Source organism: Taudactylus pleione, unplaced genomic scaffold (assembly GCF_031769625.1).
Source record: "Taudactylus pleione unplaced genomic scaffold, aTauple2 ptg000235l, whole genome shotgun sequence".
In the NCBI taxonomy this organism is placed as follows: Eukaryota; Metazoa; Chordata; class Amphibia; order Anura; family Myobatrachidae; genus Taudactylus; species Taudactylus pleione.
This window is the reverse complement of record NW_028284637.1, coordinates 2,096,185-2,240,363: the sequence shown is the minus strand read 5'-3', so window position 1 is coordinate 2,240,363 and position 144,179 is coordinate 2,096,185. Positions and strand designations below refer to the sequence as shown.

Genomic DNA, 144,179 nt, shown 5'->3' with positions numbered 1-144,179 from the left:
GTGATAAATACATACAGATCTGTTGATATGCATATTTGTCATAAAGAGATGCAGAGCTGTGATAAATACATGCAAATCTGTTGAGATGCATATTTGTCATAAAGAGATGCAGAGCTGTGATACGGAAAGAGATGCAGAGCTTTGATAAGGAAGTATATGCAGAGCTGTGATAAAGAGATTCAGAGCTGTGATAAGGAAAGAGATGCAGAGCTGTGACAAGGAAAGAGATGCAGAGCTGTGATAAGGAAGAATATGCAGAGCTGTGATAAAGAGATTCAGAGCTGTGATAAGGAAAGAGATTCAGAGCTGTGATAAAGAGTTACAGAGCTGTGATAAATAAAGAGACGCAGAGTTGTGATAAAGAGATGCAGAGCTGTGATACAGCGATGCAGAGCTGTGATAAATAAAGAGATGCAATGCTATGATAAATAAAAAGATGCAGAGCTGTGATAAAGAGAAGCAAAGTTGAGATAAAGAGAATCAGAGTTGAGATTAAGAGATGCAGAGCTGTTATAAAGAGATGCAGAGCTGTGATATAGAGATGTAGAGTTGTGATAAAGAGATGCAGAGCTGTTATAAATAAAGAGATGCAGAGCTGTGATATAGAGATGCATATCTGTGATTAATAAAGAGATGCAAAGCTGTGACAAATAAAGAGATACTGAGCTGTGATAAAGAGATGCAGAGCTTTTATAAATAAAGAGATGCAGAGCTGTGATAAAGAGATGCAGAGCTGTGATAATAAAATGCAGATCTGTGATAAATAAAGAGATGCAAATCTGTGATAAAGAAAGAGATGCAAAGCTTTGATAAGTAAAGAGATGCAGAGATGAGATACATAAATGCAGAGCTGTGATAAAGAGATGAAGAGCTGTGATAAAGAGAAGCAGAGTTCAGATAAAGAGAAGTAGAGTTCAGATAAATAAAGAGATGCAGAGTTGTGATCAAGAGATGCAGAGCTGTTATAAATAAAGAGATGCAGAGCTGTGATAAATAAAGAGATGCAGAGTTGTGATAAATAAATGGATGCAGAGCTGTGATAAATAAAGAGATGCAGAGCTGTGATATAGAGATACAGAGGTGTGATAATTAGATGCAGATCTGTGCTAAATAAAGAGATGCAGAGCTGTGATATAGAGATGCAGAGCTGAGATAAATAGATGCAGAGCTGTGATAAAGAGAAGCAGAGTTGAGATAAATAAAGAGACGCAGAGATGTGATAAATAAAGAGATGCAGAGCTGTGATATAGAGATGCATATCTGTGATTAATAAAGAGATGCAAAGCTGTGACAAATAAAGAGATGCTGAGCTGTGATAAAGAGATGCAGAGCTTTTATAAATAAAGAGATGCTGAGCTGTGATAAAGAGATGCAGAGCTGTGATAATAAAATGCAGATCTGTGATAAATAAAGAGATGCAAATCTGTGATAAAGAAAGAGATGCAAAGCTTTGATAAGTAAAGAGATGCAGAGCTGAGATACATAAATGCAGAGCTGTGATAAAGAGATGAAGAGCTGTGATAAAGAGAAGCAGAGTTCAGATAAAGAGAAGTAGAGTTCAGATAAATAAAGAGATGCAGAGTTGTGATCAAGAGATGCAGAGCTGTTATAAATAAAGAGATGCAGAGCTGTGATAAAGAGATGCAGAGCTTTTATAAATAAAGAGATGCAGAGCTGTGATAAAGAGATGCAGAGCTGTGATAAAGAGATACAGAGCTGTGATAAATAAAGAGATGCAGATCTGTGATATGGAGATGCAGAGCTGTAATAAATAAAGAGAAGCAGAGTTGAGATAAATAAAGAGATGCAGAGCTGTGATAAATAAAGAGTTGCAGAAATGTGATAGAGAAGCAGAACTGTGATAAATAAAGATATGCAGAGCTGTGATAAAGATGCAGAGCTGTGATAAATACATGCAGATCTGTTGATATGCATATTTGTCATAAAGAGAGGCAGAGCTGTGATAAATACATGCAGATCCGTTGGGATGCATATTTGTCATAAAGAGATGCAGAGCTGTGATAAGGAAAGAGATGCAGAGCTGTGATAAGGAAGAATATGCAGAGCTGTGATCAAGAGATTCAGAGCTGTGTTAAGGAAAGAGATTCAGAGCTGTGATAAAGAGATACAGAGCTGTGATAAATAAAGAGACGCAGAGTTGTGATAAAGAGATGCAGAGCTGTGATACAGAGATGCAGAGCTGTGATAAATAAAGAGATGCAAAGCTATGATAAATAAAAAGATGCAGAGATGTGATAAAGAGAAGCAAAGTTGATATAAAGAGAATCAGAGTTGAGATAAAGAGATGCAGAGCTGTTATAAAGAGATGCAGAGCTGTTATAAGGAGATGTAGAGTTGTGATAAAGAGATGCAGAACTGTTATAAATAAAGAGATGCAGAGCTGTGATATAGAGATGCAGAGTTGTGATAAATAAAGAGATGCAGAGCTGTGATAATAAAATGCAGATCTGTGAAAAAGAGATGCAAAGCTGTGATAAATAAAGGGATGCAGAGCTGTGATAAAGAGATGCAGAGCTGTAATAAATAAAGAGATGCAGAGCTGTGATACATAGATGCAGAGCTGTGATAAAGAGATGAAGAGCTGTGATAAAGTGAAGCAGAGTTGAGATAAAGAGAAGCAGAGCTGTAATAAATAAAGAGATGCAGAGCTGTGATAAAGAGATGCAGAGCTGTGATAATAAAATGCAGATCTGTGATAAATAAAGAGATGCAAAGCTGTGATAAAGAAAGAGATGCAAAGCTGTGTTAAATAAAGAGATGCAGAGCTGTGATACATAGATGCAGAGCTGTGATAAAGAGATGAAGAGCTGTGATAAAGTGAAGAAGAGTTGAGATAAAGAGAAGCAGAGTTGAGATAAATAAAGAGATGCAAAGCTGTGATAAATAAAGAGATGCAGAGGTGTGATATAGAGATGCAGAACTGTGATAAATAAATAGATGCAGAGCTGTGATAAATAAAAAGATGCAGAGTAGTCATATAGAGATGCAGAGCTGTGATAATATAGAGATGCAGAGCTGTGATAAATAAAGAGATGGAGAGCTGTGATATAGAGATGCAGAGTTGTGATAAAGAGATACAGAGCTGTTATAAATAAAGAGATGCAAAGCTGTGATATAGAGATGCAGATCTGTGATAAATAAAGAGATGCAAAGCTGTGATAAATAAAGAGATGCAGAGCTGTGATAAAGAGATGCAGAGCTTTTATAAATAAAGAGATGCAGAGCTGTGATAAAGAGATGCAGAGCTGTGATAATAAAATGCAGATCTGTGATAAATAAAGAGATGCAAAGCTGTGATAAAGAAAGAGATGCAAAGCTGTGATAAGTAAAGAGATGCAGAGCTGAGATACATAAATGCAGAGCTGTGATAAAGAGATGAAGAGCTGTGATAAAGAGAAGCAGAGTTCAGATAAAGAGAAGCAGAGTTCAGATAAATAAAGAGATGCAGAGTTGTGATAAAGAGATGCAGAGCTGTTATAAATAAAGAGATGCAGAGCTGTGATAAATAAAGAGATGCAGAGTTGTGATAAATAAATGGATGCAGAGCTGTGATAAATAAAGAGATGCAGAGCTGTGATATAGAGATTCATAGGTGTGATAATTAGATGCAGATCTGTGCTAAATAAAGAGATGCAGAGCTGTGATAAAGAGATGCAGAGCTGTGATAATAAAATGCAGATCTGTGATAAATAAAGAGATGCAAAGCTGTGATAAAGAAAGAGATGCAAAGCTGTGATAAGTAAAGAGATGCAGAGCTGAGATACATAAATGCAGAGCTGTGATAAAGAGATGAAGAGCTGTGATAAAGAGAAGCAGAGTTCAGATAAAGAGAAGCAGAGTTCAGATAAATAAAGAGATGCAGAGTTGTGATAAAGAGATGCAGAGCTGTTATAAATAAAGAGATGCAGAGCTGTGATAAATAAAGAGATGCAGAGTTGTGATAAATAAATGGATGCAGAGCTGTGATAAATAAAGAGATGCAGAGCTGTGATATAGAGATTCATAGGTGTGATAATTAGATGCAGATCTGTGCTAAATAAAGAGATGCAGAGCTGTGATATAGAGATGCAGAGCTGAAATAAATAGATGCAGAGCTGTGATAAAGAGATGCAGAGTTGAGATAAATAAAGAGATGCAGAGATGTGATAAATAAAGAGATGCAGAGCTGTGATATAGAGATGCAGAGTTGTGATAAATAAAGAGATGCAGAGCTGTGATAAATAAAGAGATGCAGAGCTGTGATATAGAGATGCAGAGTTGTGATAAAGAGATACAGAGCTGTTATAAATAAAGAGATGCAGAGCTGTGATATAGAGATGCAGATCTGTGATAAATAAAGAGATGCAAAGCTGTGATAAATAAAGAGATGCAGAGCAGTTATAAAGAGATGCAGAGCTTTTATAAATAAAGAGATGCAGAGCTGTGATAAAGAGATGCAGAGCTGTGATAATAAAATGCAGATCTGTGATAAATAAAGAGATGCAAAGCTGTGATAAAGAAAGAGATGCAAAGCTGTGATAAGTAAAGAGATGCAGAGCTGAGATACATAAATGCAGAGCTGTGATAAAGAGATGAAGACCTGTGATAAAGAGAAGCAGAGTTCAGATAAAGAGAAGCAGAGTTCAGATAAATAAAGAGATGCAGAGCTGTGATAAATAAAGAGATGCAGAGCTGTGATATAGAGATGCAGAGCTGTGATAAATAAAGAGATGCAGATCTGTGATATGGAGATGCAGAGCTGTGATAAATAAAGAGAAGCAGAGTTGAGATAAATAAAGAGATGCAGAGCTGTGATAAATAAAGAGTTGCAGAGATGTGATAGAGATGCAGAACTGTGATAAATAAAGATAAGCAGAGCTGTGATAGAGATGCAGAGCTGTGATAAATACATGCAGATCTGTTGATATGCATATTTGTCATAAAGAGATGCAGAGCTGTGATAAATACATGCAGATCTGTTGAGATGCATATTTGTCATAAAGAGATGCAGAGCTGTGATAAGGAAAGAGATGCAGAGCTTTGATATGGAAGTATATGCAGAGCTGTGATAAAGAGATTCAGAGCTGTGATAAGGAAAGAGATGCAGAGCTGTGATACGGAAAGAGATGCAGAGCTGTGATAAGGAAGAATATGCAGAGCTGTGATAAAGAGATTCAGAGCTGTGATAAGGGAAGAGATTCAGAGCTGTGATAAAGAGATACAGAGCTGTGATAAATAAAGAGACACAGAGTTGTGATAAAGAGATGCAGAGCTGTGATACAGAGAAGCAGAGCTGTGATAAATAAAGAGATGCAAAACTATGATAAATAAAAAGATGCAGAGCTGTGATAAAGAGAAGCAAAGTTGAGATAAAGAGAATCAGAGTTGAGATAAAGAGATGCAGAGCTGTTATAAAGAGATGCAGAGCTGTGATATAGAGATGTAGAGTTGTGATAAAGAGATGCAGAGCTGTTATTATTAATGAAGAGATGCAGAGCAGTGATATAGAGATGCTGAGTTGTGATAAATAAAGAGATGCAGAGCTGTGATAATAAAATGCAGATCTGTGATAAAGAGATGCAAAGCTGTGATAAATAAAGGGATGCAGAGCTGTGATAAAGAGATGCAGAGATGTAATAAATAAAGAGATGCAGAGCTGTGATAAAAAGATGCAGAGCTGTGATAATAAAATGCAGATCTGTGATAAATAAAGAGATGCAAAGCTGTGATAAAGAAAGAGATGCAAAGCTGTTTTAAATAAAGAGATGCAGAGCTGTGATACATAGATGCAGAGCTGTGATAAAGAGATGAAGAGCTGTGATAAAGTGAAGCAGAGTTGAGACACAGAGAAGCAGAGTTGAGATAAATAAAGAGATGCAAAGCTGTGATATAGAGATGCAGAACTGTGATAAATAAATAGATGCAGAGCCGTGATAAATAAAGAGATGCAGAGTAGTGATATAGAGATGCAGAGCTGTGATAATATAGAGATGTAGAGCTGTGATAAATAAAGAGATGGAGAGCTGTGATATAGAGATGCAGAGTTGTGATAAAGAGATACAGAGCAGTTATAAATAAAGAGATGCAGAGCTGTGATATAGAGATGCATATCTGTGATTAATAAAGAGATGCAAAGCTGTGACAAATAAAGAGATGCTGAGCTGTGATAAAGAGATGCAGAGCTTTTATAAATAAAGAGATGCAGAGCTGTGATAAAGAGATGCAGAGCTGTGATAATAAAATGCAGATCTGTGATAAATAAAGAGATGCAAATCTGTGATAAAGAAAGAGATGCAAAGCTTTGATAAGTAAAGAGATGCAGAGCTGAGATACATAAATGCAGAGCTGTGATAAAGAGATGAAGAGCTGTGATAAAGAGAAGCAGAGTTCAGATAAAGAGAAGTAGAGTTCAGATAAATAAAGAGATGCAGAGTTGTGATCAAGAGATGCAGAGCTGTTATAAATAAAGAGATGCAGAGCTGTGATAAATAAAGAGATGCAGAGTTGTGATAAATAAATGGATGCAGAGCTGTGATAAATAAAGAGATGCAGAGCTGTGATATAGAGATACAGAGGTGTGATAATTAGATGCAGATCTGTGCTAAATAAAGAGATGCAGAGCTGTGATATAGAGATGCAGAGCTGAGATAAATAGATGCAGAGCTGTGATAAAGAGAAGCAGAGTTGAGATAAATAAAGAGACGTAGAGATGTGATAAATAAAGAGATGCAGAGCTGTGATATAGAGATGCATATCTGTGATTAATAAAGAGATGCAAAGCTGTGACAAATAAAGAGATGCTGAGCTGTGATAAAGAGATGCAGAGCTTTTATAAATAAAGAGATGCAGAGCTGTGATAAAGAGATGCAGAGCTGTGATAATAAAATGCAGATCTGTGATAAATAAAGAGATGCAAATCTGTGATAAAGAAAGAGATGCAAAGCTTTGATAAGTAAAGAGATGCAGAGCTGAGATACATAAATGCAGAGCTGTGATAAAGAGATGAAGAGCTGTGATAAAGAGAAGCAGAGTTCAGATAAAGAGAAGTAGAGTTCAGATAAATAAAGAGATGCAGAGTTGTGATCAAGAGATGCAGAGCTGTTATAAATAAAGAGATGCAGAGCTGTGATAAATAAAGAGATGCAGAGTTGTGATAAATAAATGGATGCAGAGCTGTGATAAATAAAGAGATGCAGAGCTGTGATATAGAGATACAGAGGTGTGATAATTAGATGCAGATCTGTGCTAAATAAAGAGATGCAGAGCTGTGATATAGAGATGCAGAGCTGAGATAAATAGATGCAGAGCTGTGATAAAGAGAAGCAGAGTTGAGATAAATAAAGAGACGCAGAGATGTGAAAAATAAAGAGATGCAGAGCTGTGATATAGAGATACAGAGTTGTGATAAATAAAGAGATGCAGAGCTGTGATAAATAAAGAGATGCAGAGCTGTGATATAGAGATGCAGAGCTGTGATAATTAAAGAGATGCAGATCTGTGATATGGAGATACAGAGCCTTGATAAATAAAGAGAAGCAGAGTTGAGATAAATAAAGAGATGCAGAGCTGTGATAAATAAAGAGATGCAGATCTGTGATTACAGAGAAGCAGAGCGGTGATAATAAGATGCAGATCTGTGCTAAATAAAGAGATGCAGAGCTGTGATATAGAGATGCAGAGCTGTGATACATAGATGCAGAGCTGTGATAAAGAGATGCAGAGTTGAGATAAATAAAGAGATGCAGAGATGTGATAAATAAAGAGATGCAGAGCTGTGATATAGAGATGCAGAGTTGTGATAAATAAAGAGATGCAGAGCTGTGATAAATAGAGAGATGCAGAGCTGTGATATAGAGATGCAGAGCTGTGATAAATAAAGAGATGAAGATCTGTGATATGGAGATGCAGAGCTGTGATAAATAAAGAGAAGCATAGTTGACATAAATAAAGAGATGCAGAGCTGTGATAAATAAAGAGTTGCAGAGATGTGATAGAGAAGCAGAACTGTGATAAATAAAGATATGCAGAGCTGTGATAGAGATGCAGAGCTGTGATAAATACATACAGATCTGTTGATATGCATATTTGTCATAAAGAGATGCAGAGCTGTGATAAATACATGCAAATCTGTTGAGATGCATATTTGTCATAAAGAGATGCAGAGCTGTGATACGGAAAGAGATGCAGAGCTTTGATAAGGAAGTATATGCAGAGCTGTGATAAAGAGATTCAGAGCTGTGATAAGGAAAGAGATGCAGAGCTGTGACAAGGAAAGAGATGCAGAGCTGTGATAAGGAAGAATATGCAGAGCTGTGATAAAGAGATTCAGAGCTGTGATAAGGAAAGAGATTCAGAGCTGTGATAAAGAGTTACAGAGCTGTGATAAATAAAGAGACGCAGAGTTGTGATAAAGAGATGCAGAGCTGTGATACAGCGATGCAGAGCTGTGATAAATAAAGAGATGCAATGCTATGATAAATAAAAAGATGCAGAGCTGTGATAAAGAGAAGCAAAGTTGAGATAAAGAGAATCAGAGTTGAGATTAAGAGATGCAGAGCTGTTATAAAGAGATGCAGAGCTGTGATATAGAGATGTAGAGTTGTGATAAAGAGATGCAGAGCTGTTATAAATAAAGAGATGCAGAGCTGTGATATAGAGACGCATATCTTTGATTAATAAAGAGATGCAAAGCTGTGACAAATAAAGAGATACTGAGCTGTGATAAAGAGATGCAGAGCTTTTATAAATAAAGAGATGCAGAGCTGTGATAAAGAGATGCAGAGCTGTGATAATAAAATGCAGATCTGTGATAAATAAAGAGATGCAAATCTGTGATAAAGAAAGAGATGCAAAGCTTTGATAAGTAAAGAGATGCAGAGATGAGATACATAAATGCAGAGCTGTGATAAAGAGATGAAGAGCTGTGATAAAGAGAAGCAGAGTTCAGATAAAGAGAAGTAGAGTTCAGATAAATAAAGAGATGCAGAGTTGTGATCAAGAGATGCAGAGCTGTTATAAATAAAGAGATGCAGAGCTGTGATAAATAAAGAGATGCAGAGTTGTGATAAATAAATGGATGCAGAGCTGTGATAAATAAAGAGATGCAGAGCTGTGATATAGAGATACAGAGGTGTGATAATTAGATGCAGATCTGTGCTAAATAAAGAGATGCAGAGCTGTGATATAGAGATGCAGAGCTGAGATAAATAGATGCAGAGCTGTGATAAAGAGAAGCAGAGTTGAGATAAATAAAGAGACGCAGAGATGTGATAAATAAAGAGATGCAGAGCTGTGATATAGAGATGCATATCTGTGATTAATAAAGAGATGCAAAGCTGTGACAAATAAAGAGATGCTGAGCTGTGATAAAGAGATGCAGAGCTTTTATAAATAAAGAGATGCTGAGCTGTGATAAAGAGATGCAGAGCTGTGATAATAAAATGCAGATCTGTGATAAATAAAGAGATGCAAATCTGTGATAAAGAAAGAGATGCAAAGCTTTGATAAGTAAAGAGATGCAGAGCTGAGATACATAAATGCAGAGCTGTGATAAAGAGATGAAGAGCTGTGATAAAGAGAAGCAGAGTTCAGATAAAGAGAAGTAGAGTTCAGATAAATAAAGAGATGCAGAGTTGTGATCAAGAGATGCAGAGCTGTTATAAATAAAGAGATGCAGAGCTGTGATAAATAAATGGATGCAGAGCTGTGATAAATAAAGAGATGCAGAGCTGTGATATAGAGATACAGAGGTGTGATAATTAGATGCAGATCTGTGCTAAATAAAGAGATGCAGAGCTGTGATATAGAGATGCAGAGCTGAGATAAATAGATGCAGAGCTGTGATAAAGAGAAGCAGAGTTGAGATAAATAAAGAGACGTAGAGATGTGATAAATAAAGAGATGCAGAGCTGTGATATAGAGATGCAGAGTTGTGATAAATAAAGAGATGCAGAGCTGTGATAAATAAAGAGATGCAGAGCTGTGATATAGAGATGCAGAGCTGTGATAATTAAAGAGATGCAGATCTGTGATATGGAGATACAGAGCCTTGATAAATAAAGAGAAGCAGAGTTGAGATAAATAAAGAGATGCAGAGCTGTGATAAATAAAGAGATGCAGATCTGTGATTACAGAGAAGCAGAGCGGTGATAATAAGATGCAGATCTGTGCTAAATAAAGAGATGCAGAGCTGTGATATAGAGATGCAGAGCTGTGATACATAGATGCAGAGCTGTGATAAAGAGATGCAGAGTTGAGATAAATAAAGAGATGCAGAGATGTGATAAATAAAGAGAGGCAGAGCTGTGATATAGAGATGCAGAGTTGTGATAAATAAAGAGATGCAGAGCTGTGATAAATAGAGAGATGCAGAGCTGTGATATAGAGATGCAGAGCTGTGATAAATAAAGAGATGAAGATCTGTGATATGGAGATGCAGAGCTGTGATAAATAAAGAGAAGCATAGTTGACATAAATAAAGAGATGCAGAGCTGTGATAAATAAAGAGTTGCAGAGATGTGATAGAGAAGCAGAACTGTGATAAATAAAGATATGCAGAGCTGTGATAGAGATGCAGAGCTGTGATAAATACATACAGATCTGTTGATATGCATATTTGTCATAAAGAGATGCAGAGCTGTGATAAATACATGCAAATCTGTTGAGATGCATATTTGTCATAAAGAGATGCAGAGCTGTGATACGGAAAGAGATGCAGAGCTTTGATAAGGAAGTATATGCAGAGCTGTGATAAAGAGATTCAGAGCTGTGATAAGGAAAGAGATGCAGAGCTGTGACAAGGAAAGAGATGCAGAGCTGTGATAAGGAAGAATATGCAGAGCTGTGATAAAGAGATTCAGAGCTGTGATAAGGAAAGAGATTCAGAGCTGTGATAAAGAGTTACAGAGCTGTGATAAATAAAGAGACGCAGAGTTGTGATAAAGAGATGCAGAGCTGTGATACAGCGATGCAGAGCTGTGATAAATAAAGAGATGCAATGTTATGATAAATAAAAAGATGCAGAGCTGTGATAAAGAGAAGCAAAGTTGAGATAAAGAGAATCAGAGTTGAGATTAAGAGATGCAGAGCTGTTATAAAGAGATGCAGAGCTGTGATATAGAGATGTAGAGTTGTGATAAAGAGATGCAGAGCTGTTATAAATAAAGAGATGCAGAGCTGTGATATAGAGATGCAGAGTTGTGATAAATAAAGAGATGCAGAGCTGTGATAATAAAATGCAGATCTGTGATAAAGAGATGCAAAGCTGTGATAAATAAAGGGATGCTGAGGTGTGAAAAAGAGATGCAGAGCTGATATAAATAAAGAGATGCAGAGCTGTGATAAAGAGATGCAGAGCTGTGATAATAAAATGCAGATCTGTGATAAATAAAGAGATGCAAAGCTGTGATAAAGAAAGAGATGCAAAGCTGTGTTAAATAAAGAGATGCAGAGCTGTGATACATAGATGCAGAGCTGTGATAAAGAGATGAAGACCTGTGATGAAGTGAAGCAGAGTTGAGATATAGAGAAGTAGAGTTGAGATAAATAAAGAGATGCAAAGCTGTGATAAATAAAGAGATGCAGAGCTGTGATATAGAGATGCAGAACTGTGATATATAAATAGATGCGGAGCCGTGATAAATAAAGAGATGCAGAGTAGTGATATAGAGATGCAGAACTGTGATAATATTGAGATGCCGAACTGTGATAAATAAAGAGATGGAGAGCTGTGATATAGAGATGCAGAGTTGTGATAAAGAGATGCAGAGCTGTTATAAATAAAGAGATGCAGAGCTGTGATATAGAGATGCAGAGTTATGATAAATAAAGAGATGCAGAGCTGTGATAATAAAATGCAGATCTGTGATAAATAAAGAGATGCAAAGCTGTGATAAATAAAGAGATGCAGAGCTGTGATAAAGAGATGCAGAGCTTTTATAAATAAAGACATGCAGAGCTGTGATAAAGAGATGCAGAGCTGTGATAATAAAATGCAGATCTGTGATAAATAAAGAGATGCAAAGCTGTGATAAAGAAAGAGATGCAAAGCTGTGATAAGTGAAGAGATGCAGAGCTGAGATACAAAGATGCAGAGCTGTGATAAAGAGATGAAGAGCTGTGATAAAGAGAAGCAGAGTTCAGATAAAGAGAAGCAGAGTTCAGATAAATAGATGCAGAGTTGTGATAAAGAGATGCAGAGTTGTGATAAATAAAGAGATGCAGAGCTGTGACAAATAAAGAGATGCAGAGTTGTGATAAATACATGGATGCAGAGCTGTGATAAATAAAGAGATGCAGAGCTGTGATATAGAGATTCAGAGCTGTGATAATAAGATGCAGATCTGTGCTAAATAAAGAGATGCAGAGCTGTGATATAGAGATGCAGAGCTGTGATACATAGATGCAGAGCTGTGATAAAGAGATGCAGAGTTGAGATAAATAAAGAGATGCAGAGATGTGATAAATAAAGAGATGCAGAGCTGTGATATAGAGATGCAGAGTTGTGATAAATAAAGAGATGCAGAGCTGTGATAAATAAAGAGATGCAGACCTGTGATATAGAGATGCAGAGCTGTGATAATTTAAGAGATGCAGATCTGTGATATATAGATGCAGAGCCTTGATAAATAAAGAGAAGCAGAGTTGAGATAAAAAAAGAGATGCAGAGCTGTGATAAATTAAGAGTTTCAGAGATGTGATACAGAAGTAGAACTGTGATAAATAAGGATATGCAGAGCTGTGATAGAGATGCAGAGCTGTGATTAATACATGCAGATCTGTTGATATGCATATTTGTCATAAAGAGATGCATAGCTGAGATAAATACATGCAGATCTGTTGAGATGCATATTTGTCATAAAGAGATGCAGAGCTGTGATAAATACATGCAGATCTGTTGAGATGCATATTTGTCATAAAGAGATGCAGAGCTGTGAGAAGGAAAGAGATGCAGAGCTTTGATAAGGAAGGATATGCAGAGCTGTGATAAAGAGATTCAGAGCTGTGATAAGGATAGAGATGCAGAGCTGTGATAAGGAAAGAGATGCAGAGCTGTGATAAAGAGATGCAGAGCTGTTATAAATAAAGAGATGCAGAGCTGTGATAAAGAGAGGCAGAGCTGTGATAATAAAATGCAGATCTGTGATAAATAAAGATATGCAAAGCTGTGATAAAGAAAGAGATGCAAAGTTGTGATAAGTAAAGAGATGCAGAGCTGAGATACATAGATGCAGAGCTGTGATAAAGAGAAGCAGAGTTCAGATAAAGAGAAGCAGAGTTTAGATAAATAAAGAGATACAGAGTTGTGATAAAGAGATGCAGAGTTGTGATAAATAAATGGATGCAGAGCTGTGATAAATAAAGAGATGCAGAGTTGTGATAAAAAAATGGATGCAGAGCTGTGATAAATAAAGAGATGCAGAGCTGTGATACACAGATGCAGAGCTGTGATAAAAAGATGCAGATCTGTGCTAGATAAAGAGATGCGGAGCTGTGATATAGAGATGCAGAGCTGTGATAAATAGATGCAGAGCTGTGATAAAGAGATGCAGAGCTGAGATAAATAAAGAGATGCAGAGATGTGATAAATAAAGAGATGCAGAGCTGTGATATAGAGATGCAGAGTTGTGATAAATAAAGAGATGCAGATCTGTGCTAAATAAAGAGATGCAGAGCTGTGATATAGAGATGCAGAGCTGTGATAAATAGATGCAGAGCTGTGATAAAGAGATGCAGAGTTGAGATAAATAAAGAGATGCAGAGATGTGATAAATAAAGAGATGCAGAGCTGTGATATAGAGATGCAGAGTTGTGATAAATAAAGAGATGCAGAGCTGTGATAAATAAATAGATGCAGAGCTGTGATATGGAGATTCAGAGCTGTGATAAATAAAGAGAAGCAGAGTTGAGATAAATAAAGAGATGCAGAGCTTTGATAAATAAAGAGTTGCAGAAATGTGATAGAGAAGCAGAACTGTGATAAATAAAGATATGCAGAGCTGTGATAGAGATGCAGAGCTGTGATAAATACATGCAGATCTGTTGATATGCATATTTGTCATAAAGAGATGCAGAGCTGTGATAAATACATGCAGATCTGTTGAGATGTACATTTGTCATAAAGAGATGCAGAGCTGTGATAAGGAAAGAGATGCAGAGCTTTGATAAGGAAGTATATGCAGAGCTGTGATAAAGAGATTCAGAGCTGTGATAAGGAAAGAGATGCAGAGCTGTGATAAGGAAAGAGATGCAGAGCTGTGATAAGGAAAGAGATGCAGAGCTGTGATGAGGAAGAATATGCAGAGCTGTGATAAAGAGATTCAGAGCTGTGATAAGGAAAGAGATTCAGAGCTGTGATGAAGAGATACAGAGCTGTGATAAATAAAGAGACGCAGAGCTGTGATAAAGAGATGCAGAGCTGTGATACAGAGATGCAGAGCTGTGATAAATAAAGAGATGCAAAGCTATGATAAATAAAGAGATGCAGAGCTGTTATAAAGAGATGCAGAGCTGTGATATAGAGATGTAGAGTTGTGATAAAGAGATGCAGAGCTGTTATAAAGAAAGAGATGCAGAGCTGTGATATAGAGATGCAGAGTTGTGATAAATAAAGAGATGCAGAGCTGTGATAATAAAATGCACATCTGTGATAAAGAGATGCAAAGCTGTGATAAATAAAGGGATGCAGAGCTGTGATAAAGAGATGCAGAGCTGTTATAAATAAAGAGATGCAGAGCTGTGATAAAGAGATGCAGAGCTGTGATAATAAAATGCAGATCTGTGATAAAGAGATGCAAAGCTGTGATAAAGAAAGAGATGCAAAGCTGTGATAAATAAAGAGATGCAGAGCTGTGATACATAGATGCAGAACTGTGATAAAGAGATGAAGAGCTGTGATAAAGTGAAGCAGAGTTGAGATAAAGAGAAGCAGAGTTGAGATAAATAAAGAGATGCAAAGCTGTGATAAATAAAGAAATGCAGAGCTGTGATATAGAGATGCAGAACTGTGATAAATAAATAGATGCAGAGCCGTGATAAATAAAGAGATGCAGAGTAGTGATATAGAGATGTAGAGTTGTGATAATATAGAGATGCAGAGCTGTGATAAATAAAAACAAGCAGAGCTGTGATATAGAGATGCAGAGCTGTGATATATAAAGAATGCAGAGCTATGATAAATAAAGAGATGCAGAGCTGTGATAAAGAGATGCAGAGCTGTGCTAAAGATATGCAGAGCTATGTAAAGTAAATTGATGAAGAGCTGTGGTAAAGAGATGCAGAGCTGTGATATAGAGATACAGAGCTGTGATAAATAAAGAGATGCAGAGCTGTGATATATAAAGCGATGCAGAGTTGAGATAAATAAAGAGATGCAGAGCTGTGATAATAAAAAGATGCAGAGCTGTGATAAATAAAGAGATGCAGAGCTGTGATATAGAGATGTAGAGGTGTGATAAATAAAGAGATGCAGAGCTGTGATAAATAAAGAGATGCAGAGCTATGATAAATAAAGAGATGCAGAGCTGTGATATAGATTGCAGAGCTGTGATAAATAAAGAGATGCAGAGCAGTGATAAGGAAAGAGAAGCCGAGCTGTGATATGGAAGAGATGCAGAACTGTGATAATAAAGAGACACAGAGCTGTGATAAATAAGGAGACACAGAGCTGTGATAAGGAAAGAGATGCAGAGCTGTGATAATAAGGAGACACAGTGCTGTGATAAATAAAGAGATGCAGAGTTGTGATAAATAAAGAGATGCAGAATTGAGATAAATAAAGAGATGCAGAGCTAAGATAAATAAAGAGATGCAGAGCTGTGATATAGAGATTGCAGAGCTGTGATAAATAAAGAGAGGCAGAGATGTGATATAGAGATTGCAGAGCTGTGGTAAATAAAGATATGCAGAGCTGTGATAAATAAAGAGATGCAAAGCTGTGATATAGAGATTGCAGAGCTGTGACAAATAAAGAGACACAGAGCTATGATAAGGAAAGAGATGCATAGCGGTGATAAATAAAGAGATGCAGAGCTGTGATAAGGAAAGAGATGCAGAGCTGTGATAAATAAAGAGATGCAGAGCTGTGATAAGGAAAGAGATGCAGAGCTGTGATAAATAAAGAGATGCAGAGCTGTGATAAATAAAGAGATGCAGAATTGAGATAAATAAAGAGATGCAGAGCTGTGATACTGAGATGCAGAGCTGTAATATAGAGATTGCAGAGCTGTGATAAATAAAGAGATGCAGAGCTGTGATATAGAGATTGCAGAGCTGTGATAAATAATGAGATGCAGAGCTGTGATAAGGAAAGAGATGCATATGCTGAGATACATAGATGCAGAGCTGTGATAAAGAGATGAAGAGCTGTGATAAAGAGAAGTAGAGTTCAGAAAAAGAGAAGCAGAGTTCAGATAAATAAAGAGATGCAGAGTTGTGATAAAGAGATGCAGAGCTGTTATAAATAAAGAGATGCAGAGCTGTGATAAAAAAAGAGATGCAGAGTTGTGATAAATAAATGGATGCAGAGCTGTGATAAATAAAGAGATGCAGAGCTGTGATATAGAGATTCAGAGTTGTGATAATAAGATGCAGATCTGTGCTAAATAAAGAGATGCAGAGCTGTGATATAGAGATGCAGAGCTGAGATAAATAGAAGCAGAGCTGTGATAAAGAGATGCAGAGTTGAGATAAATAAAGATATGCAGAGATGTGATAAATAAAGAGATGCAGAGCTGTGATATAGAGATGCAGATTTGTGATTAATAAAGAGATGCAGAGCTGTGATAAATAAGGAGACACAGAGCTGTGATAAGGAAAGAGATGCAGAGCTGTGATAATAAGGAGACACAGTGCTGTGATAAATAATGAGATGCAGAGTTGTGATAAATAAAGAGATGCAGAATTGAGATAAATAAAGAGATGCAGAGCTAAGATAAATAAAGAGATGCAGAGCTGTGATATAGAGATTGCAGAGCTGTGATAAATAAAGAGAGGCAGAGCTGTGATATAGAGATTGCAGAGCTGTGGTAAATAAAGATATGCAGAGCTGTGATAAATAAAGAGATGCAAAGCTGTGCTATAGAGATTGCAGAGCTGTGACAAATAAAGAGACACAGAGCTGTGATAAGGAAAGAGATGAAGAGCTGTGATGAATAAAGAAATGCAGAGCTGTGATAAGGAAAGAGATGCAGAGCTGTGATATATAAAAAGATGCAGAGCTATGATAAGGAAAGAGATGCAGAGCTGTGATAAATAAAGAGATGCAGAGCTGTGATAAATAAAGAGATGCAGAATTGAGATAAATAAAGAGATGTAGAGCTGTGATACAGAGATGCAGAGCTGTGATATAGAGATTGCAGAGCTGTGATAAAAAAAAAGATGCAGAGCTGTGATATAGAGATTGCTGAGCTGTGATAAATAAAGAGATGCAGAGCTGTGATAAGGAAAGAGATGCAGAGCTGAGATACATAGATGCAGAGCTGTGATTAAGAGAAGCAGAGTTCAGATAAAGAGAAGCAGAGTTCAGATAAATAAAGAGATGCAGAGCTGTTATAAATAAAGAGATGCAGAGCTGTGATAAATAAAGAGATGCAGAGTTGTGATAAAAAAATGGATGCAGAGCTGTGATAAATAAAGAGATGCAGAGCTGTGATACACAGATGCAGAGCTGTGATAAAAAGATGCAGATCTGTGCTAGATAAAGAGATGCGGAGCTGTGATATAGAGATGCAGAGCTGTGATAAATAGATGCAGAGCTGTGATAAAGAGATGCAGAGCTGAGATAAATAAAGAGATGCAGAGATGTGATAAATAAAGAGATGCAGAGCTGTGATATAGAGATGCAGAGTTGTGATAAATAAAGAGATGCAGATCTGTGCTAAATAAAGAGATGCAGAGCTGTGATATAGAGATGCAGAGCTGTGATAAATAGATGCAGAGCTGTGATAAAGAGATGCAGAGTTGAGATAAATAAAGAGATGCAGAGATGTGATAAATAAAGAGATGCAGAGCTGTGATATAGAGATGCAGAGTTGTGATAAATAAAGAGATGCAGAGCTGTGATAAATAAATAGATGCAGAGCTGTGATATGGAGATTCAGAGCTGTGATAAATAAAGAGAAGCAGAGTTGAGATAAATAAAGAGATGCAGAGCTTTGATAAATAAAGAGTTGCAGAAATGTGATAGAGAAGCAGAACTGTGATAAATAAAGATATGCAGAGCTGTGATAGAGATGCAGAGCTGTGATAAATACATGCAGATCTGTTGATATGCATATTTGTCATAAAGAGATGCAGAGCTGTGATAAATACATGCAGATCTGTTGAGATGTACATTTGTCATAAAGAGATGCAGAGCTGTGATAAGGAAAGAGATGCAGAGCTTTGATAAGGAAGTATATGCAGAGCTGTGATAAAGAGATTCAGAGCTGTGATAAGGAAAGAGATGCAGAGCTGTGATAAGGAAAGAGATGCAGAGCTGTGATAAGGAAAGAGATGCAGAGCTGTGATGAGGAAGAATATGCAGAGCTGTGATAAAGAGATTCAGAGCTGTGATAAGGAAAGAGATTCAGAGCTGTGATGAAGAGATACAGAGCTGTGATAAATAAAGAGACGCAGAGCTGTGATAAAGAGATGCAGAGCTGTGATACAGAGATGCAGAGCTGTGATAAATAAAGAGATGCAAAGCTATGATAAATAAAGAGATGCAGAGCTGTTATAAAGAGATGCAGAGCTGTGATATAGAGATGTAGAGTTGTGATAAAGAGATGCAGAGCTGTTATAAAGAAAGAGATGCAGAGCTGTGATATAGAGATGCAGAGTTGTGATAAATAAAGAGATGCAGAGCTGTGATAATAAAATGCACATCTGTGATAAAGAGATGCAAAGCTGTGATAAATAAAGGGATGCAGAGCTGTGATAAAGAGATGCAGAGCTGTTATAAATAAAGAGATGCAGAGCTGTGATAAAGAGATGCAGAGCTGTGATAATAAAATGCAGATCTGTGATAAAGAGATGCAAAGCTGTGATAAAGAAAGAGATGCAAAGCTGTGATAAATAAAGAGATGCAGAGCTGTGATACATAGATGCAGAACTGTGATAAAGAGATGAAGAGCTGTGATAAAGTGAAGCAGAGTTGAGATAAAGAGAAGCAGAGTTGAGATAAATAAAGAGATGCAAAGCTGTGATAAATAAAGAAATGCAGAGCTGTGATATAGAGATGCAGAACTGTGATAAATAAATAGATGCAGAGCCGTGATAAATAAAGAGATGCAGAGTAGTGATATAGAGATGTAGAGTTGTGATAATATAGAGATGCAGAGCTGTGATAAATAAAAACAAGCAGAGCTGTGATATAGAGATGCAGAGCTGTGATATATAAAGAATGCAGAGCTATGATAAATAAAGAGATGCAGAGCTGTGATAAAGAGATGCAGAGCTGTGCTAAAGATATGCAGAGCTATGTAAAGTAAATTGATGAAGAGCTGTGGTAAAGAGATGCAGAGCTGTGATATAGAGATACAGAGCTGTGATAAATAAAGAGATGCAGAGCTGTGATATATAAAGCGATGCAGAGTTGAGATAAATAAAGAGATGCAGAGCTGTGATAATAAAAAGATGCAGAGCTGTGATAAATAAAGAGATGCAGAGCTGTGATATAGAGATGTAGAGGTGTGATAAATAAAGAGATGCAGAGCTGTGATAAATAAAGAGATGCAGAGCTATGATAAATAAAGAGATGCAGAGCTGTGATATAGATTGCAGAGCTGTGATAAATAAAGAGATGCAGAGCAGTGATAAGGAAAGAGAAGCCGAGCTGTGATATGGAAGAGATGCAGAACTGTGATAATAAAGAGACACAGAGCTGTGATAAATAAGGAGACACAGAGCTGTGATAAGGAAAGAGATGCAGAGCTGTGATAATAAGGAGACACAGTGCTGTGATAAATAAAGAGATGCAGAGTTGTGATAAATAAAGAGATGCAGAATTGAGATAAATAAAGAGATGCAGAGCTAAGATAAATAAAGAGATGCAGAGCTGTGATATAGAGATTGCAGAGCTGTGATAAATAAAGAGAGGCAGAGATGTGATATAGAGATTGCAGAGCTGTGGTAAATAAAGATATGCAGAGCTGTGATAAATAAAGAGATGCAAAGCTGTGATATAGAGATTGCAGAGCTGTGACAAATAAAGAGACACAGAGCTATGATAAGGAAAGAGATGCATAGCGGTGATAAATAAAGAGATGCAGAGCTGTGATAAGGAAAGAGATGCAGAGCTGTGATAAATAAAGAGATGCAGAGCTGTGATAAGGAAAGAGATGCAGAGCTGTGATAAATAAAGAGATGCAGAGCTGTGATAAATAAAGAGATGCAGAATTGAGATAAATAAAGAGATGCAGAGCTGTGATACTGAGATGCAGAGCTGTAATATAGAGATTGCAGAGCTGTGATAAATAAAGAGATGCAGAGCTGTGATATAGAGATTGCAGAGCTGTGATAAATAATGAGATGCAGAGCTGTGATAAGGAAAGAGATGCATATGCTGAGATACATAGATGCAGAGCTGTGATAAAGAGATGAAGAGCTGTGATAAAGAGAAGTAGAGTTCAGAAAAAGAGAAGCAGAGTTCAGATAAATAAAGAGATGCAGAGTTGTGATAAAGAGATGCAGAGCTGTTATAAATAAAGAGATGCAGAGCTGTGATAAAAAAAGAGATGCAGAGTTGTGATAAATAAATGGATGCAGAGCTGTGATAAATAAAGAGATGCAGAGCTGTGATATAGAGATTCAGAGTTGTGATAATAAGATGCAGATCTGTGCTAAATAAAGAGATGCAGAGCTGTGATATAGAGATGCAGAGCTGAGATAAATAGAAGCAGAGCTGTGATAAAGAGATGCAGAGTTGAGATAAATAAAGATATGCAGAGATGTGATAAATAAAGAGATGCAGAGCTGTGATATAGAGATGCAGATTTGTGATTAATAAAGAGATGCAGAGCTGTGATAAATAAGGAGACACAGAGCTGTGATAAGGAAAGAGATGCAGAGCTGTGATAATAAGGAGACACAGTGCTGTGATAAATAATGAGATGCAGAGTTGTGATAAATAAAGAGATGCAGAATTGAGATAAATAAAGAGATGCAGAGCTAAGATAAATAAAGAGATGCAGAGCTGTGATATAGAGATTGCAGAGCTGTGATAAATAAAGAGAGGCAGAGCTGTGATATAGAGATTGCAGAGCTGTGGTAAATAAAGATATGCAGAGCTGTGATAAATAAAGAGATGCAAAGCTGTGCTATAGAGATTGCAGAGCTGTGACAAATAAAGAGACACAGAGCTGTGATAAGGAAAGAGATGAAGAGCTGTGATGAATAAAGAAATGCAGAGCTGTGATAAGGAAAGAGATGCAGAGCTGTGATATATAAAAAGATGCAGAGCTATGATAAGGAAAGAGATGCAGAGCTGTGATAAATAAAGAGATGCAGAGCTGTGATAAATAAAGAGATGCAGAATTGAGATAAATAAAGAGATGTAGAGCTGTGATACAGAGATGCAGAGCTGTGATATAGAGATTGCAGAGCTGTGATAAAAAAAAAGATGCAGAGCTGTGATATAGAGATTGCTGAGCTGTGATAAATAAAGAGATGCAGAGCTGTGATAAGGAAAGAGATGCAGAGCTGAGATACATAGATGCAGAGCTGTGATTAAGAGAAGCAGAGTTCAGATAAAGAGAAGCAGAGTTCAGATAAATAAAGAGATGCAGAGCTGTTATAAATAAAGAGATGCAGAGCTGTGATAAATAAAGAGATGCAGAGTTGTGATAAATAAATGGATGCAGAGCTGTGATAAATAAAGAGATGCAGAGCTGTGATATAGAGATTCAGAGCTGTGATAATAAGATGCAGATCTGTGCTAAATAATGAGATGCAGAGCTGTGATATAGAGATGCAGAGATGAGATAAATAGATGCAGAGCTGTGATAAAGAGATGCAGAGTTGAGATAAATAAAGAGATGCAGAGATGTGATAAATAAAGAGATGCAGAGCTGTGACATAGAGATGCAGAGTTGTGATAAATAAAGAGATGCAAAGCTGTGAAAAGGAAAGTGATGCAGAGCTGTGATAAGGAAAGAGATGCAGAACTGTGATAATAAAGAGACACAGAGCTGTGATAAACGAGGAGACAAAGAGCTGTGATAAGGAAAGAGATGCAGACCTGTGATAATAAGGAGACACAGTGCTGTGATAAATAAAGAGATGCAGAGTTGTGATAAATAAAGAGATGCAGAATTGAGATAAATAAAGAGATGCAGAGCTAAGATAAATAAAGAGATGCAGAGCTGTGATATAGAGATTGCAGAGCTGTGATAAATAAAGAGAGGCAGAGCTGTGATATAGAGATTGCAGAGCTGTGGTAAATAAAGATATGCAGAGCTGTGATAAATAAAAAGATGCAAAGCTGTGATATAGAGATTGCAGAGCTGTGACAAATAAGGAGACACAGAGCTGTGATAAGGAAAGAGATGCAGAGCTGTGATAAATAAAGAGATGCAGAGCTGTGATAAGGAAAGAGATGCAGAGCTGTGATAAATAAAGAGATGCAGAGCTGTGATAAGGAAAGAGATGCAGAGCTGTTATAAATAAAGAGATGCAGAGCTGTGATAAATAAAGAGATGCAGAATTGAGATAACTAAAGAGATGCAGAGCTGTGATACAGAGATGCAGAGCTGTGATATAGAGATTGCAGTGCTGTGATAAATAAAGAGATGCAGAGCTGTGATATAGAGATTGCAGAGCTGTGATAAATAAAGAGATGCAGAGCTGTGATAAGGAAAGAGATGCAGAGCTGAGATACATAGATGCAGAGCTGTGATAAAGACATGAAGAGCTGTGATAAAGAGAAGCAGAGTTCAGATAAAGAGAAGCAGAGTTCAGATAAATAAAGAGATGCAGAGTTGTGATAAAGAGATGCAGAGCTGTTATAAATAAAGAGATGCAGAGCTGTGATAAATAAAGAGATGCAGAGTTGTGATAAATAAATGGATGCAGAGCTGTGATAAATAAAGAGATGCAGAGCTGTGATATAGAGATTCAGAGCTGTGATAATAAGATGCAGATCTGTGCTAAATAAAGAGATGCAGAGCTGTGATATAGAGATGCAGAGCTGAGATAAATAGATGCAGAGCTGTGATAAAGAGATGCAGAGTTGAGATAAATAAAGAGATGCAGAGATGTGATAAATAAAGAGATGCAGAGCTGTGATATAGAGATGCAAAGTTGTGATAAATAAAGAGATGCAGAGCTGTGATAAATAAAGAGATGCAGAGCTGTGATAAATAAAGAGATGCAGAGCTGTGATTTAGAGATGCAGAGCTGTGATAATTAAAGAGATGCAGAACTGTGATATGGAGATGCAGAGCCTTGATAAATAAAGAGAAGCAGAGTTGAGATAAATAAAGAGATGCAGAGCTGTGATAAAAAAAAAAGATGCAGAGCTGTGATATAGAGATGCAGAGCTGTGATAATAAGATGCAGATCTGTGCTAAATAAAGAGATGCAGAGCTGTGATCTAGAGATGCAGAGCTGTGATAAATAGATGCAGAGCTGTGACAAAGAGATGCAGAGTTGAGATAAATAAAGAGATGCAGAGATGTGATAAATAAAGAGATGCAGAGCTGTGATATAGAGATGCAGAGTTTTGATAAATAAAGAGATGCAGAGCTGTGATAAATAAAGAGATGCAGAGCTGTGATATAGAGATGCAGAGCTGTGATAAATAAAGAGATGCAGATCTGTGATATGGAGATGCAGAGCTGTGATAAATAAAGATAAGCAGAGTTGAGATAAATAAAGAGATGCAGAGCTGTGATAAATAAAGAGTAGCAGAGACGTGATAGAGAACCAGAACTGTGATAAATAAAGATATGCAGAGCTGTGATAGAGATGCAGAGCTGTGATAAATACATGCAGATCTGTTGATATGCATATTTGTCATAAAGAGATGCAGAGCTGTGATAAATACATGCAGATCTGTTGAGATGCATATTTGTCATAAAGAGATGCAGAGCTGTGATAAGGAAAGAGATGCAGAGCTTTGATAAGGAAGTATATGCAGAGCTGTGATAGAGATTCAGAGCTGTGATAAGGAAAGAGATGCAGAGCTGTGAGAAGGAAAGAGATGCAGAGCTGTGATAAGGAAAGAGATGCAGAGCTGTGATAAGGAAGAATATGCAGAGCTGTGATAAATAGATTCAGAGCTGTGATAAGGAAAGAGATTCAGAGCTGTGATAAATAAAGAGATGCAGAGCTGTTATAAAGAGATGCAGAGCTGTGATATAGAGATGTAGAGTTGTGATTAAAAGATGCAGAGCTGTGATATAGAGATGCAGAGTTGTGATAAATAAAGAGATGCAGAGCTGTGATAATAAGATGCAGATCTGTGCTAAATAAAGAGATGCAGAGCTGTGATGTAGAGATGCAGAGCTGTGATAAATAGATGCAGAGCTGTGACAAAGAGATGCAGAGTTGAGATAAATAAAGAGATGCAGAGATGTGATCAATAAAGAGATGCAGAGCTGTGATATAGAGATGCAGAGTTTTGTTAAATAAAGAGATGCAGAGCTGTGATAAATAAAGTTGAGATAAAGAGAATCAGATTTGAGATAAAGAGATGCAGAGCTGTTATAAAGAGATGCAGAGCTGTGATATAGAGATGTAGAGTTGTGATAAAGAGATGCAGAGCTGTGATATAGAGATGCAGAGTTGTGATAAATAAAGAGATGCAGAGCTGTGAGAAGGAAAGAGATGCAGAGCTGTGATAAGGAAAGAGATGCAGAGCTGTGATAAGGAAGAATATGCAGAGCTGTGATAAATAGATTCAGAGCTGTGATAAGGAAAGAGATTCAGAGCTGTGATAAATAAAGAGACGCAGAGTTGTGATAAAGAGATGCAGAGCTGTGATACAGAGATGCAGAGCTGTGATAAATAAAGAGATGCAAAGCTATGATAAATAAAAAGATGCAGAGCTGTGATAAAGAGAAGCAAAGTTGAGGTAAAGAGAATCAGAGTTGAGATAAAGAGATGCAGAGCTGTTATAAAGAGATGCAGAGCTGTGATATAGAGATGTAGAGTTGTGATAAAGAGATGCAGAGCTGTGATATAGAGATGCAGAGTTGTGATAAATAAAGAGATGCAGAGCTGTGATAATAAAATGCAGATCTGTGATAAAGAGATGCAAAGCTGTGATAAATAAAGGGATGCAGAGCTGTGAGAAAGAGATGCAGAGCTGATATAAATAAAGAGATGCAGAGCTGTGATAAAGAGATGCAGAGCTGTGATAATAAAATGCAGATCTGTGATAAATAAAGAGCTGCAAAGCTGTGATAAATAAAGAGATGCAAAGCTGTGTTAAATAAAGAGATGCAGAGCAGTGATACATAGATGCAGAGCTGTGATAAAGAGATGAAGACCTGTGATAAAGTGAAGCAGAGTTGAGATAAAGAGAAGCAGGGTTGAGATAAATAAAGAGATGCAAAGCTGTGATAAATAAAGAGATGCAGAGCTGTGATATAGAGATGCAGAACTGTGATAAATAAATAGATGCAGAGCCGTGAAAAATAAAGAGTTGCAGAGTAGTGATATAGCGATGCAGAGTTGTGATAATATAGAGATGCAGAGCTGTGATAAATAAAGAGATGGAGAGCTGTGATATAGAGATGCAAAGTTGTGATTAAGAGATGCAGAGCTGTTATAAATTAAGAGATGCAGAGCTGTGATATAGAGATGCAGAGTTATGATAAATAAAGAGATGCAAAGCTGTGATAAATAAAGAGATGCAGAGCTGTGATAAAGAGATGCAGAGCTTTTATAAATAAAGAGATGCAGAGCTGTGATAAAGAGATGCAGAGCTGTGATAATAAAATGCAGATCTGTGATAAATAAAGAGATGCAAAGCTGTGATAAAGAAAGAGATGCAAAGCTGTGAAAGTAAAGAGATGCAGAGCTGAGATACATAGATGCAGAGTTGTGATAAAGAGATGAAGAGCTGTGATAAAGAGAAGCAGAGTTCAGATAAAGAGAAGCAGAGATCAGATAAATAGATGCAGAGCTGTGATAAATAAAGAGATGCAGAGCTGTGATATAGAGATTCAGAGCTGTGATAATAAGATGCAGATCTGTGCTAAATAAAGAGATGCAGAGCTGTGATATAGAGATGCAGAGCTGTGATACATAGATGCAGAGCTGTGATAAAGAGATGCAGAGTTGAGATAAATAAAGAGATGCAGAGATGTGATAAATAAAGAGATGCAGAGCTGTGATATAGAGATGCAGAGTTGTGATAAATAAAGAGATGCAGAGCTGTGATAAATAAAGAGATGCAGAGCTGTGATATAGAGATGCAGAGCTGTGATAATTTAAGAGATGCAGATCTGTGATATATAGATGCAGAGCCTTGATAAATAAAGAGAAGCAGAGTTGAGATAAAAAAGAGATGCAGAGCTGTGATAAATAAAGAGTTGCAGAGATGTGATACAGAAGCAGAACTGTGATAAATAAGGATATGCAGAGCTGTGATAGAGATGCAGAGCTGTGATTAATACATGCAGATCTGTTGATATGCATATTTGTCATAAAGAGATGCATAGCTGAGATTATTATTATTATTATCCTTTATTTATATGGCGCCACAAGTGTTCCGCAGCGCCTTACATAGTACATAGAACTAATAAGTGAACAAGAAACAAGTAACTAACAGTACATTACAGTGCAGGACAGGGACACAACTTATATACATTGCTGAAAGAGTGATTAAAGCACTCACAATAAGCTGCCGGGAGTTGGCGGTCCCGTGTTAGGTGCCCTAATGGGGAGTAGAGAGTAGAAGAAAATGTAAAGAGAAGCACATGAGGGAAGAGGTCCCTGCTCATGAGAGCTTACATTCTAAGGGGAGGGGCAGACAGACAGGCGTGACACAGAAGGGGAAGATAGGAAGGAAAGAGCATGAGGTGGGTTAGGAGGAGTGCTGGAAGGCCTTGATGAAGTAGTGGGTCTTGAGAGCCCGTTTGAAGATTTGTAGAGAGGTGGAGAGTCTGATAGGGAGAGGGAGAGCATTCCAAAGGTAGGGAGCAGCACGGGCAAAATCTCGGATGCGGGAGTGGGAGGAAGTAATCAGTTGGCAAGAGAGGCGGCATGCATTAGTTGAGCGAAGTGGGCGGGTGGGAGTGTGAAGGGAGAGAAGGTCAGAAATGTATGCGGGAGAGGATTTGGTGAGGGCTTTGTAGGTGAATGTAAGAACCTTGAATTGGCATCTGAAGGGGAAGGGGAGCCAGTGTAGGGCTTGAAGGAGAGGGGAAGCAGATATAGAACGTCTGGAGAGGAAGATGAGCCGAGCAGCAGCATTGAGAACAGATTGTAGTGGAGAGAGGTGAGAGACTGGGAGGCCAGCTAGGAGAAGGTTACAGTAGTCCAATCTGGATATGACCAGTGAGTGGATGAGGGTTTTAGTGGCATCCTGGGTGAGGAAGGGTCTAATCCTGGAGATATTTTTTAGGTGAAAATGGCAGGACTGCGAGATGTGCTGAATGTGCGGTTTAAAGGAGAGGGAGGAGTCTAGGATAACTCCAAGACAGCGCACTTTGGGGCTAGAGGAGATAGTTGTGCCATCAATAGATAACGAAATTGTGGAAAGTGATGTAGTGGAAGAGGGTGGGAAGATGATCAGCTCAGTCTTAGACATGTTAAGTTTAAGAAAGCGCTGGGACATCCACGAAGAGACAGCAGAGAGACAGTTGGAGATACGGGTAAGGAGCTCAGGGGTGAGCTCAGGGGTGGAAAGGTAAATTTGAGTATCATCTGCATAGAGATGATATTGGAGGTCAAAGGAGTTAATGAGTTCACCTAAAGAGGATGTATATAGGGAGAAAAGGAGAGGTCCAAGAACAGAACCTTGGGGAACTCCTACCTTTAGTGGAAGTGGAGGGGAAGAGGAGTCATGAGAGGACACAGCGAAGGAACGATCAGAGAGGTAGGAGGAAAGCCAGGAGAGGGCAGTTTCACGTAAACCGAGAGAGTAAAGGATTTGCAGGAGGAGAGGGTGGTCTACAGTGTCAAATGCAGCAGAGAGGTCAAGGAGAATGAGCAGAGAGTAGTGACCCTTGGATTTGGCAGCAAGGAGGTCGTTGCTGACTTTCGTGAGGGCAGTTTCCGTGGAGTGGAGAGATCGGAAGCCAGATTGAAATGAGTCAAGGAGGGAGTGGGAGGAAAGAAAGGTGGTAAGGCGGTTGTAGACAATACGCTCGAGGAGTTTGGAAGCAAAAGGGAGAAGAGAGATGGGTCGATAGTTTGAAAGTATGTTAGGATCAAGGGTAGGTTTTTTAAGAATGGGGGAGACAAGAGCATGTTTGAATGCAGAAGGGACAGTGCCAGATGATAGGGAAAGATTAAGGAGGTGAGCCAGATGGGAACAGGCAGAAGGAGACAAGTGGGAGAGGAGACGGGAAGGGATAGGGTCAAGAGGGGAGGTGGAAGGAGGGGAGGACCGGATGAGGGCCAAGACTTCCTCTCCAGAAGCAGGGGAGAAGGATGTCAGAGTTGGTGAGACAGAAGGGGAGGGGTGGTAAGGGCAAGGAGGGAGAGGAGTGCTAAGGGTCTGATGGGATATGATGTCCTTACGTATGGAGTCAATTTTAGATGTAAAGTAGGTGGCAAAGTCGAGGGCAGAGAGCGAGGAGGGAAGGCGAGGAGGGGAAGGGCAGAGTAGGGAGTTGAAAGTGGCAAAGAGACGCCGGGGGTCTGAGGACTGGGAGGAGATGAGGTTCTTGAAATATGTTTGTTTGGAGAGAGACAGGGAAGCACTGTAGGAGGAGAGAATAAATCTGAAATGGAGGAAGTCAGCCTTAGAGCGTGACTTTCTCCACTGACGCTCCGCAATTCTTGAACACTTTTGTAGGTATCTGGTGCATTTGGAATGCCAGGGTTGTGGTGTGGATCTGCGAGGGTGAGTGGTTATTGCTGGAGCAACAGAATCAAGAGCAGAAGCAAGGGAGGAGGTCCATTGGGCGAGACCAAATGAAGAGGTGAGGGTAAGGAGTTTAGCTGCAGAGGATTCTGTGGGAATGTCAATAGGAATATTAAAATCACCTAGGATAATGGAGGGAAGATCTGAGGAGAGAAAGTGAGGGAGCCAGGAAGCGAAGTTGTCAAGGAATTTGGAGGGAGAGCCAGGGGGACGGTAAATGACAGCTACTCTGAGGTTTACTGGTTGGAAGAGTCGTATAGCATGAACCTCAAATGTGGGGAATGTAAGGGATGGTTCAGAGGGTATTAGCTGGTATGAGTAACTGGTGGATAGAAGGACCCCAACTCCACCACCATGGCGACCCCCAGGCCGGGGGGTGTGGGAGAAGGCAAAGCCCCCAGAGGATAGAGCAGCAGGAGAAGTGGTGTCAGAGGGTGAGATCCAAGTTTCAGTGATGGCTAGGAGATTCAGAGAGTTGGAGATAAAAAGGTCATGGGTGGGGACCAGTTTATTACAGACTGACCTGGCGTTCCAGAGGGCACAGGATAGAGAGATAGCATTTGTGGGGGAGATGTGAATGAGATTGTCCGGGTTGCTGTAACGTGGAGGTGAGATTAATTTGGGGGACCGATATGAATAGAGTTTAGTGATGGTGCGGGCACCTGAGCTGGAAAGGGAACCAATAGGAGGTGGGCAGGGAGGGAGATGTGGATGGCAGTGGGGTGAAGTGACAGGGAGAGGAGTGTAGGAGGAGGGTTTGGTGGTGGGGTAGTAGGACAGAGGGGGGGTAGAACAGGAAGAAAGTGGAGTAATGGGTGAGGAGTGAAGAGTAGGCAGACAGAGGAGGGGGGAGAAGGGGAGGAGGAGGTGGAAGAGATAAGGGGGAAAGGATAAAGGTGGAAGCAGGGGGCAGAACAGAGGAATAGGTAGAGACAGAGGGAAGGAGGGAGTTGACGAAAACCTTGTCATGGTGTTTATAAGTAAACAAGAGGAAAGAAATTTTGAAATTTAAATGAGATATGAGTGCAAGAGATTTGTAGGAATGCAAGTAAGAAAACAGTGACGTATCAAAGAACAGTGTATCAATATGTATGCAGATTAACAAGATTGTTATAGGGAGAAATAAAAGTGGGGTTCTAAAGTGTGCAGAATGTGAAAAATAACGCAGATTGTAAGCAGACAGAGGATGTGAGGCTAGGCAAGAGAGCTGAGATAAAGGACAGTGTTTCAAAGTTGATAGATATAAACTGACATGGGGAAAAGTACGATAAGCATTGAATTGTATGCTAGAATCAGAAGGCCAGCATTATTAATAGCATTAGAAGTGTTCTTGCCGTGATTGTACAGGGAGTCCAGTTGTAGTCTGAGTCTTTAGATTGTTGGGGTTTGTTGCGTGATGGACCTTTTTTCTCCTTCTGTTTTTCCTCGGTTTAACGCAGGTCTAACGCTAGTTATGCACTTAAAAAACTGCACTTAGAAAAAAAGCTGCACCCAGCCAAGGCTTCCCCAGCCAAACTACTGACACTTATACAGGGAAGCAGGCAAGTGTGGACACTAATTAATGAAAACCCCCAATTGGCCAGCCAGAGAAAGCTAGCAATAAAAATGGCTTAAGTCAACAATGACCACATACCATACATCTAAGGCTACAAATAAATCAAGCATTCACTTTAGTCAATAAACTGAGAGAATCCTTAAAACAATGTAACTATTACAAATCATAAGGCATTAGAAACAAAAGCATAAGGATTCAGTAAAGAATAAGCTAGTTACCTATGATTATAATTAATAAAGGAGGCACAGGAGGTGAAACACTTTGCAGTCACAGTCAACTTCAGTTACCTATGATTATAATTAATAAAGGAGGCACAGGAGGTGAAACACTTTGCAGTCACAGTCAACTTCAGTTACCTATGATTATAATTAATAAAGGAGGCACAGGAGGTGAAACACTTTGCAGTCACAGTCAACTTCAGTTACCTATGATTATAATTAATAAAGGAGGCACAGGAGGTGAAACACTTTGCAGTCACAGTCAACTTCAGTTACCTATGATTATAATTAATAAAGGAGGCACAGGAGGTGAAACACTTTGCAGTCACAGTCAACTTCAGTTACCTATGATTATAATTAATAAAGGAGGCACAGGAGGTGAAACACTTTGCAGTCACAGTCAACTTCAGTTACCTGTAGATTGGGAGAGAGGCGGTGTCAATTCATTCAGGATCAGCAGAAGAATTAACTAATAAAAAATAACGCAGGTCTAACGCTAGTTATGCACTTATAAAACTGCACTTAGAAAAAAAGCTGCACCCAGCCAAGGCTTCCCCAGCCAAACTACTGAGATAAATACATGCAGATCTGTTGAGATGCATATTTGTCATAAAGAGATGCAGAGCTGTGATAAATACATGCAGATCTGTTGAGATGCATATTTGTCATAAAGAGATGCAGAGCTGTGAGAAGGAAAGAGATGCAGAGCTTTGATAAGGAAGGATATGCAGAGCTGTGATAAAGAGATTCAGAGCTGTGATAAGGATAGAGATGCAGAGCTGTGATAAGGAAAGAGATGCAGAGCTGTGATAAAGAGATGCAGAGCTGTTATAAATAAAGAGATGCAGAGCTGTGATAAAGAGATGCAGAGCTGTGATAATAAAATGCAGATCTGTGATAAATAAAGATATGCAAAGCTGTGATAAAGAAAGAGATGCAAAGTTGTGATAAGTAAAGAGATGCAGAGCTGAGATACATAGATGCAGAGCTGTGATAAAGAGATGAAGAGCTGTGATAAAGAGAAGCAGAGTTCAGATAAAGAGAAGCAGAGTTCAGATAAATAGAGAGATACAGAGTTGTGATAAAGAGATGCAGAGTTGTGATAAATAAATGGATGCAGAGCTGTGATAAATAAAGAGATGCAGAGTTGTGATAAAAAAATGGATGCAGAGCTGTGATAAATAAAGAGATGCAGAGCTGTGATACACAGATGCAGAGCTGTGATAAAAAGATGCAGATCTGTGCTAGATAAAGAGATGCGGAGCTGAGATATAGAGATGCAGAGCTGTGATAAATAGATGCAGAGCTGTGATAAAGAGATGCAGAGTTGAGATAAATAAAGAGATGCAGAGATGTGATAAATAAAGAGATGCAGAGCTGTGATATAGAGATGCAGAGTTGTGATAAATAAAGAGATGCAGATCTGTGCTAAATAAAGAGATGCAGAGCTGTGATATAGAGATGCAGAGCTGTGATAAATAGATGCAGAGCTGTGATAAAGAGATGCAGAGTTGAGATAAATAAAGAGATGCAGAGATGTGATAAATAAAGAGATGCAGAGCTGTGATATAGAGATGCAGAGTTGTGATAAATAAAGAGATGCAGAGCTGTGATAAATAAAGAGATGCAGAGCTGTGATATAGAGATGCAGAGCTGTGATAAATAAAGAGATGCAGGTCTGTGATATGGAGATTCAGAGCTGTGATAAATAAAGAGAAGCAGAGTTGAGATAAATAAAGAGATGCAGAGCTGTGATAAATAAAGAGTTGCAGAGATGTGATAGAGAAGCAGAACTGTGATAAATAAAGATATGCAGAGCTGTGATAGAGATGCAGAGCTGTGATAAATACATGCAGATCTGTTGATATGCATATTTGTCATAAAGAGATGCAGAGCTGTGATAAATACATGCAGATCTGTTGAGATGTATATTTGTCATAAAGAGATGCAGAGCTGTGATAAGGAAAGAGATGCAGAGCTTTGATAAGGAAGTATATGCAGAGCTGTGATAAAGAGATTCAGAGCTGTGATAAGGAAAGAGATGCAGAGCTGTGATAAGGAAAGAGATGCAGAGCTGTGATAAGGAAAGAGATGCAGAGCTGTGATAAGGAAGAATATGCAGAGCTGTGATAAAGAGATTCAGAGCTGTGATAAGGAAAGAGATTCAGAGCTGTGATGAAGAGATACAGAGCTGTGATAAATAAAGAGACGCAGAGCTGTGATAAAGAGATGCAGAGCTGTGATACAGAGATGCAGAGCTGTGATAAATAAAGAGATGCAAAGCTAGGATAAATAATGAGATGCAGAGCTGTTATAAAGAGATGCAGAGCTGTGATATACAGATGTAGAGTTGTGATAAAGAGATGCAGAGCTGTTATAAATAAAGAGATGCAGAGCTGTGATATAGAGATTGCAGAGCTGTGATAAATAAAGAGAGGCAGAGCTGTGATATAGAGACTGCAGAGCTGTGGTAAATAAAGATATGCAGAGCTGTGATAAATAAAGAGATGCAAAGCTGTGCTATAGAGATTGCAGAGCTGTGACAAATAAAGAGACACAGAGCTGTGATAAGGAAAGAGATGAAGAGCTGTGATGAATAAAGAAATGCAGAGCTGTGATAAGGAAAGAGATGCAGAGCTGTGATAAATAAAAAGATGCAGAGCTATGATAAGGAAAGAGATGCAGAGCTGTGATAAATAAAGAGATGCAGAGCTGTGATAAATAAAGAGATGCAGAATTGAGATAAATAAAGAGATGTAGAGCTGTGATACAGAGATGCAGAGCTGTGATATAGAGATTGCAGAGCTGTGATAAAAAAAGAGATGCAGAGCTGTGATATAGAGATTGCTGAGCTGTGATAAATAAAGAGATGCAGAGCTGTGATAAGGAAAGAGATGCAGAGCTGAGATACGTAGATGCAGAGTTGTGATTAAGAGAAGCAGAGTTCAGATAAAGAGAAGCAGAGTTCAGATAAATAAAGAGATGCAGAGCTGTTATAAATAAAGAGATGCAGAGCTGTGATAAATAAAGAGATGCAGAGTTGTGATAAATAAATGGATGCAGAGCTGTGATAAATAAAGAGATGCAGAGCTGTGATATAGAGATTCAGAGCTGTGATAATAAGATGCAGATCTGTGCTAAATAAAGAGATGCAGAGCTGTGATATAGAGATGCAGAGATGAGATAAATAGATGCAGAGCTGTGATAAAGAGATGCAGAGTTGAGATAAATAAAGAGATGCAGAGATGTGATAAATAAAGAGATGCAGAGCTGTGACATAGAGATGCAGAGTTGTGATAAATAAAGAGATGCAAAGCTGTGAAAAGGAAAGTGATGCAGAGCTGTGATAAGGAAAGAGATGCAGAACTGTGATAATAAAGAGACACAGAGCTGTGATAAACGAGGAGACAAAAGAGCTGTGATAAGGAAAGAGATGCAGAGCTGTGATAATGAGACACAGTGCTGTGATAAATAAAGAGATGCAGAGTTGTGATAAATAGAGATGCAGAATTGAGATAAATAAAGAGTTGCAGAGCTAAGATAAATAAAGAGATGCAGAGCTGTGATATAGAGATTGCAGAGCTGTGATAACTAAAGAGAGGCAGAGCTGTGATATAGAGATTGCAGAGCTGTGACAAATAAAGAGACACAGAGCTGTGATAAGGAAAGAGATGCAGAGCTGTGATAAATAAAGAGATGCAGAGCTGTGATAAGGAAAGAGATGCAGAGCTGTGACAAATAAAGAGATGCAGAGCTGTGATAAGGAAAGAGATGCAGAGCTGTGATAAATAAAGAGATACAGAGCTGTGATAAATAAAGAGATGCAGAATTGAGATAACTAAAGAGATGCAGAGCTGTGATACAGAGATGCAGAGCTGTGATATAGAGATTGCAGAGCTGTGATAAATAATGAGATGCAGAGCTGTGATATAGAGATTGCAGAGCTGTGATAAATAAAGAGATGCAGAGCTGTGATAAGGAAAGAGATGCAGAGCTGAGATACATAGATGCAGAGCTGTGATAAAGAGATAAAGAGCTGTGATAAAGAGAAGCAGAGTTCAGATAAAGAGAAACAGAGATCAGATAAATAAAGAGATGCAGAGTTGTGATAAAGAGATGCAGAGCTGTTATAAATAAAGAGATGCAGAGTTGAGATAAATAAAGAGATGCAGAGATGTGATAAATAAAGAGATGCAGATCTGTGATATAGAGATGCAGAGTTGTGATAAATAAAGAGATGCAGAGCTGTGATAAATAAGGAGATGCAGAGCTGTGATTTAGAGATGCAGAGCTGTGATAATTAAAGAGATGCAGATCTGTGATATGGAGATGCAGAGCCTTGATAAATAAAGAGAAGCAGAGTTGAGATAAATAAAGAGATGCAGAGCTGTGATAAATAAAGAGATGCAGAGCTGTGATATAGAGATGCAGAGCTGTGATAATAAGATGCAGATCTGTGCTAAATAAAGAGATGCAGAGCTGTGATGTAGAGATGCAGAGCTGTGATAAATAGATGCAGAGCTGTGACAAAGAGATGCAGAGTTGAGATAAATAAAGAGATGCAGAGATGTGATAAATAAAGAGATGCAGAGCTGTGATATAGAGATGCAGAGTTTTGATAAATAAAGAGATGCAGAGCTGTGATAAATATAGAGATGCAGAGCTGTGATATAGAGATGCAGAGCTGTGATAAATAAAGAGATGCAGATCTGTGATATGGAGATGCAGAGCTGTGATAAATAAAGATAAGCAGAGTTGAGATAAATAAAGAGATGCAGAGCTGTGATAAATAAAGAGTAGCAGAGATGTGATAGAGAACCAGAACTGTGATAAATAAAGATATGCAGAGCTGTGATAGAGATGCAGAGCTGTGATAAATACATGCAGATCTGTTGATATGCATATTTGTCATAAAGAGATGCAGAGCTGTGATAAATACATGCAGATCTGTTGAGATGCATATTTGTCATAAAGAGATGCGGAGCTGTGATAAGGAAAGAGATGCAGAGCTTTGATAAGGAAGTATATGCAGAGCTGTGATAGAGATTCAGAGCTGTGATAAGGAAAGAGATGCAGAGCTGTGAGAAGGAAAGAGATGCAGAGCTGTGATAAGGAAAGAGATGCAGAGCTGTGATAAGGAAGAATATGCAGAGCTGTGATAAATAGATTCAGAGCTGTGATAAGGAAAGAGATTCAGAGCTGTGATAAATAAAGAGACGCAGAGTTGTGATAAAGAGATGCAGAGCTGTGATACAGAGATGCAGAGCTGTGATAAATAAAGAGATGCAAAGCTATGATAAATAAAAAGATGCAGAGCTGTGATAAAGAGAAGCAAAGTTGAGATAAAGAGAATCAGAGTTGAGATAAAGAGATGCAGAGCTGTTATAAAGAGATGCAGAGCTGTGATATAGAGATGTAGAGTTGTGATAAAGAGATGCAGAGCTGTGATATAGAGATGCAGAGTTGTGATGAATAAAGAGATGCAGAGCTGTGATATAGAGATGCAGATTTGTGATAAATAAAGAGATGCAGAGCTGTGATAAATAAGGAGACACAGAGCTGTGATAAGGAAAGAGATGCAGAGCTGTGATAATAAGGAGACACAGTGCTGTGATAAATAATGAGATGCAGAGTTGTGATAAATAAAGAGATGCAGAATTGAGATAAATAAAGAGATGCAGAGCCAAGATAAATAAAGAGATGCAGAGCTGTGATATAGAGATTGCAGAGCTGTGATAAATAAAGAGAGGCAGAGCTGTGATATAGAGACTGCAGAGCCGTGGTAAATAAAGATATGCAGAGCTGTGATAAATAAAGAGATGCAAAGCTGTGCTATAGAGATTGCAGAGCTGTGACAAATAAAGAGACACAGAGCTGTGATAAGGAAAGAGATGAAGAGCTGTGATGAATAAAGAAATGCAGAGCTGTGATAAGGAAAGAGATGCAGAGCTGTGATAAATAAAAAGATGCAGAGCTATGATAAGGAAAGAGATGCAGAGCTGTGATAAATAAAGAGATGCAGAGCTGTGATAAATAAAGAGATGCAGAATTGAGATAAATAAAGAGATGTAGAGCTGTGATACAGAGATGCAGAGCTGTGATATAGAGATTGCAGAGCTGTGATAAAAAAAGAGATGCAGAGCTGTGATATAGAGATTGCTGAGCTGTGATAAATAAAGAGATGCAGAGCTGTGATAAGGAAAGAGATGCAGAGCTGAGATACGTAGATGCAGAGCTGTGATTAAGAGAAGCAGAGTTCAGATAAATAAAGAGATGCAGAGCTGTTATAAATAAAGAGATGCAGAGCTGTGATAAATAAAGAGATGCAGAGTTGTGATAAATAAATGGATGCAGAGCTGTGATAAATAAAGAGATGCAGAGCTGAGATATAGAGATTCAGAGCTGTAATAATAAGATGCAGATCTGTGCTAAATAAAGAGATGCAGAGCTGTGATATAGAGATGCAGAGATGAGATAAATAGATGCAGAGCTGTGATAAAGAGATGCAGAGTTGAGATAAATAAAGAGATGCAGAGATGTGATAAATAAAGAGATGCAGAGCTGTGACATAGAGATGCAGAGTTGTGATAAATAAAGAGATGCAAAGCTGTGAAAAGGAAAGTGATGCAGAGCTGTGATAAGGAAAGAGATGCAGAACTGTGATAATAAAGAGACACAGAGCTGTGATAAACGAGGAGTTGCAGAGTTGTGATAAATAAAGAGATGCAGAGCTGTGATAATAAAATGCACATCTGTGATAAAGAGATGCAAAGCTGTGATAAATAAAGGGATGCAGAGCTGTGATAAAGAGATGCAGAGCTGTTACAAATAAAGAGATGCAGAGCTGTGATAAAGAGATGCAGAGCTGTGATAATAAAATGCAGATCTGTGATAAAGAGATGCAAAGCTGTGATAAAGAAAGAGATGCAAAGCTGTGATAAATAAAGAGATGCAGAGCTGTGATACATAGATGCAGAACTGTGATAAAGAGATGAAGAGTTGTGATAAAGTGAAGCAGAGTTGAGATAAAGAGAAGCAGAGTTGAGATAAATAAAGAGATGCAAAGCTGTGATGAATAAAGAAATGCAGAGCTGTGATATAGAGATGCAGAACTGTGATAAATAAATAGATGCAGAGCCGTGATAAATAAAGAGATGCAGAGTAGTGATATAGAGATGTAGAGTTGTGATAATATAGAGATGCAGAGCTGTGATAAATAAAGACATGCAGAGCTGTGATATAGAGATGCAGAGCTGTGATATATAAAGAATGCAGAGCTATGATAAATAAAGAGATGCAGAGCTGTGATAAAGAGATGCAGAGCTGTGCTAAAGATATGCAGAGCTGTGATAAGTAAAGAGATGAAGAGCTGTGGTAAAGAGATGCAGAGCTGTGATATAGAGATACAGAGCTGTGATAAATAAAGAGATGCAGAGCTGTGATATGTAAAGCGATGCAGAGTTGAGATAAATAAAGAGATGCAGAGCTGTGATAATAAAAAGTTGCAGAGCTGTGATAAATAAAGAGATGCAGAGCTGTGATATAGAGATGTAGAGGTGTGATAAATAAAGAGATGCAGAGCTGTGATAAATAAAGAGATGCAGAGCTATGATAAATAAAGAGATGCAGAGCTGTGATATAGATTGCAGAGCTGTGATAAATAAAGAGATGCAGAGCAGTGATAAGGAAAGAGATGCCGAGCTGTGATATGGAAGAGATGCAGAACTGTGATAATAAAGAGACACAGAGCTGTGATAAATAAGGAGACACAGAGCTGTGATAAGGAAAGAGATGCAGAGCTGTGATAATAAGGAGACACAGTGCTGTGATAAATAAAGAGATGCAGAGTTGTGATAAATAAAGAGATGCAGAATTGAGATAAATAAAGAGATGCAGAGCTAAGATAAATAAAGAGATGCAGAGCTGTGATATAGAGATTGCAGAGCTGTGATAAATAAAGAGAGGCAGAGATGTGATATAGAGATTGAAGAGCTGTGGTAAATAAAGATATGCAGAGCTGTGATAAATAAAGAGATGCAAAGCTGTGATATAGAGATTGCAGAGCTGTGACAAATAAAGAGACACAGAGCTGTGATAAGGAAAGAGATGCAGAGCTGTGATAAATAAAGAGATGCAGAGCTGTGATAAGGAAAGAGATGCAGAGCTGTGATAAATAAAGAGATGCAGAGCTGTGATAAATAAAGAGATGCAGAATTGAGATAAATAAAGAGATGCAGAGCTGTGATACAGAGATGCAGAGCTGTAATATAGAGATTGCAGAGCTGTGATAAATAAAGAGATGCAGAGCTGTGATATAGAGATTGCAGAGCTGTGATAAATAAAGAGATGCAGAGCTGTGATAAAGAGATGAAGAGCTGTGATAAAGAGAAGTAGAGTTCAGAAAAAGAGAAGCAGAGTTCAGATAAATAAAGAGATGCAGAGTTGTGATAAAGAGATGCAGAGCTGTTATAAATAAAGAGATGCAGAGCTGTGATAAATAAAGAGATGCAGAGTTGTGATAAATAAATGGATGCAGAGCTGTAATAAATAAAGAGATGCAGAGCTGTGATATAGAGATTCAGAGTTGTGATAATAAGATGCAGATCTGTGCTAATTAAAGAGATGCAGAGCTGTGATATAGAGATGCAGAGCTGAGATAAATAGAAGCAGAGCTGTGATAAAGAGATGCAGAGTTGAGATAAATAAATAGATGCAGAGATGTGATAAATAAAGAGATGCAGAGCTGTGATATAGAGATGCAGATTTGTGATAAATAAAGAGATGCAGAGCTGTGATAAATAAGGAGACACAGAGCTGTGATAAGGAAAGAGATGCAGAGCTGTGATAATAAGGAGACACAGTGCTGTGATAAATAATGAGATGCAGAGTTGTGATAAATAAAGAGATGCAGAATTGAGATAAATAAAGAGATGCAGAGCTAAGATAAATAAAGAGATGCAGAGCTGTGATATAGAGATTGCAGAGCTGTGATAAATAAAGAGAGGCAGAGCTGTGATATAGAGACTGCAGAGCTGTGGTAAATAAAGATATGCAGAGCTGTGATAAATAAAGAGATGCAAAGCTGTGCTATAGAGATTGCAGAGCTGTGACAAATAAAGAGACACAGAGCTGTGATAAGGAAAGAGATGAAGAGCTGTGATGAATAAAGAAATGCAGAGCTGTGATAAGGAAAGAGATGCAGAGCTGTGATAAATAAAAAGATGCAGAGCTATGATAAGGAAAGAGATGCAGAGCTGTGATAAATAAAGAGATGCAGAGCTGTGATAAATAAAGAGATGCAGAATTGAGATAAATAAAGAGATGTAGAGCTGTGATACAGAGATGCAGAGCTGTGATATAGAGATTGCAGAGCTGTGATAAAAAAAGAGATGCAGAGCTGTGATATAGAGATTGCTGAGCTGTGATAAATAAAGAGATGCAGAGCTGTGATAAGGAAAGAGATGCAGAGCTGAGATACGTAGATGCAGAGTTGTGATTAAGAGAAGCAGAGTTCAGATAAAGAGAAGCAGAGTTCAGATAAATAAAGAGATGCAGAGCTGTTATAAATAAAGAGATGCAGAGCTGTGATAAATAAAGAGATGCAGAGTTGTGATAAATAAATGGATGCAGAGCTGTGATAAATAAAGAGATGCAGAGCTGTGATATAGAGATTCAGAGCTGTGATAATAAGATGCAGATCTGTGCTAAATAAAGAGATGCAGAGCTGTGATATAGAGATGCAGAGATGAGATAAATAGATGCAGAGCTGTGATAAAGAGATGCAGAGTTGAGATAAATAAAGAGATGCAGAGATGTGATAAATAAAGAGATGCAGAGCTGTGACATAGAGATGCAGAGTTGTGATAAATAAAGAGATGCAAAGCTGTGAAAAGGAAAGTGATGCAGAGCTGTGATAAGGAAAGAGATGCAGAACTGTGATAATAAAGAGACACAGAGCTGTGATAAACGAGGAGACAAAAGAGCTGTGATAAGGAAAGAGATGCAGAGCTGTGATAATGAGACACAGTGCTGTGATAAATAAAGAGATGCAGAGTTGTGATAAATAGAGATGCAGAATTGAGATAAATAAAGAGATGCAGAGCTAAGATAAATAAAGAGATGCAGAGCTGTGATATAGAGATTGCAGAGCTGTGATAACTAAAGAGAGGCAGAGCTGTGATATAGAGATTGCAGAGCTGTGACAAATAAAGAGACACAGAGCTGTGATAAGGAAAGAGATGCAGAGCTGTGATAAATAAAGAGATGCAGAGCTGTGATAAGGAAAGAGATGCAGAGCTGTGACAAATAAAGAGATGCAGAGCTGTGATAAGGAAAGAGATGCAGAGCTGTGATAAATAAAGAGATACAGAGCTGTGATAAATAAAGAGATGCAGAATTGAGATAACTAAAGAGATGCAGAGCTGTGATACAGAGATGCAGAGCTGTGATATAGAGATTGCAGAGCTGTGATAAATAAAGAGATGCAGAGCTGTGATATAGAGATTGCAGAGCTGTGATAAATAAAGAGATGCAGAGCTGTGATAAGGAAAGAGATGCAGAGCTGAGATACATAGATGCAGAGCTGTGATAAAGAGATAAAGAGCTGTGATAAAGAGAAGCAGAGTTCAGATAAAGAGAAACAGAGATCAGATAAATAAAGAGATGCAGAGTTGTGATAAAGAGATGCATAGCTGTTATAAATAAAGAGATGCAGAGTTGAGATAAATAAAGAGATGCAGAGATGTGATAAATAAAGAGATGCAGATCTGTGATATAGAGATGCAGAGTTGTGATAAATAAAGAGATGCAGAGCTGTGATAAATAAAGAGATGCAGAGCTGTGATTTAGAGATGCAGAGCTGTGATAATTAAAGAGATGCAGATCTGTGATATGGAGATGCAGAGCCTTGATAAATAAAGAGAAGCAGAGTTGAGATAAATAAAGAGATGCAGAGCTGTGATAAATAAAGAGATGCAGAGCTGTGATATAGAGATGCAGAGCTGTGATAATAAGATGCAGATCTGTGCTAAATAAAGAGATGCAGAGCTGTGATGTAGAGATGCAGAGCTGTGATAAATAGATGCAGAGCTGTGACAAAGAGATGCAGAGTTGAGATAAATAAAGAGATGCAGAGATGTGATAAATAAAGAGATGCAGAGCTGTGATATAGAGATGCAGAGTTTTGATAAATAAAGAGATGCAGAGCTGTGATAAATATAGAGATGCAGAGCTGTGATATAGAGATGCAGAGCTGTGATAAATAAAGAGATGCAGATCTGTGATATGGAGATGCAGAGCTGTGATAAATAAAGATAAGCAGAGTTGAGATAAATAAAGAGATGCAGAGCTGTGATAAATAAAGAGTAGCAGAGATGTGATAGAGAACCAGAACTGTGATAAATAAAGATATGCAGAGCTGTGATAGAGATGCAGAGCTGTGATAAATACATGCAGATCTGTTGATATGCATATTTGTCATAAAGAGATGCAGAGCTGTGATAAATACATGCAGATCTGTTGAGATGCATATTTGTCATAAAGAGATGCGGAGCTGTGATAAGGAAAGAGATGCAGAGCTTTGATAAGGAAGTATATGCAGAGCTGTGATAGAGATTCAGAGCTGTGATAAGGAAAGAGATGCAGAGCTGTGAGAAGGAAAGAGATGCAGAGCTGTGATAAGGAAAGAGATGCAGAGCTGTGATAAGGAAGAATATGCAGAGCTGTGATAAATAGATTCAGAGCTGTGATAAGGAAAGAGATTCAGAGCTGTGATAAATAAAGAGACGCAGATTTGTGATAAAGAGATGCAGAGCTGTGATACAGAGATGCAGAGCTGTGATAAATAAAGAGATGCAAAGCTATGATAAATAAAAAGATGCAGAGCTGTGATAAAGAGAAGCAAAGTTGAGATAAAGAGAATCAGAGTTGAGATAAAGAGATGCAGAGCTGTTATAAAGAGATGCAGAGCTGTGATATAGAGATGTAGAGTTGTGATAAAGAGATGCAGAGCTGTGATATAGAGATGCAGAGTTGTGATGAATAAAGAGATGCAGAGCTGTGATATAGAGATGCAGATTTGTGATAAATAAAGAGATGCAGAGCTGTGATAAATAAGGAGACACAGAGCTGTGATAAGGAAAGAGATGCAGAGCTGTGATAATAAGGAGACACAGTGCTGTGATAAATAATGAGATGCAGAGTTGTGATAAACAAACAGATGCAGAATTGAGATAAATAAAGAGATGCAGAGCTAAGATAAATAAAGAGATGCAGAGCTGTGATATAGAGATTGCAGAGCTGTGATAAATAAAGAGAGGCAGAGCTGTGATATAGAGACTGCAGAGCTGTGGTAAATAAAGATATGCAGAGCTGTGATAAATAAAGAGATGCAAAGCTGTGCTATAGAGATTGCAGAGCTGTGACAAATAAAGAGACACAGAGCTGTGATAAGGAAAGAGATGAAGAGCTGTGATGAATAAAGAAATGCAGAGCTGTGATAAGGAAAGAGATGCAGAGCTGTGATAAATAAAAAGATGCAGAGCTATGATAAGGAAAGAGATGCAGAGCTGTGATAAATAAAGAGATGCAGAGCTGTGATAAATAAAGAGATGCAGAATTGAGATAAATAAAGAGATGTAGAGCTGTGATACAGAGATGCAGAGCTGTGATATAGAGATTGCAGAGCTGTGATAAAAAAAGAGATGCAGAGCTGTGATATAGAGATTGCTGAGCTGTGATAAATAAAGAGATGCAGAGCTGTGATAAGGAAAGAGATGCAGAGCTGAGATACGTAGATGCAGAGCTGTGATTAAGAGAAGCAGAGTTCAGATAAATAAAGAGATGCAGAGCTGTTATAAATAAAGAGATGCAGAGCTGTGATAAATAAAGAGATGTAGAGTTGTGATAAATAAATGGATGCAGAGCTGTGATAAATAAAGAGATGCAGAGCTGTGATATAGAGATTCAGAGCTGTAATAATAAGATGCAGATCTGTGCTAAATAAAGAGATGCAGAGCTGTGATATAGAGATGCAGAGATGAGATAAATAGATGCAGAGCTGTGATAAAGAGATGCAGAGTTGAGATAAATAAAGAGATGCAGAGATGTGATAAATAAAGAGATGCAGAGCTGTGACATAGAGATGCAGAGTTGTGATAAATAAAGAGATGCAAAGCTGTGAAAAGGAAAGTGATGCAGAGCTGTGATAAGGAAAGAGATGCAGAACTGTGATAATAAAGAGACACAGAGCTGTGATAAACGAGGAGACAAAGAGCTGTGATAAGGAAAGAGATGCAGAGCTGTGATAATGAGACACAGTGCTGTGATAAATAAAGAGATGCAGAGTTGTGATAAATAGAGATGCAGACTTGAGATAAATAAAGAGATGCAGAGCTAAGATAAATAAAGAGATGCAGAGCTGTGATATAGAGATTGCAGAGCTGTGATAACTAAAGAGAGGCAGAGCTGTGATATAGAGATTGCAGAGCTGTGACAAATAAAGAGACACAGAGCTGTGATAAGGAAAGAGATGAAGAGCTGTGATGAATAAAGAAATGCAGAGCTGTGATAAGGAAAGAGATGCAGAGCTGTGATAAATAAAAAGATGCAGAGCTATGATAAGGAAAGAGATGCAGAGCTGTGATAAATAAAGAGATGCAGAGCTGTGATAAATAAAGAGATGCAGAATTGAGATAAATAAAGAGATGTAGAGCTGTGATACAGAGATGCAGAGCTGTGATATAGAGATTGCAGAGCTGTGATAAAAAAAGAGATGCAGAGCTGTGATATAGAGATTGCTGAGCTGTGATAAATAAAGAGATGCAGAGCTGTGATAAGGAAAGAGATGCAGAGCTGAGATACATAGATGCAGAGCTGTGATAAAGAGATAAAGAGCTGTGATAAAGAGAAGCAGAGTTCAGATAAAGAGAAACAGAGATCAGATAAATAAAGAGATGCAGAATTGTGATAAAGAGATGCAGAGCTGTTATAAATAAAGAGATGCAGAGCTGTGATAAATAAAGAGATGCAGAGTTGTGATAAATAAATGGATGCAGAGCTGTGATAAATAAAGAGATGCAGAGCTGTGATATAGAGATTCAGAGCTGTGATAATAAGATGCAGATCTGTGCTAAATAAAGAGATGCAGAGCTGTGATATAGAAATGCAGAGCTGAGATAAATAGATGCAGAGCTGTGATAAAGAGATGCAGAGTTGAGATAAATAAAGAGATGCAGAGATGTGATAAATAAAGAGATGCAGATCTGTGATATAGAGATGCAGAGTTGTGATAAATAAAGAGATGCAGAGCTGTGATAAATAAAGAGATGCAGAGCTGTGATTTAGAGATGCAGAGCTGTGATAATTAAAGAGATGCAGATCTGTGATATGGAGATGCAGAGCCTTGATAAATAAAGAGAAGCAGAGTTGAGATAAATAAAGAGATGCAGAGCTGTGATAAATAAAGAGATGCAGAGCTGTGATATAGAGATGCAGAGCTGTGATAATAAGATGCAGATCTGTGCTAAATAAAGAGATGCAGAGCTGTGATGTAGAGATGCAGAGCTGTGATAAATAGATGCAGAGCTGTGACAAAGAGATGCAGAGTTGAGATAAATAAAGAGATGCAGAGATGTGATAAATAAAGAGATGCAGAGCTGTGATATAGAGATGCAGAGTTTTGATAAATAAAGAGATGCAGAGCTGTGATAAATATAGAGATGCAGAGCTGTGATATAGAGATGCAGAGCTGTGATAAATAAAGAGATGCAGATCTGTGATATGGAGATGCAGAGCTGTGATAAATAAAGATAAGCAGAGTTGAGATAAATAAAGAGATGCAGAGCTGTGATAAATAAAGAGTAGCAGAGATGTGATAGAGAACCAGAACTGTGATAAATAAAGATATGCAGAGCTGTGATAGAGATGCAGAGCTGTGATAAATACATGCAGATCTGTTGATATGCATATTTGTCATAAAGAGATGCAGAGCTGTGATAAATACATGCAGATCTGTTGAGATGCATATTTGTCATAAAGAGATGCAGAGCTGTGATAAGGAAAGAGATGCAGAGCTTTGATAAGGAAGTATATGCAGAGCTGTGATAGAGATTCAGAGCTGTGATAAGGAAAGAGATGCAGAGCTGTGAGAAGGAAAGAGATGCAGAGCTGTGATAAGGAAAGAGATGCAGAGCTGTGATAAGGAAGAATATGCAGAGCTGTGATAAATAGATTCAGAGCTGTGATAAGGAAAGAGATTCAGAGCTGTGATAAATAAAGAGACGCAGAGTTGTGATAAAGAGATGCAGAGCTGTGATACAGAGATGCAGAGCTGTGATAAATAAAGAGATGCAAAGCTATGATAAATAAAAAGATGCAGAGCTGTGATAAAGAGAAGCAAAGTTGAGATAAAGAGAATCAGAGTTGAGATAAAGAGATGCAGAGCTGTTATAAAGAGATGCAGAGCTGTGATATAGAGATGTAGAGTTGTGATAAAGAGATGCAGAGCTGTGATATAGAGATGCAGAGTTGTGATGAATAAAGAGATGCAGAGCTGTGATATAGAGATGCAGATTTGTGATAAATAAAGAGATGCAGAGCTGTGATAAATAAGGAGACACAGAGCTGTGATAAGGAAAGAGATGCAGAGCTGTGATAATAAGGAGACACAGTGCTGTGATAAATAATGAGATGCAGAGTTGTGATAAATAAAGAGATGCAGAATTGAGATAAATAAAGAGATGCAGAGCTAAGATAAATAAAGAGATGCAGAGCTGTGATATAGAGATTGCAGAGCTGTGATAAATAAAGAGAGGCAGAGCTGTGATATAGAGACTGCAGAGCTGTGGTAAATAAAGATATGCAGAGCTGTGATAAATAAAGAGATGCAAAGCTGTGCTATAGAGATTGCAGAGCTGTGACAAATAAAGAGACACAGTGCTGTGATAAGGAAAGAGATGAAGAGCTGTGATGAATAAAGAAATGCAGAGCTGTGATAAGGAAAGAGATGCAGAGCTGTGATAAATAAAAAGATGCAGAGCTATGATAAGGAAAGAGATGCAGAGCTGTGATAAATAAAGAGATGCAGAGCTGTGATAAATAAAGAGATGCAGAATTGAGATAAATAAAGAGATGTAGAGCTGTGATACAGAGATGCAGAGCTGTGATATAGAGATTGCAGAGCTGTGATAAAAAAAGAGATGCAGAGCTGTGATATAGAGATTGCTGAGCTGTGATAAATAAAGAGATGCAGAGCTGTGATAAGGAAAGAGATGCAGAGCTGAGATACGTAGATGCAGAGCTGTGATTAAGAGAAGCAGAGTTCAGATAAATAAAGAGATGCAGAGCTGTTATAAATAAAGAGATGCAGAGCTGTGATAAATAAAGAGATGCAGAGTTGTGATAAATAAATGGATGCAGAGCTGTGATAAATAAAGAGATGCAGAGCTGTGATATAGAGATTCAGAGCTGTAATAATAAGATGCAGATCTGTGCTAAATAAAGAGATGCAGAGCTGTGATATAGAGATGCAGAGATGAGATAAATAGATGCAGAGCTTTGATTAAGAGATGCAGAGTTGAGATAAATAAAGAGATGCAGAGATGTGATAAATAAAGAGATGCAGAGCTGTGACATAGAGATGCAGAGTTGTGATAAATAAAGAGATGCACAGCTGTGAAAAGGAAAGTGATGCAGAGCTGTGATAAGGAAAGAGATGCAGAACTGTGATAATAAAGAGACACAGAGCTGTGATAAACGAGGAGACAAAGAGCTGTGATAAGGAAATAGATGCAGAGCTGTGATAATGAGACACAGTGCTGTGATAAATAAAGAGATGCAGAGTTGTGATAAATAGAGATGCAGACTTGAGATAAATAAAGAGATGCAGAGCTAAGATAAATAAAGAGATGCAGAGCTGTGATATAGAGATTGCAGAGCTGTGATAACTAAAGAGAGGCAGAGCTGTGATATAGAGATTGCAGAGCTGTGACAAATAAAGAGACACAGAGCTGTGATAAGGAAAGAGATGCAGAGCTGTGATAAATAAAGAGATGCAGAGCTGTGATAAGGAAAGAGATGCAGAGCTGTGACAAATAAAGAGATGCAGAGCTGTGATAAGGAAAGAGATGCAGAGCTGTGATAAATAAAGAGATACAGAGCTGTGATAAATAAAGAGATGCAGAATTGAGATAACTAAAGAGATGCAGAGCTGTGATACAGAGATGCAGAGCTGTGATATAGAGATTGCAGAGCTGTGATAAATAAAGAGATGCAGAGCTGTGATATAGAGATTGCAGAGCTGTGATAAATAAAGAGATGCAGAGCTGTGATAAGGAAAGAGATGCAGAGCTGAGATACATAGATGCAGAGCTGTGATAAAGAGATAAAGAGCTGTGATAAAGAGAAGCAGAGTTCAGATAAAGAGAAACAGAGATCAGATAAATAAAGAGATGCAGAGTTGTGATAAAGAGATGCAGAGCTGTTATAAATAAAGAGATGCAGAGCTGTGATAAATAAAGAGATGCAGAGTTGTGATAAATAAATGGATGCAGAGCTGTGATAAATAAAGAGATGCAGAGCTGTGATATAGAGATTCAGAGCTGTGATAATAAGATGCAGATCTATGCTAAATAACGAGATGCAGAGCTGTGATATAGAGATGCAGAGCTGAGATAAATAGATGCAGAGCTGTGATAAAGAGATGCAGAGTTGAGATAAATAAAGAGATGCAGAGATGTGATAAATAAAGAGATGCAGATCTGTGATATAGAGATGCAGAGTTGTGATAAATAAAGAGATGCAGAGCTGTGATAAATAAAGAGATGCAGAGCTGTGATTTAGAGATGCAGAGCTGTGATAATTAAAGAGATGCAGATCTGTGATATGGAGATGCAGAGCCTTGATAAATAAAGAGAAGCAGAGTTGAGATAAATAAAGAGATGCAGAGCTGTGATAAATAAAGAGATGCAGAGCTGTGATATAGAGATGCAGAGCTGTGATAATAAGATGCAGATCTGTGCTAAATAAAGAGATGCAGAGCTGTGATGTAGAGATGCAGAGCTGTGATAAATAGATGCAGAGCTGTGACAAAGAGATGCAGAGTTGAGATAAATAAAGAGATGCAGAGATGTGATAAATAAAGAGATGCAGAGCTGTGATATAGAGATGCAGAGTTTTGATAAATAAAGAGATGCAGAGCTGTGATAAATATAGAGATGCAGAGCTGTGATATAGAGATGCAGAGCTGTGATAAATAAAGAGATGCAGATCTGTGATATGGAGATGCAGAGCTGTGATAAATAAAGATAAGCAGAGTTGAGATAAATAAAGAGATGCAGAGCTGTGATAAATAAAGATTAGCAGAGATGTGATAGAGAACCAGAACTGTGATAAATAAAGATATGCAGAGCTGTGATAGAGATGCAGAGCTGTGATAAATACATGCAGATCTGTTGATATGCATATTTGTCATAAAGAGATGCAGAGCTGTGATAAATACATGCAGATCTGTTGAGATGCATATTTGTCATAAAGAGATGCAGAGCTGTGATAAGGAAAGAGATGCAGAGCTGTGAGAAGGAAAGAGATGCAGAGCTGTGATAAGGAAAGAGATGCAGAGCTGTGATAAGGAAGAATATGCAGAACTGTGATAAATAGATTCAGAGCTGTGATAAGGAAAGAGATTCAGAGCTGTGATAAATAAAGAGACGCAGAGTTGTGATAAAGAGATGCAGAGCTATGATACAGAGATGCAGAGCTGTGATAAATAAAGAGATGCAAAGCTATGATAAATAAAAAGATGCAGAGCTGTGATAAAGAGAAGCAAAGTTGAGATAAAGAGAATCAGAGTTGAGATAAAGAGATGCAGAGCTGTTATAAAGAGATGCAGAGCTGTGATATAGAGATGTAGAGTTGTGATAAAGAGATGCAGAGCTGTGATATAGAGATGCAGAGTTGTGATGAATAAAGAGATGCAGAGCTGTGATAATAAAATGCAGATCTGTGATAAAGAGATGCAAAGCTGTGATAAATAAAGGGATGCAGAGCTGTGAGAAAGAGATGCAGAGCTGATATAAATAAAGAGATGCAGAGCTGTGATAAAGAGATGCAGAGCTGTGATAATAAAAATGCAGATCTGTGATAAATAAAGAGATGCAAAGCTGTGATAAATAAAGAGATGCAAAGCTGTGTTAAATAAAGAGATGCAGAGCAGTGATACATAGATGCAGAGCTGTGATAAAGAGATGAAGACCTGTGATAAAGTGAAGCAGAGTTGAGATAAAGAGAAGCAGGGTTGAGATAAATAAAGAGATGCAAAGCTGTGATAAATAAAGAGATGCAGAGCTGTGATATAGAGATGCAGAACTGTGATAAATAAATAGATGCAGAGCCGTGATAAATAAAGAGTTGCAGAGTAGTGATATAGAGATGCAGAGCTGTGATAATATAGAGATGCAGAGCTGTGATAAATAAAGAGATGGAGAGCTGTGATATAGAGATGCAAAGTTTTGATTAAGAGATGCAGAGCTGTTATAAATAAAGAGATGCAGAGCTGTGATATAGAGATGCAGAGTTATGATAAATAAAGAGATGCAAAGCTGTGATAAATAAAGAGATGCAGAGCTGTGATAAAGAGATGCAGAGCTTTTATAAATAAAGAGATGCAGAGCTGTGATAAAGAGATGCAGAGCTGTGATAATAAAATGCAGATCTGTGATAAATAAAGAGATGCAAAGCTGTGATAAAGAAAGAGATGCAAAGCTGTGAAAGTAAAGAGATGCAGAGCTGAGATACATAGATGCAGAGCTGTGATAAAGAGAAGCAGAGTTCAGATAAAGAGAAGCAGAGATCAGATAAATAGATGCAGAGCTGTTATAAATAAAGAGATGCAGAGCTGTGATAAATAAAGAGATGCATAGTTGTGATAAATAAATAGATGCAGAGCTGTGATAAATAAAGAGATGCAGAGTTGTGATATAGAGATTCAGAGCTGTGATAATAAGATGCAGAGCTGTGATAAATAAAGAGATGCAGAGTTGTGATAAATAAAGAGATGCAGAATTGAGATAAATAAAGAGATGCAGAGCTAAGATAAATAAAGAGATGCAGAGCTGTGATATAGAGATGTAGAGCTGTGATAAATAAAGAGATGCAGAGCAGTGATAAGGAAAGAGAGGCAGAGCTGTGATAAGGAAAGAGATGCATAACTGTGATAATAAAGAGACACAGAGCTGTGATAAATTAGGAGACACAGAGCTGTGATAAGGAAAGAGATGCAGAGCTGTGATAATAAGGAGACACAGTGCTGTGATAAATAAAGAGATGCAGAGTTGTGATAAATAAAGAGTTGCAGAATTGAGAAAAATAAAGAGATGCAGAGCTAAGATAAATAAAGAGATGCAGAGCTGTGATATAGAGATTGCAGAGCTGTGATAAATAAAGAGAGGCAGAGCTGTGATATAGAGATTGCAGAGCTGTGGTAAATAAAGATATACAGAGCTGTGATAAATAAAGAGATGCAAAGCTGTGATATAGAGATTGCAGAGCTGTGACAAATAAAGAGACACATAGCTGTGATAAGGAAAGAGATGCAGAGCTGTGATAAATAAAGAGATGCAGAGCTGTGATAAGGAAAGAGATGCAGAGCTGTGATAAATAAAGAGATGCAGAGTTGTGATAAATAAAGAGATGCAGAATTGAGATAAATAAAGAGATGCAGAGCTGTGATACAGAGATGCAGAGCTGTGATATAGAGATTGCAGAGCTGTGATAAATAAAGAGATGCAGAGCTGTGATATAGAGATTACAGAGCTGTGATAAATAAAGAGATGCAGAGCTGTGATAAGGAAAGAGATGCAGAGCTGAGATACATAGATGCAGAGCTGTGATAAAGAGATGCAGAGCTGTGATAAAGAGAAGCAGAGTTCAGATAAAGAGAAGCAGGGTTCAGATAAATAAATAGATGCAGAGTTGTGATAAAGAGATGCAGAGCTGTGATAATTAAAGAGATGCAGAGTTGTGATAAATAAATGGATGCAGAGCTGTGATAAATAAAGAGATGCAGAGCTGTGATATAGAGATTCAGAGCTGTGATAATAAGATGCAGATCTGTGCTAAATAAAGAGATACAGAGCTGTGATATAGAGATGCAGAGCTGAGATAAATAGATGCAGAGCTCTGATTAAGAGATGCAGAGTTGAGATAAATAAAGAGATGCAGAGATGTGATAAATAAAGAGATACAGAGCTGTGATATAGAGATGCAGAGTTGTGATAAATAAAGAGATGCAGAGCTGTGATAAATAAAGAGATGCAGAGTTGTGATTTAGAGATGCAGAGCTGTGATAATTAAAGAGATGCAGATCTGTGATATGGAGATGCAGAGCCTTGATAAATAAAGAGAAGCAGAGTTGAGATAAATAAAGAGATGCAGAGCTGTGATATATAAAGAGATGCAGAGCTGTGATATAGAGATGCAGAGCTGTGATAATAAGATGCAGATCTGTGCTAAATAAAGAGATGCAGAGCTGTGATATAGAGATGCAGAGCTGTGATAAATAGATGCAGAGCTGTGACAAAGCGATGCAGCATTGAGATAAATAAAGAGATGCAGAGATGTGATAAATAAATAAAGAGATGCAGAGCTGTGATATAGAGATACAGAGTTGTGATAAATAAAGAGATGCAGAGCTGTGATAAATAAAGAGATGCAGAGCTGTGATATAGAGATGCAGAGCTGTGATAAATAAAGAGATGCAGATCTGTGATATGGAGATGCAGAGCTGTGATAAATAAAGATAAGCAGAGTTGAGATAAATAAAGAGATGCAGAGCTGTGATAAATAAAGAGTTGCAGAGATGTGATAGAGAACCAGATCTGTGATAAATAAAGATATGCAGAGCTGTGATAGAGATGCAGAGCTGTGATAAATACATGCAGATCTGTTGATATGCATATTTGTCATAAAGAGATGCAGAGTTGTGATAAATACATGCAGATCTGTTGAGATGCATATTTGTCATAAAGAGTTGCAGAGCTGTGATAAGGAAAGAGATGCAGAGCTTTGATAAGGAAGTATATGCAGAGCTGTGATAAAGAGATTCAGAGCTGTGATAAGGAAAGAGATGCAGAGCTGTGATAAGGAAAGAGATGCAGAGCTGTGATAAGGAATAATTTGCAGAGCTGTGATAAAGAGATTCATGGCTGTGATAAGGAAAGAGATTCAGAGGTGTGATAAACAGATACAGAGCTGTGATAAATAAAGAGATGCAAAGCTATGATAAATAAAAAGATGCAGAGCTGTGATAAAGAGAAGCAAAGTTGAGATAAAGAGAATCAGAGTTGAGATAAAGAGATGCACAGCTGTTATAAAGAGATGCAGAGCTGTGATATAGAGATGTAGAGTTGTGATAAAGAGATGCAGAGCTGTGATATAGAGATGCAGAGTTGTGATAAATAAAGAGATGCAAAGCTGTGATAATAAATTGCAGAGCTGTGATAATTAAAGAGATGCAGATCTGTGATATGGAGATGCAGAGCCTTGATAAATAAAGAGAAGCAGAGTTGAGATAAATAAAGAGATGCAGAGCTGTGATAAATAAAGAGTTGCAGAGATGTGATAGACAAGCAGAACTGTGATAAATAAAGATATGCAGAGCTGTGATAGAGATGCAGAGCTGTGATTAATACATGCAGATCTGTTGATATGCATATTTGTCATAAAGAGATGCAGAGCTGTGATAAATACATGCAGATCTGTTGATATGAATATTTGTCATAAAGAGATGCAGAGCTGTGATAAATACATGCAGATCTGTTGAGATGCATATTTGTCATAAAGAGATGCAAAGCTGTGATAAGGAAAGAGATGCAGAGCTTTGATAAGGAAGGATATGCAGAGCTGTGATAAAGAGATTCAGAGCTGTGATAAGGAAAGAGATGCAGAGCTGTGATAAGGAAAGAGATGCAGAGTTGTGATAAAGAGATGCAGAGCTGTTATAAATAAAGAGATGCAGAGTTGTGATAAAGAGATGCAGAGGTGTGATAATCAAATGCAGATCTGTGATAAATAAAGATATGCAAAGCTGTGATAAAGAAAGAGATGCAAAGCTCTGATAAGTAAAGAGATGCAGAGCTGAGATACTTAGATGCAGAGCTGTGATAAAGAGATGAAGAGCAGTGATAAAGAGAAATAGAGTTCAGATAAAGAGAAGCAGAGTTCAGATAAATAAAGAGATACAGAGCTGTGATAAAGAGATGCAGAGTTGTGATAAATAAATGGATGCAGAGCTGTGATAAATAAAGAGATGCAGAGTTATGATAAATAAATGGATGCAGAGCTGTGATAAATAAAGAGATGCAGAGCTGTGATATAGAGATTCAGAGCTGTGATAATAAGATGCAGATCTGTGCTAAATAAAGAGATGCAGAGCTGTGATATAGAGATGCAGAGCTGTGATACATAGATGCAGAGCTGTGACAAAGAGATGCAGAGTTGAGATAAATAAAGAGATGCAGAGATGTGATAAATAAAGAGATGCAGAGCTGTGATATAGAGATGCAGAGTTGTGATAAATAAAGAGATGCAGAGCTGTGATAAATAAAGAGATGCAGATCTGTGATATAGAGATGCAGATCTGTGATATGGAGATGCAGAGCTGTGATAAATAAAGAGAAGCATAGTTGAGATAAAAAAAGAGATGCAGAGCTGTGATAAATAAAGAGTTGCAGAGATGTGATAGAGAAGCAGAACTGTGATAAATAAAGATATGCAGAGCTGTGATAGAGATGCAGAGCTCTGATAAATACATGCAGATCTGTTGATATGCATATTTGTCATAAAGAGATGCAGAGCTGTGATAAATACATGCAGATCTGTTGAGATGCATATTTGTCATAAAGAGATGCAGAGCTGTGATAAGGAAAGAGATGCAGAGCTTTGATAAGGAAATATATGCAGAGCTGTGATAAAGAGATTCAGAGCTGTGATAAGGAAAGAGATGCAGAGCTGTGATAAGGAAAGAGATGCAGAGCTGTGATAAGGAAAGAGATGCAGAGCTGTGATAAGGAAGAATATGCAGAGCTGTGATGAAGAGATTCAGAGCTGTGATAAGGAAAGAGATTCAGAGCTGTGATGAAGAGATACAGAGCTGTGATAAATAAAGAGACGCAGAGTTGTGATAAAGAGATGCAGAGCTGTGATACAGAGATGCAGAGCTGTGATAAATAAAGAGATGCAAAGCTATGATAAATAAAAAGATGCAGAGCTGTGATAAAGAGAAGCAAAGTTGAGATAAAGAGAATCAGAGTTGAGATAAAGAGATGCAGAGCTGTTATAAAGAGATGCAGAGCTGTGATATAGAGATGTAGAGTTGTGATAAAGAGATGCAGAGCTGTTATAAAGAAAGAGATGCAGAGCTGTGATATAGAGATGCAGAGTTGTGATAAATAAAGAGATGCAGAGCTGTGATAATAAAATGCAGATCTGTGATAAAGAGATGCAAAGCTGTGATAAATAAAGGGATGCAGAGCTGTGATAAAGAGATGCAGAGCTGTTATAAATAAAGAGATGCAGAGCTGTGATAAAGAGATGCAGAGCTGTGATAATAAGATGCAGATCTGTGATAAAGAGATGCAAAGCTGTGATAAAGAAAGAGATGCAAAGCTGTGATAAAGAAAGAGATGCAAAGCTGTATTAAATAAAGAGATGAAGAGCTGTGATACATAGATGCAGAGCTGTGATAAAGAGATGAAGAGCTGTGATAAAGTGAAGCAGAGTTGAGATAAAGAGAAGAAGAGTTGAGATAAATAAAAAAATGCAAAGCTGGGATAAATAAAGAAATGCAGAGCTGTGATATAGAGATTCAGAACTGTGATAAATACATAGATGCAGAGCCGTGATAAATTAAGAGATGCAGAGTAGTGATATAGAGATGCAGAGGTGTGATAATATAGAGATGCAGAGCTGTGATAAATAAAGACATGCAGAGCTGTGATATAGAGATGCAGAGCTGTGATATATAAACAGATGCAGAGCTATGATAAATAAAGAGATGCAGAGCTGTGATAAAGAGATGCTGAGCTGTGCTAAAGATATGCAGAGCTGTGATAAGTAAAGAGATGCAGAGCTGTGATAAAGAGATGCAGAGCTGTGATATAGAGATTCAGAGCTGTGATAAATAAAGAGATGCAGAGCTGTGATAAAGAGATGCAGAGCTGTGATATAGAGATTCAGAGCTGTGATAAATAAAGCGATGCAGAGTTGAGATAAATAAAGAGATGCTGAGCTGTGATATAGAGATTGCAGAGCTGTGATAAATAAAGAGATGCAGAGCTGTGATAAAGAGATGCAGAGCTGTGAGATATAAAGCGATGCAGAGTTGAGATAAATAAAGAGTTGCAGAGCTGTGATAATAAAAAGATACAGAGCTGTGATAAATAAAGAGATGCAGAGCTGTGATAGAGATGTAGAGGTGTGATAAATAAAGAGATGCAGAGCTGTGATAAATAAAGAGTTGCAGAGCTGTGATAAATAAAGAGATGCAGAGCTGTGATATAGATTGCAGAGCTGTGATAAATAAAGAGATGCAGAGCAGTGATAAGGAAAGAGATGCAGAGCTGTGATAAGGAAAGAGATGCAGAACTGTGATAATAAAGAGACACAGAGCTGTGATAAATAAAGAGACACAGAGCTGTGATAAGGAAAGAGATGCAGAGCTGTGATTATAAAGAGACACAGTGCTGTGATAAATAAAGAGATGCAGAGTTGTGATAAATAAAGAGAGGCAGAATTGAGATAAATAAAGAGATGCAGAGCTAAGATAAATAAAGAGATGCAAAGCTGTGATATAGAAATTGCAGAGCTGTGACAAATAAAGAGACACAGAGCTGTGATAAGGAAAAAGATGCAGAGCTGTGATAAATAAAGAGATGCAGAGCTGTGATAAGGAAAGAGATGCAGAGCTTTGATAAATAAAGAGATGCAGAGCTGTGATAAGGAAAGAGATGCAGAGCTGTGATAAATAAAGAGATGCAGAGCTGTGATAAATAAAGAGATGGTGCTTCCTTTGATAAAGCCCCGGCGAAACACGTGTCAGACAGCCTGCTGGTGGGCTCCACAGTGCGCACTCTGGACCCCTGCACCACGGACGATCATACAGAAGGGAGACAATATTGGCAGGTACTTTCTTCCTTCTACTTTTTCCTGCTCTCTCATTATAGCCAGCTTCCTGGATTCCCTGCGCTGCTGTACGGCAACAGGGATACTGGTGAGACTGGGCTGTAACAGCAGAAGCAGCTTTCTAATTTCTGGTGCCAGTTCCTGGGTCTCTCATTCCCTGTCCTCTAATATCTAAGACAGGCAACAGCAGATCCTGGGCATATAAGCACACCACTCTATACCTGTATCTATATTAGGAAAATATTTAGTACCATATGTACTCTCCCAGATCGTAATAGAGGGACGCCTCTAATAACCTCCATATTATATATATAGGTGGTATCCATGGTGTTCAGCATTTGAATATTGTGGTATCATTATACCTTTTGCATGTTGTATGTATTTGTTTATTATTTCGCCTTTAGTTTTGTATTTGTATGTCAATTGTGATACATGTTTTTTATATTTATATGTTATTTGTATATCTTAATATACAGGTGGATCCACTCAACCTTAGAATATCCTACCCTAGATAACAGTACATTACAACTTTATTAACTAATATCACATTAGAAGGCTGTGTGGTGGGCTCATCTTATGTATTATTTTTTCACTGGTTCCGGTGGATTACTGAGGGACTACTTTCACTAGACATACCATATGTATGTTTCCTGTGATCATTGAAATATTGCATCTTAATATGTGTACTAGGTAGGGTGGTACTTTGATGAATTATCTATTTCAATTGTGCATATATTTATAACTATACCCCCAGCACCATATGCATGGTTTCTGTGATTAGTGAAGTATCGCATGTGTACTATTTAGGGTGGCATTTCGATGAATTGTCGATTTCAATTGTGTATATCATTAGCAAATATTTATAACTATACTTCCAGTACTGTCAAATAGACCTGGATATAGTGGATCACTGTTAATAGATATAGTGTATCATACACTATTAATGTTCTTATTTGTCTATGCTGTCTTTGTATAATAAGTTGATTTCGAGTGTCTATGTTTCATTTTAAGAATTTAATAAACTTTAGTTTTAATATCAACATCAATACATCTATTTCAAATATATTAAATGGGTAAATATATGGTGGTCTGTCTGCTAATTGAGACATTAATGTAAATTTCACATATGATCATGTTCTCACTTAGATGTAATCAGTTTGTCCTATTTCTCCTATACTAATTTTGTAGCCATCAATACAGCACAGGAGTGTGCCCTGATAGGAGTCTTTTCTTTCTTTTTTTTTTTTTTTTCTCTCCTCTTCTAAACCTTGATAATATTTACTACTGGGATGCACCTCAAGTTTTTGAAATATACCTAGATACGTGTATCCAATAAATCTATAATTAGATTGTTAGAATTAACTGTTTTCCTGTGCAATCAATCTTCTTCCCCTTTTCCTGTATGATAAATAAAGAGATGCAGAATTGAGATAAATAAAGAGATGCAGAGCTGTGATATAGAGATTGCAGAGCTGTGATAAATAAAGAGATGCAGAGCTGTGATATAGAGATTGCAGAGCTGTGATAAATAAAGAGATGCAGAGCTGTGATAAGGAAAGAGATGCAGAGCTGTGATAAATAAAGAGATGCAGAGCTGTGATAAATAAAGAGATGCAGAGCTATGATATATAAAGAGATGCAAAGCTGTGATAAAGAGTTGCAGAGCTATGATAAATAAAGAGATGCAGAGCTGTGATAAAGAGATGCAGAGTTGAGAGAAATAAAGAGATGCAGAGCTGTGATATAGAGATTGCAGAGCTGTGGTAAATAAAGGGATGCAGAGCTGTGATAAAGAGATGCAGAGCTGTGCTAAAGATATGCAGAGCTGTGATAAGTAAAGAGATGCAGAGCTGTGATAAAGAGATGCAGAGCTGTGATATAGAGATTCAGAGCTGTGATAAATAAAGAGATGCAGAGCTGTGATAAAGAGATGCAGAGCTGTGATAAATACAGCGATGCAGAGTTGAGATAAATAAAGAGATGCAGAGCTGTGATATAGAGATTGCAGAGCTGTGATAAATAAAGAGATGCAGAGCTGTGATAAAGAGATGCAGAGTTGAGATAAATAAAGAGATGCAGAGCTGTGATAATAAAAAGATACAGAGCTGTGATAAATAAAGAGATGCAGAGCTGTGATAGAGATGTAGAGGTGTGATAAATAAAGAGATGCAGAGCTGTGATAAATAAAGATATGCAGAGCTGTGATAAATAAAGAGATGCAGAGCTGTGATATAGATTGCAGAGCTGTGATAAATAAAGAGATGCAGAGCAGTGATAAGGAAAGAGATGCAGAGCTGTGATAAGGAAAGAGATGCAGAACTGTGATAATAAAGAGACACAGAGCTGTGATAAATAAGGAGACACAGAGCTGTGATAAGGAAAGAGATGCAGAGCTGTGGTTATAGACACAGTGCTGTGATAAATAAAGAGATGCAGAGTTGTGATAAATAAAGAGATGCAGAATTGAGATAAATAAAGAGATGCAGAGCTAAGATAAATAAAGAGATGCAGAGCTGTGATATAGAGATTGCAGAGCTGTGATAAATAAAGAGATGCAGAGCTGTGATATAGAGATTGCAGAGCTGTGGTAAATAAAGATATGCAGAGCTGTGATAAATAAAGAGATGCAAAGCTGTGATATAGAGATTGCAGAGCTGTGACAAATAAAGAGACGCAGAGCTGTGATAAGGAAAGAGATGCAGAGCTGTGATAAATAAAGAGATGCAGAGCTGTGATAAGGAAAGAGATGCAGAGCTGTGATAAATAAAGAGATGCAGAGCTGTGATAAGGAAAGAGATGCAGAGCTGTGATAAATAAAGAGATGCAGAATTGAGATAAACAAAGAGATGCAGAGCTGTGATACAGAGATGCAGAGCGGTGATATAGAGATTGCAGAGCTGTGATAAATAAAGAGATGCAGAGCTGTGATATAGAGATTGCAGAGCTGTGATAAATAAAGAGATGCAGAGCTGTGATAAGGAAAGAGATGCAGAGCTGTGATAAATAAAGAGATGCAGAGCTGTGATAAATAAAGAGATGCAGAGCTATGATATATAAAGAGATGCAAAGCTGTGATAAAGAGTTGCAGAGCTATGATAAATAAAGAGATGCAGAGCTGTGATAAAGAGATGCAGAGCTGTGGTAAATAAAGGGATGCAGAGCTGTGATATATAGATTGCAGAGCTGCTATATAGAGATTGCAGAGCTGTGATAAATAAAGATATGCAGAGCTGTGATAAAGGAGTGCAGATCTGTGATAAATAAAGAGATTGCAGAGCTGTGATAAATAAAGAGATGCAGAGCTATGATATATAAAGAGATGCAAAGCTGTGATAAAGAGTTGCAGAGCTATGATAAATAAAGAGATGCAGAGCTGTGATAAAGAGATGCAGAGCTGTTGTAAATAAAGGGATGCAGAGCTGTGATACTTAAACATGCAAAGGGGCCTATTCATCATCACTTACTTTGTGCAAAAGCATGTGAAAATGCACAATTCACCTGGAATTGTAAAAATTAAGTATTCGGGCCACACATCTTGAAGGTAAAGCAGCAGATATCACAGATATCTCCTACTTACCTTCCTCTTGTGGAATGGTCCGCTGTCCCCATACACTATTATGGGGACAGAATTCATTAAGCTCCGAAAATATAATTTTTTTTGAGGTTGATTGCGGCAGCATTCGCCATCTTCAGATGGCATTTGCTACCGCTACCCACTCCTTCCCTATGGAAGGAGTCCCTTGTTGCGAAGAGGGATCCCTTCGGATCCCTCCGCCCCTTTAAGGCTCCTTCCACCGGACGTCAGGGCTCTTGTGCGCATGCGTGACTTGTAGGTTTGGGCAGTGCTTCTGTAATGAAGGTCCCATTTAGACAGTTTTGCAGTTCAGTAATTGTCTTGTCTTATAAGCCCTCTAGAAGAGGTACGTCCCACCATTGGACCTTATTCTGAGATGCACCCCACTCTGCTGAAATACCATACGCAGGCCATGAACGTAAGTCTAATGCGTAGCACAGATCTCTGCAGCAGCACCACCACTCCCAGCCCTCCGTTCACTAGAGCATCTGTTGTCACAATCTTACACCTTCCCCATGATAGGTGTAGGAGACATGACTGCAATAGGCATCCACAACTCACAGTATTCGTATGCGTATTCCCTATTGCCGCCCAGTAACTCATTTGACGGAGTGACTAAGAATTAGTTGGAGATATGCAATGATGTGTATGTTCGCTGTTGCTCATTCCCAGTCTGTAAGAAAACAATAGATGCAACTTTATTCTAAAGGTGCACATCCACTAGGCGATAGTAATGAGCGAAATGAACGATAACGACATAGTTTCCGACATCAATCATCGCCTGAACATGCTGGTCAATCTGCCGATAACAACAGATTGAACATGTTCAGGGATGAGGGTGGGTGCCTACACTGAACGACATATCGTTCAGTGTAGGCACTCCAGGGGAAGAGGAACGACTGTACGATTAGAATGTTGTAATCGTACTGTCGTTCCACTAACTGCTAGTGGATGTGGCCCTTAACTTGCGTGGCACATTGTATTTAGTATTTTTGTTCATAATCTATAGTTTTCTCAATTTTATACATCCTTGACTGTATTAAGGATAGGTTTATCAAGTAGTGTAGGACCACTAGAGTAGAGACACCTTGCCACCTCCGCATTACTATAAACATGTGCAAGGGGCATAGCTATAGTAGGGGCAGGGTGTGCGGCTGCTATGGGGCCCGGCCCTTCCACTGCACCACACTACTACTAAGTGAAAGGCGGCTGATCATCTACTGAACCCCGTGGGTAGCTTTTCCTTAGCAGTGGCTGCAGGCACATCTGCTGTCCCGGCCTGCTCCGTCTCCATCCCTAATCACTGATGTAGGGAGGAGGCGTGGCTGTGCTATGCCTGCTGGGACATCCCTGGGCCACAGCCACGCCTCCTTCCATCATCAGTGGGGAGGAATGGAGTCAGCTAGGACAGCAGATGTGCCTGCGGCAGCAGCACACTGCTAAGAAAGCAGAAGTCGCCACCCATGGGGCTCAGGAGGTGAGCACTGCACATTGTGGTGCACAGAAGGGGGCCCATGGAAATTTTCCAATGGGACTCCCATAGATCTAGCTATGCCCCGGATCATGTAAGATGTAAGTCTCTTTTGCTGGCCCATTGCAGTGTGCTGAAAATTTTTTTGGGATTTTTCTTGTCTAGATTAATGCCTCCCTTACACACACCTGTGATGGGCCAATACATTGATTGAGCAACCACTATTCTGTGTATCACTGTTCGGAGAGGCATGTATGGGGTCTGTAGCTGAAGGGTATCCTGATCCTTGTAGTGTCATATTGGATGATCCTGGCCCTCCACAAGAGTTATCTCTCAATTTAGAAATACATAAATGTATGACACAACTTGGTGCTATTGTCATGTAGCATAGGGACCACCAGAGCAGAGATGCCTTGCCGTGGCTGGTGGCTTACCAAGTTTGCAAATGTATGCCACTGAGATCTCTGCTATTATCATGTATTTTGATGGCTCATTGCAGAGTGTTGGGGGAATTCTTTTTTTTCTTGCCTAGATTAACCCCTCCCTAACATGCACCTGTGTTAGTCCAATAAATTTATTGAGCAGTCACCAATCTGTGGTACATGTCCATCCCCAAGTCCATCAAGAGTTGGTATAACCAGATTACTTATTGAGAATCTTGAGCTTTAGTGATAAATTAATTTTGAGTTGTTGGTCTAGCACAGGCTTAGGCAACCTTTGGCACCACTTGAGTCTTGAGTGGCACCTGCATGGTCAGAGAACTGGCTTGCATACCCAGTGAAGCCTAGGTTTCTGGTGAGTAGCCACAATGTTTGCCCTGCTCACGGTAAAATAACAGTGCTCAATTCCGCAGCATCTCTGTAATCTAACCTGAAAACTTGAAGGACAAGGAAGCCACTAACATTTTTAGCACCCATCTCTTACTTTTGTAAATGTTTGGGTGTATATATATATATATATATATATATATATATATTTTATTTTTTTTCCTTGATCCAAAGAGAAAATGTTACTTATCCCTGATCTAGCAGATACAAAATTGTGGCTACTGACTTGTTATCGTCTATGCCATCAGTCTACAGCTGTGTGAGCACTTAAGTTCATCATAGACATGGACAGTAATTTCTATTTCTTATTTATAGTACTTCCAATATAAATGCTAATTTATGACACACTTTACAGCATTCAAGTCACATTGAGATGGAGTTGCAACTTCTCTGTATTGTATTTCTACTGTTATAGGAGAAGGATACAGAGAATAGTTGGCCAATGACCTTTTAGAATTTTTGATTGTCTGTCAACAATGTGTCTCCATATTTGACCTTCAAGTATTTAAGCTCCATCGCAGTTCCTATTATATTAAAAAATAAACATAATAAGATATAAGCATCCCCTCAGCATAAATGAAGACCTATGCTTTGCTCCTGGTGAACGCATAAGAGACCCACAACCATAATTTTTTCTTCTTAAGGATCCTTATTCAGAGTTAACTACAAAGGTGTGACTTTTTACCTGTGTCACACTTTTTGGTGGTACAAGTAGACTTGTGTCCAACTCTAAGTGGGGCCCTAGGCTTTTGTTTTAGATTAATTATAGATCCTGGTGCTTGTTCCATGTACAGAGGTGTTCTCATTTTACTATCATTTTGGCCTGATAAAACGTAAGTTGGGTACACACTTGCTGATATGTGGGTACCCAGCGATGCACCGACTGACCGCATCAGGCAGTCAGTACACACTGCACAATGTGGTGACCGCCCGCCTGATATGTCGGGCACCGGCTCAATCCACTAGCGTTGGCATCTGCGTCATTCCATTGGCCCTACATTCAGACCGATGGAATAACCCCGATTGAAAGAGGAACGGTGGGCTGATGTGGACGATATGTCAGCCCAATCCGTGGGACTGGGCGACATATCGTCTAGCATGTACCCAGCTTTAGAGTGGTGTAGCATGATGTGCTTTAAAAAAAAAAAATAGGTAAATAAAATTACTTTGTCATGTTAATATGTTCTTCAACTGTGAACAGTGCTTCTGAATGTTTGTGGTGCCTAATAAATAAATAAAAGATAATAATAATACTTGAGATAAACTGATGTTCATTGTTGAGAATTTCATAGTGATTTCAAATGCCAGATTTGCACTTATGTACACTGCACTGAGCACCTCATATATGGCAACCACTGTGGGCACCATAGAAATTATGATATTTGGGGTGGGATGTACTAAGGGTAAAAGACAGTTAAAACTCTGATAACTGCCGTTTTAGGAGGTTTTCCCTATTCCCCATCTGTATCAAGCTCTGGAAAGCGAAACCTTTCCCAGACTTTGTACCAGATAGGCGTTGCCAATAGAAGCCTATAGGCTTCCTTACACAGAATTCCCCTGATAGGCATCTGGAGATCCCTCCCTTACCCCCACAGCAGCTTGCGCTTGCACAGTAGGTCCTCTGGGTCATTAACCAGAAGTCCTCAGTTCGCAAAGGACAGAACTTATGTCCTTTGCGAGATGTCCTTTGCTTTCATATTCGCAATGATTCATGCACACGGCATTAATAAATGCAGCTACGCATTCAGTAAGTGGCAGGATGTATTGCATACAATATGCGATACATGATGCATCCTGCCCTTAGAGACTAATTTAGTCTCTTAAACTTCATGTTACAATCACGTGTATGTGTGCGTTATTTATTCTCACTCTTTTGGCTGTGTAAACAAAAACCTGTGTTGTGCCTTCAAATTAAATTGCAATACCCACAACACACATACTGTAGGTGGGGGGTATGTTTGTTAGCACAAGTATGAAGACAAATTCTTCCTCCATAGGCTGTGCTTTATACTGTAATTAAATAAACAAGAAACAGGCAGCATGCCCCCTCCCCAAATCCTCAGACACTGTGCTCGACGATTTCCACTATAACAGACAGACTAACAACATGTGGTCCCTCTTTTATAGTGAAAACTAGATCAAGGCTGGTGCGTCTATGGGGGTAGGGGGATAAACCCGCAAAAGAAAATACCATGCCCCATCCCTCCCAAGGACTATCCGGCCCAAGCTCAACACATCTGTGGAGCTTCCCGACGTCTGTCAACTAGGAGCCAGGATAATTAACAAGATTAGGACCTTTTGTTGCAACTTTGTCACCTCAATGGTCCCAGGACAATGGCCAATGGCATTCCCATCATACAAAAAGATTAAAAAGGAAATAACACAATTTCAAATTGGACTTTAATTGTGCCAACAGTTCCCCAAATCCCGCATTCATCGCTTTAGTAAATAGATAAAAAAAAAATTCTTTATTAATCCATTGTAGCCCAAATCAGAAATAAAATGTTATCCTGCTTTCTTGATCTAATGTAGCCAAACAATGCAGAAAAAAGTTGAACTGATGCAAAATGACTGTGATCAAAAATAACTGGGGAGTCTTTGAACACTCGGATGTTTTGGGGAAAATTAAATAGGGTCTGATTTTGCAAAAGGATTTAAGGCGGTATTTATTACATTTTATTTTCCATTTTTTTTGTGGTATCTAGTACCAAGACGTTAGAAGCAGACCATTACTCACTTAACTGACAATCTTTTCCCCACAAAACCGCTCAGAAATTGTCATTATTTAAAAAAATATTAATAAAGTTTAAAAAGTATTTCATCCCCCCATGTCCATAGGCCCCCATCGCAGGGCATTCTGGGGCACGATTCCGGGGAACACAGCGGAGCAGCGCAATATGTGACCTTGCCAACTGAAACACTGCGATGTCACCAGGTAAGCGGTTAAGTCCTGTATGTTGCGAGGGCCTCCATGGATCAGACTTGTCACAGATTGGATTGAGATCTGGGGAATTTGGGGGCAAAGTCAACACCTTCAACTTTTTGTAATGTTGCTCAACTGCTGAATGAGGCCACTGTCATTAGGTAATACTGTTGCCATTAAGGGGTGTACTTTGTCTGCAACAATGTTGAGGTAGGTGATACGTGTCAAAGTAACATCCACATGAATGGCAGGATCCAAGGTTCCCCAGCCGAACATTGTCCAGAGCATCACACTGCCTCCACCAGCTTGCCTTCTTCCCAAAGTGCATCCTGGTGCCATCTCTTCCCCAAATAAATGACTTGCATGCATCCGCCCATCCACATGATATAAAAGGAAAGAGGATTCATCAGACCAGGCCACCATCTTCCATTACTACATGGTCCAGTTCTGACGCTCATGTGCCCATTGTAGGCGCTTTCGGCAGTGGACGGGCACTGACTGGTCCACGGCTACACCGCAGTAAGCAGCGATGCACTGTATAATCTGACATCTATCATAGTCAACAATACAACAAAGGTGCTGCTGCAATCGATTCAGATGGTAGCTAAAAGGTGATGGAAAAGTGCAGGCCATTTCTGGGCAGTGACAGGAGGGTGGTTACTAGTGCACAGGGCCGCCATCAGGGAGGGACTACCCAGACCAAGAGAGGGACACACCACCCACCCTCCCAGCACCGCAAAAGCCTGCAAATTTTATTTCCTTTTGAAGAGAGACCCGGCAGCCAGCGTGCGTGATGTAATGACGTCACACTGCCCCATTGAGAGAGGAGGACTGAGCGAGGAGCTACAAGCATCAGGTAAGTGTGGGTCTGGCTCTTTGGGGCTGGGGGTGGCTTTCTGGGGCAGAGGCTGACCTGTCTGGGGCTGGTCTGGAGACAACAGTCAGACAGCAGGGCTGGGCTGGAGAGACAGAAGGAAGCTAGGTTTTTAAAATTGAAAAGGAATCCAAATGCCTTTGCTGCGTTCAGTGATATACTCTATCAACTCAAGGGCATATATAATTATTACTACCCCATTGAAAATACTAATACCCACACATAATTGCTACTGTTCAAAATAAAAATAAAAAAAGGGGAGGGGGGGACGGGGGGCCCTGGCTATTTTGTCAGTGCCGGGCCCCACCATTTCTGATGGCAGCCCTGGTACTACACACAAAATTGGATCATTCAGTGGGCAAGTTTCGATGTTGCTACCACTTGTGGTATATAAGGACGCACCATTCAGTATCACAGCGTGCGTGGGAGCTAAAAGTGGGAATCTCAGTCATAGCACATACGACCGCATCAGATGTACACAAGGGAAGGCAGTTGACTGCCAATAGAGCAGAGGGTTCCCAGCCATGGTCCTCAATGCACACTAACAGACCAGGTTTTAAGGACAGCCATACAGCACAGGTGTCTTACTTAGTACCTGTTATTTTGATTTAACCATCTGTGCTCAAGCATGGATATTACTAAAGCCTGGACTGTTAGGGGTAAATTTATTTAAGTGAGTTTTAGAAGAGATGTTGCAAGTGGTGTCCCTCCCCAGTGTAACACCCGTTGCAGGGAAGGATGCTATGTTCGGGGCACAGCCACGTGCCGCCGAAAATGGGGCATGGCCTCACGGCCCGAACCCAAGCCCGTGGGTATCATCAGGGGTGTAGCGAGGGCGGATCCGGTGGAGCTCATGCTTCAGGCACAGTAAGGAATGGAAAACGCCATCAGGACGGTCCAATTTGAACACACACTGTCACACAAAAGTCGCACAGCTCCCGCTGCAGTGATCCCGGCGGGTGTTTCATGTCAGACAGACACTGATGATGCCAGCTGGCATCATTGTGGCGCATGCTGCACGACTTTTGAATGACTTGCATCTTCCCTGGGTACTCTAGTAAATTTACTGCAGGCAATACTACACAAGTACACAGCAACCGCGCTGCTGCGGAGCTACTGGTCTCGAGAGATGATGACATCATCATCATCATCTCACGAGTTTTAGTTCTCTCCAGGCTCCAGGACTGGGAGGTGCAGAGTCTACTGTGGCCCCTCTGCCCACCCTTCTACTTACTTGATTCCCCAGCACATGGCCCCGAAGCCGCCCACCCGTCTCCTGCTGCAGCCACATAATGATGCTGATAGAAGCAGAGCAGCAGGAAGGATCCGCCCTCATTGCTGTTCTAGGGCCACGGACGGTTGACATCCCCCTGAGCAAAGTGCAGGTCTGAGGTAGTACCCATTACCCTGCTCCCGAATACCTCGCATCACTCAAATTTTTCAAGGCAGCAAACATAGGAGACCCCTCAGCATGATACATACAGACGAGGTCAGTAATACAGTCTGTCCTAGCCCTTACTATGAGGAATGGTGTATGTGACACCTCCTCACCCCCCTTGCCCTTAAACAGAACCCCAAACACACAGAGGGCCAGCTCTAGGGGTGTTCGACCAGTGCGGTCACAGAGGGGCGGCACCCCTCCCCAGCATCCCGATTTCAGCCGGACACTACGGTCCCGCTGTTCCACTTCGGCCCGCGGGTGGTCAAATCGGGAGGCTGGGGACCCCCACCGCCGCAGCTTGCGGCGGTGCCGGACCCCCGGAGAGTGAATGGATGCCATTCACTGAGGGGAGAGGCTGGGGGAAGCACAGCCAGTGATTGAGTGCTGGGCTTTACCCCCAGCCTGACATTATTTGGAGGCGTGCCATGCGGGCACGCCTCCAAATAACGTCACATAGGGGGCATGGCCTATGTAATTAGGCCACGCCCCCAAATTTGGTCGCGCACGGCCTTTCGGCACGCGTTGTTTAGGCGCCATCTCAAGGGCCGGCACAGGGTGCTCCGAACCCTGGAGCTGGCCCTGCACACACCTACCTACCTTTATACACCATTCCACTCACCTACCTCTACCCTACTTCCAGAGACCTAGCCTTCAGGCACAAGCTCCCCCACCCTGCCTGCAGACACCCTTTTCTTTCTCCCTGCTTTCAGAACACCCCTCCTCCAGCTCCTTTCACAAGTACCACAGACAGTACATCTCTCCCTATTACCAGACACCCCTATTCTTGCTGCTACCCATACTGCACCCTCCATGCTTCCAGACTCCCCCCCCATACTGTCATACTTCTCCTCCTTACTGCCAGTTCCCCCCCTCAAACTTACAGAATCTTCCTCCTCAGACTCCCTGCCACACACACACTCTGTAGGTTAGGTGGTAATATCCGACCTATAAAGAGCAGGGCAGTTTCTGCATTATTGTTTGGAGTAAAAGCATTAATAAATAGTCTCCTATACTTTTATTTTACAGTATATGGACCTAGGAGGTTTCAACCTTTCAACTCGAGGCACACTACACAAGTTTGCCAAGGCACGCCATCCGGCGAAGCGACGTGCATGACCAATAAAAAAAAAAAACATACACATTGGATCCCACATAAAAAAAAAAAATACACACACACATTGGCCGCCACAGGAATAAAACACACTACAGTACAAGTGCGCTGAGCTGGCCGTCACGACACAGTGGTTGAAAAACGCTATTCTAGAAGGTGCTAATTAAATGTTAAGTAGAATTTGGTTGCTATGGGCAACATCTCCACTTCTAAAAACTCACATTTTAGTAAATGTACCCCTTTAAATGAGATTGTATCTTCAACATTACCTGCATTTAGCAATTGTATTAAATTAAAAGTAAGCAAAAGCTATATACTGTAGTTATTAGAATTCTAACCGCTTTTCGGTCAGTATGTCTCAAACTCCCATAACAGTCCTGATTTTAAGGATATCAATGCTCCAGCACAGGATATCATTAAAACCTGGACTGTAAGGGAGATTTGGGGACAGAGTTTTGGAGACACTGCTTTAGGTGAAACGGTTCAGACCATTGAAAAATATTGTATACACAACTATGTGTGTCCAGCTATTCAAAGTATTTGAAACTAACATCCTGTGACAGCACGATTTCTCTGTGCGAATAACTGCTGCATCCAGAAAGCCCCAGGAATGGCAGAACTGACAGCCGTGCCACTTTGCTAACATAACACTAGGAGAAAGGAGGTCACAGCTGTCAAATCTTCTCCAACATGTAGTCATCTCCATAAGGGGCATATTTTCACCTTTCGACTCAGAGAATGCACTTGAACAATTGTATACATATACAAACATTTTATAAATTGCTCCTTTATTTCCTTAAGAGAATAATATTTTGCTGGGTACAATTTTTTACTTTGACACCAACTGTACAAACTTACTGAACACCGTTTTTTAAAACATTTTGGATAGAAGGTCCATTAAATTGGTTTCCAGATGACAAATTAACAGCACCTGTTGCCTAATTTCATGGACTGAACAAATCTTCAGGAGACCATTCTATTCATCTTTTAGGAACTTCTAAAATTCATGAGGTACAATCTCCCTCAGTAATACTGCTAGTTTTAACTGAACAGGGACTATATCGTAAATACAGAGACACCCAAACTCCACCATTACGGTCCGGTTTTAAGGATATCTATGCTTCAGCACAGGTGACTTAATTAGTACTTCAGTAAATTTGATTTAACCATCTGGGCTCCGGCATGGATATCCTTAAAACCTGGATTGTAATGTCGTTGTTTGGGAACCTCTGTTGTAATAAATATTTGTTCATCCCACATAATGGCTGTCTTCATTCTGCAAAAGAAAATATGTAATTCTTTTTAGCTTTTCCCTTTTCTATAGAAAATAAAATTATATCAAAGATTGATGTTATAGGTATACTAAAATAATGTAGATAGATCTTGGCAATAAACTTAAAATAATAAAAATATAAATGTAAACAAGACTGAAAAAAACTCTTTGGGTGAATTTATTTAAAGAGGTCTACTTCATGGACAAACGATAACAGATGACCAGCTTCAAACTTCATGGTCATGTCCCATATTTGTGAAAACATTCCAGAAGAGACGAAAAATAAAAAAAATTAAAACCAAAAAAATGCAAAACATAAACCACAATTTAACAGACATGCGCATTGCATGATATAGAACTACAACATAATAAATACTTTACAAAAATATTGTAACAAAATGAATTCCGCACACACTATTCAAATAATCTTTTAAAAATTGCATTTGTTTCATGGCTATATAGCCTTAATAAAATATAAAACAGGACGACAAAACACTGAATATATTGTCTTTGAGAAAGTGCCACTTTTCTTAATCTTTTTAGTCCCTGAAATAGAAGTCACGTGTATTGAACCACCCTGAATTCCCCACTTACATATCGACATGTCCATTTTCAAAAATACTTAAAAAAAAAAAAAAAAGGTAGCATTTTTTTTATTAACCTAAAAAAACAAAACAAAAAAACAGGGTTTGTTTAGTTATTGTAACTGCAATTATCCCTTTTCTGTCACTCTTCCTTCACTCATGTTTTTTTTGTTTTTTTTCTTATAAGCCATATTGAGCAAAAATATGGAGAACCCAACAGGCGTCCCCCAAAAGAATCCAGAGAAGGGAAGCTTCAGATCAAGTCACATTCATTTAAGATGTTGAGACTTTGTAGATGCAGTCCCATCTTCTTCATATACTGTGAGAGTCATTCAACTTTGCATTATTTAATAATAATTCACAGGATCAAGACGATTAAAAAGTTTCTGTCTGCCAATATATATACTGTATATACAAATACATATGGTAATCTAGATACAGAAGTTTACATTGGTTACAAAACATGCCAAGTTTAGCATTAGCCTTGTAGACGTACACATTGCTCATACAAAAAAAAAAAAGTACTGAGAAAACTGTGCAACCTTTTTATTCCCACTCTGCTATGAAGACCCAACTACGGTAACAATTGTGTGCATTACGTCAAGTGTCTTAAAATTCTCTAGCTTCTTGAAACTGTTTTAAGTAGTCCTCTTCTGATGGATTTTCAGTACATTTTTGTCCATTGTTTGGTGGGCGAACCTCATTATACCTACTCCAGTCTCCTTTGCACATGATCCACGGCAATATGTCTACCTTGTAATGAAGTTCTGCAGAGAACTCTACGCTGATCAGATTTGGGGTACCGGCTCCCTTACCCCGTGTTATTATTTGCATGCTGTCATCAAAACAGCAGTGCTGTGCCGCTAGTGTGGTACTCTCCAAAGACAGCATTGAACGTATGCAGTATCTCGCTGTTGGTTTGTAAATCTCTAATTTCTCCTTAGGACCACTTGCATCCTTCCAGCGAAATTCTTTCCGTTTAATGCGATCGTATATATCGGCTGTGCTGTAGGCTACTTCTGTTGGGTAAGAACAAGGGCAACTTGGCAGGTCATTCGCCACTTTATGCATATACTTTTTCAGGAATTCACTTTTGCAATTCATCCAACGTTCACAACTGTCAGTATCTAGGAAAGAATAAAAAATAAATAAAAACAAAAATGTAAATAAAAATCATCATTACAGAGGTTGCAACACAATAATTGCTCATAAAATAATATGCTAGGGAATCCCGGTGGTAACCGCCATAGTTATGGAGGATATTAGTTACTGAGGACATTATGGAGATGAGTACATTGCAGGGTATTTGTCATAAAGAGCTGCTAAATATGGAGGAACAACCAAATTGGAGAACAAAACCTTTCGCTCATCAACTTTGTACACCAACAATAAGTGTGTCTAAAGCATGCCTCACTTGTGGGGTTTCCAGAAAGCATGACGTAAGCCAGGCATACATTATACTGTAGAATTATCAGCCTGATCCCCGGATTATCGGTGGACTGAGCCAGTAATTGCATTATGTAGTGCCGCGACCGACCAGCGATAGACAGTCGTGCATGAGAAATATTCCAACATGCCCAACTGATCCGGGCAGTTGGGGCATGTTAAGTAGGAGATGTAAGTTTGCTTAATGATGTGGGAGTTTCTAGGCATGCGCACGCCATCTGTTCTCATGTGTACGGACTTCCTGGGGGCTGCCTAGCATCTCTGGAAGCTGCGAGGCTCCGCCCCATTTTCCATGGGATCCACCCCTTTTACATAAGCCACACCCCCTTTTCAGTCACAATGGTGTATTATGAGAGTGCAGCCACATGAGTTTACACGCCCATGACATTCTCTTCGCAGCACCAGAGGCCATTTCTGAGGAATTTGAGACAGCTATATTGCGTGAGCCATAGGCTGCTCAAAAGGGTCGACGGTGGAGTATTCTTGACAACCAACAAATTTGCACTGTCTATGGATAGTGGAATTGGGCATCTCAAGGATCACTCAGTCGCACGCTATTACAGAAGGTGAAGGCTGAAACTGGCATTTGCATAATTTTGCTGTTGCGAATCCGTACGAAATCGCAGCCCTAAAACGATTTTACCATCTGCCAGATCACTAATAATCAGCTTTTTTGTGGAATCCCTACAAAAACACATGTGCATATAATTTTTATTTTTTTATAAAGTAACTCCATTGACATTATATAACTACCTAAAACACTTACCAACACCAAATAACTTTGTAGCATTAAATTCCTCATTCCCCGCAAGAAGACTGACTTCTGTTGCTGCCGTCCTAAACGTGTCTTCAATTCCTGATGATAAAGATAGTGAAATGTACAGATGCACGTTTAAAAAAAAAAATAATAATAATATTTGCAGGTGGTTTTAAAGGACTCAAAACAGGTGCAAAAACTGAAATTTGTTGGCAGGATTTGGACACAAGATTCGAGTATGAAACATTTCCCCTTTTCAAAGTGTCAAAGCAGTAATTGTGCAATAAAATAGGGACCAGTGATATGTGCCGAGTGGCTTGGAATGTGCACTGAGCAAAACCTGGCATAGTCCACAGTAGATTAAGTGCCGCACTGCAGCTAAGTGACATACAGGAAATTTCAGGTCAATTCCAATGTTGTTAATTTTGCGTTGAAGCCAGTCGCAAAAAGACACCAACACAACTTTACCCTTGAAATTGACATTCTAAAGTGTAGCACTTCTCAACTGTACCCAGACATGTTCACTCATTAGCCAAAGACAGCAATATGCGTATTCGTATAAAAATTAATCTTAAACCAGCTTCCTGTGAGCCATAAAAATCTTACTTACTGTAAAAAAAACGTATTGTGCTGGAAATGGCAGCTTTGTAACAAGCTGAGAGGCTCAAAGACCACACAGAAATTTAATTACAAACACCTCATTGGTTATGAAATGCTCCGCTTTTCTCTTACCAACTTTAGGAAACACCCATAACTGCCAAAGAATGAGTTATATGAAAGGAATTAAGTGGTACAGGACTTTAAATGAACAAATACAATAAAAATGTTATTCCAAATCCTTTATTATGCCTGTTGCTGTATAAAACATAATCACCAGAAGCCACCTGTGATCCGAAGGTTATGTAAACAAAATGGCTGAATAAATCTGTGCACCCAACAACTGTTGTAATAGATCTCTACTACCTTACTACTTCTGTCCTTTCCTGAAGTATGAAGATAACTGATTTTTTATTTTACACAAGCCCAAAGTCTGCAAAATATGTTATGGGTCATCTCCCTGAAGTACTGTGACAGAAATAAATGCATTTATACTACTGACACATTTGAATATAGTAGCCAATGGCATAAAACAACTAATATCAAGAAGTAGTATTGGGGAGGTTAAAAATGGCCGTTCACAAGTAGTACAAATGTCTGAAAGACACTGGAAAATGTGATCTATAGACACACACACAAAAAAAAAAAATTCTAAATAATAGAAAAAAGTTTATTTTCCTTAAAAAGATGTTAAATGGGGATATGTACACATTAACCAGTCAAGTCTGAAACCACAAGAATTTTCCCTTGAGGAAAATCACCAGGAGGTTGTTGAAATGGCTGTCTGGCACAAATTGTTATATTGTGCGTGTCTATAAACTACGTAGTTTCTGCTGATGCGAGTGCTGGTTGTTCCCAATCTGGACGAGTGCTATCCCGATAGATTAGATACATAATGTACCCACACCTGGATGTCCCATGCAATTATGGCTAATGTTTCACCAAGATTGTGTGCTTTACCTATATGACAGCGGCCAAGGCCTTGGGTCTCCTTGCTACGATAATAATGAACTCTGACTTACTCAAATGGTCAATGTATCTTGAGATGTCCAATTAATAGTAAAGTGTTATTACTGCTTTACAATGCAAACTTTCTCTTAGATTGATCAACTCGTCTGTCCTCCAATGGGAAGCAAAGAATGATATTACTTGAGGAGAGTCACCTTTACCAAGTAAATATAGTTTGAGCCAAAGGGGTCAATTTTAATATAAAAAAATCGAGTCACACCTACAAAACTGCGGTTTGCAGCAATTTTTGCAATAATATGGTCTGCAAAGGATACTGGAAATAACTGCTGCAGCCCTCTCTCTAAGGGTAACAGTGGGATTTTTGCCCGATAGGCAATGCCATCTATATATGGAGCAGGATAACCTAACCCCCCCCCCCCACTAACCCTAACCCTCCTTTAGGGGTGTAAAACCCTAACCTCCCTCCCTAGTGCCTAACCCCCCTTTAAGTGCCTAAACCTAACCTCCCCTTCCCCTAGCCTAACCCTAACCCTCCTGGGAGGGGGCCTAACCCTAAGTCCCCCCCGGGAGCCCCTAACCTAACCTGACACCCCCCCCCCGGGGCTGTCCGCGCCCGGCTTACCTTCGATCGGTAAGCCGGGCGTCGGGCTCCCGGCGTAAGTCTAATGACAGGCGTCGGGAAATCCTTGCCAGGATTTGACAGTCGGAAAGCCGGCAGTCGGCATTTCGACCATCAGATTCCTGACTGCATCCCGATGGAGCTGCCTATAGAAGCCTTTGGGCTTCTTAATGTAGAATTCCCCTGAGGGATCAGAAGGATCCTGCTGTTCTGCCGCGGCTTGTGCGTCTGTTGGCACATGCGCAACAGGACTCAAACCCGGAAGTCCTCTCTTCACAATGGACAGCTCTTTACGGATGAGCTGTACCCTTACATAAATTAGTCATGCATATGGTGTTGATAAGGGTCGGGATTATTGCATTGAAAGTGTGGTACAAGAGACAGACACACACACACGTGGGGAGAGCAACTCAAGACCTACAAGACAGTCACTTTTAAAATTCTTTCCCGCAAAAAAATAAAACCGACAATCACGATAAGTGGGTGGGAACTTCCAAAGTGACAAGACACCTCCCAACCAGGAAATCACTAATATAAGCCATCAACTCAGGTCCAATACCATAACTACAATAGTACTACACAAATCAGACCATAAATATTTATCCCTTGCTCCTAAATGTAGTCTGACATTTTCGGTGGTTTGACCGCATTTTTCAGTACAGTGCATTCCGCCCATGGGGGGTGGGGGGGGAAGAGAGAGAGAGAGCGCGAGAGAAGGGGAGCACAAACTAGGTATTTACTTATAGAGGGGAAAACCATATACACAGGAGAAAACACTTGTGCTCTAAAAGGTCAGTATGAGATGGGATGTTCAGATTCTAATATTTGCAATTTCTATATCTTATGGCATAGTCTGAACTTTAAATATGCACGTCTACACATTTGAAAGCCAATGAACTGCATTCTAGCTACTTTATAATGAGACCTTTATAGTTGAGGTTTAGTGCTGCTTTATGAGAGATTTGAAAAGTTATTTTAGCTAAAAAAAAAAACCAGCAGCCATCTCCTGAACTATATAGGTTATAGGTGCATTAAGGCTCACAACAGGCTTAGCAAATTGCATCATGAGTTTGTATTCTGGAAGTTACTTTTTTCTTCTTGCTGTGCAGGAGAAATAGAGTATTTATGAAATGTATTATCAAGTCATCAAGAATGTATTTTGTGAGCCAAAAATCCGCATGTGCATTTTTCCAGGTGTTCTGCAGTCACCTTGAGTACAAGCCAAATTCTTTTTTTTAATCTTTTAAAACGCATTCATTATATGCAGAAAAAACTATCCACAGAACACCCAGTTTTAAAGACGTGACCCTGATATTTCCAGGGTGGTTTTGATGTGATGAGAATAGAACAGTTAAGCACAGCTCATAGACTTATTAGGTCCATATTCTTTTACACACCTGGGCAATTTGGCATATCACATGTCCTAGACTCTGTGGCTGTACAGGCATATCCACAAGACCTGGTGCGTTTCTGGTTTCCACTACCACATGTTACGCTGCACACAGACCAGGTGCTCCAGTCTCCCTCTCCATCAGCATACTCTATGAACAAAACAATTATAGACATTACTATTGTGGACGTCAAGTGGCTGCATCAACTCTTAAACAACTTTAGAATGTAATTCCTGTTGTTGATCACTTAAAAACTCAGTGTAGGGCAATTTATATTGGATTATGGCAGTCCGTAGACAACGTTATTTAGACTGGACGACAGTATGGGCTCCTGACAGCTCACAGCCTACCAGTTACCCTCCTAGGGCCATATTCAATTAGCGGTGAAAACGGATGTTTTTTCCGCCATTGGCGAAAACAGAAGTCGGGGGGGGATGTACCGCATCGGCGATGTCGCCGATGATACATCTCCCCCTTTGCTCTTTAAGGCTACTGCAGGAAGTCTCTCACTTTGTGGAAGGGCTCATAACAGGACAGTAGATTACACTACTGTATGTTACATTAAGTAACAAAAAAAAAAAAATCACTAACGCTATCTTGGATTTAACTTAAAGAGGCACAGGTGCTGAGATTTTAAAAGTGGACCTTGAATCACTCAATTATAATGTACCCTTTTGCATTTTAAATTCTTAGGGGTCAATTCATTTTGGCGCAAGTTGGGTCCTGCCAGTCGTTCTCATGGTGAGCTTGCATTGCAAATTACATTTGTAATTCTAAATTCCAAACTTGCATTGATTTTTCCAGTGGAAATTCATATTTTTTTGTGCAAACCCTCCTGAGCAAGTGAAAAGGTAGAGAAAATATTTAATTTTAAAAAGGTAAAAATGTCATGACAGCACAGAACCTCTGGTACACCCCACCCAATGAATAATCACACACCTGGAGGGGTTTAAATAGAATAATTTGTCCATAAAGACACGTCAGTTTTCAGGTGAATTTCTCTAAAAAGCTCAATAAAAGGGTTAAACAATGTGGGACAGGCAAGTGAAGGTGTTAATGATGTGGGACAGGCAGTGGCGTAACTAGGGCAGGGCGAGCTGGGTGCGTGCCCTGGACGCCCTGGGACCGTTGGCGCGTCGGCAGCCACAATACCGGCCCGCCCTAGTTAGCCAGTGTAGCGCCGCCCAAAGTGAGTCCGATCTGCGCTACACCTTTACACAGGACCGGCGCTAGGCTTCCTGTGCTGCACAGCTGAGCCCTTCCCTCCCCCTGAGCGCTTGCCCAATAGCGCCAGGAGGAGGGTGGCAGGCGGGCTCATGCTGTGCATAACACACACATTGCCGCCAGCCAATGAGAGTCAGACGACTTTCATTGGCTACTGCTGCTACTGTACACACATCACCGCCGAGCGGCAGCGATGTGTGTGAATCAGCAGCCAATGAGAGACAGAGTCTCATTGGTTGCTGCACACACATCACCGCCAGCGCTGGCGGCGATGTGTGTGTTAACCACTTAACTGACGAATTCTTTTTCAAAAAACCGCTCCAAAATTGTCGGTTTCTTTTATGATTGAATTAGGTCACGAACATAATTTTAAACTTATCCATCACTATTTTATTTTAAATTTTTTTTTTAAAAAGAACACAGTATAACATAAAAATAGCAATTTTTATGTTATACTGTAGTGATGGCCATGGACGGCTGTAGCATCGATGGTTCAACCATCGTTAGAAGCCATCAATTGTTTTGCGATTGGTCGAGGAGATCTGTGTAGACCACAACTGCTGAAGTTTCCTAAATGGTGCAACATTGATGGCCACCAGCAATGGCAAACCACTTGTTTTCAGCCAGACCATCGATGGTTTGTAAACCATCGAAGGTTGGTTACCATCCCTAATCAGAGACTCTGCGATAGATATAATCTATTATAATATCTCGATGGCTATCTATATACATACATAAAATATCTATCTATCTATCTATCTATATATATATATACACACACACACACACACACACACACACACACATACACACACCTATTTTTTTACAACTGTTTACGTGGGTGTCCCGCTAGCGGCCCGGAGACATAGCAGTGGCGGCGGCTACCAGTGATCTCACTGATCACTGTTCCGGAGCCGCAGTAGGTGGGACACCCGCAAGTGGCCCGGAGATATAGCAGCGGCTACCAGAGCCGCTGCTGCTGGTACACAGTAATCTTACTGATCACTGTTCTGGAGATATAGCAGCGGCGGCGGCTACCAGAGCTCATACACAGTGATCTCACTGATCACTGTGTTCCGGAGCCGCAGCGGGTGGGTGTCCCGCTAGCGGCCCGGAGACATAGCAGCGGCGGCGGCTACCAGAGCCGCCGTTAATTCTTCTGACAGTCCGGCTGCCCGATCACTGCTGGCCACAGTGATTGGGTCACAGCAGCAGCTGCGGCTACATAAGCCGTGGCTGCTGCTTCTAAGGGGGTGCCGCCGCTGCCCGATCACTGTGGCCAGCAGTGATCGGGACACAAAGCAGGGGGAGCCGGAAGTGTAGAAGGACCGGCAGGGCCCTCTCAGGTGGGCGGCTGCTGGAAGTTAACTTCCAGCAAGCCGCCCACTGTGTGTTTCTGACTGGTCGTATCTGATACGACCGTGCCAGGCAAGTGGTTAAACAGCAGCGAATGAGAGTCAGATAGACTCATTGACTGCTGCACACACATCACCACCAGCGCTGGCGGCGATGTGTGTGTTAAACAGCAGCCAATGAGAGTCAGATAGACTCATTGACTGCTGCAGCCGCAGCGCCCACTGCAAGAGTCGGCTCCCTTCCGGCTCCTGCAGTGGGTAATGGGAGAGACGTCATGACATGACATCTCTCCCATAATGTTGAGCGCGCCAGCCCGGGAGGACTGACATGCGGACGATGGCGGCGGCAGGAGCGTGGATTCAGGTAAGAATTTTTCTTTTATTTATTGTTTAATTTCTGTGTGTATTTATCGGGAGCGGGAGGGGGGGGGGGGGGGGAAATACTACTGGTAACTGGGGGCACTGCATTGGGGGGGTGGGGACTACTACGGGGGGGGTACTGATGGGGGCACTCCTACTGGGGCACTCTATAAGGGGCTTACTACTGGGGGCACTGCACAGGGAGAACCACTACAGGGGGCACTGTAAAGGGGGGGGATAACTACTGGGGGCACTGTATAAGGGAAACTAATGGCAGGCTGCATAAGGAGGACTACTACATGGGGAACTGTGTAAGGGGCACTGCATATGGGGGATCATTACTGGGGGCCTGTATAAGGGGAACTAATTTGGGTCTGCATAAGGGGGACCACTACTGGGGGTACTGTACAAGGGGCACTACTGGGGGCCTGCATAAGAGGGACCACTACTGGGGGTATTGTATACTGGGGGTACTGTACAAGGGGCACTACTGGGGGCCTGCATAAGAGGGACCACTACCGGGGGTATTGTATACTGGGGGTACTATATAAGGGGTACTACTGGGGGCCTGCATAAGGGGGACCACTACTAGGGGCACTGCATAAGGTGCAAATAGAAACACACCCCATTTTCAGTGGCAACGCCCCTTGTGACCACGCCCATTTTTCGCCCGCACATTGGGGGTGGGGGGGTTTGCTCCTTTTTCAAATTTGCCCTGGGCTCCAAATACCCTAGTTACACCACTGGGGACAGGTATGTGGAGGTGTATTAATGGGTGAGGGGTTTTGGATACTTGCAGATGAGAGGTAAGGTGTTTATTACAACTTTTTTTTATAAAACACTGAAAAACTACTACACAGACAATTTTCTGTACCGCAATATGCTGGCAAGAATAATTTGTTTTATCTTAATTTGCTGAAAAACACTTGCTCGCTATAATTTTTCAATCATCAATAAAAAGTGCAAAAAATTCAGCCATTTGACACCATTTAAGAACCTCCTACTCAGCCTTCTATATGGTCCTGTTATCTCAGTTGTCATTTTATTGGGGTCCAGGATGGTTTCCCCAAGTTTTCAGGCACCTCTCCCAGGTCACATTTTGTAACGAAGTCACACATCCTGGCCGTGAGTACTGCAAACTGACATCTCTAATTAATGCTCCCATTTCTCAGATGCGTGCATTCGTGCAAGGTATGAGACTTTCATGAAACAAACTCGCTTCTGCAAACTCGCACCTAGCTGATTCAAGAATAAGCACAGATGTGTTTTCATACAACTAGCCTTCATAGTTCATGTGACGCAAAATGACTGGCGCGAGTGAACAAAGCGTTTTTTTCACACGAAAAATGCATCTTCGTTGTTGGAAATGATGTGTGTGCAGGTGTTATTGCAGAGTCATATGGCACACACCAGCAATGACTCAAAACTATGAACAGCCCAGTTACTTAACCAGCGGTATTGGTTTAATGAGATACAGCAGATACAGCCGTACTCACTATTACATGCACAAGGTTAAGGGAGCAGAGCAGGGTTCTATATAGCTCACCAGCCGGTGAGAGCATGCTGCAAACTGGTAGCGGTGCAGGATCCTGGAAAAGCTTTAGATTAAACCGGGTCCCTTATAGGAGCTAAGTAGGAGATTTCTGTCTCCCACCATGTCACTATATACAGTAAAGACAAGATGGCCACTGCTCATGCTCAGTAGAGAGCTTGGCAACCATCTTGGTACAGGGCATGAAGCCTCCCTAGAGAACAGGAAAACTGGGAGGTCTGCGCAGTAGCACACTCCTCTTAACATTAGTCTAAATCTATTGCGACAAAATCGCTTCATGAGTCTGAACCAATTAATTTGATATGCAACACTTGTATATCTGTGTGCGATAGAGTCTGATTCTGTACAATGGAACTTGGGAGTGAAAAAAGCAACAGATTCAGGGCCTGATTCAGAGCCGGACGCTATTTGCGCTCGCTCGTTCAGAAAAAGGGGCCGGATATTTAAATAGAGCGCTCGCTCTTTGCGATCTGTTGACGCCTCTATGTCTGAACGAGCGAACGAAACATGCGCTCGCTACTTTTTAAAAAACGCCCCCCTGGCCGCTCGCATCCTACGTCATCTCCGCTATTAGATTAATCGAGTACATCGAAAGGCGTATGAACTGCTCGCAGTGCTTGTAGTTGGATTTTCCTCCCGCAATCATGCGAGCAGTTCAGGCTAAAAGACAACCAAGTGACGTGGTCGATGACGCTGCTTTGTTAATTATGCACACCCTTAAAACGCCCGTTTTGACCTTTTTGGCACGCCTGCGTTCGGATCTCCACTCCCCGTTTTCAAGCACCTTCCCCTGTTTCCACCCACAAACGCCTCATCCTGTCACTCAAAATAGCAGGCATTCGCTATTTTGCGAGCACACAATTTCCGACTGCAATGACTGGTTCGCGCATGCGTATTACAACCCATACTCATGCGCAGTTGTGCGAACATCGCTCGGAGCGAACGAGCGGCCGCTTACAAGCGGCTCTGAATCAGGCCCTCAGTCGTGCACAGATATACAAGTGTTGCATATCAAATTACTCACTGCAGTATCGTGAAGCGGTTTCTCTCATCTGATTGCAACCAAGTTGCACTTTTGGGTTACAAAGATGCAAAAAAAGATGCTCGAAACAAGCAGCGTTGCACAGGACCTGGCGTGCCAAGAAAGACTGTTTGGTGCCAGTGCAGCAATAGTGTATGAGGACACATCTGTATTATTAAAGACCAGAGAAAAGCAGCAACAGTAAGATTAAACACACACCAAAAACAACACACTGCCCTGTAAATACTATCCCTAGAGATGTAAGACAGTTGGTAACAATGAATGGCGTTTCCATTTGAAAAGCAATTCCCTACTTTCTTCTTCTACTGGAACAGGGACTATATGTTTTTACGGATCCCCACTTTGTATTTAGTCTACCTAGGGCGAGCTATGCAAAGTGAACTTACCATACTCTGGCTGTTCTTTCAGAGCAAATGTACGGTGACTGGGAACTTGTCTGTTCCACCCACCTAGAGGGTTTAAGAAGTTGCTGTCCTCTGTGGTACTGTCATATTTGTAATCCTGGCCTCCATAATTTATCCTGGGTAATGTTGATGACCGCTGCCACCAATTCCTCCATTCCGGTGATGGAACTGGCCAGATGGGCTTGCTTTCCTTTTGCATGTCATTGTCTGGCTCTGTGTCTGTGCCATCGACTACTTCAATAGTAACCTAAGGAGTTACAAAGAGGAAAGAAGAAGTAAAAAAAAAAAAAAAAAGGGGATGTAAGAGTACAAGAGTCACCATGGCCAGTCTACCCTACCAGTAGCCTTGCATGGTTTATGCATGGTAAAAATAAATAAAATGCTCAGTACATCACTGAATAAGCATTTCTTCACAGGAGAAGACCCATGTCCCGCCTCCGTGCACCCTCCCTCGCACCGACGCATGCACTTTGAAAACTTCAGCAAAATTGCACATATCTCCAAGAAAATGGAGTCAGCGTAATTTTCCTGGCGATTTCTGCAGTAGCAGCGGATAAGCCAAGTATAGTCAATGGGTGAAGGGTGAACTGGGTGGACTCCCCTTGGCCCAGGGACCTGCGCACCCATTAAATATATTCCGCAGCATCACCGCACTATAATAGATGGCTTCATAAACAAGCTTTCAGATTGCCACTTTTTGTTTAAACATTTCTTAGGGGACATTTGTCACAAACTTGCAGCAAGTTTTTAATGCACAAAATATTATAGCAGATTGGCCATAAATCAACCCATTTAGCCGATAAAAACAAAACCGCTTCACATGACCAGGCTAGACCATTAGAATTATTCAAAATCAATGCAAAGTTGTCTACTCTTCCAGAATTTATAGGAGACTCCCAAATTAGGAGGGTGGATGTTCTCCTGGCTCCAGGGATAGTGGACCACCCCCTAACTCCACTCCCACTTCTCCCGTGAAGACACGGGGCAAATGATGGCATTATATTGTGGGAGCTGTGCCACAATGATGCATTTCGGAGCACTGCACCTTCGCCCGACTAGCTGGAACTCCCTAATCTCTCGAAGGCCAGATAGGACTGGTAGGAAAGTATGAATCAGCGAAAGTTATATTAATGAGAATCACACTAATAAATGCAGTGGGCATTGAGTAGTAAAATGGCATTTTAGAAAAGTACCCATCACCAATAATCACGAGAACGCGCCCAATGAAAATATGGCATCACCGGGGCATAAAACACATCTGCTTCAGTGATGGAATTCGCTCTTAATAAAATTGATAGTGGGCTGAACCAACATTTATTCAAATGCAGCCTAAGTGGCTTCCTCCATTGTGGCAAATGGTGCTGCTTAGGACATAAAACCTAAAAAGTAACAATAATTGGAAAAACCAATCATCAGTATAGTGATTCCTTCGTGGGGCACTCTTTTGTACATAAAGGATTTGTTAGTATAATAAAAAATTAGATTGTACTATATTTCCAATAAAAGAATAGGGATTTGTTGTGCTAATTTATAAAATATCTAATTGAGCTCCCTTAGCAATTAATCTCATGAATTTATAAAAATAGATCTATTATAAGAATTAGCATAAAGTATGTGGTGACTATGCTTGTTTGAATTCATATGCTCATATAGCTCCTGATGGGTACATAATATATTATAATAGCAGGGTCAGGTACAGTTCGTATGACATAAAAATTGTAAATAGTACTTGGAAATAACTCATAAATTAGAACTGTATGTAATAATAATAACTACTCGGTCATTTGAGATAAATCTATACATTGAGTGTGATAATAGCGTGTCTGCCGAGTATCTTCCCAAATTCATATACCATGTATGGCCAAACACAAACACATATGCAAATGATCCCCGGCTTGCAACAAATTATTTAATCCTGTTGCCGGGTTGGATACTACCTCAACCAAAAATATATAAATATACACAAGAAACGCTAGCAGAGTACTCTGAAAAAAGGGGAGAGCAAAGACCACCCTGTAGGCGTAAATATCCGAGATGACCTGATACTGATTTATATCAGGATAGCAATCCCGGATGACATACTTAAATATTATAAACTACTATAGGCAGATAATATGTTGTGTCACATAACCCCATAGAAATTTAAATAGTAAGTATGGAGTACAAGTACCTGGTCCCCTCTGCTGTCCAGGGTCTTCTATGAGCGGACACCTGGATGAGAGAGGGATCAGGAATAACTCCGATAGAAAATAAAGTGAGAGGTGGGGGACACCGATCCGTACGTGGTGTTAGGCAGTATATGTTGCTGAAAGCATTGCAGAAATCTGAATACGCCACCGGACCAGGTCACGACCCACGCGAAGAAGAGTACCTGAGTTAAAATGACCGAAGGATTGTACCTGACACCCTGCTGCCCCCTCCCACACAGCTGTATGTCGAACAAGCCCATTGTGGGGAAACACGTGTTCAGTCAGTCACTCCCCACTGCAGGAGGGACACAATCCTTCGGACATTTTAACTGATATATATGGTACCTATTGCTGGTTTTACTTTTAGATGTGAAATATAACAGTGGTTATTATTCCTGTGCGGGATATTCTGGTTTCTTTGGGATAGGACATAAAACTACCTGACAAGGTAAAGGCAGAAAGTCTCCATTTTTACCCTGAAATAAAATGACATGCCAGCGCCAGAATTAAAGCGTAATAGTGACATGCTGGCTACGTCCCCTGTATGTCTGTAACGCTCTATGTGGAGGCAGAGACTGAGGCATGCATCTAAGACTCATGGGTGTGGTTGTGTTGACTGGTTCTGAATGTCGACAGTAAACAATCATTAGGTCGACCATCATTGACATGGTTAGATTGTCAACAGTCAAACAGGTAGTCATTTAACGTGTTGACGCTAAAATGCTGACACATTTGTAAACCTATTTTAGCCCTTCCCTAAAAATTATGGAAAAACTGTGTCATCATTTTAGTGTTGACATGTTTAATGTCGACCTTTTCACTGCGTTGACCATTTAACCCAGTTGTCAGCATGGTGGTGGACCCAACGCTTATGATGACCGTTCTGTCGACATTCAGAACGTGTCGACCTTTATCGTCAACCAGTCGACCAGTATCCCATAAGCTGGGTACACCGTAAACGATGCGTGTACCTAGCATTGTCGCCAACGATCCCAGCTCCGACATAATTGGGCCATCCGTTCACACTGGGGGATCTGGTGTCCAACCGCCCTATATGCCACCCCTCCCGCACAGCGCTGCATGGGATCGTTAGCCGCATCGCCTGATCTTACATGCTGCACATAAGATCAGGCGATGAGGCAGACGACCCCACGGGAGCACGCTCTACAAGATGTACTGCATACACACTACACATTTTTAACAATTTGTCGTTCTGATGTGTCGGAATCAGTCAACTCGTTAAAAGATATTGGGCCTGATTCACGCGGGTCGATGGCCAGGCAGTCTGCGCGCACGCAAGCCCTGGAGCGAGTGAGAAATCTATTAGAGCCCTTGTGGTAGGGTCTCGTCTGCCGCAAGCCCGATGGTTGCGACCATCACCTGACTGCTCGCAAAAGCTGTGGATGGTTACCCACAGCTTAGCGAGCTGCCAGAATGCCCGTAAAAAAAAAAAAAAAAAAAAAAAAAACGCACTTCAGACCTGCAAGTGGGTCTGAATCAGGGCCATTGTGTAGAGGCCATTAGAATGACCCATCCTGAATATAATAAGCTAAATAATATCCTACTTTTATATAAAATCGAATCTTGATTTTCAGTGTATAGGATATCCGTACTGAGGTGTCAAACAGCCATTACACGTTATAAAACATTTCCAATTTTAATAAATCTATTATGTTAAAGCCATAGCCTGGGTCACATTTTACACCTTACGGATTATGTGATGGTTTAGCACTGGAAAAATACATGTGCTACACAGATGTTTTAAATACCGTCAAATTCAAGGACAGTAACATCTGCTTTGATCCCAGGATTTTTAATATATGTGCTCATACACCTAGAGGCCAGACAGCTCTTTTACCAATAAAACAAGGTTTTGGATATCACAAAAAGCAGACGCAGCAGGTTAATACTTCCGTTTTGGGGAGTTATCATAAAGAATATAGTTTGGGATTTGTACGGCTGAGAGCAAAAACAAGTTCCGTATAATTTACTACACTTGTTGCCAAATGCTGATAATATAGTGCTCCTTCCCAGCTTCTGATGGGGAGCCAAAAAAATACCTTCTTGACCTTTGTTATAGCTGGTTGAACAGTCTTGACACTTAATTTGTCACTATAAAAAAAGTTACATGTGTAAATAAGCTCGTTTCAGACAAAACAGTGGCTTAGCGCCTCTGTTACCTAGATCCAAACATATTTTACATCTGTGACATCATCTTCCTTCACTCTCCTGTCTGCCCTCTTCATTCAACAAATGTACGCCGCCTCTCATGCCAACCGATTACTTCTTCTCACTCCCGCCTCCAAGATTATACCCATGCTGCTCGCTACCTCTGGAACTCTCTGTCTCCCCATCAGACTCTCCACAATCCTTCAAACGGGCTCTCATGACCCGCTACTGCATGAAAGCCTTCCAGCTATCATCCCAACTTGCTGCTACATGCTCCTTCCTCCCAGTCTACCCCATCTGTGTCACACCTGTTTGTCTGCCGCTCCCCATTAGAATGTAAGCTCTTACGAGCAGGGCCCTCTACCCCAGGGGTTCCCAACCACGGTCCTCAAGGCACACTAACAGTCCAGGTTTTAGGGCTAGCCATACTTGAGCACAAGTGACTTATTTAGTACCTCAGTTATTTTGATTTAACCATCTGTGCACAATCATGGATATAACTAAAACCAGGACTGTTAGTGTGCCTTGAGGACCGAGGTTGGAAATCACTGCTCTACCCTCTTGTGCTTCTCCTTACTCTTTCATCTACTCCTTACCCCCCACTAGAGCTTATGCTCTGTTGCTTATTTGAGTGTTATGATCACTAATGTAGGAATGTGTAAAAGCCATGTCCTGCATTGTATTGTATTGTAATACTGCTTTTATGCCTAAATTCCGGGTCTGACCCGGAGGTTGAAACAGAGTTCCAAACCGGATCAGATGCGGAATTTAGCCGGCGCCGACCCAGGAAATTCCCAAGTCGGCGCCGTTCACACTTGAGCAGAGTTTGCAATGACCCGGCATGGAAGTGGACGCTTGGAGATGACGTCATCTCCAAGTGCCACTGAAGCTTGCCAACCGTCTGGCATGCGGCGCACTCCAGGTCATCGTGACCCAGATCGCGCTGTTTACACTGCAGGGTTTCACAGTCATTCCAGTATTAAACCCTGCAAGTTACCTGGGTTGGACTGCCGGGTCACTCCAACCCTGTCCCCTTTTACACCAAGGAGCTACCCAGGTTAACCCTGCGTTAACCTGGGTTTTAGCTCTGGTGTAAATGGGGTATAAGTCACTGGTTTCTTGGTCACTTGTTTATGTACTTTGTAAGGCGCTGCGGAACACTTGTGGCACCACATAAACGATATTATTTTTATGCTTGGGCAAAACATTAATAACATCTAAAAAGACATCAGAAGTCATGCTTTAAAAAAAAAAAAAAAAAAGCTGCTGGCATTACAATGAAAGATTAAAATGATCACTTAGTATGGGAATTTCTAAACACACACACAAAAATAAATTATATATATATATATCAAAAACTCCGGGGTGCACTCACCAGGCTTCATAAAAGATGACTTTAATATTTCCTTAGAAAAAGTTACAGGAGCAGCATATAATCTTTTATATTATAAGTAATCTTTTATGAAGCCTGGTGAGTGCACCCCGGAGTTTTTGGTTCTCCAATCTATTTGGATTAATGGGACGGAGTCCTGTATGGGTTGGTCACCCCAGCAAGCTGCTTTAAAACAAGTCGTGAGTGCAGACCTCTTTTTGTATATACATATACACACACACACACACACACACTTTATATATATATATATATACACACACAGTCAGGTGCATAAATATTGGGACATTGACAGAATTTTCATATTTTGGCCTCTATGCACCACCACAATGGCTTTGAAATGAAACAAACAAGATGTGCTTTAACTGCAGACTTTCAGATTTAATTTGAGGGTAATTACATCCAAATCAGGTGAACGGTGTAGGAATTACAACGGTTTCTATATGTGCCTCCCACTTTTTAAGGGGCCAAAAGTAATGGGGCTATCAACACAAAAGCTATTTCATGGACAGGTGTGGGCTATTCCCTCGTTATTTCATTATCAATTAAGCAGGTAAAAGGTCTGGAGTTGATTCTAGGTGTGACATTTGCATTTGGAATCAGTTGCTGTCGACTCTCAAGATGAGATCCAAAGAGCTGTCACTATCAGTGAAGCAAGCAATCATTAGGCTGAAAAATGAAAACAAACCCATCAGAGAGATAACAAAAACATTAGGTGTGGCCAAATCAACTGTTTGGAACATTCTTAAAAAGAAAGAACGCACCAGAGAGCTCATCAACACCAAAAGACCTGGAAGACCATGGAAAACAACTGTGGTGGATGACAGAAGAATTATTTCCCTGGTGAAGAAAAACCCCTTCACAACAGTTGGCCAAATCAAGAACACTCTTCCGGAGGTAGGTGTCAAAGTCAACAATCAAGAGAAGACTTCACAAGAGTGAATATAGAGGGTTCACCACAAGATGAAAACCATTGGTGAGCCTCAAAAACAGGAAGACCAGATTAGAGTTTGCCAAACAACATCTAAAAAAGCCATTACAGTTCTGGAACAACATCCTATGGACAGATGAGACAAAGATCAACTTGTACCAGAGTGATGGGAAGAGAAGAGTATGGAGAAGGAAAGGAACTGCTCATGATCCAAAACATACCACCTCATCAGTGAAGCATGGTGGTGGTAGTGTCATGGCGTGGGCATGTATGGCTGCCAATGGAACTGGTTCCCTTGTATATATTGATGATGTGACTGCTGACAAAAGCAGCAGAATGAATTCTGAAGTGTTTCGGGGAATATTTTATGCTTATATTCAGTCAAATGCTTCAGAACTCATTGGACGGTGCTTCACAGTGCAGATGGACAATGACCCGAAGCATACTGCAAAAGCAACCAAAGAGTTTTTTAAGGCTAAAAAGTGGAATATTATGCAATGGCCACGTCAATCCCGACCTGAATCCGACTGAGCATGCATTTCACTTGATGAAAACAAAACTGAAGGGAAAATGCCCCAAGAACAAGCAGGAACTGAAGACATTTGCAGTAGAGGCCTGGCAGAGCATCACCAGGGATGAAACCCAGCGTCTGGTGATGTCTATGCGTTCCAGACTTCAGGCTGTAATTGCCTGCAAAGGATTTGCAACAAAGTATTAAAAAGTGAAAGTTAGATTTAGGATTGTTTAGTTTGTCCCATTACTTTTGGCCCCTTAAAAAGTGGGAGGCACATATAGAAACTGTTGTAATTCCTACACCGTTCACCTGATTTGGATGTAATTGCCCTCAAATTAAATCTGAAAGTCTGCAGTTAAAGCACATCTTGTTTGTTTCATTTCAAAGCCATTGTGGTGGTGAATAGAGGCCAAAATATGAAAATTCTGTCAATGTCCCAATATTTATGCACCTGACTGTATGTATGTATGTACGATTGCCTTGACAAAGGGACGTAGTGGTCCCGAAACGTTGGTGTCTGCTATGGATATTTAACACACTTTTTTTCAAGAAAGTCTCCGAGTGCCGCCGTCTGTTTGCTGTTTCTGATATATATATATACACATATACACACACACACACACACACACATACATACATACATACACACACACACACACACACACCAATCATTCTAAAAATTGATTATGGTTTTAATTTAATACCCGGTCACCCGAGTAACCCTTGGGAGTAATTTGGCCCCATGACTTGCTCCAGGTTGTTCAGTTTAGTCAAGTCACCCAAAACAGTGCCACAGATTCTTTATGGATCATCAGGGCTATTGTAAGACATTTACAGTTTTGTTCTTTTTGAGCTGCTCCAATATTATTTTGGCCCTGTGTGTGGGATCACTGCATTGCTGAAAGATGACCAATCATCAAAGCTTCAGTTCTGTAGCAGGGGGGGTGATTGATTAGGACGATGCATAGGGGTAAATTCACCAAGTAGCAGCCTTTGCACGTTGCCTCATTTCGGTGTGTTTAGCCACAAAATGTAAAATGACTGCCATGGTAATAAAAGATGGTGCGTTTTGCTTTAAAAACATGATTGCAGTTTTAATTTTGGGGCTTAAATATGCAGAAAGTCGTTTTTTTTGGTGTGCAAGACTATTTCTTTTAAATTTTTTATTAGGTTACAAAAATTAGTATTAGTTCTTTGAAATGTTTTGGAGGACAAGATTTAATTTTAGGATTTGTGACTCATACCCCCTTTACACCAATGTTTCTGGTCTCACCCAGGATTTGGAACACGTTTCCAACCCGGATCCAGTGGCGGATCCAAGGGGGGGGGGGGTGGTTTTGGCGGTGATTGCCCCCCGGAACACAACTGCAAGAAAAATCCCCCCCCCTTCCTCCACAAGGGGTGTGGCCATGGACCCGCAATTAGGCCACGCCCCCTTGACCCAGCCAAATAGGAAGAGCCTGAGGAGCAGAAGCAGTAGGATGCCGAACTGGAAGAAAAAAGGTGCAGTCCGGCTGCAGAAATGAAGGCAAGCGAGTTGGTTGTTGAGGTTACTCGGGGCTGGAGGCTGGAATGACACGGGCCAGGAGGGGAGACAGGATGACCGGGGCCTGGAGGGGAGACAGGTGGCCAGAATGTTGGGGGGCTGGATGGGACACAAGGCTGGAATGAGAGGGGGCTGGAGGGGACACAGGGGGCTGAAGGCTATAATGATGAGGGGCTTGAGGGGACAGGAGGCTGGAATGACAGATGGCTGGAGGGGACACATAGGGCTGAAGGCTGGAATGACAAGGGGTTGGAGACTGGAATGACAGGGGACTGGAGGGGACACATAGTGGTGGATGCTGGAATGAGAGGGGGATGGAGGGGACACAGGGGGCTGAAGGTTGGAGTTACAGGGGTCTGGAGGCTGGAATGACAGGGGCCTGGAGGGGAGACAGGATGACAGGGACCAGAAGGTGAGACAGGATGACAGGGGCCTGGAGGGGAGACAGGTGGCCGGAATGTTGGGGGGCTGGAGGGGACACAAGCCTGGAATGAGAGGGGGCTGGAGGGGACACTGGGCTGAAGGTTGGAATCACAAGGGTCTGGAGACTGGAATAATGTGGGGCTGGAGGGTACACAGAGGGCTGGAGGCTGGAATGACATGGCTGGAATTACGAGGCTGGAGGGACAATGGGACAGGAGGCTAGAGGGGACACAGGGGGCACATTTCTGGTTGAACTTCTGTTGCATGATGAGGACACTGATTATGGACCTCATTCAGAGCCGCTCGCTATTTGCGGTCGTTTGTTTAAAAAAAGGGGTGGCTATTCAAATGAACCGTTCGCACTTTGCGGTCTGTTCACGCCTCTAAGTCTGAACGAGCGAGCAAAACTTGCGGTCGAAATTTTGAAAAATACGCCCCCTGGCCGCTTGCATCATACGTCATGTCCGCTATTTATTAGATTAATCGAGTACATCGAACAGCGTATGAACTGCTCGCTATTCTTGTGGTTGGTTTTTTCAACCGCTATTTTGCGAGTAGTTCTGACTAAAAAAAAAAGTGACGTGGTCGCTGACGCTGCTGTATTAATTATGCACACCCATAAAACGCCCGTTCTGACCTTTAAGCACGCCTGCGTTCTGAATTCCACTCCCCGTTTTCAAGCACCTTACCACCCACATACGCCTCCTCCTGTCACTCAAAATAGCAGACATTCGCTATTTTGCGAACAAACGAGTTTCGGCCGCACTGACTGGTTCGCGCATGCGTATTACAATCCGTACGCATGCGCAGTTGTGCGAACATCGCTCAGTGCGAACGAGCGGCTGCTTACGAGCGGCTCTGAATCAGGCCCTATATTCCTACACAAACAGGCATCTTCCAGACCATGTGATCTTCAACATGAATAGTGACTACTGATTGAGGACACAGTCTGCCCACAGGAGGATCAATTTCTTCAGACGTTCCCCACTGCCGAGAAATCACCATATAGGTAAGGTGAGTTTTTATTTAGTACACACAAAAACAGTATTGATTTTTCTGTCCTTTTAAGTGGGGCACCAAAGGAATTTTCACCCCGGGCTCTACTTGGTCTATAACCGGCCCTGATATGACACACAAGGTCCCCCTCCTACAGGTGACTAAAACCGGATTAATAAGGAGTCTGAGGACACAGGCGACACATACCTCACTCCCAGGGGTCCCATTGGAATCCACGATGATGGACGGATTGCCGACTCGGTGGCAAGCACATCCTTGCCACCACTGCGCGCACGCGCACACACACACACACACACACACACACACACGCTACACCCTCTAAAGCAGTGTTGGCTAACCTTGACACTCCAGCTGTTATGGAACTACATAACCCAGCATGCACTGCTACAGTTTTGCTATTAGGGCATGCTAAAACTGTGGCAGGGCATGCTGGGATATATAGTTCCACAACAGCTGGAGTGTCAAAGTTAGCCAACACTGCTCTAAAGCAAGAGTCTAGATCCGCCCCTGCCCGGATCAGACCCCGTTCACACTGCAGCACCAACTCGGGGTATCCCCAGGTCGGCACAGTTCATACCAGTCATCAAATTATTTCTTAACTGTTCTGGATAATAGAGTAATATCTAATTAGCCACTAGTGGGAGTGTTTTACCAGATAGTTTGTAGTTTATTATATCTAGATACTTATTTTTCCTAATTATTTTCATTCCTTTACATATTTTTTGTTTTAACTTTCCCTACATTGCCCTGGCTTTTTGCTTCTATCTGATCTATTCTTCTTATCATTTGCTCTCCCTATACTTCTATTTTTATTATTCGTTTCCTCTATAACTATCGTATGTTCTACTGATTACTGCTCTGACATTTAGTAACATGCACATATCTTCTGATATGTTTACAGCTACTAACTCTTTGTTCTCTTTGGGATACAATACTGAATGTTTTTTTGCATTATTTTTAATGGTAATGGTATGGTCACTGAGTATTATTCTTGTTTAACACAGCCCGGCATTGTAGGTGGCGCTTGGAGTGCGTCCTGTTACCATGGAAGCAGGACCACACGATGCACCAACACATCATCATGGTGAGACGCACCCTGCAGCGTGCAGACGTGGGTGTCCCGGAAGGCTGTTACACACAATTAGCGGTGAGGTTACTTAAGGTAATACATCTGTGTATATTGTTTGTACTACCTTGACAAAAAAGGGCGACAGAGCCCTGAAACGTTGGAGCTAATATACATCATAGGAACCAAGACCCTCAGTGCAACTGTCTTTTTTACAACGATTACCCATTTATTACACAGGGCACATTTTTTGCTTTTATTGGGAGTGCCAGACCATTTGGATTTGTATAGATAGATACACAGCATAATATATATATATATATATATATATATATATATATATATATATATATATATATATTTATTGGCAGTATCAAAAGAGATGGTGCTGGTGAGTAGCAGAGATCCGCCCACACAGATTAGAAAAGGATTCTGGGAAGAGGTGTAAGGGCTGCCGAGTGAACTCAGTACAGGGGGGACTGAAGCAGACCAGTCAGACAGAGCTCACTGTGCCAGCAAGCCAGTGAGGGCCAGGAGGCCTGAGCCTAGACCTGTGAGATACAGGGAAGGCTATCCAACTCTGGGACTGAGCTATGGTACCTGCAAGGAAGCAGGCCAGACTCAGAGGCGGCAGCCAACAAGCTTTACCAGGCCAAGAGGCCAGTGTCCAGTCCTGCATGTGCCAGGAAGGACCACCAATCTCAGAGACTGTGAGAGACTTTCATGCAGAGTAGCTGCATCTGTAGAGAGGGTTCAAGTGAACTAGTGCCCTAAACAAGGGCTAGGTTTATTATTTTTCTGTTTCCTGATTTCACATGCTGGAAGTAAAGCACCACTTATGGTTATTTAACTGGAATTCTACGAGTGGACTCCAATTCTGCACCTACTCACTGCACCACTGACCCCAGTCTACATACATACATATATACACACACACATATATACACACACACACACTTTAAATAAGCACTTTGTAGAGGACAAAATAAATAAAAAATTTTTTTCCTTTTTTATATTTGAATGTCTTTTTTATTTTGTACAGCTGAAAGCATAAGTCTGGGATTTCTGTTCCGCTGCCCATGCAGGAATCCGTTACTAGGGTAACCGCATGCACATATTCCCGCAGACTGGCCAAGCAAAATGATATGTGAACACTTGAGAGCCCGATTCCGAGCCGCATGCAAAGCCGACGTGTAGTTGGGAAGATTTGCAACTGAGCACAAAAAATTTGCAAAAAAATTCTGAAAGCCCCTACGGTGCCGCGTTACACAGAGCGTACACACAATGGTGCTGCTGCGATCGGGTCAGACGGCATCAGAAATGGGGCAGAAAGGCGATGATGTTCCTGGGCGGTGCAAAGTAGCGCACACAAAAATGGGTGGGTATTACAGCGTGCATGGGCGCTAAAAGGGGCATCTGTCTTCCACATTCGGCTGCACGGATGTACACATGGGAAGCAGTTTGTAGCGGCATTTGCATGAACTAGCAGACGGCGGCCACCAATAGATGCTGCTGTGTGTGACACAGAATCCGAACCTCACTAAGCCAAGGAGGCAGAGTGTTACTCAGCTGCCTGCAAGCTTTTTTTCCTAAATTCACAAATTGCAGACGTAGAAAAAAAAAAAAAAAAAAAAGGTGTCCGCATATGCATACAATTGCAGCTTTTTAGTGAATTTCCAAATACTGCAAGGTGGTCTTTTTTTCCCTCTTTAACCCCCCCCCCCCCAAAAAAAAAAGTTATAGATTTGCATGAGAAATGACGAAAGCACTTATTGGCGTCAGTGGTATATTAGCAGTCAGTCACAAGCAGTTCACTAGTGCTGGCAACGGTAGTCACCATGTAGTTGCAATTATATGGTGTATGTGAGCGAACACACCCTTATTGTACTCAGCCTATGTTAGAACGCATCCTTCCTTCCCCCACCTTATCACCAGGCGGGAGTGCCGGGATCACACAAGTCTACATTAGGTGTACTTGTGTGCAGTCATTTTACTGCACATGCAATTTTAACACACTCGACGCGACACAAACTGGCGTTGTGCTCACTCCTGCATCAGCCACATGGTGAGTAAATCAACAGAATCAACAGTGTTATGTATTGCGTTTATTTTAATCTGTGTTCCATATTTTAACGCAAGATTAAAATGAATGGAGAAAATTTTATTGAACCGCTAAAATATAGGTGGCCAGATTTTCGCTTTCTAAATAAGGCTCTAGTTTGGAAGACTGAGTGGAGATCGCTCCAGTCCGCCAGATACGTGCCCGGCCTGCAGTACAATACAAAATGAAGCAATTTTTAAACTTGCACAATTTGTGTACCAACTAAAAAGACAACACACACACCCCACTTTATTCCCATTCAAGATAAACTGACCGAATTAAAGAAATTACAGGCATTACTGAAATAACTGTACATTATTAAAAGGTAGGAAATTGCACTCAAAACAAGACGTTGAAATTGTTAACATCTGTATTCAAATCTAGCTCTTAAATTTGCACTCAGTCTAGTCTTCAGCCTCTGTGTTCTCAGTAAGCCTATGTACAGTATATCTTAGTAAGGAGAATGATTACTTTGTGCGAATGTTGAGATTTAGACAAGGATTTGGACGGAATTTGGGGATGAAAGGTCTTAAAATATGTATATTAAAAGCAGCAGCCTAGGTCATCAGCTACTTTTGTTTTGGAGCTTTACCATGTGTTGGGGGTCAATGGAAACAGCTTGTTATTGGTCCATAATCCAGCCAAGACATGACAAGCAAACATGTGAATACTGTAAGAGTGATTGCTTTATAGACAAATCACCACATGATAGGTTCATATTCCCAAATTATTACACACGACAGATCTATCCACATGGCACGGAACTAAAAACCACAAAAAACAAATACACCAAAAGGGGAGGTTCCCCATAAATGTATCCCAGCTGTTACATAAGAATCAGCTGCTCATTTTAAAATTAAAAACCAGATAAGAAACGAGACATGCTTATGTTAGCACAAAGATCTTACGCACAGTAAATTGTATTGCATTGCGTTGTTTTGCATTTTGCAGACTCAAGACAGCTGGAACCAGTTTCCCACACACATCACAAATGACCTGCTACTCACGTCACTGAAAGCAAACATGTAGCCTGTCCAGTATCCGTGAAACTGTAGTACCTAGGTCAGCCTAAAGACAGATCCATGATCACAGACCAGAAAAGAACACAGCAGACCCCACTGGTGGCACGCCATGCAGGACAGGACACAGGAACACATACCATAACTTCAAAAGTGAGCATTTATTGGACAGAATGGAAAAAGACAGTTTGTAGGCTAAACTATGCATTATAGTCTATTGATTCAATAAGGTCAAACGTTTGACTACTCATTATTCAATTTCAACACCATCTGACCTGTCCACAAATGTTGTGCTCAAGTAGATGGTAGCAACAAGTGTGCATTCCATTGTATGTTCCTGCAAGAGTCCTGGCACGCAGTCATTCAACACAATACCACCATTAACATCCGGTTGCAAACCAGTAACCTCAAGTCACCCCATGATGGGTTCAAATACCCATGATAGAGATAGATAGATATATATATATATATATATTGAAGAAGAATCCAGCCAGCAGCATGAGAAGACAGTCTACAGTACTCCGCAACAGAGCGGACAAGATACCCCTCACCTGATTCGCTAAATGTAAGGCTGTTAAATAGTGGAGGGGGGGTTCTGCAAAAAAAAAATGGCAACCCCTTTAAATTTACTTAGGGGGGTTGAGTACAAATTAGATTGCAGATTCATATATTCCAAAAGTGCACACAATTTACCACCCCCCCCTTCTCAAAAGGAAAGTTCATCATTAAGCCCCCCGCCCCTCCTCAAAAAATGTGCAATGTACCTGAATGTTTGGATTTTGCCCATTAATGTCAGCCTTTGACAAGTCTGGAAAGTTTGGAAGATCCAAAAGGAAAGAGCCTGGTCCATCTCTTTGTAAAGAGGAATGTCCATTGGTCATAACCCGATGTTTAGGTAGAGACCTGCGTTTAGCTTGGTCATCCAGGTACTCCTGTCTGTCACCATGGGTAAATGGAAAGCTGGTTTCAGAAGAGGGCTGTTCGTTCTGTAGAGGTGAAAGGAGAAATTACTACATAAAAAACAGGCAGAATTTTACTGCAGATGAATGTGCAAATATAAAACTCATCTTTTTTGCATGCTGATACACAAGGGGAACATCAGCGGCTCCGTAGACCCTACACCATTGGAACTTGCTGTAGCCTAGGGGTTATTCAGGCTATTAATCTCAAATGCTTCCAAACATGGCCTCCGAGGCCTTGCGATTGGGAATGAAGACACACCCTTAAAACACCCCCATGAGACAGCCTATTTTGCGGACACTTTCACTCACTCCCATCGCCACTCTGTAACAGCCATGGATCACAGATGCAGTCATTAATCATTACGACATCACACACCTCAGTTCGCTCGTGCACAGTAAGGGTTTCCTAGAGTTTTTGTACATGTAAAAACCCCCCCACAAAAAACCAAAAAAACGCTAACACAATATAAATTGGCAAAATGTCAGTCTCTGAAACAGGCAAAGAGTGCAGTGGAAGCTGTAGAAGTCTGTGGAACACCAGCATTTGTAGTTCTCTTCTCTGAATGGCTACACAATGTGATTGGCATGGATTCCAAGCTACACCACACAGAGATGCTAAATGGGTTTAGGTCCTGATCTTGGAACAGTTTTAAAATAGCCCCACCCCCTAGCATGTTTATACATCTTATTATAATGAGCTCTACATTACAGCCAAAATAAATCTTCCAACATGTATATTGCATAAAGTAGAATTATACATAAACTGGGTACGTCTTTCTCCTCAGCATTAACAGTAGTTGTTCCCCACTGAAACAACTATAAAACGCTCGTCACTTATTGAAACGGCTTTTTTATCATTTATAATCATTATATTGATGGTATGGGAGAAAGTCTTCCCTTAAGCAGTGGTTGAAGCAAGTCAGTATACAACAGTATAATATATTTCCACTTTTTTATCTCTAACGCCAACTCCCCACTTGGTGATTATTTATTGGAATCAAATTGGTCTCCAATGATGAAGCCATGGGGCCTGCATTATTTGTACAGCTTTCAGGGTGTTTTAATCTCCAGAAAAATGGCTTCAACTTGGACGACTCAGTAATAGAGATACACTGTAAGGAAGAAATTAATTCACCTCAAGCTGATGCTCTGGCAAAACTGTTCTCTAGGGATGGACATCGGAAGCCCAGCATCGAATGGTTACTACTAGTAATATCAACCACTCGATGGTATAACCAAAGGTTTTAGTGTGCGCATGCGCAGATGCATTCAGAGCTCGCACCGATGCAAGCAGCCATCATATGGGCATCGGAAAGTTGCATCTGATGAAAAAAAATCACTTACACCTAATCAGGAACATCTATGGTTTCTAACCATCGGCTTCAGATGTCCATCACTACTGTACGCCACTCAGCAGTATGAACAAACCTGGATATCTAGTATCCATGCAGATACTTTACAGGCATTACATTGGGTAAATCTCTGATGGGCCCCATGTTCCAGAACATGCTGAGAGGCGACCAGCTCTCTTTAATCTCCGGGACTTCAACCAGATCATGGACCAGAAACCAGCAAAGGCTGTCCTGCATTTCCAGAACTTTTCGTATGGAAAGAATCTTTAGATGTTTGGCCAGGTTTATGGAGCTTAGTGGGATCATTCCAGGAAGAGGGGGGACACAGACAACAGAGCTGCCTCCTACACAGGAGCCACACTGCCAGTACCTAATAACCTGAAGAGTAAGAAATGAGCAGAGGGGATGATTTGTGGAAATGAGCGAGATAAAACAGGTGTTCTGTTCTTATATAGGAAGCATTTAAAAATATTGTTTTTAGATTAAAGCTGGGTACACACGAGACGACCTGTGTACCCAGATGACAGATGCGATGGAATGAAATATCGTGTGGTCCGTACACACCACCGCACGATGTCATTCCCCCACCGCATCCAAATGCACGGGGCAGTCAGTCACATCTTCAGATTGAGCAGCATGTACAGCAGAGCTGAAGTTACAGACGGCCACACAGGAGAGCACATAGCGCGCACACTGAACAATTTGTCATTCAGATACATCCGAAAACGACAAATTGTTTAAAAATAGTCTAATGTGTACTCAGATTTAGTATAAACTAGAAATATAGCTGTACGAGAATAAAGATTCGGAGATCAAATATTTTTGAATAGAATAAATGTAAATTCCCTATTGAAAATCAATGAGAGTTTACAATTAGATTGCTAATGTATATTGCAGGGGCAGTTTGCTGTGAGGACGGCTTGAAGGACCCAACTAGCACCTAATTGGATTGACTCATTATGTGGCTGTCCACTTGTTTTCAATGCGGTTGTCTATGCAATTGCCCTTGCCAGCATTGCCCTCACTTACATAATTATGAAAATAGACATACCTCTCACACACTCATCTCACGTAACTTTCCACTGAATAGTGCCACTTTAAAACTGGTGAAAGGTAGACTAGCATAAATAAAACATGGTAAATAAACAGTTGCAATATTGATAATTAAATGCTTTGCTGTCTCTCTGCATTGAATGCTAAAATAGTGGAACTCTTATCCACCTTATGCTTGTTTTTAACTTTGCAGTACTCAGTTTGATTGGATGACAAACAGGATCACCAGAGATGGCGATAGTGAGCCATGGATTCTGTGTGGGGCTGGAGGGATCCTCCCACACGGTAGAAATAGCAAGGTGTTAGCTCACCTAAGGGCTGCCCTTTGCTCAGAGCCCAGGGAGAGCTGGAGAAGTCAGACAGTCCGGGTGGGACTGCAATTGGAGACCAGATATGCTGGGAAGCCACTAGTGGCTAAGAAGCCAGGGTTCAGACCTACAGGAGGTAGTAAGAACAATATATCTCTAAAAGACTGAGTTGAGACTGCAACTTTGAGGCTGTCAGGACAATTGAGAAGCCAGAGGCCAAGCCAGGCAAGGCTAAATATCCCAGTGTTCTCTGCAGGAAGCAGAGAGAGACTTTGGACATTTGCAGACTAGCTGCACAAGGTTAGTCAGAGGCGAAGAAGTGAGTCAGTGACCTAAATGGGGCTAGGCGTTCGTGGTTTTCTTCCTACAGTATGCCGACAGTAAAGCACTTCTTTTATTTATACCTGAAGAAGAGATGAGTGGACCCTGATTGAGCACCTTAGACACTGCACCACTGACATCCATCTACCAGCTAATTACCCCAAGTTATCACAGTACACACTAGCAGATTTGCCAAATGATGGAAACCAATTGTGACCGATCAAAACTATCCCGAAATCGGCCGATGTACAGAGCACACACTACCCAATAATTGTTTACTGCCAAGCAATCCCTTTGATTCCAAATAGTCTTATCTCCATGGGGGGAATGCAAATTAATTAGCAGACATAGGGCCTGATTCAGCATGGATCTCTATTCTGCTTATATGCACGCAATGTAGTTGCCAATATCAGCGATGATATGTAAATGTTTGCATTCGCATTGCGATCGCAGCCTGACATACGGCCCACTTCCCCTTGCTCACATCCGTATATTGGCCAACATAGCGAAAGAAATCGGTAACAACGGACCCACACGCACAGTTAAGACAGGTCAGACCTCACTCAGGAATTTCTGACTTCAGCGAACTCTGTGTGGCCTCAGGTATCGCAATGGATAATTTATGCATGAAGTCTGGCCCTCTCATCTCGCCTACCTTCACTCCACTTGTGACAGTCTTTCTACCTACCTCCTTCCTGCATGGGACAGCTTTCCCGTCACTCTCCATATGATGAATATGAATATAGACAGCCTCTGTTAAAGCTCCCACCCCCTCCTTTCTACAATATGTATGATGAGGACACACCTCAGCCGTTACTAGGTTTATGCACCCACAGCATGACATTACCTTTGTATTTTAATTGACAGAAAGGGGTTTGAGAGAGGTCTAGTACTACTGTATTTAAATTACAGCCACTATGTGCTTATAATCCTGCTTTTGGTCCTTCACTGCCCCGTCCCACCCCTCCACGTGGTAGGTGGGAAGGAAAGAAGAATTAGCGCCTCAGACAGCTAAAGGATTCTTATTTTAATCTGACAGTGCCAGAAAGAAAACAGTATAAACCAGGTGAGGTGTCTGGGGAAGTGTTGCTTGTATCGTCCCCTCCCATAGTGGTTGGACACCATTCTTCTGGTGGCTGGTTACACCCATTCAATAGGAGTTGCGCACACGCTATTTCATGGGCCCCTATCATAGCATTCCCATGCTGGGCTTTTCATGCCCTAGTCTGACACTGTGTCCCATATGTACAGCAACTGTGTTTCTGACCACAAGAGAGGTGACAAAGAGCCACTATGTTCTGTGTATTTGAAACACTAATAAAATACAAAAGGTGGCTTAATGTGTCTTTTTTTTGTATTTTTAATATACAGGTTGAGTCTCCCATATCCAAATATTCTGAAATACGGAATTGTTTTGGCATGACTGAGATAATGAAACCTTTGATGGTTGATGGTTCAATGTACAAACTTTGTCTAAGGTACAAATTATTAAAAATAATGTATAAAATGACCTACAGGCTGTGTGTATATGAAACGTAAAATTAATTAAATTAAAAATTAATGTAATTTCTGTATACAAACTTTGTTTGAGCCAAAAAATTATTGAAAATATTGTATAAAATTACCTGCAGGCTGTGTGTGTGTGTGTATATATATATATATATATATATATATATATCTATATATCTATATCTATATACACACACACATACACATATATATATATATGTAACACAAATGCATTCTGTGTAGATTTTATTTCATTATTAAATGAAAATATATTCCAAAATACGGAATATTCCATTATCCAAAATACCCCTGGTCCCAAGCATTTTGGATACGAAACACTCAACCTGTATAGTGTTAAACTTAGGGACAAAGGGCCTGATTCAGAGCCGCTCGTAAGCGGCCGCTCGTTCGTTCCAAGCAATGTTTGCACAACTGCGCATGCGTACGGATCGTAATACGCATGCGCGAACCAGTCAGTGCGGCCGAAAATCGTTTGTTCGCCAAATAGCGAATGCCTGCTATTTTGAGTGACAGGAGGAGGCGTATGTGGATGGTAACAGGGGAAGGTGCTTGAAAATGGGGAGTGGAGATCCGAACGCAGGCGTGCTTAGAGGTCAAAATGGGCGTTTTATGGGTGTGCATAATTAATACAGCAGCGTCATTGACCACGTCACTGGGTTATTTTATAGTCAGAACTGCTCGCAAGATTGTGGTAGGAAAAACCAACCACAAGAATAGCGAGCAGTTCATACGCTGGTCGATGTGCTCGATGAATCTAATAAATAACGGACATGACGTAGGATGCGAGCGGCCAGGGGCGTAGTTTCCCAAAAAACGACCGCATGTTTGGTTCGCTCGTTCAGACCTAGAGGCGTGAACAGACCGCAAAGAGCGAACGGTTCATTTGAATAGCCACCCCTTTTTTCTGAACGAGCGAGCGCAAATAGCATCCGGCTCTGAATGAGGTCCAAAATTCCATTAAATCTATTTAAAATCACTAAAAAAAAAAAAAAAAAAAAAAACTTTTGCATCCCCCGGAAGTTTAAATCCATTTACCATAAACTGAGGCACTTCTAATTCCCTCTTCCACCACTGTCCTTTAGGGTGGAGAAAAAAAGAAAAAAAAAAAAAAAAAAAAGTTATTTTTAGCAAAAGTTTGGTTGATATTTTGGGCCATAATAAAATAATTCCTGCACAAACCCCAGGGGCCAGGTAGCAAATACACCTACATAATTACAGTTGATTTTTAGATTTAGGTCTATTCATGTTGTTGTAGAATTCAGGAGCCAGAGGGAGAGATGTATGAACAGGAGCCAGAGGGAGAGATCTATCAAGCGTGGAGAAGTGGACAAAATCATTTTATAGAATGTACTTGATAAATGCCAGCTAGAAGCGGATTGCTTGCAACTTCCCCACTCTTTCGAAGGCTTGATACATCTCCCCAAAAAGCTCATATGATCAGGGAAGATAAGGGCCAGTGGAAGCAATCTGAGCACCCCTAGGTGCTGTGCTCCTGAAGCCGCCACCTGCTGCTCCAGGTGTCATGTGCTGAGCCCGTCACTGGAGGGCTTAGGTCATGCATTCTGAGTCTCAGGTCCCCCTAAACCTTGGACCCCTAGAAAATCACCATGGAGATGTGCATCCATTATTTTATCCACCCCTAATAAAATGCATGTGTAGACTTAAAAGATAGTCTACAAATGTTTTCTTCCCCTTTTCCTGCTTTGACCTGTATACTGTATATAACTTGTTTCCAACTTTTCCTACTTGGGTGCCGTAAATTTCAGTAGCTCTGTATAGTATATATACACACACTAGCATTCACATTCCCTACTAATAACAATGGGACTTGGCAGACAGCAGCTTGTTTTATTTTACTTCGCTGCAACAGTAATATCACACTATAATCATTAACCTCTCCTGCTATAGAGGAGCTGAGGAGTTCCCAGGGGTTGTCAACTGTATCTGTTAGTATACCTAAGGGGTCTATTCATAAAGCATAGAATAGCCCTATTTTGCAGGTAACAGGGATTTTCTCTGCTAACTGCTATTCACAGAGCGGGTTACCTTGGAAAGTTCATGACTTCAGTGGCACCCCTGCTCTGTGGATGAAGCGCATCACCATACTTTTGGTATGGCGAGTGCAATCCATAGAAGAACGGAAAGCTCAGCAGTGTACAAATTCGCCAGCTTTGGATGGCGTAATCTGTACTGCGAACCGAAGAGAGCAGGAAAGTTGAATACTTCCCTGCTCTCTGCCCGGCACCTGGCGCTGGCTCCGCCCTGTTACCCAGCAGGTCTGCTGCTCTCAGACACCGACACATGCGCAGTAAGAAGCAGACATATTGGGATCCAGATATGGTCTGTCTTCTCATTGCGTCCAGGGATCGTGGAAGGACCAGATAGTGCATGAAGACGCAGGACAGGCAAGTCTACATGAACAGCTACTAAACATCACTATATATCACATTAATGTGATGCAATATATAGCAATATTTTTCAGTAGCAGTTTCATGTTATTCATGAATAGACCCATAAATCATTTAACCGCAGGCTCTCCATCAGTGTAGTGCTGAATGGAACTCTATAATAAAGCTCTGCAGTGAGTAATGGACCGGCTTCTCAGGTAATGGGGTAAAACAATTATAACATAACATTTATGGTGGGGGGCCAGCTCCCGGGTTATTTCCCACTGTAAACCGGCAGCTAACACGGTAAGCCATAGCTCTCGGGTTAAGTACTGCCCGTGGTAAATCCGACAATAGCCCCAGAGTGCTAATGAACATGGATTTCTGTTTGCACCTCAGGAGGGTGTGGGTAGAAATATGCGCTAAGTGCACCCACAGGGCTAGTGGCAGGCTGTAACTGAATAGCTCCGAGCACTTAACCCAGAAAGTTAAATCCTGCAGTATATCCCTTGGCAAATTGAATTCACGTCTAAATGTTAAGCTTTATTATGCTGTAAAGTGTTGTCTTTGCAGTGCAGTAAAATGTACTTTAAACGCTATTACTATATTACACAGCATGTCACTAGAAACAGAGAATCCATAGCTATAACTAAGCAAAGGGTTAATGACAATAAACTTTGTTATTCCTCAAGGGTCCCCAGTCTTCTACTAGGTCAATGTTCTATTGTTACAACATCAAAGACTACGTGCTGGGACAGACAGTCAATGTGAAAGGGGGCGAACAGTGAATTTACAGCTTGACTTAATTCCCATTTTAAAAAAAAAAAAAAAAAAAAAAAAAAAAAAAAGGGGAAGAAGGACAGTCACTCATCAAATCCTAAAGGAAAGTCTGTCCGTTATAACCTCCTGGTAAGACACAGCATGAAAACGGCTTTACAGGAGCACTACACACTATTAATATAGCCAGTTTAGTACCTTTGCAGATCTATAACGCTTGTCAGAAACAAGCAGCGTACTGTGTAGGGTCCAGTTTGTTTGAGGTTATATTAGGTCTGACCAAATTTCCCCCCAAAATAAAGTCAGAGCCAAATGTTAGAACTAAGTAAAAGAGTGAGCAACACAGAATTAATCAGGGCACATTTCAGGTCTACATGGGAAGGGGAAGGGCAGGATCATTATAGCTTTGCATTATTCCATTACAGAAAGTAACTTACAACTCCATATAGTGACTGTGACCATTATTGTTTTTCAACCAATGAAGGGTACAGTTTAATGGTCTTCTATATTTTAGAATAGCTGTATGTGTAGGGCCATTGTCTTTCTTCTACAAGCTTTGCACAAGCAAAATTTCACTTGGGGGTATATTTACTAAAGGTCAATTGTGTGATCGATTTTAAAATGGACTGAAAATCAACGTCGCGTTTCACTGACTAAAGTCCAGATTTACCAACAGTCAGTTTTGAATTAGATTAGAAAATCAACATTGTTGTCAGACGGATTTTTACAGGTGTAATGGTCGTCTGTTTTGATCTTTCAGTTCAAGACCAATGGCCAACACAACCTAAAACACGACAGCAAACCCCTTCAAAAAAGGGAGCAGGGTTTAAAGTAAAAGGAAAGTGTTAAAAAGTTAGAAAAACAAACGGCATGGGGTCCCCCCCACCAAATCCATAACCAGCCCTGGACCCTCTAGACAGGGCTGCTACTGGAAAGGGAAAAGAAATAAAAAAAATAAAAATAAAAAGTCAGTGCGGGGTTACCCCTATTTTCTATTTTTTTTAGAACCAGCACTCGGTTGAACCATGGGGGTCCTCCTTCCATCACATTAACCAGTCCCAGACTGGTCAGCCCAGGGCTGGAAATCCTCAGAAAGTGGGGACACCAAATATAAATTCTGGTCCCCCCTCCCCAGGATCTACTCTGACAGGACACAAACACAGATTGTTTTAATAGTTTATTATACACGCTCACACTTACCATCTCCTTGGATGTGCTCGGTCCCCTTGTCCATGTAGTGGTCCAGGGTCTTGGTCAAATAAAAAAACGCAGTGACCCAAGCACAAGGACATGCTGTACACTATGTACCACTGTAAACAATATTGAATCTTTTACATATTCCCCCAGCACCCACCGCTACCAAGGGTGCAGGGAAGAGCCGAAGAATCCTCTGAAGAGGGAACCCAAATTTATTTTTGGGGTCCCCACGTTGAAGATTTTGCAGCCACAGGGCTGACCAATTTGGAGATAGTTAATATGATGGCTGTGTGTCTCCCTACCATGGCTGATTCAGCCTACTGCTGGTTGTAGGAAAGTAATAGGAACCCAACGCAGGTTTTCCCCCCCAATTGTCCTGGGGAGAGGGGGCGGGCTGCATGTAGTTTTTTTAATCTAACTTGTTAACACTTTCATTTACTTTCAACCCTATAAAGTCTGCACAAATACTACTGATCTGTGCAGTGCTTCTCCCAAACTCGCCTGCCTCATGCAAGTCTATTGTTTGGGTGGTTTGTCGGTCGGTTTTGTGGTCGATTTTTAAAATGACTGGTTGTAAATCTAGCGTTTCTATAATCGGCTGAGTAAAAGTGTTTATGTTGGACTAATGTTCGATCAAGGTCAAAAGTTGGTTTATTGGGTCAATTTTTAGTCTGTTTTGACTCTAGTAAATCACCAATTGGCAGAAAATAGATAATCCCTGGGTGTTTCACTCACACTGAGAAATATTTGTGTCTCCAAACTTGGCCACACATTGAGGCAAAACATTTTTTTTTTTTTTTTTTTGTAAAATGGGAAGTTAATCGGGTAGAGCTAGCCTGACAAAATAAACATTTTATGCACAACATTGTTTATCCAGGATGGCCAGGGAGATGCCGGGGAGTTCAAGGGAAATAGTTAACGACATTGCATCGTTTGCGAGTCGTTTAGTGTGTGGGCACCAAAAGTCAGTCCAGGTAAAAGAACTTGTAATTCTGAAACAGATTTCTAGGCTATTTCCAAGGGCTCGGCCACTATATTCAGTGCTAGCTCTAAGTTAGGAACAGAAAGTTGATATTACACTTATTGGATAATCCTAGCTCTTTATTGCCATCGATTTTTCTAAATTGAGTCTAGAGCTCTGGGTCCTATTCCAAGGACTTCAGTTAAGATTTAAAAGGCAAACAGGTGCACTCAAAGCCAGAAATATCAGTGGCTGCATTCATTTCGGAGCGGTCCTCAATCTGCAAACATGTGAAATACATCTGAGAAGTTAGACTCCCCTCCCCCTTGAAGTCTTTATGCAGTTTTATGGTATTTAAAAAAAAAAAGGCAGCACAGCCTTCTGCTCATGGTGCAATCTGAGAGCTTGGATATTCATTAAACCATTTAGCGCTTGGGCTACAGAAGTGATGTTCACACACACACACACACACACACACACACACGTCCCCTTCTACTTGTAGACAGACCAGCTCTCCTAGCAGATGAGAGACACGGGCCCCTCTGGTCCATTGGTGATGTTCATTTGGGATGGGGAGGGACTTTATCTCTACCCAAGCTTAAGCTGGGCATCCACTATACAATTTTCTGTCAGATATCGGTCCAATCTGGCTGGTTGGAATAAAAACCTGACAATGTATGGGAGCAAATGACAATCGTCCATTTGCTCACAAACACTGGAAAATAGCCAAAAATGGTTGTTCAGACAAATTGGTTAAAAACACACAAATTGAACCAATTTTTTGGTCCTTTTTTCAGTGTTTAAAACCATATGATCGATTGTCATTTGCTCCCATACATTACCAGGTTCTCATTCCAACCAGCCAGATTGGACAGATAATTGTATAGTGGATGGTGAATGCTCACTAAGCCCACTAAAGAGGAGAAACTGCAGTTTTCTGAGTGTTTGGCCGCATTTCACTTTAGGCCCCACCCACTGTGTTTGCTAAAATGACAGTTAGGGGCTGATTGGTTATAGCACCATTTAGGATTAGTAACAAGGATAAATCTTCCATCTTCCCCTAAGCGTGAATGAAGGTCAAATACAGACCAACAATAGGCAGCAGTGGCACACTCCAAATTACCCCAAGACATGAACATTAGTGGTACATCAAAGGCCTTATGCAGCGGCATAGAACATGAACATCTCATTGAATTACAAAATGAGGGGGACTGTCACAGGGAACTACACAACAGAAGTGTCACATTGTATTATACAGGCATGTAATAATTTATCCATAATACAAAAAGGACTTTGTTTCCATTCTGTAATTTGGAGCGCCATGTACAAATTCTGCCAAGACATAAAACTGCCCCCTGTATTATTTCATCCACATGATCACCAGCATTCCCTTTGACATCAGGGTAAGAGGTGTACATCACTCTGACAATCACAGGGGGCGCCACTTATAATCTCTCTATAGTATAACTGAGTAGCAACACCTATTTTTTTCTGTTTGTTGTTCCGATCCTGGGAATCCCGGGTGCTCCAATAGACATACATTCTTTTTAAATTATTAAATACTCCCTGTGAAAGGTTTGTGGATGCCCAATACAGAATGGCCTTAAGGTCACCCGCAGCCGCATCTGTGCAGCCTTACAATATAAAACAAGTAAAGGCGCTTGCAGTAAATTGGTTCAGCAGCCTGGGATAAAACTACAGCTTATTATGAAACAAAAATAAGTGAAACAAAAATCTGTATATCCCCCTACAATCATAATTGCTCAGTTATCTGACCCTGTACAGAGACTTGAAAGCTGCGCTCCCATCTACGTTGATCAGCAACCCGATACACATCGGGGGACCATATTGCGCAATTGTCCAACCTTAATCTCAGTGGTTCAATTAATTTAATACTTGTAATCAGCGAAAGACACCAGTCACGTCAGCTGGCCTTCTACACTACAAGCTATAGCAAATAAACAGGACAAGAAAGCAGGAAGGGGCTGGGGACCACCTGTTGCCCATCACTGATCTACAGGTTACATTTTCTAACCTCCTGCCCTAACTGGAATCCCCGGGGGATGTTCCATGCAGCTGTTATTTCCCCCTGGGTTCCCTCTTCCTCTGTACAAAATAAATCCATTAGTGGGAGGACCAGTCATTTAGCCGCAATCACATCTTATATGATTGATGCTGCAGCATAAACGGCCACTTATCAGGACTTAAAAATCTTAAAAAGAAAATACAGGTTGAACCATGTCAATATATAGGCTATGGCAATTTAAAAGCTAACATTTTTGGGAAAAAAAAAATTATATATATATATTATATACACACACACACACACACACACACACACACACACACACACACACACACACACGTGTAACTATTTGATCTTTAAATATGCAAACAGTGCAATAGCAATCAGCAAAACACTTTGGGCCTAATTCAGAGGCGCTCGCTCTGAATCAGGGAGACTGCTTTATTTTTTTTACCCGGCCTCCTGGCCACTCGCTAAGCTGTGGGTGACCACCCACAGCTTTTGCGAGCGGCCAGGTGATGGTCACGATTATCGCGACCATCGGGCTTGCGACGAGACCCTCGTGCTAGGGTCTCGTCTGCCGCAAGCCCCAGTGAGCTTCCTGCTGAAAAAGAGCAGGAAGCTCACTACTGACATCACGAGTGATGTCAGTAGGGTTGCCCACAAACGGCAGGCGTTTCTTCAGGAACGCCTCCATTTGACCAGCCACCCCCCACCTCCGAGCTGTTGATCAACATTGACAGCCGCCCCGTTTGTAGCGAGCCCCGGAACGAGTGAATTTCTCACTCGCTCCAGGGCTCGCGTGCGCACTGCCCGGCCATCGACCCGCTTGCGAGAGGGTCTGAAGAAGGCCCTTTATACGCACAGTACTCACCATCATTAATTACACGCCTTTTACTAGTGTGTAAGGTGGTTATCGCACTAGAAACCCTTGTTCACAGTGCCACCATATACCCCATATTTGCCAACTCTCCCTGATTGCTGCTATTTCATGGAGTCTCCCTGACATAGCAGCAATCTCCAGCTCAGGTCGAACACCCCTAGAGCCGGCCCTGAGCAGAACAAATCTTGTTCTAGTCATATGGGTTTATTGCAGTTACAGACCATTGGTACAGTTTCATTCATGGCGTTGTCTGCAATGTAGTACCCTCCTATAACGCACATATGATAGCTGTGGACTAATAAAAGCAATTTAGGGGCAGAATCGAGGCTATTTAGGGTGCCATTGCCGGCATTCCTGCTGCACATTACAGGCATCGCATGCAATTCACCCAACTGAGCACCAAATACTAGTGAAAACACTAGTAACAAACATAGGATTTTTTTTTTTTAACCAACATTAAGAAGCAGCAAACAGTTGAAAGCAAAAAAAAAAAAAAAAAACACAAAAGAAACCTCTGAACAACCTCTTATTAGCCCCAAGGGTTAGGATAACGACACCCGTTGGTAAGTATACTAACCCTCCCCGCCGCAGCCTAAACCTAACCCTCCCAGTGCCTAACCCTAGCCCTCCCCTAACCCCATTCCTTACCATCAGGGTGCCGGGATTTAAACTACATCCCCATTAGGACATACCTATAACACTTTGGTTGCCGCAGTTAAATACAATTTTTCACCTATCAGCAATTAGTTGGTGCCTAGTGCAAGCCAGACAATAACAGAATGGCCCATTTGATTGCGGTGATTTAGTACAATAGTGTGATCAGCCCTTTTAGATTTTCTTCTACAGCACCAAAACACTTTACGTCTTAACAAATGATCAGACACATGCAGACCTATAGAAATGGTATAGTGGACCTTTTCCAAAAGAGCTTACAATCTAGACAAAATGTACTTATCAAGTGGCAACAGACTGTCCTTTTTCTTCCCTGCTCTTCTATACAGAGAGCATTTATCGTATTTACATTTAGCTTCTAATTTAAAACAGGCAGCTATCCAAATTCCTGTTTTCAGAGCCTGTGTAAGCATGAAACAATCCTCAGTAATATGGGAGCCATTATAGATGGCAAATATATAAAAAGGCAGTTATTTCACATGCGATTAACAGTATATGTACAATTCACGTTTTTTTACCTTGACCGATTTAAGCTAGCTTCGTAAAAATTATAGTAATACCAGCATTTGGTATTATTGCTGAAAAGCACATTTTACCACAAATAAAATGTAATGCCCGTTTAATAAATCTCCTTTGAGCATTTTATATTCTTACATATTTTTTAATAGTCTTCCAGCACCTGCACCTTCTATTGGCATAGAGCTGAAAATCTATTAATTGTAATAATTTAAACCACCTGGATCAGCAAAGAAACCCAAAACAGCATGTTCTTGGTACATCGGTTAGTTTAAGCAAAAGAAAAAAAAAAAAAAAAAGGGATCTGAAACACTTTCAGAGTTCAAAATTGATCATGTCCATGTTTTCTACATCTTGGGTTAAGTTTCTGAAGCAAGACAACGATTGATGTATAATCTATAGTGAAAAGTTTGCGACGACTTGTCCTCCACATCCTTACTTCAAGGAAAAACACAGTAAAAAGATTGAAGTGTTTTAGAATCACTTAACTATACTTCCCTACAGACTTATGACCTCATTTATCAATGGTGTTAATTTTGTTATCACTTGTTACTAATCTTAAATGGTGCTCCAACAATTCAGCTCCTGTCATTTTTGAAACACATGACAGTCAGTAACTGATAGGCTGGAGCACCATTTTAGATTAGCAACAAGTGTTAACAAGAACATAAAATATAAACGAGGACCTAGAATGTCCAAATAGTCCAGGGGGTAAAGTCAAATACAGGCGATGTGCCGCCAAACTTATACAGCAGCAACAATCGCCGATGTACAGACATCATTGAATCGCCCCCCAATAAGTGTATTGTTGCACAGCTGGAGAGACTATGGTGCGAATAGCACGGTCTCCTCCTCTGCACATGACTCTTGGACCTCCAAAATCGGGATCCCCCTGAGGGGAGAATCAAACAGTAGGCAAGTATAGCCTAAACCAGTGGTACTTAAACCCAACCCAACTGGTCATGTTTTGAGGATTTCTGTCTGTGAAAGCAGGTGGGATAATTACTGACCCAGCAAAATAAATTAACTCAACTGTGCATGATTAAAGAAATCTACAAAACATGGCCTGATGGGGGTACATGAAAGACCTGCCCTAAACTGAAATGGTTACTTGTGAACCATTGTTCCACGTAACCCCAATAGCCCATTGCAGCTCTGTTAAAATATACTGTATTATTTCACCACTCCATTACAGACAGCTGTAGAGCCTCCTACATCTGTAGGACAGTGTCCTGATGAGAAAAGATACAGCAGAAAATTTGGATTCTCTGAAGTGGTCAACTAAAAATTATCCACTTTTTTTTTTTTTTTAAAGAAATGCCTAAGAAATTACAGGGAATATGAGAACTTTTACACATCTAGCAAGTGGGTAGATGGACTAGGTTACAGGTGGGTCATGTTTGTGTATTGGGTAAACATCCTCCAACAACAGACCTGCCCTCATGATGGCATTTATATCAGTGGTTTACAAGCTTGGCCTTTAAAATGACCATGGTGCACAAAGAGGAGTTCATGTTCTGCACTCTTGATGGAAAGATTACTTAATGGTCTTGGAGAGTCAGATCAATAGGTGGTATGAATAGTGATGATGTTTATCATGCAGTCTAGGACAGGAAAATGTTCCAACTGATGCACTTCATATGGAAAAAGATTGTGACATCAGATCATACCACAAGAGAACTTCACAGATTGTGGCTATGGAGCGTTGGCTGGTTAGCCTTGTTTGGCAGAAACACATTTGCCATGAATTCAACATTACTTTGCAGTCCTACCGATTGTGCTCAGTCTTTTACATTGCCTACACACAACAAACACAACTGGCATAGCAAATCTAAATAAAATAAAAAGAAAAGAAAAGAAAAGGAAAGAAAAAGGGTTAAACGCCCTCAAGACAATTTAGGATGAAAGGTTTTCTGATCATTCAAGTCCAAACCCATGGACACATTTCATTCTTTCATTCAATTGCTGTTTGTCCAATGACTGCTGAGATTCTGTTAGAAATTAGAATAAATACTTATTGCCATGAAGCATTAGTGTATTCGGCATGTAAAATGTCTAATACAAGTCATATTTATGCTAACAACTAGATTCTGTACTATCAAATAAAAATGTAAATAACTCTTTACCGGGGAGCTCTGCTAGGTGTTTTGATCTTCTTGGACCCTATATGCAGGTTGTTTTCCATTGTCCAAGCACTTACTGAGATAAGCTGGAAATGGAACAGGAGGAGCAGTCAGACAGGCCAAGAACTGCAATGGATAAGACAGAGGAAAAGTCCATGAGTATTGACCGTAGTAGCCGGGGGTCAGAACCGTGGTGACCCGGGCAAGGTAGTAAATCATGAAGGTAGGTCAGAATTAGTTGGGTCAAGCACTGGGAAGCCAGAATGAAATAGAAAGAAGCAGGAACGTTGGAGATCAGGACCTAAAACTCTAGCAAGTCCTGATCTTAGCTGAGTGTTTAAAGAGGCTAAGCTATACAAATATGGTGTCAGCAGTGATACAATGGGTCACATGGCCAACAGTACAAATCCTGGCAACTGCTGCAACTATAGTGAAGAGCGGGAAGCCAGCTGTGCAGGATAAGGAACAGCAGGGCAGGACAATGGTCGAGAGAGCGGGGACCAGAGTCAACAACACACTTACGAGGGTAATTAAAGTAGTAGCGGATCAACTTTTAAAAAGGAGTTACATTTCATACACTAAGGCTAGGTACACATCAGAACAACGTACAATGGACGCAGTGATCGTTCCAAATCTCCTTCATCCCAGAACAAACACTATAGAGCGTAGACACTATGCAATACTCCAAATGACGGTACGATCGATCATGTCGGAGGAGTGTATCCGATTAATCTTTTCTATTGTACCCATTAGAGTCATCGGGTAGATCACTGGCAGCTCAGGTGATGTATTCAGAGAAAAGATTGGACCAATATATCTTGTGGACTTCCGGTTGGGCATACACACTGCACGATGTGCACCACACAGTTCACAACATCTTCCCATCTGACGTGCAGCACATCAGATGTGAAGATACGATGAACGATGCATGTGAATGCGCGATTGAGTGAACACACTATGCGATGTGAAAGGTATGCAATTCCAATTTGCCTCAAAATTACATATCATTTAATATATCGCCGAATGCGTACCCAGCCTTTGACGACATGCTTGTTGTAAAAATTATCAGTGCCTTGGTCACGTTTCAGAAAAAAAAACCCTGGAAAATTTTTAAATTCCATCCAACACAATTACTAAGTTTTTCAATATGGATACACAATATTGCCTTTAAAATGATCCAGAGGTAAAAGTTGGTCTCAGTTTAAAAGAAAAGAAAGGCAAAAAAAAAACAAAAAACAAAACCAAAACAGCCTTCCCATGGATCCATCTTCTTGACATTTATGCTTCGGGGTACACTCACCATTGTCGAAAAGATATTGCAATCTATGCCAATTACAGCCACTTTAGGGACAAGAATTAACTATTTCCCCAGTTAAAAAGCTATGGAACCAATTGCTTTTTAGTCTAACAGAAGTATAACGGATACTAGGCCATTACAAATAGAGTTCATATAATGGCTTTAGGAAAATGTAATTTTTATCAAATTCATCAAACCCTTTACAACCAGTTTTGAATTATTTTTTTTTGCTGGTAAATTTGAGCTAGAATCACAGGTTTCTACACCTAAATGGCTGGAGAGAACCTGTAGGTTTATCTCCAGATGTCAAACACAGACTATACTTACATCTCACTGACAGGGACAGCATTTACTAGGCTGATAAGAATTCACTAGAATTCCACTTGGAATAGAGAGACATTACTATCTTTCCATTCACTTGATCAAATCAAATTACCAAAAATGTAAAACTTATGGTTTGTCAAACTAGCCTGCAAGCTTTAGCGGCCAGATGTGCAGAGTTATCTTTGACTCAGGTCTCTGATCCTTGGATATTATCTACCCCAGATGGATTTTACATTATTCTTAATAAAGTAATTACTAAGCATTTGTCCCCAGCGGTATTCATTTGGATTTGAGAATACAACACTACAGTTCAGTGTAACAAAACAGCTCCTCTTAGGAAACATTTCTCATCCATTTATATTTTGCCCTGCTTACCAAACACTAGGGGTTGGATGATTTTACCATAAAATTCATCACACCACTGATGTCTCACTTTTGGCCCCAGCCAGCAGCCAGATGGTCCTTCTGTCTTCAGAAATGGAGCAGGTGGCTTTTACGAGAGGAACCATCAGGTGTGTGATATCCTATTAATTGTTGCTAGGTTATATCCTCCCATATGATCAAACAAGAGTTTATAGAAATATCTGACCTTTGCTTAAAAGGGAAAAGAATGCCGCCTAGCAACAGCACCCTCTGTTTATGGTGGGATTCTGAGAAGAGATGCGCGTGTCCGGGTCTCAGAGAACTGACAACATCCAGATTTAGGGGTAATGAGTCAAACAGAGTCAGAGATCACTTTGGAGTACAGAGACAGAGTTCCCGTTTGGATCTTCCCGCGGTTCGGAACTCTGGTTTCGGATTGCACGACAGGTCAAAATGACGTCATTTTAGCGTTTTTTTATTTATTTTTTTCAAATACTTTAATTAAAGCATCACATCAATTAGCAACAAATAATCGTAGTTCAATACAATAAAAAGGTATATGCAGGTGAACATATGTAAGCGTCCGCAAACCCATACAATAAAAAATATAAAATTACAGATTGTTACATACAAATAAAGTGGCAGTTCTCGTATGTCTATAGTCGGATATATCAAAGCCCAGCTGATATCTTGGGATATAGTCCACCTAGGACGGTTTATTTTTTTATTACATACAGATCCAAAACCAAAACCCAAAGAAGAAACAAAAAACAAACACAGGGGTCAGTGCACATCTCTAATTCTGAGGTTCACTACTAGAATAGCTTCTGGGATCACTTTTCAAACTGGTTTAACGCTATGCTTATGTCATAGGTCCAAGAAAGAAGCTCCTAACCGACCCAAGCCCTGACAATGTTAATAATATTCCTTCACTATAAAAAAGTCTATATTTCTCTTTAGAGGAGGAGTATAGTATTTAAAATTATTGTGTGGTAATTTCTAAAATGTTTAGTATTTATCTTATGTGTGGATACGTTATGTGCTCAGTCTAAATTTGTATCTCTGGCTCCCATGGTGACAAGTATCTGTGTAGGATCAAGTGGTGTGCACGCCTGCAACTCAATGACGCCATCTTCCTGTGCCGCCACCTGGTGGCCAGGACCCGGGGGAGCAATTAAACATGTGGTAATGGTGAAACTATATCAATTGGTGCACAAGGTCAGATGGTGAAACCCAGACATGTTCCAAGAACACCATCACATACCCCACTTCTCTATGCGAGCCAAATTACAAAGTGGATCTCAGTGGTTCATTCTTGGAGGCCTCCTCCAGCTGTTAAGCTCCATATAACAAATAAGCTTTGCAGGTTATAGAGTCCTTAAAAATCCTCTCAACATTATATAAACAAACAAAATAATTTGAAGACTCATACAGTGCATTCAGAAAGTATTCACAACGCTTCACTTTTTCCACATTTTGTTATGTTACAGCCTTATTCCAAAATGGAATAAATTCATTTTAGTCCTCAAAATTCTACACACAATACCCCATAATGACAACGTGTAAAAAGTTGAGATTTTTGCAAATTTAATTTATAACAAAAAACCCACTCCAAGAAATCACATGTAAATAAGTATACATGGTCTTTGCCATGAAGCTCAAAATTGAGCTCAGGTGCATCCTGTTTCCACTGATCATCCTTGAGATGTTCCTACAGCTTAATTGGAGTCCACCTGTGGTAAATTCAGTTGATTGGACATGATTTTGAAAGGCATACACCTGTCTATAGAAGGTCCCACAGTTCACAGTGCATGTCAGAGCACAAACCAAGCATGAAGTCCAAGGAATTGTCTGTAGACCGCTGAGACAGGATTGCCTTGAGGCACAAATCTGGAGAAGGGTACAGAAAAATATCTCCTCTGTGGAGAGGGGAGAACCTTCCAGAAGGACAACCATCTCTGCAGCAATCCACCAATCAGGCCTGTATATTAGAGTGGCCAGACAGAAGCCACCCCTTAGTAAAAAGCACATGGCAGCCCACCTGGAGTTTGCCAAAATGTACCTGAAGGACTCTCTATTCTGATGAGACAAAGATTGAACTCTTTGGCGTGAATGCCAGGTGTTATGTTTGGAGGAAACCAGGCACCGCTCATCCCCAGGCCAATACCATCCCTACAGTGAAGCATGGTGGTGGCAGGATCATGCTGTGGGAATGTTTTTCAGCGGCAGGAACTGGGAGACTAGTCAGGATAGAGGGAAGAAATGAATGCAGCAATGTACAGAGACATCCTGGATGAAAACCTGCTCCAGAGCGCTCTTGACCTCAGACTGGGGCGACTGTTCATCTTTCAGCAGGACACGACCCTAAGCACACAGCCAAATTATCAAAGGAGTGGCTTCAGGACAACTCTGAATGTCCTTGAGTGGCCCAGCCAGAACTCAGACTTGAATCCAATTGAACATCTCTGGAGAGATCTGAAAATTGCTGTGCGCCGACGCTTCCCATCCAACCTGATGGAGCTTGAGAGGTGCTGCAAAGAGGAATGGGCGAAACTGCCCAAAGATAGGTGTGCCAAGCTTGTGGCATCATATTCAAAAAGACTTGAAGCTGTAATTGCTGCCAAAGGTGCATCAACAAAAGTATTGAGCAAAGGCTGTGAATACTTATGTACATGTGATTTCTTTGAGATTTTTTGCAAATTTTAATAAAAAAAAACAACTAACTAACTTTTTACACATTGTCATAATGGGGTATTGTGTGTAGAATTTTGAGGACAAAAATGAATTTATTCCATTTTGGAATAAGGCTGTAACATAACAAAATGTGGAAAAAGTGAAGCGTTGTGAATACTTTCCAGATGCACTGTGAATTAATTGAAGTGGTAATATACAACATTACTTTTTTTTTTTATTTGGGGGGGGGGGAACTTAGACATTCCAGATAAGGTTGGTTCCCTCTTATATAGTGGCTGGAATTGGTAATTGACCTGAATACCTATTAGGGTATGAAAAATACCTCCATGTCTGGCAGAGCTGGTGGATTCACAGGTTTAAAAAGTCCCAAAATTCCAAGTAAATCTGGAGACCTGTGAATTAATTTACCACTCATTATTCATCTAAAGACCATCTAGATGAGACAGCCGCTGAGATCAGGTGGTAAGAATAACAAAATTAAATATAGGATGCTACCCATTTTTCAGCAAATACAGAATTCTTATCGATTTTTGTTTTTGTTACCTGATCTTCAACACCATGCATAGTTTGTAGCATGAAAGCCCTTGTACAATTTTCGGAGACCGGGTTCTGTATATATATAAAAAAAAAAAAAATGAAGACCGGGTACAGGGTGATCAGGGTCACATGCCAGCAAAACTTTTAGCACCTTATTATCAGTAAAAGAATGCCGAGGTTATCATGCATGTCTGTCTTATGCACACACACAAAAAATAAGGTAAGGTGTGGGGGAGGAGGAGATTGTAGAGCAAGCACAACCTGACCCAACTCAAACACTCATTAGCCTGTAATAATAGAAAATTACTCCAAATAGGATCTGAATTCCTACAGCCCCTAGAATGCAAGTTGTCCCACTTGAAATAATGTATACACACATACACGACTCAAGATGAATTTCTGGTACATAACATTAAATATTTGTAAAATAGATTCAATCCCACCTCAACACTAGCAAGTAAGGCTTCCAAATATAAACTGAAGTGCCAAAAGTCATGGGACAGAAGAATCGTGTAGGACCCCGTCCAGTTCTGCAAAGTGCAGCAACTCGACGTGGCATCAATTCCACAAGTGGGTGAAAGACCTCCGCAGAGATGTTGACCCATGCCATCTGGATAGCTTCCCACAGCTCCCTGATCTTTGTAAGTACTGGATCTTGGGTGCAAACTCAACTCAATTGGGTTCATGTCGGGCAAACTTGGTAGCCACACCATTTCTTAAACACTCCAGAATGCTTCTCGAACCAATTCTGGACAACTTGGGACCGATGACAAAGTGAATTATCCTGCTGGAATATTCCATCGTTGTGGGGACACATGAAGTTCTCGAAGGGCTGAAAATGGTCATCAAGCAATGTAACGTAGTGACTACCATTCAATTACTCGTTCAGGCGGACCAGAGGATCTAACTCATGCCACGTGAACACACCCCACACCATTATGGAACCACCACCAGCCTGCACCGTGCCTTGTTGACAACTGAAATACATGGACTCATGGGGTTTGTGCCACACCCAAACCGTACCCTCAGTCCGAAACCACTGGAACCATGACTCATGTTGCCAGTCCTCCAGGGTTCAATTAGCAATGTCACAAGCCAAGGTGAGGTGCTGTGTCCAGTGTCGTAGTGTTAACAGGGGCACTCAGGTGTGGTCTTCTGCTCCCTAAGCTATAGAACACTGCACTGACCTGTATAGGTACCTCCTGCATTGAAAGTGGATGTGATTTGAGCCACTGTTTGTCTGTTACCATGAACAATTCTGATCATTAAGCACCCGTTGTAAGCCACTTATGTCCACGGTGGTTGTTAATGCCTTCCATAAGGTATTTGACACCGTAGATCGAAAAAAGTTGAATGTCCACACAGCCTCGGAAATGGAACGTTCCATCCATTGGACAACCACCATCATCCTCCGTTCGAACTCAGATAATTCACGTCACCTTGCCATGAGCAGCATGTCCAGTGTTCAAACTGACTTACTAGAGGTCTCAGATCTGGGAAATTCCAAGACATCACAGTATGGCGATGCCACCTACCATTACATAGAGTTATCCCATGATTTTTGGCCCTACATTGTAATTAACTCCACTATACTGCAGAGAATTAAATCCAGAGGGGTGAAGTCTGGATATGATGAAACGCGTTGGGTTATGCAGTTAGCCTTCTTTACAGAACCTCTTGGAAATCATGATGTACACTAAATATAATGTATATGGCATACAACCCCACTTTTCATAATACGCTACACTAGGTTTTGTGTTTCTACTCATTTCAACTGGATTTATTAGTGATGAAAGGTCTATTATGCATATGAACACACAGATAAGCCCTTATTTTATTCTGCCACAAATCCACCTATATTGTGCATATTTATTCACAAGTTTAAAAATTATATATATATATATATATATATATATATATATATATATATATATATATACACACACACATACACATACACATACACACATACATACATACATATACACACACACACACACACACACATCTAAACAGAGCATTTATGGTGCCAGTTGTGCCACTTGCAGAATGGATTACTCTTGGCTTGATCACACTGGCATATACAATTTGAATTAACTTTGGATCTATTTTGGGGGTGACAACCCTTACAAACCAACATTACAACCTGAATCTTCACCCTGAACCGTTACATTTTATTGATTGTAAAGACACGCAAGAGCTTTAGCTCTATAATTCCAGAGCGTCCTGTGATGGGATAAGGAATAGAGGTTGTTTTTTTTTAATAAATGTAATTCAACAGAGATGACACATTGCGATCATTCTTGGTACATACCCGTAAAATAGTGATGAAACGAAATGGCAGGACATAATGAAATATCAACAGACCTGCTATATTCATTATTGGGTGTAGAAAGAAGGATCTGCATTGTGATCTCAAATATCACACACCACGGCACATGCTACCTCAGAAGAAATCCGCTTCAATGCTGCACAGATGTTCACTTAAATTGTCAGGGGAAAATCAATGATCTTTTCAACAGAAGGATTTTGTTCGGAGATGGTCAGTGGTTCTCTCTTTAGAAGTGCCATCATTTCTTTATCACTTTTCCAGCTGTGTGTCTCTTCCTTTCTAATTTATCAGAAGGAAAAGTCAAGTTTAAAGCTACTGGCAAAATCTCTTAAGGAATGTAATTTATGTTCCCAGACTGTGTCTGGTCTTAAATAATGCAGAATACATTTGAAATTCCAAATGTAATGGATGTTGGTATTCTCATCGATTAGTATTTAGACCATTCCATTAACGGAGAGCCCTTTGACATGCCTCCCAACTTTCCTGATTTTAGTGACACAGTCCCCATTTTCAGGGGACCATCATTTGATCAGGACACTTGTCACGAACTTCTGTAGGTTGGGAGGTATGTAGAAACCGCAAACTGTCGATTGTGATGCAGCCATGTCCTTATCCCGAATTGCCATTGGCTTATTTTGGGAGGTATAACATAAAGGCCTGTTTGTTTGTTTTTTGTTTGTATTCAGAAATGCAGGTTTTAAATGGTGTCTTTTTGCCGTCTATCAAAAGAACAAACCAGGGCTTGACAAATTATGGTGCATACACACAATCAGATTTTTCCTTCAGATATGAACGATAACGATTTTAAAATCGTTCAGTCGTTCATATCTGAAGGAAAATCGTTCATATCTGACATGCCTGAACGATGGATGACCAACGATGCGCGTTCCCGTTTGTCAGATAACGATATCTGACATCTGATGGGTTTGCAGTCAGACTTGGACGATTCCATTCATTTTAATGCAGTCAAAAATCGTTCAATCGTTCAAATCGTTCAGTCGTTCATCTGACAAATCTGACAAGTCTGACAAATCTGACCGTGTGTACGCTCCATTATTCTAAATTCTAGGAGCCAGAATGAAAGTGTAGGAGCCAGACCACCGTCCCAATATAATATAAATAAATTTTCCCCAAACCAATAAGGACATGTAATTATTGTACTAATTAAGCTAATTAGAAGCTTCCAATTATCCTAATTATTCATTAGGAGAGTGTCCAAGGGGTTCTGAATCAAGACTTGACATTTTTAATGCAAAATAAGGATTTTCCCTGATTGGTATTAATATACGGTATGTGAATGTATTAATATTCATGTTTATCTATTAAAATATAAAGGATGCCAGTGTTAGCCTTCTCACCCACTTCCCTATTCCAGCAATATGCAGCCTCCTCTCCCCCCATGCCAGCTACCTCGCCCCCTCCCCTTATTTATGCCAGCCTCAGCCTCCTCCTTTCCCTTCATGCCAGCCTCCTCACCCACTTCTATATTCCAGCAGTATGCAGCCTTCTCTCCCTTCATGCTAGCCTCCACTCCCCTATACCAGCCTCATCACCCAGTCCTAATTCCTGCAGCCTCCTCCTCTCCCGATACCAGCCTCCACATTCACTCCCCTTATGCCAGCATCAGCCTCATCACGAACTTCCCTATTCCAGCAATATGCAGCCTCCTCCTCTCCCTTCGTGCCAGCCTCCACACCCACTCCACTATGCGTGCCTCAGCCTCCTCACCCAGGGCCCTCATTCCTAAAGCCTCTTCTCCCCTCATGCCAGCCTCTACACCAACTTCCCTATTCAAGTCTCAGCATACTCATTCACACCCCTGTTCCAGCAGAATCCCCGCTCTCCCCTAATCTGCCAGTCAGCCTTCTCATACACTCCTTGGCTCATGGCAGCCTTTGCCACCTCACAAACTCCCCACAGCAGCCAGACTCCTCTCCCCAGACTCCAGTCTCCAAGTCCTCTCCTCCCTCTGCGGGCTTCTCTCCCCACTCTCCTTGCTTGGCACCTCACCTCAATCTGGTCTCCGGTCAGGTGTTGGCACCTATTTCTCTCAGGCCTGTCAGGCACAGTGTCCTCCTGGTGATGTGGCTTTCTGGGCGTCTTTGCCCGTGGGGGCTGCATGGTTGGGCGTCTGGACCGTGATGCTCCTCATAGTGACCGCGTCTACCTCCCTCCCTCCTGTCTGTCCCGGTGGCTGCATGCCAGTTGCTGCTGCTGGGCTCCTGTACACTGCACAATGTCATGTGCATGCACAGAGCCAATCAAAGATCACCTGCTGTAGGCGGAACTTGGCTAATCAATCATAGCTGCATAGACTGACAATATATAGTAAAAAATTATATATTCTTCGCTAGGGCTGACGAGGATCTGCTTCTTCCAATCATGGATTATCTGGTCGCCAGGTAGCAAAATCTGTTCGCCATGGCAACCTGGCCCCTGGAATTTGTCGAACCTTGGAATAAACTATAGACTGGTCCACTTCTCCACTCTTCACTGCTTGACACATCAACCTCCCAATTACTCAAGAATCAAACTGAAATTGTCTGATCAATTATAGGGCATGCTGGAAAAAGCAACTGGTAGATGGCCACATTAAGGGGCCTATTCATCATCACTTAATTAATTTTACAAAAGCATGTGAGAATGCACATTTTCACCTGCAATTGTAAAAATGTAGTTGTCGGGCCATTCATTAACAGGGTAAAGCAGGAGATATCACATATCTCCTATTAACCTTGCTCCTGCGGAATGGCCCACTGTCCCCATACACTAGTATGGGGACGGAATTCATTAAGCTCCGAAAATATAATATATTCGGATCTTGATTGCGAGAGCATTCGCCATCTTTTGATGGTGAGTGCTCCAGCTACCCGCTCCTTCCCTATGGAAAAGAGTCCCGGGTTGCGCCCGTCCGGTTCCTTCCGCCGGGGCACATGTGCGCATGAGTGACCTGTAGGAAAGGAGCAGCGAAGCTGAACAGAACCCCGATAATGAACATCATGAATAGACCCATAAGAGTCCCCAGTGTGAGCCAAATGGTGACAGCAAAGCACCAAACAGCCCGATCTCAACCAATTTAGCCACCCAACAGTAGCCCGGAGTAGCAGGATGGGCTCATGTCTGGCTAGTTGTAGATATCGACAACAGTGCAATGCTAAATTCAGCCAAATTAGAATGGGCTTTGTATTTTAAGGTTGTGTCATATGGAACAATAGACTCAAATCTTGTGTTCCTCATAAGGATATGTGTTCACTGGATTAAACACCAAACCATAATATGTACCCACATTTTCACATCCCCCCCCCCAAAAGGCAGAGACCAGGATAAGGACAATGATGGCTCCAATTAAAATATACGTGGATTAAGTCATTATTTTCCTTTTGCTTAAATGCTACTGTACTTGTGATAGAGCAGAGAAAAACCCAGCATTGTAAATAGGAGGTTCTTGAGCCACATAATGCCAAGAGTTACCTGTTCAGCTGCTCTTTTATTCTAGATCTCATCCTATGAAATCTTTTCCAGGCTGACAGAGGGTATGCGCAGTGGCACACATGCAAAGCCACACTCTAAACCTTCCTAGTCTTTTTGTCAGATGCAGGTTTCATTAATTATGTACACGTTACTGAAAAGGCAGGAATCCCTTATTACTAGCAGAATCACCATGGTTTTATTTTATCTTTAGCCTTTTTTGTCTCTAAAGGATACACGCCAGTCTAACGCATCACCCTTGTCTAGGCACACACCATAAACGGTTTACATCATTTGAGAAAATATTCTTATGTCCTCTTCCAGGTCCTGACACTGATGATGCACAGGTGTATATTCACCTATACGTCATACTTGCCAACTCTCCCTCATTGTCAGGGAGACTCCCTGAAATAGCAGCAATCTCCCTGTCTCCCTGAAGAGTCCAATCTCCCTCATTTCACCTTACCCCCATTATGACACTGTTATATAAAAGAAAAAAACAGAGATATATGCATTTATATGGGATCATTAGTATAATTTCCCTGCATTTGTTATAAGGCACAATGATCCCTATGGTTACATGTATTTTCTGAGAAGTATCAGTGTGTTTTCATCAACAAGTAGATCTTACTAACTGCTTTGGGGCTCATTTACATGTGGATGTAAATCAATTTTATTACACGCCTCTCAGATGTAGCAGTACACGCCCACTTTACCGCTGCGCTCATAGGTTCTGCTTTCACAATCTCCCTGAAATGCTTTTCCAAAAGTAGGCAAGTATGCTATACGTAGGGCCAAAATCATCACTTGATGTGGTTAGCTCTGCAATGGCAGCATGTTATTATTATCATCATCGTTTATTTATATGGCACCACAAGTGTTCCGCAGCGCCTTACAAAGTACATAATCAAAAAAGTGACTTACAGCACAATGTAGGACGAGGACATGGATACATTGGTGGCCATAACTCCCAAATAAGCAGCAGAGCATAAGCAACCAAGTGTTAGGTGTCCTAATGGGGAGTAAGTAGATGAAAATAAAGTAAGGAGAAGCACAAGAGGGTAGAGTGCCCTGCTCGGAAGAACTTACATTATCTTCGTAGATTTACACATGACCTGTACCATGAGTAAACGATTCTGGCCTGCAGGAGCCACGTAATACAGTAATTGTGAGTTCCTGCTTATCAGTGTTAAGACTTCCCATTCACTCCCCCGTTCCATCTCTTCAGTCTTAGGGGGTTGTAATTGAAGGTTGCGTTCTGGACTGTATTAGTGCGCATGCACAATGTTAAATCAAGCAAAACACAGTAATAACCTGAGGTAGTGCTCAATCTGCATGAGCCCCCCCTCAGGTGTCAAGACCACTAGTGAACAAACAGCACTATTTGTAATTCCACTCGGTCAACAGGCTGGTTACATAGTACATTCCGCTTCACTTCTTGATGGCATCTGAATCTTTCAACCTTTATAAACTGTATTGCTGGTAATTTTCCATCAGACTGGTAAGCTAAGGTACCATGTGACCCCCATATGTGGAGCACCCAAGTTAATGGACTATGATCAGGTAAAACGGGAAAAAGAAAAAAAAAATCCCTCTAGGTGTGCGGTCAGTATGTGTAGTGATCATTATTCGGACGCCTATACAGAACCAATCAATGACTGCAGCTATTAGTATACATGATGAAGTACATCAAGTACGAAACGTGTTAGAAATTACCAGCGCCACAGAATGTATACCCTCAATACTGACACCATCCGGTCTTCCCCGTTGTGCAGTACAGAGACCAGAAATATCAGCATGCAATAGAGAACATGGCGCTACAGAAGAACTGGAAGGAAACGATAGGGCAAGTTTACGGTAAGGAGGCTTTCCAGCCATAAATGACCTATTCCTGCACTCACCCGCCTTCTTAGAGGCACAGGAAATACTGGAAGAGAGCTAGAACATTATCGCTAATCAGGAACTAATTTTATTGCTGTAATGCTATTTTCATCGTTTTATTGATTTACAGCTTGTTGACACAAGCTAACATGTGATTGCTACAGTTAGCACAAACCGCATTCATTTTGACAACAGTTTTGTTAAAACCCTAATATGAGCTGCTCTAGGGCATGTCTTGAATAGAATATATACAATCCCTGGATAAAACTGCATTCACAAGAGTGTCCCAAAATATGAAACCGTCATTTTTATCCATCTACTACACACAAACCACCTTAACATGCTGAACAAATAAAAGTGGTGTCATACAGTACATTATGGCTCAAATGTAATAGGCTGTGAGTAGCATGATTTTGGCGATTTAGGGCCTCATTTATAAACAAGTTTGATAGAACTCGTTGCGTATAACGATGGTGCTCCAGCCACTCAGCTACCAACTGTCCTTTGTTTGAAAAATGATACCATTTATCATACGCAACAAGTTTAATCACTCGTTGTGAATGATAAAACTCATTGATAAATGAAGCCCTTAGCCGGTATATTTAGCGGTCAATCATATTAATCAAGTGATTTCTCTTGCGGCACGAGTAAGAGTAGTTATATGCCGCACTTACGGTACTTCCAGAGTTGCGGATTTTTGTTTGCAGCCCAATAAAGCTACGTACAAAACTCTGCAAGTCCGGGGCACAGGGCCGGATTAAGTCATGTGGGGGCCTCAGGGCAAATAAGTTGTGGGGCCCTTGTCCCCCTCCAATACAGCCACAGTGCCTCCTCCCCCTAATTGACACTGACAGACCCTGTGTCTCTTCGGCACACTGCGTCTACCTCCCCAGCGCCTAGCCCCCACACTTACCTTATTTGTTTTTCGGATGCTCACTGCAGCACAGCACAGCTCCTCGGATGCCTGCTCTTACAATGCGTGTAGCGCTGCGTGACGTCATGCACATTGCACCGATGAAACAAAAACAAACAAAACACTTTATTGCACCGGCCACTGGTATCTCCACTTCAATGAAGTTACTGAGCGCCGCGGATCCCCGGACTGTCCCCTTACAGGTATCTGCCTGCACCCTGCTGATCATGCAGCAGTGCAGGCAGCAGTCCACCTGTGCCCCTAGTCCCTGCGTCACCAGCCGGGTATGTGTGTGTGGGCCCCGGGACGACCGCCCCTGTCGCCTGTCGCCCCCCCCTTAATCCGGCCCTGCCAGGGCGAGACTGGGGTGAGAATTACGGTGCTCTTGCTATGCCACTGTAATGGCAACTAGCGACCTTTGTGGCCAATAGGAGTGACCCCTTAAAAACGGCAATACATTGAAAGTCAAACCAACTTGTTTTTGCCTTTTAAAATTACCACTTTAAATCTTGGGGTTTAATTGCCGGAATCACGCCAGTTCTTGCAACCACAAACTAGATTACGTTTTTATCTATTTAAAAATAGTGCAAACTCGTGAAATGAAAGGTCATATTCAGCAGTTTGAAACTGACGCAGAATAGATTACAGCCAGTAAAGATTTTAACATCCACAAAATTTAAGAGGATGAAATGAGACCCCTACAGAACCCCCTCCCCTCCCTCCTGACACACACAAAAAAACTGCTGCATCTGTCCATAGTGGAATATTGCGTATAGTGGATTAAATTCTGAAATTGCACTTTAATTCCAATGTATTATATGAACAGACTAAAATGTTACGCTTCACTTTAGTATATATTAATTACCTGAAAATTAATCAAGTTAATATTGTTCTAGATATTTCAATTCAGAAATACAGCTGCTTCAACAAAAATAATTTACTTGAAAGGACTTCAGGAGATAGAATTACAATATTGGAGCTTTCAAATCCTGTTACATTGAGGAGGATAATCTAAACCATTTGGTACTAAAAAGGAGCCTGTTAACAGGCAAGAGATTCAGGAATGTCACGTGATTTTAGAACAGTTAGACATGAGAGCTCCTTATACTGTATGTTACAGTCATTAATGGAAAACAATTCTAATATTCACGCTAACCTAGGCGCTCAATAGGCTAAATGGGATATAGATAGATGGATATATCCATCTATCTTTTTTTTCTCTGTGGCCTTACTCACTTGTACAAAGTTTAAAACCATTAGACCCAAGGTGAATGGGACGGCTGACGTACTTTTTTTGTTAAAATATTCAAAAGGTACAGACTGTACACTTTCAGGGGGTCCCCTACAAACGTGTTTCCACTTAACCCTAATTCATGAAGTATACGCAAAACTGCTACATTGCTGTGTCTGGATATATAAAATATCAACCCAATATGTAGCTGTGTATTATAAACTCCCAAAATAGAGCGATTGCGTATTAATCTGACTTTCCGCACCAAGGTGCCCTCCATTCTAATAACTTTATTTTGTAGTGTTTACATTAAGAGATATATATATATATATACACACACACACACACACACACAATATATATTTTTTATAATATAAAAGGGTGAATATGGAAATTGACTTTCAAAGACGGAATAAAAAGATTTAGGGCCATATCCAATTGCCGGCGAAAAGCAGAGATCAGCGAAAAGTTTTCGCCGGTGACGTAATTTCGCCAGGCGGGAACTTTTCCCTGTATTAAATTACAAAGACTTTGCTGGTGCGAAAAGTCTGCACCTTGAAACCAGCGAAAAGATTCACCTGTGAATGGAGGCGGAAAAAAGTGCATGGGGTTTGGGGTGCAAAGTTGCGGGAACACCCCTGCAGCCTTGTGACAGTCCCCCAAAAGGTAAACTGCGTCAAAAAAAGTTTAAAAAATATTTTCAACACCCTAAAAAAAGTACTTTCGTTTTTTTAGGATTGCAGGTGTTTGCTGAAGGTATTATAGCGATATTTAACCATGTTTGCACCCATTGTCATGTACCCCAAATTTGCTGGGACTACTTATTTTTGCCAAAAAAAAAAAAAAAACTGCTAAATGCTATTCAAAGATGCTAAATAGCACCAATTGAGAGCATTTAAGCACCCCAAATACCTCCAGCAGGGCTATTCGGAGGTATCCATAGTGATCCCCCATGTCAGTGTATCTTTTGGGGGGTGTCAGGCTGATTTCCCCAAATCTGACAGGACTTTTCACCAATTTCAGTTTCACTGGGACACGTTTTCGCGTCCTTTAGAATAGGGCGAATCGCGCTGACGAGTGAGATACTTTTCTGGAGGCAAAACTAGCAATGACAGTGAAAACTCCGGCATGCGAAAAGTCCGGGTCTTTTCTCCGGCAACTGAACACGGGCCTTTATCTTTCTTTATTCCAGGTAAAGCAGATTTGCTCGAAATGTAAAAGTGCAGCGATTTTACTAACAAGACATGGCTTGTAGAAGCATTACCTTTTACATTTCAGTCATAAACACGATTAGAAGCGCAGAGTTTCAGTCCTGGTGCTTTGTAAATAAACTCCTTTGGAAATAGGTTAGGGTTGGAATGGGGAATCAGTATGATTTACCGCCGGACCCATGCCCGGCGGTTGGAATCCCGACAGCGGCATCCCGGCAGAGGAGGAAATCCCGGTCGTCAAAGGTAAGTATATACTAACCTATTTCTACCCCCTAACCCTTCCTTAAGGGTGCCTAACCTTCCTCCCCAGTGCCTAAACCTAACCCCCCCTTCCCCGCCGCCTAAACCCAAGTCCCCCGGGGGAGTGCCTAATCTTAAGTCCCCCCTGGGGGTGCCCAACGCTTGCCCCCCCTTCCCCTAGCCTAAACCTAACCTCCCGAGGTAACCCTAAGTCCCCCCCGGGAACCCTAAACCTAACCGTCCCTCCCCCCCTTGGCTATCCGCGTTCAGCGTCCCTTCGATCAGGATGCCGGGCGTCGTGCTTCCGGCGTATGTCTAATGACAGGCGTCGGCATATCGATGCCTGTCTTTAGACCCTTGCTGGGATATGACAGTCGGGAAGCCGGCTGTCGAGATTAGGTCCGCCGGCTTCCCGACTGCATACCTTGGAATGGATACGTGCATAACTCACCCTGGGTAGCAGGGTTCAGCAGGAGTCAGGAACACAACTTCCTCACCAAACTTCAGTCACTGCTACCACACTGGTTAACATAAGGAGGAGCATACTGACAGCAGGAGGTACGAGGTACTGAGCAACTTCACACCAGAAATGTCTAGCACCTGGCATAACGGTCCTCCAGCCCATGTATCCCTTGATTTTACCATGTGCACTAGACAGTAGATATCAGATGGTTATTTTACAGTAAGCATCCACCGTGAGACGCCTCCTAACACCAGTCAGATGAGCAGCTGCAGTGACAGGAGGAAGATCAAAGGCGGATTGCAGCAATGGTACCTGGCCAGTGGCCATCAAGTCCGTTTTAGGCCCCATTTATTTGTTTTTGGCTATATTTTTCTTGTACTCCAGCTTTCGCTCATTTAAGCCAACTTCTGCCAGGTGATTCCCCAGATGTTTAACAGCGGCTATTCTTGTGAGCAGATAAGCCTCAACCCAGATATGAAACAGAGCTGGTATTAAAAATCTGAGATATCTAGCAAAGAAAAAAAAAAAAATGTACATTTCTGCTTTATCTATAGCACTGACCAGAGTGGGAAGACTTTGGCATGGGTTGGTAAGCTAAACATATTGAGACACAAACAGGGGAGCAGCAGTGGTAGCCCAGGGTGGCATCAGTGCTAAAACTGAGTGTCCTCTGCAGGCCATGCCCCCTGAGCCCATGCCATCAATACCCAGAGCAACCTCAGGATGCTCAGGGGGGTTTGTAAGGGCAGCAGTGTATATGGCTAAAGCGTCCTTAGAATGCTCCAGGCAGCACTGCAGCAGATATTCTGGCTGCACTGGGCTATTCTAGGCACCCTGCTAGCCAGATGCAGGAAGCGTGTGGCAGCAGCAGTGTCACCCACAGAAGTCTGTGCAGCAGCACTGCTCGCACACCCCTATTATTATAGCATTACAGCAAGGAATGGATTTAAGCTGCCTTAGACCCACTCCCACTAATTATAACTGAAATGCAGAACAGTTATGAAGTTTGGTTCAGCTTGCATTGCATAATGCTCTAGATACACTAGTAGCAGCTCCTAGCACCCTCTTTTTCAACTTCCTTGTTACAATTGCTTCAATGTGGCTATTTCCATAACAGAATAACAGACTGAGCACTGGAATAGTACTGGGTTAAAGTTAATCACTACTAAAGGGTATATCCCTACAGAGCATATTAAAATTCTCAGTCTGTCTGGAATATGTCAGAAGTTTTTTTTTTTTTCTTTTTAAATCAAAGCTGCACCCCCATCTCTATACTGCAAGGGCATCACCCCAGTCATCTCACGCACACGTCAAACTGATAGGACTACAATTGGACTGACAGGCAGCAGAAATAGTTTGGCTGACTGAATTGCACTTTAAGCAGTAGTTCGAAAATTCATAGGGTTACATTTACAGATGTTTCTTTGTAAGTTAGAGGCTCTATTTTAGTATTCTCTTTGCACCATATTTACCAACGGTCCTGTGACATTTCCCACTCCCTGACCCAACCCCTGGAACACGTGTTGCAATTTGACATCATATTTGTGCAAGTATTACGGGGCACTGCTACAGCATACAGCAGTGATAGACAACCTGATACACTTCAGGGGCTACACTGGGCAGCCCTCTAACCTTTAAAAGGGCCAGACATTAGTCTTAAACTAGATACGAATTTGAAGTAATACATTTAAATGAAAGAGTCACCCATCTGTAATAACATAGCAGCAGGCATTTTAAATAAGTGTTACAAGCTATATCGAAAATACAACAAAGCAGAAAGCTTAGAGGGCCGCATGATGCCCTAGGGTCACCTGATGCCCATCGCTGGCATACACAGGTAAACTGTTTTCTGGACAGGGCAGAGAGAGGCTGCCATGTAAGTGTCCCCTCTCTAGCAGTTGCTCAGCGAGACAGATTTGCAGCACTTGTGTCTGCACCACAGACCTTCCCTGAGATGTTCGGTTTATAAAGTCTCCTTTTGATGCAATGTATTTATTACCAGTTATTTATATAGCGCACACATATTCCGCAGCGCTTGACAGAGTGTATTTGTCCATTCACATTATTCCCTGCCCCACTGGAGCTTTACAATCTACATTCCCTGCCACAGGTACAGTACTCGCACATACTTACGCGCTGGGGTTAATTTTTGCTTGGATCCAATTAACCTACCAGTATATTTTTGGGGGTGTGGGAGGAATCCAAAGTACCCTGAGGAAACCCACACAAGCACAGGGAGAATATACAAACTCCACACAGTTAGGGCCGTAGTGGGAATCGAACCCAAGACCTCAGTGCTGTGAGGCAGCAATGCTAACCAATTTAAAACATCTAACAGTGCTCTAGTTTTCCCATTTAGGAACTCATATAAAACGTTCTCAATCCAGCAGGAGTGTTCCTATAACACACACCTGGCTTTGATGACCAGATGTTTGGATTTTGCTGGGATGCAGGGTATAAATCCTATGCCTAATCTTTCTCTGTTGAGAAGAGAGTTTACCATCTCATCATTTTGCTGCACTATAAAGGAAAGTAGGAAGCATATGGCAGCACTTTCTGAAGTGACAGACGCTAGATTTCTTTCTAAACTACTGCCAAGTCTCCATTAAATAAATAGGGATTCTGCTACCAATATTTAGAAGCAGCTCAGGCAGTCTACAACTGTGCAGGGGATGGTGAACTAGAATACAAATCATTTCTTCCTGCCATTCAGATATGGAACGCGAAATTCCGTGGCAATCAAGTCCTATATGGGTGAAGTATATACCCTTGCTCATTTAAAGTGTGTAGCTGACAAGACAGTTTTATTTAATTCAATATTTTAGGACGTGCAGCTGCTGTTGCACTACAAGTCACAGCAAGGATACGTGTTCCAATATTGAGATGATAGAAAACAAACTAAAACACACAGAAACAGCTCTATACCCACTGTGTACTTTGGCATAAACACACACACACATGGGTTAGCAATTCCAAAACTGAATTAGTATGAAGGGCATCTGTAAATATGCAGATGGATGGATAGTATACAGGGCATACAGTGCTTAGCTTCCCCACAGTCCCCAAGTCAGAATAGCCTCTCACCTGATACTGGCTAGCATTGGCATGACTGGCAGGGCTGCCTCTGAGCACGGTAATGTGCAGGGTTAGCAGCAGAAGACCCAACAGCAGGAGAAGCTCAGCTGCCAGCCGCACCATCCTCTTGATGCGCCCAGCTTTCAGTGCCCGCTCACTGGGGCCAGCTGCAGTCCCGCTCTCCGGATCCAGGGGTCCCGGCTGGGTGGAGGAGCCACCGCCACCACAGCACTTCGGAGCCACTGCGGGACACGGAAGGAACAAAAGCCCCAGGGAAAGCTAAAGGGGAGGGGGCGGTTGAGGGTCTCCCCAGGCTGGGGGTGGAGGCAGTTTCGCAGCGGGCAGGACTTCCTTCTGCCAGCTGAGAGCCAGCGTTAACATGGGCTGCGTAATTACGCAACAGTGCCCGGTCCAAGCGCGAACAGGTGATAGGTGCGCAAAAAGTTCCTGTGCGCCAGATCCAGGCGGAGGGCGCAGGATACCGGGACGGTGGGAGTTCTCACTGCCCCATGCACCGTATGTACAGAGGGGGTGTATATGGTATATAAAGGGGGCTATTGCTCCAGGTGCAGTCTGACATGCAGGAGTCAGGGGGAAGCTCCTCGGCTATTTATCATCTCTCATTAGTCCTCTTACTCCGGATCCCTCAGGCTCAGCGCTCCTGTAGCAGTTGCTGGAAGCTCCAATTGGTGTGCTGTCTCCATTCCCCACCGCAGGGCTCCAAGACGTCTCATACCTGGCCCATCTAGTGATAAGTCTGCAACTTTCCGGATCCCCCGCTGTAGTTACTGTAACACTGTTTCCGCTGCTGGGACAACAGCCTTGTATTCACTACTCCTGGGCTGCAGATACCCTATCTGTCTGTGTGCACTGTACAGGCGCCCAGCGTGTCAAATGTGCTTTATAGTGCAGTCCAAGTGGTTGTTGTTGGTGCGTGTGTTACCCCTCCCCCTGTCATTACACTACCCTCCCACCCCCACTCTCCCCTTTCTCCCCCCCGTGGAGTGTGCGCCAGCTCAGCCAGGGATAATTTACAAACAATCTTCCTCACTCGCCACAGGGGGATGCAGCTATCCAACATCTACCAGCAGCAGCCCAGCATATAAATGCCTTCCCAGGACTGCACAGCTAACTTGGGGGTCGCCAGTAGGTTCATAATACTAATAGATTTTTGATTGACAGATTTAATAAATCCTACTAGCCCTATGCAAACTAACCAGGACCCCTGAAATGTCTCTTCCAGCTGAAAATATAATACTCTTGATGTGGAACTAGATTGTACATAAACTCAGCTTCTGCAGAACCTCTTTGTGTTTTTTTTCCCTGTGCCACAAGATATTGAAACTGATGATGACAAATCTGGTTTCTGCAGCAGCTGTTATCTTCACCATCCTTTTCCACCATACGCGGTTTGATTGCATTTTGTGTACGTCTTTAGAGGGGACTAAAGTATATGTATCAAAAGATAATAGAAAACAAACTTAAAAGGATTTTAAAATAAATACAAACATGCAATAAAAATAAATGATAGTCGCAGTGAAGGAAAGGGTTATGGTGCGTACAAACGGGACGATCGATAACGATATCGTTGTACGGTCTCCTGGGTGTGCTGGATGATTGATATCGATCATCCAACACACCAACGACTATAACGATCACGGGTCTCTACAGTAACCAGGTTGGCCTGCATGCACGGTCGGTAGACGATATCGATATCGTCCCTACATGCCCACGCATCGCATGTCGTTGGGCACAGAAAAATGCACGATATGAACGATAACAATATGATCGATATCGTTATCATTCATATCGTCCATTCAGGGGTGGGTGATGGGGAGTGGAGGGGAGGCAGCTTCAGGGGTGGGTGATGAGTGGGGGGGGCAGCTTCAGGGATGGGTGATGGGGAGGCAGCTTCAGGGGTGGGTGATGGGGAGTGGGGAGGAGGCAGCTTCAGGGGTGGGTGATGAGGAGTGGGGGGGGAGGCAGCTTCAGGGATGGGTGATGAGGAGTGGGGGGGCAGCTTCAGGGATGGGGGATGAGGAGTGGGGGGGGGGCAGCTTCAGGGATGGGTGATGAGGAGTGGGGGGAGGCAGCTTCAGGGATGGGTGATGGGGAGTGGGGGGGAGGCAGCTTCAGGGGTGGGTGATGAGGAGTGGGGGGAGGCAGCTTCAGGGGTGGGTGATGAGGAGTGGGAGGGGGAGGCAGCTTCAGGGGTGGGTGATGGGGAGTGGGGGGGGAGGCAGCTTCAGGGTTGGGTGATTGGGAGTGGGGGGGAGGCAGCTTCAGGGGTGGGTGATGAGGAGTGGGGGGAGGCAGCTTCAGGGGTGGGTGATGAGTGGGGGGGAGGCAGCTTCAGGAATGGGTGATGAGGAGTGGGGGGAGGCAGCTTCAGGGGTGGGTGATGAGGTGTGGGGGGGCAGCTTCAGGGGTGGGTGATAAGGAGTGGGGGGAGGCAGCTTCAGGGGAGGGTGATGAGGAGTGGGAGGGGGAGGCAGCTTCAGGGATGGGTGATGAGGAGAGGGGGGGAAGCTTCAGGAATGGGTGATGAGGAGTGGGGGGGGCAGCTTCAGGGATGGGTGATGAGGAGTGGGGGGGAGGCAGCTTCAGGAATGGGTGATGAGGTGGGGGGAGGCAGCTTCAGGGGTGGGTGATTAGGAGTGGGGGCAGTGTCGGACTGGGGCATGAAGGGCCCACCAGGAGAATGCAGTCATAGGGGCCCATACTTAGTGGTGTGGCCAGCCTCCAGAGATGGTGTGGCCAGTCTCAGCAGAGACTTGGCTAACCATTATAGAGTGCATGATCTGGATCCCTTTAAAAATACATTTGGTAAAAATACTACTAGTGAATGCATGATATTGTACCAGATTAATAACAGCAATGCATTGTCGAAAATAGCCCTGTGCAGTATAATGTAACATATGCAGTGCTCGAAGTGAGGCGGTATACAACGGTATGGTATACCGCCTCTTCATTCCCCCACTGAATTTTTATGAACGGGCCATTCTTCCTGCTCAACTGCGAGTCTTACAGCTGTGCACTACAGGCTTAGCAGCTCCGCTCAGTGCTTTAATTTCTGCACTGAGCGTCTGCTGCAGATTTTACTGACAATCCCCCTTCCTTCTCATTGGTGGATAGAGAGGAAGGGGGTGTGCAACAATTTCAAAGCAGCAGCTTGCAGGCAGGATGTGCTGGCCTGCTAAAGCTGCTGCTGCATCAATCAGTGCCGCCGTGCAAATGCAGATCCCCGGGCTGACAGGAGCTCAGACATGTCGGCAGAAGCTGGTGGAGCTGGAGAGGGTGCAGTGATGAGGAGCCGATGCGCACCGGACACGGGCGCCATTAACGTGCGGGCAGCAAGAGGAGGGACTCGTGTGTCAGCAGCAGGGTGAGCAGTCTGTAGGTGGAACACGAGCAGGGAGCCTGGATCCGGATGATAGTTATTATATCATACAGATCCAAGCTCCCTGCTTGTGTCCTGCCACACTGTAGATCACATCTGGATGGGTAACAGGACAGGCTGTAGGGAAGTGCATGATGGCTGCCATCACCTGCGCTGCTGAGGGGGACAAATTTGCACCCGCAGCGCTGGGTAGAAGTTTTTAGGGGCGTGGCTACATCTCCCTAGATTTGGCCACGCCCCCTCTGTACCATACCCCCACTTCTAAAGGCTCACTTCGACCACTGAACATATGTATAATGTAAATTTCAAGTGCACTGTCTGGAACCTGATCCCTAGAGTAGGGGATGGGCCCTCAGGCATTGAGGCCCACCGGGGGTTTCCCCTGCACCCCTGTTGGCCAGTCCGACCCTGAGTGGGGGAGGCAGCTTCACGGGTGGGTGATGAGGAGTTGGGGGGAGGCAGCTTCAGGGGTGGGTGATGAGTGGGGGGGGCAGCTTCAGGGGTGGATGGGGAGGATGGTTGGGGGGATGCAGCTTCAGGAGTGGATGGGGAGGATGGTTGGGGGGATGCAGCTTCAGAGGTGGATGGGGAGGATGGTTGGTTGGATGCAGATTGTGGGGTGGATGGGGAAGAAAAATAGGAAACAAAAATTTAGAAACTTGGCAGAACTCAGTATACATTTAAGCATACTTGCCTACTTTTGAAAAAGCATTTCAGGGAGATTGTGAAAGCAGCACCAATGAGCGTGTACAGCTACATCTGAGAGGTGTGTCATAAAATTGATTTACATCCACATGTAAAGGAGCCCCAAAGCAGTTAGTAAGATCTACTTGTTGATGAAAACACACTGATACTTCTCAGAAAATAGATGTAACCATAGGGATCATTGTGCCTTATAACCATATAACCAATGCAGGGAAATTATACTAATGATCCCATTTGAATGTATGTATCTCTGTTTTTTCTTTTATATAACAGTGTCATAATGGGGGTAAGGTGAAATGAGGGAGATTGGTAGACTCTTCAGGGAGATTGCTGCTATTTATTATTATTATTATTATTACCAGTTATTTATATAGCGCACACATATTCCGCAGCACTTTACAGAGAATCTGGCCATTCACATCAGTCCCTGCCCGAGTGGAGCTTACAATCTATATTCCCTATCACATGCACACAGACACACATAGGGTTAATATTTTGTTGGGAGCCAATTAACCTACCAGCATATATTTTTGGAGTGTGGGAGGAAACTGGAGCACCCAGAGGAAACCCACGCAAACACAGGGAGAATATACAAACTCCACACAGTTGGGGCCATAGTGGTAATTGAACCCACGACCTCAGTGCTGTGAGGCAGTAATGCTAACCATTACACCATCTGTGCTCTCCCTCATTGTCTCCCTGACAATGAGGGAGAGTTGGCAAGTATGCATTTAAGAATGATGTAGAAATATAACTGTCTAACAGTGTTTTTGTTTTTGGGTAACCCCATCTAAATCCTGACTCACGGTGTGCAGAATTAAACATGATTTTTGAGACATGATATCCAGATCTCCCTGGTTTAGCAGAGCAAAGGCATGAGCAAGGTCAAAATTTTAAAAATGACAAATTAGCCAGATGATTACATACAGACACCTTTGTCACCCTTGTTACAATAATGCAGAGACACTGCGGAAACTGTAGCCTGACACTAAAATTGTCAGCTATCTTCAACATTTAAACAGATCTGGCATAAACCATGATGATTGACAAATACACACACACACACACACACACTGATGTCTACAGTATTTTAGCTAATGTTTAAATCACAGTATTGTATTTAGGACTTTAAACTTGTTTGCAGCCATTGTCAAAAAAACAAAATGGCTGCAGACCTTACTATGAAATAAACAAACAGGCCAATAAAAACATTAAATCAAATATAAACACACACACAGAAAGGCATACAGATAGAAAGGCATACACAACACAAAGCATACACCACGCAATGCATAAACAATGCATTCCTTACTTTGGCGGTTGCCCGCACGCAATTGATCCAGGAGGATAGGGGTCCGCCTCCGGAGATCAGACCACCTCCATTCCAACTGGACCACCATCCTGCATAAGCCCATTCGTCGCAGCCTCCGCCTCACCTCCGCGTACGCCCGCATTTTAATGCAATTCGGTACATGCGGGCCTACGGGCTCCAGACAACGGTCCATCACCTCCGTTAGGAGGCGTGGCTCACGCCTGCAAAAGCTGGAGGATCTCATGATGGCAATGACAATTATTACAGTGTGCAAACTTTATATCAACTATGGTGCAGTCTGATTGGTTGGCCATTCAAAAATGGCGGATAAACACAGGACATTTATTGATTTAATACATCTAAATCATCACAACACCTATCACACAGCATGTCACTCACCTAATCCCACAGCTAGGATATGCCTGTGCGTCCAGAAGTACATTCTAACACTCCGCAGGCTTGTGAAAGTGATTTGAATTTAGAGGGCCGATTTTAAAGGATGTGTTGGTCGCTTGTGCATTGCGTAGTGCACTGCATGGGAATGGCGCACAGTAGCAGCCGTCTACGCATATGCCTATAAATAGCAACGCCTGGATTTTCTGGATTCTGAGGAGGCCATTGTAGAGGACTGCATGATTGACATACATGATTTTCTGGACGAATTTGGTTTGGGTATAGCATCAGAAATTGAAGTTGGGACACACTTACAGATGTGGGTGAGGAAAGTGTGCCTGAGCCCACACCATACTTGCCTACTTTTGAAAAAGCATTTCAGGGAGATTGTGAAAGCAGCACCTATGAGCGCGTGTTACAGTGGGCGTGTACTGATAAATCTGAGAGGCGTGTCCTAAACCTGACTTACATCCAAATGTAAACCAGCCCAAAAGCAGTTAGTAAGATCTGTTTGTTGATGAAAAGACACTAAGGGGCCTATTCATCAACACTAAAATAACGTTTTTAAGGACATTTTCCTTAAATAACGTTATTTTGGTATTCATGTATCCACTTAGCACAGGAGATATCACAGATATCTCCTTGCTAAGTTCCCCTGTGTTAATTTCCACACTCCCCATACATTAGTACATTAGTATGGGGATGTGGAAATTGTGGTATTCATCAAATTCCGAAAATTATAAATTTTCGGAATTTGATGCAGTTACTATTCGCCACTGTGAGGTGGCGAATAGCAGGTGAAACTTACCTGTATCCGCCTGTGCAGGTCCCCCGACGAGTCCCTCCGGCGCTCTGCTCCGTCCTCAGGCTCCGGAGGCTGGTCGGACATGTGTGCTCCCCAGCAGAGCACAAGAAAGTTTAGACAAAAAAAAAAAGTTTTTTTTTTTTGTCTAATCTGTCATGTGGTCTGCTGGGAAACCACATGACAGACCAGCAGGACGGAGCCGGAGGCTGCTGCGCGGACAGGTAAGTCGGGGGGGGGGGGTAGAAGGTGAGCGGAGGGGGGTGGGGGAGGATCGGGGGGGTACGAAACTTAACGCATCTGTAGGCAGTGCTGCGCATGCGCTGGTTTTACAGATGTAACAGCGCATGCGCAGCACTGTTTCCAGATGCGATAAGGTAGTGTAGGCAGGGAAAAGTATCTATTTCCCGAAAAGCTGTCATCGCAAAAATGACAGCTTTTCGGAATAGATACTTATGGAGAGGTGGAATGATGAATTCCACCTATAATTAGCTAGAACTCCATGAGAGTTCTAAAGCTAATTATCTCCAGATAAGTTTTACGTTTAATGAATAGGCCCCTAATACTTTTCAGAAATTCATAGGGATCATTGTGCCTTATAATAACCAATGCAAGGAAATGACACTAATGATCCCATTTGAATGTATATATCTCTGTTTTTTAATATAACAGCTTCCTAACGGGGGTAAGGATTAAATGAGGGAGATTGCTAGACTCTTCAGGGAGACAGGGAGATTGCTACTATTTCAGGGAGTCTCCCTGACAATGAGGGAGAGTTGGCAAGTATGGCCCACACCAGATGATCCTTCTCCAGCTCCTACAAACACATCACCTCCAAATGTGGCTGGGCCATCACATGGCACGATACAAGGTCAAGATATTCGTTGTGGGGTTACGGATTCCCTCATCCAGGTGGCACTAACCAGATTCACTTTTGGACATAACATTCCTGTGCGACATCGGAAAAAAATCTGGGTGAAAATTACAAAGATCATCAATCGAAAGCACTCCACTCATTTGGATGTTTATTTTGTGCGGAAAAAGAAGGTTGTTTATATAATTAACGATCTTTGGTAAACTGTCTACAAAACGTGGGTTTTTTACATGTTTAAAATAAAGAAAAAAACTAAATAAAAAAATAAAAATGTTGAAAGCCCAATGGTCAATATATGTTTCTGTGTCATAACAAGATAGGTTTTTTTTAAAATAATTGCTTCAAAATTTTACTTAAGGTGGGGTGACCTTTGAAGCCGACTCAATACAAAGCTGATTTTGTGGATCAAGCACCTTAATGGGCCAGGGGATGATCTCACTGACAGGTTGGCTTTGACCCAAAGGCAACATTAAATTTTGGGGGCCTTAGATTGGAGGTTAGTGTTGGAGTTAATCAGGAGCCTCCACAAGATGACCAACATGCTGAGTCTGGTAATTATTTGCATACACCTGTCTTTGTATATGCCTCTTTTGGTTTATTTGATAAAAAAAAATAATTATTTCTTCAATTTTATAGGACCTGGCATGGCTGAAATCCTGCAGATGGATGGGGTGATGGCACAACCTCCATCATTTGTGCCTCCCTATCCTCCACTGGCACCCTTGCCCAAGTCTTGGATGGGCTAAGGGTGGTAGTGTTAAGGCAAACAGCTGCCATTGAGGTAGTCCAGGCCAGCATGTTGGAGCAAAACTTGAGAGGTAAAAGTTTTTTGGAATTGGTATCTGTATAAATGTCAAAATCCCAATCACAAAGAGTAACCAAAATAAAAAATATGCTAATTAATGAATCCAATTTGCAAATATACAATGCAATGAATAACACCTGCTCCTCTATTATTTGACTGCATACTTCGGCAGCTGAAAGAAACATTGCCTGCTCACGCAGTGCTTGTGGTAGAATCTGGCCTCCTGCAAGCACTGCGAGTACTTCCATCAAAATAGACGCGAACTGACGTGTACAATGACGCTGACTTTTAATTATAGACGCCCTTAAAACTCCGTTTTGACGGTCAGACACGCCTGCGTTCGCTCCACCACTCCCCTGTTCATAAGCACCTTCCCCTGTTACCACCCACAAACAGCACTATCTGTCACTCAAAGTAGCGGAAAGTCTGTGTACTACGAGTGCACGATTCCCCATCACTGAAACTGGCTTGCACACTGCGAATTACACGTATGCGCACTAAGCAACAATCGCCCAGCAGCGAGCGATCGCGCCTTAGCGACCAGCTCTGAATCAGGTCCCAAGACCACATCAGGTAGGATATAGGAATGGAGGTCAGCGTGCAATAGGTGGAGCTCCCAGGGCTAACAATCTCCCTAACCCCAGTACTAACCGTCGAGATGCTGGCAGTCGGGATGCTGGCAGTCGGGTTGGCGTCACCGGGATTCTGACAGGTGTCTGAATTCCGGCGCCGGGATTCTAAGTGCCAGCAGACGACTGTCAGGGTTTTGACTGGATTCCGTGCAACAGGCATACAAAGTTGTCAGCAACAGAAAAGATTGTGTTCTACATCCTGTAACTACTCAGACACTTGCAGTGCGGATGTAGTATTTGGTATGGGACATAGTCGGCATCCCGGTGAGCGGGATGCCGACGGTCTAAATATCGGCGCCGAAATCCGACAGGTCGGGATGCCAGCACCAGTATTCCGATTGTCGGCATCCCGAATTGTAAGTATCGGGGTGCATGGGGAGGGTAGTGTTAGGTAGTGGAGTTAGGTTTAGGCATTAAGGGGAGGGTTAGGCATCGGGAGGGAGGGTTAGGATTAGGGTGCGGGGAGGGGGAGGTTAGGTTTAGGCACTATAGGGGGAGGTTAGGTTTAGGCATCTTAGGTTTAGGGTGCGGGGAGGGGGAGGTTAGGTTTAGGCATCGGGGAGGGATGGTTAGGGTAGGGATAGGGAAAAATCTTACCTTGCGTTCCAATATATCATACCCAACCCTTTGGTATCTCTGGGTGCGTGTCATTATATCAAATTAGAAAACACAACTAGTATAGCTACTAGTACTCACAATTTCTTCTGTTTTGAGAGTATCAACTCTTTTTATTTGAGCTGCTACTGTACCTTTATATGCTCAGTATCACATACAAAAATGTATGCTAGTCCAAATATTGGTGCAGTGCAAAATCTGTCCGCCTCCACTGCGTGTAGATGAGAAGTAATAATAAAGAAATTACAATGAAAAATATATTATAGAAAATTTCCTGTAAGATTGCAGCAGACAGTGTAAAGGTCTTGTATGTGTTATATAGCAATACTAACACCATTATCTTGAAAATACTTTATATAACTACTAAGATAAAAACAGTTCAAAGTGTCTGTGTGTGAATGTTAATATTTACATTCAGGC

At 41.3% G+C, this 144,179-nt stretch overlaps 1 protein-coding gene across 2 annotated transcripts; it reads right to left on the bottom strand.

The window, feature by feature from the left end:
- Positions 1-70,614: 70,614 nt before the first annotated feature.
- ISM1 (isthmin 1) lies at positions 70,615-135,142 on the bottom strand. 2 transcript variants are annotated; one of them, XM_088479442.1, is made up of 7 exons: positions 134,231-135,142; positions 119,414-119,479; positions 97,889-98,110; positions 82,742-83,006; positions 76,829-76,972; positions 73,256-73,345; positions 70,615-72,170 (listed from the first exon to the last, which is right to left on the bottom strand). In XM_088479442.1, the coding sequence occupies exons 1-7, from the start codon at positions 134,342-134,344 to the stop codon at positions 71,653-71,655; spliced, it is 1,419 nt and encodes a 472-aa protein (XP_088335568.1). In that variant the 5' UTR covers positions 134,345-135,142; the 3' UTR covers positions 70,615-71,652. The 2 variants fall into 2 exon arrangements, with proteins under 2 accessions (XP_088335568.1, XP_088335569.1); XM_088479443.1 differs by lacking the exon at positions 119,414-119,479 and having other exon boundaries at positions 134,231-135,141.
- Positions 135,143-144,179: the final 9,037 nt, after the last annotated feature.

Coding starts and splice junctions, on each gene's coding strand:
- ISM1 (XM_088479442.1), bottom strand. CDS start 134,344: ATGGTGCGGCTGGCAGCTGAGCTTCTCCTGCTGTTGGGTCTTCTGCTG. Junction 76,973..82,741: donor GAAAGAACAGCCAGAGTATG/GTAAGTTCACTT, acceptor TTTTGTTCATAG/AGTATGCTGATGGAGAGGGA. Junction 73,346..76,828: donor TGATATGCCAAATTGCCCAG/GTGTGTAAAAGA, acceptor CTTTATCATCAG/GAATTGAAGACACGTTTAGG.